Genomic DNA, 144,179 nt, shown 5'->3' on the forward strand with positions numbered 1-144,179 from the left:
ATTAACTTACAGGCGCACAGCAATTAAACACTAGAAAGGACTCATAATTTTCTTAACTCCCTGAGTTCAGAATATTTGTTTCAGGTCTGAAGCAAACTGAAATTTTTCAGAATGATTATGTCAAAGATACTGATTCAATTTCCTTTGGAAAAGTAATTAAATTTCCAGCCTGCAACGAGGCATATAACCACTGCCTTTTAGAAGCAGGTAGGCCAGCTTGATCCAATTTCCTTAGACATTTTTTCATTGACTTAAGATCCATAGAACAGGGCTATTGGGAACTCCCCAAAGAGGCTTGACAGCAAATTCTTGTTCAAACCAGATTCACAGAAAGTCTAGCCACTAAAACTGTATCAAGAATATTAAGTTCAGAAAATGGCAACACCACAATGAATTGTCACTCACTGATCTTAAACAATTGACTAGATGTAGAGGAATGAAGGCAGTGGGTTGATTATCATTGATAACATGCAGCTGTGGCCTTGCTGCAGCGGCAGTGGGTTGATTGACATGGATGATGTGCAGCTGTAGCTTGTTCCGCTAAGTGGTTAAATAGTGCTGAGGATTGTGGGAGAGGGGGGTTGGATGGAGGAGGAGGAGTAGTGTGGTCTGATTTCTGGAGGAAGGAGATTCAGCACAAATACCAGAATCTGACCAAAGGTAAAGCCTTGTTGCAGCCTGCTAGTTTGTTTGTGCTGCAACAACTAGGCACTTTGGAAAACTGGTTATATCTTTTTTGTGGAGCTTATATAAGTTGGATGAGGATGCATAGCTTATAACATTCATAAGTTTTTAATATTGTCTGTGATTTTCTCACTCAGATGTGACACTAGGAGGTTTTTCTTCCAGGAAGGCAGGTCAGAGTGATCAGGTAGTTGTGTTAGCTACCATGAAGCTAGCAGGGTTCTAAGACATTATTCATATTCTAAGAATAAGACAAATAAAATGCCTGTTATTTTGTTAAAGATTTTTGTCTCAAAAACCTGTGACAATCCTCACACAGTAGTTACATCTTAGCCTTTTTTTTATTCCTCTGGTGTGTTAAATATCAGTTAAAAGTCAGTCTACTTTGCTATGCTACTTTTCTGTACTTTCTAGCAGGGGCTAGAAGCAAGCTTAGCAGCATCTTTCCCTGGCAATATTCATATTCTGTTTGGTGTTTTTTGAAAAGTTGAAGTGGCAAAAACATGTATTTTGGACATACTTTACATATACTTCTGTAAAAATATTATAGGGGTGGACAATTCTGTTGGAAATCTGTCCTTCTGCATTTTAGTGCACTTACAGGCACCTAAAGTACCACATGAATGCTCTGTTGGGAATATAATGATAAACAAACCATTTTCAGCACTCCAGTATGGCTGGTGTCTTACAGTATACTTCTCATAGTTTGTCTTCATTCCTGCTAAAAGCTCTGTTTGCTCCAGAACGTCTGGGTAGGCAAGTGCAAGGCGCCAACAGGGTAAGAAAGGTGCAAATAAAGCTTTGGAGGACAACTTCTCAGAATCATTTGTTGGATAAGCAGTTATTTTACCACTTGCTTTCATGAAAATTCCATCATGCTCTGATAAGGCAGCCTTGCCTAAAAATCAGTGGCAGAAAAGCTTTTAATCCTCTTTTGTTCAAGATGAATAGGTAAACATAGCTTGTGCATCTGTACACTCAATTTTTGTGACCATAAATAAAGCTGCAAAATTGTGATGCATATGTAAATTGTGACTGATGTATGTACAGCCTGGCAGGGACAGACAAACACATAGCAAAGAGGACTTGTGTGCTTACTAGGGCTTAAATTTGACCCTGAATTAGGAAACTGTTAAACATCGAATGAATAATGGAAAACACTAACACTTCCTAGCACACTGCAAAAAACAGTTTTATTTGGAATGACTTTGTGCATGCCAAAAGAAGCATGCAGGATATGTTTCTGTGGTTGCTACAAGTAAAATAATCTGCATTATTTTTTGATGGGTTAAGTAACCTTGTAAAATTCACAGGTGATCAAACACTGGCTGTGCCCTGGAATTACGCTGTAGCCGTCTCATAAATATTAGAGAATACGATATGGTTGGGTGAGAGATAGTACAGGTTCAGGAGGGATTATGAGGGTGGACAGGAAAAGACAATGTATGGGATTTTCTGTGAGTTTACAGAAATTACCCAGCAGTCCCTTTGGGCATCCCAAAGGAACGGTACCCCTCAGGTGAAACCAGGGAAGGAATAAATAAATTTTGTAAATTCTGATAGGATTTAGACATAGGGTTAACACTTTGAAAATGTGTCGTGAAGAAGGTGCTTATAGAAGACTTTAGGCAACTTGGACATGTTAATACTGAATACTGAACTTGAACTTTTCCCAGCATTACATAGTAAAGGAAGGAAAGAGGTGAGAAAGGGATATGAGTACATGAATTTTCTTGTAACTCTTATCCCAAGTGATTGGTTATGGTCTCAGGGAAGAGGATGGATTTCAATGTTAAGCTGAGTCCATACTTTCCCTTATAGGGGGAGCCAGGGTGCTAGCATAAGCATGAATGTTGTAGGTAAAAATGGAGTATTAGAAGTTTGATAGTCTGAAAGACAATGTAACTGTTCTACAAGTGGAGCAGCCGTGTGAAATGCTGATGCTAATCAGAAGGGAGAAATAGTTAGAAGGGGAGCAGGGATAACAAATTGGTTCAACACACTTAGCTCTATATCGGACTGCAGCATTGGAATAGACTACCTCTCCACTGAAAGCATTCTGAAGATGTCATTAAGCAATAAAGGAATTAATGCAGGGGTGAAATCAAATCAGGCCAAAATGTAAGGAGCTCTTAGAAAGATGCCTTCTTATACCATCTGTACTTTACCTGATGTCGATTGCATTATTCATACTGCATATGAAGCACTGAATTCCTGCTACCACAACCAGTAGCCTAGATGAGACTTGAACAACTGCTGTCTTGCACTGCAGCTATTGAGTAAAGTCCTCAAAGAATGTCCTAGTCTCCCAGGTGGATCAGATTTGCTGTGAGATACAAAGCTGTTGGGAAGAAAAGATGGAGAAAGGGAGAGAGATGAAAGACCTATTACATTTTCACTGTTCCCTCACCTAGAAGCTGCTTTGGTACTGCTTCAATACTCTACACAAAGTTATGTGGTCTCACATATTTACAATAACAAAATTCAAACGTTTTTTGGAATTTGGAAACCTAAAGTAAATCTGAGGCTACTGAAAAGGACGCTTTTGAAACTGCTCTAAAATTTATTTTCTCAAAACTGTGTGGTGTTTTTGTATTACCTCTGACCACATTTGTATAAAATTGAAATGTTTCCTGTTGAAATGAGGTATACTGTTTTTATCTTTACTGAGCCTCTTTTATTTGTAATAGAGTTATATAAAGCAGTTGCTTTTTAATTCAGTTGAATGATCATTGCAAAGCCCAGGGAAAAAAATTAGTACAACAAATACTATATTAGTTAATTTTTAATTTGTAAATACTGCTGTGAACCTTAAATATATTGTTTTCTGACTTTTAGCAAACAATTTGTTAACTAGTATTTGATTCAAAATTAATAGTGTGCATCAGGGTCTCATTTAACTAACATCTATATTATGAAAGAGAATGTGTTGTATTCTCTTGAGAAATTAAGGAGAAACAGTAAATGGATGTTAATGTTACACTGTAGTATCTGTTTTAGTCTGCAAATGTTTCATAGTATCTACTTGTAATAATATCCTTAGTATCACTTCAGATCAAACTTCAGGGTGTTCTTACTGCTGTTTCCGTATTTGTTCAGTGAATGTGTAAAGTGGTGAAGTCTGCTAGGAAAGCAAGAGGGCTATCACAAGGCAGACTGATCTGCAGATTTACATTATTTACATTGCTGAAATGTGTGTGGTCACCTCATCTTAGATATAATATGAAGTTATATATACATAGCTTTCAGAGAGGAATGCTTCCTTCTTTGCATTTATTACAGCATAACAACATAAGTGTTGTAAATAAGTGGAATAGCTGTCGTGCATAACTGAGGTATTTGTACCTGTGCTCTGAAGGCATCCTTAACATGAAGAATCTACTCCAAAGACCTTCTAACTTTAGCAAATTTGGGAACAGAGTGTAAATTATTGTTTTCATCTTTTTTTTTTAAATGCTTTAAAAATTGGTTGGTGATTCATTTTCTGTTGGATAAAATCCTATATGTAGCAATAAGTATTTGACAATCGATAGATACTTAAAGTAAATTACTTATTTCTGTTTTATAAAGCCTTTTTTATTTAATAAAATATTCAGGTACAAAAATGTTTACATTTTCATATGTGTATTTAGATGTAAACCCTTGGGGTTGGTTCTTACTAAATTAACATCTCAGCTATTTTTGTTCCTAAGACAGCATTACCTCCATACATTTCCATCTCTTTCAAAAGGAGGTGTAGTTTGTACCATGAATAGTGCTTATGCTTCATAGATTTCCTTCTTAGTAATGAGTGTCAGTGCGTGAAGTTTCTACATGAAGGATGCGTTTGGCTAGAGTTTATCTCCTTGAACAGAATCTGAACATTGATGACATCCCCCAATTCATATGAAAGGGAGCCATCTTCTGGTGTAATTTATACTTTCCTAAGAAATTATGATGCTTATTGCTATGAGAAACAAGAGATGGATGGGGAGAGAAACTGGTTTTGCATATAATGCAATGAACAATAACTGAAATTTGTAAGAATTTCTAGCATCCTCTTTGAATAAGTTCAGCCACATTCTACCGATGTGTGGGCTTATTCTGATCTAATATACCTACATGAGGTTTACTCCTACCTCATGCAGTGGCAAACAAGCTGCAGTATCATGTGCTTTTAAAAACAACAGTTTGAATGTCTCCTGTACCTACTGAATATGCCTAATGAGAATAACTAAATATATCCAAAGTAACACACTGGTTTTCAAGGCAGGTCAGGTATGTTATTACTAAAATAGAGGCTAACATTTCAAGAAAAGTTTTTTTCAGTATTGTGAGGGAAAATGCAAAGTCTTGCATCCAGGAAGTAACAACCCTATGCACCAGTGTATGCTGGGGGATGATCAGCTGGAAAGCAGATGTGCAGAAAAGGACATGAGGGTCCTGTGTGCACCAAGCTGAACATGAGCCAGGAATGTGCCCCTGCAGCAAAGGTGGGTAATGGTATCCTTGGCTGCATTAAGAGCGTTGTCAGCAGGTCAAGGGAGGTGATCCTTACCCTTTACTCAGTACTGGTAGGACCACACCTGGAGTACGTTGTCCAGTTCTGGGGGATCTCATCATTTGTATACAAATTTTTTTGGTGATGCCCAGTGACAGGAGAAGAGGCAGTGTGCATAAACCAAAACACAGGAGTTTCCTTTTGAATATCAGGAAACACTTTACTCTGAGAGTGACTGAGCACTGGCACAGATGGCCCACAGAGGCTGTGGGGTCTCCATCTTTGGAGATACTAAAAAAAGCATTTGAACATGGTCAGTTTTCAAAAGCCATCTCAACATGGTCATGGGCAACCAGCTCTAAGAGGCTGTGCTTGAACAGGGGAGTTGGACAAGATGACATCCAGAGGTACCTTACAACCTCAACCATTCTGTGACTTTGTGAATCTGTGAAGTAATGTTGAAATATCTAATTTTTTTCAATGACAAAATATTATATAGAAAATATATATTTGTTTATTAAAGGTTTGGAGATACATTATTCAAATTTTGAAAGTTTCATTTATTCCCAAAATTAAATATTCTCTGTAATTCTTGTTTTGTGGCTGTTTTGGATTGTCATCCAGGGTTTTAAATTCACATGCTTGTTTCTTATTCAGAAAAAAAATCTCAGATCCTGCTAGTGTATAGAGAGTAAGATACTAGAGATAAAATCCACTGCATAGACTACATGGAATTAAATATTTATTTAATTTTAAAAATAATTAGGTGGCTATGTATGTAGACATGAAAAAGAGGATATTTGATATCTGTTTTCCCAGAATTCCATGTTGAAAAGAATGCGCAGTTTATGCAACACAATCGTGTGTTGATCTCTTTAAGATCTGTTACTTCTTTTTTCTATGACTCTTGAGTCACTTTATCTGGCTGTTACTTTCTGGTTTAATTGCTTTTTGCACACCTGGTACAGTGTATTTTCAGATTTCATGCTCTTGAAACTGTGCACCTCAGCATGGAAACATTTGTTACTACTGTAGTTTCATGACTTTGTTGTGAACATACCTGAACAAGGACAGAGGTACAGTTATGCTTTGCTCTTGGGAAGACAAGATGGTATAGACTTGTTGGAGGAACCCCTGTCATAACTAGCAGGGGTCTGATCACACTGTTCTGCAGGCTTTATGACAGCATGGTTAGGATTTCTGTTCCAATTCCACTGGTGGTCCTGATATATTTCACTGTTCTTTTGATAAATTTTCATTTCATAAAGTTCAGCAACTTATGGCTTGGAGCTGAATTACTAACAACAGATAATGGAAATACTTCATTTACGAGTATAGCAGATTTTTTTGTGTTTGTATCCCATTAACATGAAAGGCAAATTGAAAGCAGTGAACTGATGTTGCTTTTTGTCATATAGGGGGCAGGGAGCACAAAGCATCTATGCTGAGACTGCTAAAGATTTCTAGCCTAAATGGCATCATGTTGACATGTGGCTATTACTGAGATGATGTATACTCTTTGCAAGCGTATTAACACTGTTGTAATCAGATCAGCAGAACTCAGACTGTTCCCAAAGGACTTCTTATTTGCTAACTTCACTTCAGTATTCTTGAAATCATTTTCTATCAAGGAGTACTTAGGAGGGCCCACAGATCTATAAAATTTCTATAAGGCTATTTTGCTGCAAGTGAAATTCTTTGTCTTCTGGTAATAAGATGAGCAGCAAAAAAAATATTTTGGAGTGGCTGTAATTATTTCAATAGGCATTTATAAAGATGATTTTCCCTGAGTTTTCAGAATGAACTTTTTTCAGAACTGGAGCCCATCTTCCACCTGTCCTCTGGGGAGATCTTGCTGTTCGCTCACTGTAAAGGAAGCCTTGGAGGATCATACTCCTAATTCAGTGTCTGTCACCCTCCACCATGATCTCTGAAAACACATCTTTGTACACTTCATTAAAACAGTTACAGTGTTTTGAAGCTTAACCTGAATAATATAAAAACTGAAGGCACTCTATTCTTCTTTCTCAGGTTTTCACTCGTGAAATATTTAATGGTAATGCACCTTAACTACTGCTGAGGGTTTCATCCTTTTTTCCAATAGTGTTGATAGACTCTCCTGTGACTTTAAACCCATTGCCTAAAATACCATAAAAATAATCACGCTCTTTCTGAAAAAACTTAAGTTTATTTTTCTTTGATCAAAATATCTACAATGACATGGGTGACACCATAAATTTCACATATTTTAATACTTCTGTCTGCACAGAATGTCAGTTTAAGTGCAATATGATACTGTAATACAATAAAAAGGAATTTAATCGAATCCATGCACAATACATTTATAGAGTTTTATCAAAAAGGAAGTACTTTGGGATGAAATTGCCATCAGACAGAATTCACAGGAGAATATTTTGAAAACTCACAAACAAATTATTAATACACTACCATATTTTTTTTCTTTTTTCTTGCTGTTGCCTTTAAAAAGCTGGGATCACTAACACACAAAATACTGTATATTATGTTAAATCTTTATGTCAAAAGCTTATGGCACAATTTCTTTTTATACAATTCACAATTACACATCCATGGAACATTAGTAGCTACTTTAGTCCATTTCATCTGTTAACATCACTCTGTCATACATTAAAATACAAACATAAGAAATGTTTCTTGCATATTTCACAAAAATGAAAGTGAAGAAGTGCAGTAATATTCAAGAATGTCACGGATACAGGATGAGCCAACATTCTTCTGGCATTTAACCCTCTGCTTCTAGCAATCTAACCTGCTTCTACAAGCCTTCCAAACTGATAGTATTTCAGTAACTACCGTAAGTGATGTGTGTTGCCTGAAGGCACCTTTTCCATAACCACTGCAAAATAGAATACCCATTTTATTATTAAAAAGTAGTTTGGTTTGCAAATTGTATTTTTCTTCTTAGTTGCCTCAAAAAGGAAAAAAAGTCATGATGATCTGATACTGTTCTCGCCAAATAACCATATGATTGTACAGTAAGATGTAGATAAAGATATTTTACTATTTCACAGGGGTACTGTAAGAATTAATAGCTCATTTGGCAGTTTCAAAATTTAAGGCCAAATTTTACTCTGCTGGATTAGATTAATTCCCATGGTAGCTCAAATGAGAGCAGAAGTTGCACATAAAGTGTATCTATCTTTTGCAACCAACCATCTCAGCCTGGGCTGGGAACTGTATGAATAAATTCATTTCCATCTAATATAAAATTATTGCTCAAAATTTTTTTTTAAGGTTAAGGAAGACTTTTTATCTTTCCCTATTGTTAAAAATATATGGTTTTGTACAGTTTATTAGATTCTATTTTTATCTACATTATCAACCTACAGTTCTGTTAGGGGTTATAGTACAAAGTGGAAGCAATACCTTACTCCTTAAATGTAAAGTGCACATCTAAATGACCTAAATATGTCTTCTTTCTAGTGACTAAAGAGAATCATCTCTCACATATCACAAAAGACTTTCTATGAATCAGCCTATAACAAGGTTTTGCAATAAATGCTAATAAAGAGAATCCAAAGAAAACTAATATCTGATTGAGCTGAAAAAATAATTAGATCTCATATTCTTCCTGAATTCCACTAACCTGCTTAAGTAACAATGCTTGTTGTCAAAACTCCTTGAAAGTAGAATGTGCTTTATTTTGGTGTTAAAATAGCTAAATTCTAAACAGTAAATCACTAGTATCCCTTCTTCCTTTTCTTCTCCAAGCCTCCTCTAGATGATCAGTATTACAGAGAGAAAAAAGCCAACCCTCTAAACATGAAAACCTGTTTTGTTGATATTTGAATATAGTTTTTAAAATAAAATGTATTTTGCTGTTCAGAATTTTAGCAGGAGTTTGGTACTGTGGTAGCTGGGTATATCTACTGCACCTCTAAGGGACCTTCCTTATCCTCTCTCAAGATCATGAAGGTTTGGCCTTACAAGGTTTGACATGGATTTGGCCACATCTTTCTTCGGTGCAGGAAGAAAAGACAGTCATATAAGAAGTTCCAGGCACTGCTTTGGTCCCTCTTATGCTCTGTACAGCACATGCTTTTCATCCTGTACCCTCCTGCTCAGCTCCATTAAGAATGTGGATGGTGTGCAAGTCGATTCTCTAACTGCACAGGTAGAAACTACTGTCAAAGGAGAATACATACTTTGCAGCGGTTGACATAAATTGTTTCCGCCTGTAGCTACTGCTTCCATCTGAAGAAGTGTGCCTACAGAGAGGATACGGGGGGGATGGGGGAAAGTAGTAAGGATGCCTCTTGCTTTCTTCTTTCCCCTTTATGGTGACTGTGACAGCTTTTTGGTAGCTGTGTTGTTGGAGCATTCCTCCAGATCCTAGTTTCTCTGTCTGTTTTCAATGTATTGCAATAATTTTCTACTGCCAGTATTCTGTTTTTGGAGTATAGGACTGGTCTAGAGAGACCACAGAAACATGATCCGAGCGGCACAGAGTCTTCACCTATGATGAATAATGACTTGGGGCAAAACTGTGTTAGCCTGTCACATAAGGGTTGTGCTTACAAGAAGCCTTCTTGTGTGGTTTTGCTAAGTTCCTGTATTCTACAGAGCCCAGGTTCAGTGATTGTGAGGTGAGGTAGCTATCTACTTCAGCCTAATAAATGGGGTCTTTTTTAGCTGTAGGAGAAGCCCTGCTAGGTAACATATGCCTCAAGCATTATTTCCCTGATGATTATTTTTCTGCCTCCCTGCTGCCTCTTTCACAGGACAGTAGCATAAATACTGCAGTCTGATAATACTTCAGAGTATTGACTCTTGCATCTTCTTAATATTATTCCCTGCTACTTCATTATAAAGTTACAAAAGAATCATAACCCACACTGATATTAGCTGATGACAGTAGCTGTTGATTCTAGCTCTGCACAGAGGGCTGGCATGCCTGCTGGCATTTTGGGACTTTTCTGCTAGTCAGTGGTGAATAGCAGGTGGTTTCTTATCTCAAATTACATTTCTTTCTTTACCATGTGACTTTACACTAAGTCATTTAGGAATAATCTAAATTAAATTTAAAGTTCTGCTTTCTTTTGGAAAACATGTTATTTAGTGGACAGCAGAGGCTTCTGTTACCTGGCACTTCCAGTAAAAAAAACAAACCACAAAACCATCAGTTCAGGAGAGATTGTTTCCATTACATCAAAATAGAAAATCTTTACTTACCTGGGGGCAGCAGAATCACATGCCAAATGTTATGTGCATTTAAATACATGATAATGGAACCATTTCTTTGCTTTTCCCCTCTGTTTACTCTAGTCAAAGTGAAATGTGGCACAGGGGTTATTTCCCCTCACTGAGGTAATAGGTTCATATATGAATGAAGGGTCTTGTCCTTCTTGCTTAACAAATTACACTCTTTCTGACTCCTTGTTACATTTTGCCAGTGTTACAATCCAGTTTCTCCTTTATTACTTCCAGGATTTCCTGTCTGATTCTCTCTTTGAAAGCAGAGACCTTTTCTGCCTTAAAGAGTGAAGAAAGAAATTAGGGCTAGATTTATTAATCTCTACAGTACTCAGATTTGTTAATGTTTTCAATACAAGGTAGTACTACATGTGTGAGTGCAACAGGCTATATTGAATGCCTGGGTAAGAGGCAATGCGAACCAGGTACCCAAGTGTTACAAACAAGAATAACTATGAGCTATTCTGATCTGGCCAGCATTTTTTTCATACGCTGATCCCTTCAATTAATAATTCCTTATTAAATGAAATTCAGCTACTTTAGAAGGAAAGAAGACAGATGATCCTGAAAGGTAATGTAATTTTTTGATTGCCTCTTGATTATAGATCTAGTACTTCAAACAGTCCTTACATAAAATACTGTTGACTTCACTGACAGGAGAAGCAAGTTAACATCCCTTTTCATGTGATACAGCTAATGATAACTTTAAGAAAGTTGAATATAACCCAACTGAAATGTCAGACATTAGTTCATGATAACCCCTCGCATACATGAGCACCTTCATAAGTGAACCGGATTTTTGGAGCATGCACATAAAGAAATCAACAAAAATAAGACACAGCCTCAGCAAAAAATAATGGTTTGAAATTGAGTTCATTTCAGATCATAAATAAAGCAAAACTATATAAAAATTGTTTTAAAATAAAGGAGGATCATACAGATTCTTTCCGAAACAGCTGAACAAAATCTGAGAGCTGCTATTTTAGAATCTTTCTAACTAATCCTTGGAGGAAAACAAAAACAAGCCCAACCCATCCCAAGGTTGCTGTTATAAACCTCAGTGCAGAGTTACATTGCTTCTGTTATTTCATATGCACCATGCCTTTGGCAGTGCACCAGATGTTTGCCTCCAGCTGGTTTTGCTTTTGTATACAAACTCTGAGCAACAACAAACAAAAAATAAAAATATTTTGCAATGAGAAACAGCCTCAGCTACTGGACTTAAAGCAGCCAGCATTTCTAAATGTCAGATTTCCATATCTTAGCATGTTTTTGGTTTTCAATAGAAAACACTCTTGCCTATAAGCTATGTCTTAAATGTGATCTATTGTGTTACAATTCAAAGAAGCAGCTAATATGAATTTTTTTTTTTTAATCCTAAACAGGGAAAATCTAAGACTTTTAGTAGTTGTTCTCCTGTTTGTTAGTGTGAAGTACAACAAATGTATGTAAAAGACCAGGCAGATCCTACTTCAGGTTTCTGAAGAGCTGCGTGTTTTTCCAAAGTTGTGAAGTGTTTCTTATTCACTCTTAAAGTCATATAAATATACTTCAAAGAACAAGACAGAAAACTTGATATATTCACAAACTAAACTTCCTGTATTTTGGTAACATGTTGGAGGTAAATGCGCATAAACACAGCTGTACTTGTCCTCCAAATGTTTCGGTGAAGCGGTTGACTAGTTACTTTTAATTTTCGTCCAAGATCTCTTTCCCTTGAATCAAAATGAAGCAGTACAAGATTTTGATGTAGTTTGTCTATCTCACAAGCTGTATGAGTTTTATCAATTGAGAAAAAAAGAACCCTTCAAAAAAATATAAATGAGTGAAATATGTTTCAATTATTAAATTGTATGTAATTAAAAGAAAAAATCCTTTGCACTAATCAATACTTTATAAATGTTAATGTATTTCCCATGTGATATGCAGACTATTAGGCTATAGATACCTTGTGCTGTCAGATTATTTCAACATACAGCTTCCGGGGGAACGGTAATATGAAGTACCTTAAATAAATTATATAACTTTAAATGTGTCAAATATGCACATTGCAAAACCACAGGTACCGTCCTTAAAACAAGAAAACATCCTTAACATTGTAATCTGAAATCAAGAATCTGTCATTATCTTCTAAAATTGAAATAAAGGTTAAAAATACTAATCTATTCTGTCATACTGTGGGGTTTACCTAGGGTATTCTGGATCAATTGTTTTAATTAAAAATACACCAGAATTTTAAAAATTTCATGAACATCAAAGAATACTGTACAATTGTACCACTATGTAACAGTATGTATAAATACTTGGCAGTAAAGCTTCAGTAGAGAGTGATTTGCAATGAAAAAGTTAATACTTAGTTTGACACAGAAAGTTTGCAATAGCAGATGTATCGTCTCTGGGTGTCATTCTTCCATTCCACTGTGACTGGGCATTGCAGGCCATGCAGGATATTTTTCCCCCCCCCTCTGAATGTATTTAACTCTCCCAATCACTCCTTTCATGTGTATTCTTAACAGAAAGCCTCCTGTTGAGCATGGCAGCCAGATCCGTATGCACTACAAGCCTTAATCTCTTTTATTGGTGAATGTCCTCATGCCTGATGATTTTGTAAATTACCCAATAAAAAATGTTGAAAATCAGAAAGGCTAATGGGAAACAAGCTCTGGATATTGTGTCTATCTTCTTGGCCCGGTCAATGAATACCTTTCTCATGTCATCAGGGCTTTTTGGTGCAGCTTGAATAGGATTATTTGGCCCCTTTGGTGTCACTCCATCTTTTGCTTGCAGACATGGGCCCATTCCATATGCTGTAAAGCTAAACTGACTTTCGCGTACGTCATCATCCTGTTGAAAAAAAGAGAGGAAAAAAAAAGAAAAAAGCAAGAAAGTGTTGGGTTTTTTTTAATTTATTATTATTTACAGAAATCTTACCAGCTTCTAAATAGCAATTATTACATCATTACCTCAGTGACTTCTTGAATCCACAGTTTATCTTAACTGGTTGAAATTTCAGCCCTATCAGTGTCTGTCAAAAATATTGCAGGTGCATTAATAAGAACAGAATTTTCCTATTTGTTTATAGTTTCTGTAATCTATTTGGAGAAAAGAGAAAGCTTAGTAAACTAGTGGTAATCAGGCACAACTTCTGACTTGGTTTAATTTTCCCGTTTACAGTAAATATCCGTAGTCTTCAACTGGGCACACTTCACACTGGTCTTTCAGAGAACAGCCATTAACTCTATATGTTACTTAACAAAATGAGATCCTGGCCTCTAGAGGTATTCATCGTACAAGTGCTAATGATGTTCACGTTGATTATATTAGTGACAATTCTGCCTATTTGGTCATGGCGTATTTAGTTAATCTTATCTTTATGCTTTATTTCTGCTGTTCCCTGTGAATGCATTAGACAAAGAAAATAGTATGTAAAGTGTCTTTCATTCATTTTATTTTAAACTAAAGACCAGATTTTTCTTCTCATTCATTCTTCTGTCAAATCAGGGGAGATTTAGCAAAGACATTCTGAGTTTAGGGAGCTATAAGAGAAAGTGGTTTTAAATCCTGTGGCACAAACAAAAGTAAGTGGTCTGAAGTGATATATATTTTCGCAGCATGTGTTTCAAAAGAATGTGGCTTCTGGCTTGACAAACATTTTGTACTCTTTACCTGGTTATAGATATTCTCAAATAATAAACGAGGTACAAATGCAGGCAAATAAATGATACACAGACTGTGAAGCCAGGGGCAGACTTGGTTCTGAAATATATCCCAGTGTATTCCTTCACTATGTATGCTACCCAAGGATAGTCAGATGATTTTGATGGCATTCACAATTTTTTAAATACTGATTTTTAAATTCAGGATTTCCTATCTTTTATGTCTAATTTAGACTAGTTGCTTTAGGATTCTAGACTTTTATGAAGTATGACAAAATACTATGTGTTTATTATTTCTTAAGTATTTTGGAAAATAATTTCCATAACACTTAAAAAAAGAATTGAGAAGCAGTCAATTTTCCTTTTGTAAGAGAAGTTTTGATATTTTGAAGGTCTTCTTCAATTAGATTAAAATAAAAGGGTAAAAAGAGTTAATTATCAAAGCAAATAAAATAATCCATATTTCAGTTCGAGTAATTCTGGAAGCATTTGTGTTTTATTTAAACCTCTTTATACAAATGTAATTTCTGAATGAACACAGTTTAAATCCAAAATTCTGAATTTTTTGATTTAAAATACCTGTGACATTTGAAAAATCTGAATTTGTTTTGGAATAGAGAATTAATTCTAAACGTATTTTAAAATCTTGATTGAGTAGTAGAAGAACCATCGTTAATTACTTTTTTAAAAAAAATCCAGTGATATTTATTGTCAATGTCAGTTGAATAAGTTATCTATGAAAGAATGCTGATCAGTTACTTAGTTTGAAGTAAACTAGTTGGCAATCAGCATGAGCATCCAAGCAGAGCTGTAGTTACCACCCAGCTTCAATAGTTTTTCATATATGCAAATTGGAAAAATGTGTAGACTAAAATAGTTCAGTGAAACTACTATACTTCAAATCTGTATTAGAATTCTCCTATAAAAACAAAAATAAAGCAAAATTAACATGAAAGAAACGGAGGAGGAAAAATCACTGACTTCAATATGAAAATGAATAACAGAAATACAAAATGATAGGTTCATTATTTGATGACGTGATAAAAAAAGATCTCATTACTGCAATAGTGTTCCTCTCCTGTCAGAAAAGGATTGGAAATAACATCTTTATAGAAGCTGTATTCCAGCAGAGCTGTAGTGTTGCATTCCAGTTAACAGAAGTTACAAATACATGGACTGTCAGAATTTACACCAAACTTGCCCTTTAAACACCTTCTATGTACACCACTATGTACAATTCAGGGTTTTTTACAATGCAGTTTTTTCACGCTTCTCCAGAAAATAATGTTTATGATTGCACAGCCTCAAAAAGATAATAAAATAATTCTTCTGAGTAGCAACTTTCAGTTGGATATGTTTTCAGGATGAGGCACTATATACTAAGACTTTACTGTCTTTGTTCTATGCTCCTGATCCCCTACAGTGGTTTTCAAGGCCATTTTTTTTTTTGCTTTGAGAAGTCCTGAATTTAGTCTGCAAGCAGACTGCTTAGAAATATTCTCTGTTGTTGAGTGAGTGACGTGAAGGTCCTTCTAGGAGTACAGCATTTCTGCCCAGTGTGTGTTGGATGGCATGTCTGCAAGGGCAGGCAGGATGGTTGGAGCCTGCCAGTCAGACCAAAGTGCCAGGGCTAATGGGTATGCAAGAAAGGGCACCTTCCAGAGCTTTGTAACATGCCAGGTATCACCATAATTTTTTTCTGAGTTACTGGCTGAAATATCTAAAATGTGGTTCTGTAAGTTTTCCAGCAGGTTCATAATGCAGAAAAATCATTAATTTGGCCTCAGGTTCATATCTGAGTGTGCTTGTGCACATCAGGAAAGGTATAGTTACTGTTATTATTGATACTAACATTTGAGTGTGTTTCCAAAGGCATTTTTATAAAATGTCAGTGACACCCATTTGTTTTTATCAAGTGACTTGGCTACAGTCCCTCTTTTTGACTAGAAATACTTCTTACAGTGCACGTGAGTCCACAGCCATTGAAATCAACTAATGGAAGTATCCTGTATGCCCCAGCTGAGAATCTGGACTATGAATCTTCCTGGAAAAGTCCTGCATTTTGGTGGTGGTGTTTTTTTTTAAAAAAAAACTAATAAGGAAGCTTGCTTTTTTTTCCTGGTCTTTTGTGTATTTGTTTAGTGCATCATCACTAAAGAAAAGAAAATGAATGAATTCTTATTGATTTTTGATAAAGCTTTTAAAATCTTATTATGAATGAATTTTAATAAGGGTTTGATATGAATGTCCTTTAATAAAGGTTTGGTACGAATGTGCTTTTCACACATGGTTTTGGAATTAAAAGTTTGAAGGTTATTCTGCATACAGCTACATAGAAATATTTTATCATTTCTATTAAAATTACTGTAATTAAAGAATGGAAATAAATATAGGTAATTTTTTTTATTTAGAAAGAATTCTTTGGAGACCTGAAGGAAATAATTTCAATTAGTTTATTTTCATATCAGTGTTGTTCCACAAAATACTTAGCTATAAAGTATTAGAAAGCTGTCAGTTTCTGTGGCCCTGACTGCTGTTGTCTGTCCATATATTTAATAATACATTTCTCTTGAGTAATATGCATAAGAGCTGAAAATATCTCCATAGTCCTTTGACTGTAGGTTGTAGTAATAGCTTGAAGACTTATTTGAAGCCTTGGCTTGGTTATTTGAACACTATTTTTTATTGTTCATTTTTGAGAGTAAAAGTGTTATTAAATTTTTGGTACTACAGACAGCTTGGTTTTAAATGCTGATGTGGTAGTAACTGATTTCTCCATGAACTGATGTCACTATTTCTTTGCAGTTCAAGAGTAAAATTTTAATACTATATTTTAATCCGATTTAAACAGATCAAAATGGATTACAAAATTAACAAGACAGGTACCTTTATTAACATTTCACGTCATCACATACAGGTAGCAATGAAGGTACATGGAGTTCACGTGGGAAGACAAAAGGACAGGGCCTCTGTTAATGATTGGATATCACGTTATGACAAATAGGACATCTTCTTCATCGTTTACCCTTAAATTTGTACTGTAGATTTGAGGCAAAGTCCCGTCTATAGGTCCTGTACATCTCAAGCCATTGCTATGCTGCAATGATTCACTGATTTCATTTCCATCAAGAACTCCCTCAAAATACTTTCATCAAAACGGATGGGTGGGTTGACCAAAAAGAAAACAAAAGAAAAGAGGTGTGATTACCATTAAAGACAATCTAGTTTGCATGTCTATTTTCCTCACTAAAGATACGTTGATCTTTAGGTTTTTGAAAATAGAATTAAAAGAGTGACTATTCCTGAAAACTAAATATATTAAAAGCTAATTTAAAATCAAAGTATTATTAAGTATATGTGCAGTTAATCTTTTTCCCTGTACAGTGTAAATGCAACTAAGAAAACGCACTGTTCATAGCTATATGTCATTATCCCTGTATGACTTCTGATTCTGCCATTTTTAACTTTTGTTTCTCAAGACTGAAAAGAGTGTAACTGTAAATGGATAATTAATATTCATTCATTCTGAAGGATATTTCCATCACATTAGTAATATAAGATTTGTGAAATAGTTTTGTTCATTGGCCAGATTTCTTTTTCTGACAGAGAAAAAGCACTACGGATCATATATGGACTACAAAATGAAGTCTTAAATTAGGGACCAAAATCCCCATGTTCTCATGATTCATAATGCGATTTGTGTAATCATAAACAAATTAGACCCTTTTTGAAAAATCTCCTATACCTTTTGTGATGCGTATTGAAAAACAGCAATGAGTAAATTGTATATTATGTAGCAATAAGTTTTCATTTATAAATGTATTTATAGCACAATCCCAGACACTTCAGAATTTTTGTCAATTCTGTGCAAATTGGATTTAGCCTCTGAAAAGAAATTTGCCTTTCAGTTATTTGGAATCATTGAAGTCCATGCTTACAACCATAAAAACGGTAGCCAGAGGGTGCAGTTATACCTAAGAATTGCCTTTGATGCTGCTGTTACTGTTTGGGAAGGGAGGCTGCAAGGGAGGATGTACTAGCTGGTCTAAGAAAGAGGCAGTGACTACTTGAAAAAGCATAAGGAAAATGGCAAGAATAGATGAGCTTTGGATGCCAAAATATCTTGATACAGCTCTGTAAATAACTACATTTTATATAACTGTACAATTTTCTATAAAACTCAGCAGCTCTTATTTTGTTTGCTACACTAATTTACTGCAGAGATTTTATCTGAGCTCAGTCAAATACTTTTTAAGAGAGAGATTTCAGTTCTGTGTTTTTAATCAGCATTGAGAAGGAATAACCCATAGTTCTGACAAAATTTCAAAAATACTCTAAACTCGGAAAACCTGTGAATTTGTTTAAGGAGATGTTTGGAGTTAAAATTGAACGTAATGATTTGGACAAAGAATCTGAAAAATAGAGGAGAGCTGGTAAGTGCAAATACAAGGTACTACATTTAGCCAGGAATAATCAACTTCACAAACATAAGATGGAAAGTGAATGGTTCTGCAGTAGTTCTGGAAAGAGACGTGTGAGTTATGGAAGGTAGCAATCTTGATATGTCATTAAAAAGGCAAATGGAAAACTGGTTTGTATAAACCTGCGAGTTATGGAGGGTAGCAATCTTGATATGTCATTAAAAAGGCAAATGGAAAACTGGTTTGGATAAACAAATGTATAACTTCCATCATGTGGTCATTTGGCTACTCTCAGCTGTTACTGGCTAGGCTTCATGTTGCAAACACAGTTTTGAGGAATTATATAGACTTACTAGGAAAATTCCCAGGGAAGGAGAATGAGAACGAGAAAAAAAAAAACCAGATTGTACCAACTGGGAATATTTAAAGAAAAGAAGACTGAATGGAAATGTGCAAATTGCTACATCAAGGAATGAAGTAGTCTGTTCTTTGTCCCACTCTAGACAAGCCATGAGAGTCCAAAAAGGGCATTAGTAAAAAAACTTTCTAAACCATTGGAATAGATTTCAGAGGAGCTTGTGGAATTTTTGTGACTGGGATGAATTAGGTATAACTGATTCTGATTTATGTCAGGAAAATGGATTCATTGACTTCCCAAGGGCATTCCAGCACTGAAATTCAATCGTCTGATCATTGGCTAGGGTTTACTGAGTAAAAGTAAATAATAAATAGCTTCCCTATTGCAATTAGATATTTATTCATGCATGTTCTCTTCTGTCAATGTATACCTGAAATAAAACATTTCTAGACCCATCTATTTTTGGATTTTTGCAACACAGTCAAATCACTAGGAATTTTGCCGTACCCTTGGCAGGTAAAATGCCAGTGCCAAAAAGATCTATATTAATTGGTTGGAATTTACCTGGTAGAAAAACCTAATCCTTGTAAAATGTCCCAAGATGGCAAGCATATAGGATGAAAATGTCAAATAAGTTATCCTAACTGCTCTATTTCTCTAATCTATTTGGACATAAATACTGAATAGAATAACAGTTTTCACTTTGAAAACAAAGAGGATTTAACGTTCAAGAAAACCTCTGTAGTTTGCTTCAAATGCAGCCTTTTAACCTAACTTCTTTTCGTGTCTTATGACTTTGTGGTCAAATGAACAATTCTGTATACGTGGTAGTTTCAAAAGTCAATACAATCTAATTCCTGAGAGCCAGTGGCTGTTTGACCTAGTCCAAAGGGACAACAAACCCTTACAAAACTTTATAAACATGAGCTATAGTAACTGACTTTGAAAAAGACAAAAGAGGAAGGAAACAGAAAATTTGACTTATGATCCTAGGGTCTGCTTTTCATGTTAGAAATCATGGTGAATAAATAATAATATTTGTGGTAAAGAAGGCTAGATATTAACCGTATCTATTCTTATATAGCTATAACTATAGCTTCCTTTAATCCATAAGACATCATTTATTATTTATATACCAGAGGGTTTAGGATGTGATCCATTTTTTTTTTTAAGAGGTAAAATCTCTATGCCATAATGTTTCAAGTTCTTATATATTTATTGGGCAGGGAATTGTTTAATAAAACAATGAGAAAAAGAGAAGCAATTAGCTGAGCTGTCTCTAGAGCTTGAGAAGGTGTGTTCTTAAAGATTAGCTCGGGCCAGGAGCTCTAGCTCTACACAGAATTGGAATCACTCAAGAAACGTTCAGTTAAATTAATCTTTTTAGAAATATTTCTCAAAATCATAACCTTGCATAGGAACAAAGCATTTTTTGGCAGATTTAGGCTGAGAAACCTGTCTCATGATGAAACATACAGATACAGGCAGGAAGGGAAAGCCATATACCGTCCAAATATAGTTAATATGCTCACTTGAGTTTTATTAAAAAAGCATGGAAACGCATGCCTTCATCCTTCAGAATCTAAGGGGAGTACTTGATATTGTACTATAGACCCTGCATTCTCTAAATCTAATCCTCTAATTTTATGAGTACCTAGCAAGCAACCTACCTGAAACTAGAAGACTGTCTAATGAAGTGTCAAATTAGAATAAGGACTTTTAAGTGTGTATTCAAAAATACCATGATGTGAAGCACTCATCCAGCAAAACACTTAAGTCAATGAGACTATTCATGTGCATACTTGTTAGGCGGTCTTCTCTTAGAAGTGCTTTGTATATTGTGGAGCTGTCCTCACATACCTCTAAGGTGAAATTTGATTGATTTTGATTGCTGAAGGTGTGTCTTTGGTGAGCTTGAAGTCTTGCTAAGAGGGGGCTGGAAAAAGATTTGGTTTGATTCTGAAGAAAGAGGGTAACACTACTACCTGCCAATTTCTAAGCCCTGTGATTATAATAATGAATGTGTACTTAAGGAAGTGAAAAGGTGTCACTATAGTTGAATGCGGTAAATTTGCCTGAGATCCAGAAGACACTAAAATACATGGTAAAAAAAATAATGGACTGAAGTATAGTCACATATCACTCACCAGAGCTGTTTGTATTCGACACATGACGCATTCGTGGTGGCTCACCTGCCCCCTGTCCTGCAGTCCATCTCTGCCTATCCCATTCCCACCATTCCAAACCTTTAAGCAGCTTTCAGAGAGCTGCCATATTTCAAAAACAAACACCCTGTCACAAAAGTGCTACTTTCCTCTTGTGTGTCTCAGAAAGCATTTTTTCTGCTACTGTCAGTGAAAAGAAAAAAACACATTTTTCACAGGTACAAATGTTGAAAGCAAGTACATGCAGTCTGAATCATCCTCTAGGCTACAGTACATTAGTTTCTCTCTGAAGCTGAATTAGTTTAGAACTCGACACACAGGAATGTCTGAAAATATCGTCATTTGAGTGTCCAGCCTGTCTTTTAACATGGAGTCTTGCTAGCAGAGACTGCTTAGGTAGGCCTTACAGCATGACAGGTTTTTAATATCTTCTAACTAAAAGCGAAACAACCTGTAAAATATCTTCTTGTGATGTAAGTAGTAAATTGAGGTAAGTCTTCAGGAACAAAAGATGGCTGAAATGAGTTATATTGCTACAGACTTTCATCCACAGTAATATTCTAGATAGTGACTGAAAGCCAGTAGAAAGGCTCGGAGTGACATCAGTGGTGGGTACTCATTTAATGAGTAATTTGGAGATATATTTATTCTTTGAAAAATCAGAAGTAGGAGTTACATATTGTTGTAAGAAATTTTACTTATTGCTTGATTTAACAGAAGAGTTCAGAATTCAAACCTGTAGTCTTAGCTCTTTGACTTTGCACACTGGTAGTGGCATATTTTAGTTAGTTTAGTGGTAGTTTAGTTAGCTTCAGCTATAAATTATATATTAATAACCATTGCTGTATTAACGTTTCTTACTAGTTATATAAACAATCTATGCTATGTTAACATGACAGAAGGAAAAAACCAGCCCCAAACTTCTCAGCCTTTTAAAAGGAAATGTTTGTTCTTCCACCAATAATATCAATTGAATAAGTATTTTTTGTATTAAAATAATATTTACATGAAACACATCTGTTAAGGCTTTGAACTGAATACAAGAATGAAATTAAGAAACATTATTTGTTGAATCTCAGTATAGTACAAACTGCTGCAAGCACCAGTAACATTCATCCACTGAAGTATAATGTAACTCTTCTAACAGAGTGAAATCCATGCTTGTACAGATGGCTCCCACATGGCCCATGCCTCATTTAAATCTTTCTTAATCCCTCTTTTAGGAATTCAAGTTGGATTTATGCAGTGCATAGTCCTTGTAGTGACCCTCTGCCTATAGTGAATTTCATTCTATGCTGCCATATTATTTGTATTGCCACTTTAATCTACAGTATGTTTACCAAATTAACCCTATATCCTGGCACAAATCAATCTCAGACTCTCTTGCAAAGTTGTGAATATGGTAACTTTTACCTTGTTCTTCTTCCTCTTGCGACGGAATCTCAGAAGTTCTTTATGCTGCCTTGACACAAAGTTCACAGCTGCATACTCCAAAAGTGCAGAAAATACAAAGAGCAGACACACAGCCATCCAGATGTCAATCGCTTTGACATATGACACCTGTGCAGAGAATAGAACAGAAGACTGAATATGTTAAGACCACAGATGTGAAGTTTAGTATTTCACATCAGGAGGAAGTGCATTAATATCTCCACATCCCAACACTACTTCCATCAAACAACATTTAGCATGAAAGCCAGCTAATAAGAAGGACAACAATTCAATCTGTAAGCATTAAATATTATTTTTGAAAATGTGGTCTTTCACAAAATGTGTTTACTGTTTACTTCATTAATGGTTCCTCATAGTGTACTGTGTATTTTATCACAAACCAAATAATCCAGAAGCAGCACATGCTCTTCCTCTATTTGTCCTCCTGACATCTGTGAATGATACTAAGGAGGCATAGAATAGATTATAGTGGGACCAGTGGGAATTCCTGTATTATAACAGAGCTGATCTAAAGCCCTGAAATAGAAATTAGGTGGCAGGAAGGAGATATATGACGAACTCTGATGTGTTCATTCACTGCTAATTTAGGCATGTTAAGTCAAAAATATAGGTTCAAAATTAGTCCTGTAATGCTGACACAGTGGAAGTATTGAAAATCAGTTACAGGGTGGATGGAATCGTTGCAATCCTTTATTGCCAAGCTCAGCTGCAGGATATAATCTGAAGTAGAAAACTAGGGCCTGTTCCCTCTCTCTGCAAATCTGCAAGAGCTTTTTTTCATACAAGCCAACATAGCTTCAGACCTCAAAAATGTGATGAAAACATACGTAGCTCTCTTGGGTAACCTCTTAGGTTGTTGCTTTTCTGAGTTTTTACAGCATTCTATTTTCTTATGTGTTGATGCTACGTTTGGATGCATATATATGAGGCACAAAGAACACTCACTTCTGTTAAAGGTATCTATTTTACTTAGGAAAAAATCTAATTAGCCAACCTGAATATTGCATGTTAAAACTAATATAGAAGTAGACTTTGTACATTTTTATTGTACATATTTTATTTCTACGAACTGCAATGGCATGTGAAGATGGTTAAGGAATAACCCTTAAAATGAAAAACAAAATCTTTAAAGCAATGGCAGGTCAGAAATCTTAAATACTTATAGAAATATGTAAGAAATACATTATTTACATTGTGTGGTGAGTGATTCTTTATACCATTATTTGGAGCTATTTAGCTTCACATTTTTCTACATGTTGATGTAAATGTGTTTGTAACTAGTCGAGTTACATTGTAATGTAGGCAGGTTTTGAGAAAGGAATGTAATTGAGAACAGTTTGGAATCTATGACCTTTAGAAATTCAGTCATATCTGCTAGCACGTCATCAGAGACTGGGATCTGGAAAAGGACGAGCTAGTCATTTGTTAAGCAGAATTTATGGAGTACTGAATAACGTTGCTTTCATCAGTTGCTGAGGTTTATGGAATTTAGTAGGTATGTAGTTGGCTAAATAGTTGAGATGGGGATAAATAGAGTATATTTGATTGGTGACTCAAAGAACCTCTAAGTATTTCAAAGTTATTTATCTCCTTTAGAAGATGTTTAAATGCTAACAATTAAAACACATATGGTTGACTGAAGGTGTTTATTTGCCACATAACATTATGACTTTGTACTAATGTGGTACAAAGGAAATTCTGCTTACCTTTGGAAGAGATGCTCGTGAACCTGAGCTTTGTGTTGTCATGGTCAGTACAGTTGTTATGCCTAAAGCCACTCTGGCTGGAGCTGCATCCATATTGATCCAAAATGACACCCAGGAGAGAATGACAATCAAGAGACTCGGTATGTACATCTGGATGAGATAGTAACCCATCTGCCTTTCAAGGTGAAATCGCACCTCAATACACGTAAACTTTCCTTTTTATAACAAAGAAGAAATAGTCAATAGAACGTTCTTTACTGTCAACATCTAGTGTACACTTTAAAGAATTTACACTCCATCAAATGTACTTGTTCTCTAATGAAATATGAATGTTTTAATTTCTCTTCAGTGGTTTTTAATATGCATGTTGCCCATTATAATAGGTGTATCTACTGGAAAGAAAGGGGACAGAAAACCTGAAAATTTAAGAATTCAATAACCTCTGGAACTCTTCTTTCCTTATAAAAGCCAAAGCACAATTCACTATAACAGGGAAGTTCCTCTGTGTGATCACACTTATTTTTCACTTATTGTTTGAAAATACAGCTATATGTAAATATATATCTCCCATTGTATAACATCTTCTTTGTCTTTTGGTTCAATTTTAAGCTTAAATTTATTTTTTTAATCCAATGAATTTGGGAAAAATATAGTGAGATTAATGTGGGCATTAGGTTATCAATAGGAGATTCTGCTAAATCTCTCTTGATCCCTAAACTGTTTCAGCTCAAAAGTACAGTGACCAAGATTCAAACAGAAATCAAGGACTTGATATTAGACAACTTCAGAAAGCTAATTGAATGACCTTATTTTTCCAGGTAGTGCACATCAAGTAAATTCTACTGCTTTAAGCAAATGAGAAAAACAACAACAACAACAAAATAATCTATTGTTAGCTCATAGAAGCATAAAACCATTTCCTTTCTCTTATCCAGATTGAGTGTGTTTTTGTTTTGTTGTTTTTTTTTTTTAACCTTGTAAACTGTAGAGTATTTCACAGATCTTGACCTGGTCTCATTATAGTTTCTAATTCTGCTCAATGCTTATATTAGTCACATATGAATGGTGCTGGAGGCAATGCTATTACTGTAAATAACGTATATGTGAAACAGTTTCTTACAGCAGAAACATACATACCTCAGATTTCTTCCTTATTTGAATGAAAGCATTTACTAATTCTAAGTTTAACATGAAAGCTATATAGTTATTTATTTCTGAAGTTGTATGAAGTTGTTTGGTTATGTTTTCCAATAGTTTTTGATAGATATTTTCCTAATCCATTTATATTTACCAAAATGCCATTTTATAGCAAATCATTCCACATTAATAGTGCTTTAATATTTATCACATTAACAGAATTTATGTAACGGACTTCTTTACGAGCTTATCCTATACTAATTTAATATATTGTGTATTATACTGTGACAATAGTGTTAGGCATACAGAAATGAATTTCAGAGAAATTAAAACCAAAATGTTTTTATTCTAGACATATTAAGTGCTTGCAAATATCTTCTGAACTTCATTATTTTCATAATAGTTCTCTTAAAAGGCTATTAGTTCTTTCTATGGTGTCATAGTAAATGTTATTGGATGAAATTTTTATTCTGCTGAGGCAGTAAAAAAATATTTCGTAAGATGATGGTTATGATGTTCAATTTTAAATTGTTGTGATATCTCAGGAGTTTTATATCTGCTGGCTCAATTATTAGTTCCATTCCTAATTGCTCATGTTTTCTGAATCCTATCTACACTCCTGCAATCTGTGTCCCAAATCCTGGCTCAACCATCTGCTGCCCCAGCTTCAAAACTGATTTCTGCTTCAATCAAGGGATGCAGTCCTTGTTTAACAAAGTGAATGGGAATTTTGGTGTCTACCAAGGTTTTCACCTACATTTCTCTTCCAGTATCTTCAAAAGGATACTGACACAAGGCATTCTTTTGCTTAGCAGTTCAGTACGCCCCGCCTAACTAGAAGTTCTGCACTGACTGGCCTTTGTCAGAATCATATTCTTACTTCAAACTGGTCCTTACCCAGAAGATTCCTTTTTTGTGACATCTATTAATTCAGCAGCCTTGGAAAGCAGTAGTCTATCTCTCATACATCACAGTATATCATGGTGGTAAGTAGTGACAGAAATGCATCTAACAAATCTAGGTCTTTTGTAAAGCCATTTTATGTGGCATCACATCAGCCAGAATTACAGTTCAGCATGCAGCATTTCCTTCTTATAGGGTCTTATACTCTTCTTTCAAAACAAATTAGGAAGGAAAACTAAGGAGCATCAGAATGGGTAATTTATGCATAACCGGAGTGTCAATAAACATTGGCTATTGCTTGTACATTTTTTTTTTCTCCAAAGAAAGGTGGGATAAGAGATCTGAGTTTCTCTTCTGAGTAATCAAGTGGGCTTGAATTATTACAGAGCTCAGCACAAAAATACTGTGGTCCTAAACAGAGAGCAATAAATAATATACTAGCTCTGATGTGGATTATTTTTATGTAGTTGCATGTTTGCCAGGTTTATCTGAACTAAGAGGAAGGAGAGGACTAGCTGTGGACCACAGAACCCTAACAAAATGAAAGAGATTCTGAATGAAAGAATTGCAGATGGAATATACAGTAACCACAGAAAAGGAGAGAAAAGAGACAGGATGATGAAGAGGCCAGAACTAGGACTGAATGATGTGTCGGAGGAATTATACTGAATGATTTTTTTCTTGGTTTTGTACTTTTGTAAACATCATCGGCCAAGGTAAAAAAAAAACAACAATCAATCAAACAAAAAACAAATAAGCCAAAAAAAAAAGGTGAAGTGTGTCTCTAAGTGGTAAAGTACCTTTGCTTAACTCCACAAAATGTGTGACGTAGACTCCTGCCTTTGCCTTAGGCCCACTGAGTTTATGGACATGCCAGTCATAAGTCTACTGTTTCCCAGACAAGACCACTGTGCTCCTCATCTGTTCTGTTCTAGTGTAGCACTGAAAAATTAGTATGTGGCAACTCCTCAGGGAGGCTGGTGGCCACCCAGGTGCATACTTCTCTCTGTTACTCCACTGCTGACTGTTGGGGCAAGGCGGCAGTTGGGAGTGTCTTGGCACTGCAATTGCTGGTCTAAGTGTGGAACGTGTGACTTTTTTTTTTTGCCCTTCTTCTGATATCAGAACCACCTGCATAAACCTGGCTAATGAAGCAGAATGGAAAAAGAACATTTATACTAGCAGATGTGAGCCTCAGCTAGGAGGCAGCCAGCAGAGGCTGTGCTGTTGTTTCCCCACTTAAGCCAGCATCTAGCTGTGGGCCTTCTTTCTCTTCATGTTTTCCATTTCAATTTCAAATCCAGGTTAGCTGTGGTTTATCTATTGACTGGATGCTTGAACAGATCAGAAGAGACATACCCATGAAGTCAGCTCAGCTGGGGAAGGAGATAGACAAGCAACTAAGAACACTGGTCTAATAATTCATTACAGTACGTAAAAGATAAGCTCTAGTTCATTCTAATATGCACTGCAAATGTCATGGAGAGTGGCTAGGAGGAGTATATGCACCTTTGTGGTATCGTGGTTTTGCTGAGGCTGAGTAACAAATGAAGGCCTGATGCTAGTTTCAGACCAGAGCTAAATACAGACACGCACACAATGGACAGATTTTTGTAATGCAAAAGAAAAAAAACAGCTAAGCATTTTTTCCTGAAACAGAGGTAATGTTCTTGGCGTTTGTAAGTCTAGCCTAACCAGGGATTCAAGTGCACCGAAGGCACCAAAAGTGCTGCACTGCTGTGTGCTGTACCCATGCATATGAAGTGAATGTACTGGTATATATGCACATGATTGTGCATTTGTCTCTCTTACACATGGGCTTTGGTAACAATGTCAGATCTGCTGGGCTGGTATGATTACCATACAGTGTACATAGTAAAACCAATGCTGTAGTGGAAAAATGTATATTCCAGTCAGTCTATGTAATTCTTCTTTCTCCCAGAAAGTATAAGTAGCTTTTCTTGAGAGTTAGCATTTAGGTCACATATTCTTTTTTGGTTGTTGCTGCTGTGGCCAACTGTGAGTAACCTGAGGAGAACAATTTTTTACCTTAACACACCTTCACATGACACAGCGTCCTCTGACCAAGGCAAGTGATGTTTAAGCAGTGGGCTATGCAGGCAGCAGTATGCTTGTGTCATTAAAGGTACTGCCAGCAGTGTAGGATGTGCAAGGGAAATCAAGTGTAAGTAGTAGCTTTCAGGCCATAAGGAGTCTTTCTTTTCAGTTTTGTCTGCCTCAAACTGCTCCAGAGGCAGTAGTTGGTAGAGCTTAAATATATTTGTCCCCTTTAAGCAACCCTTAAGATATCCCCCAGGGGAAGCTTTTCTTACTGTATCCTTACAGTGTCACGATCATGTTTACAGTTTTCAACCGAGGAAGGCTGAGTATCTGTTTCAGAAGTTACATAGAAAGTTTTTATAATGGGGAATCACCTTAGGAAACTGAGCCAAGGAAACAGTGTGCCTGAGAAACAATAAAGGTAAGAGTAATAAAATTTATTAAATCACTATGACATTAGAAATTAATAACATAAGAAATCAGAAAATTAATGTGTAAACAAAAAAGAAGGAACTAAGCATGCAGAGATTCAACTATTAATTCATGCAGAATGGTGAGATATCTGCTGAAGGTTCTGGTTATTGACACTACTTTAGATACTAGTAAGCCATAGTCTGTCCTTCCTTATCAGAAAAGCCACTGCTAATACTATTAAGTGATCTACTGTGAAGTATTTTATGGATATAGAGAGGGCGGTGGCTTAAAGACTATACAGCTTCAAGATATTACATTAAACTAGTTACTTAATATAAGAATTTTATACTTGATGAATAAAGAATGATTCAAAGATTAGCAAAATTGAACTTAACTAAGGTTAGCAAATCTGAATAAATCTTTATGGAGCCCTACAGAGTACAAGTTTTAGATCTGGGAAATGGATATTTTATATTCTGTTTACTATACATCTGTCAATATGGATGTAGGCCACACAATTCTGTTTTTACCAGTAACCGATAACCAACAAACAGGCAGCCCAAGGGCTAAAATATTGCTAGCTGTGGAGATTTGCTAACAGAGTCCTGGGACAATTGAACTGTGATGATGGTCATTGCATTTTCTAGCACTGCATTTTCTTCCTTGAACAACAGCTAGAGACACAGGTTTAACGTGAAATTAAGTACTGAAAGATAGCAGGAAAGGGGAAAGGGAGAATGAGACTTCTCCAGTGGCTAGGATATGCTCAGCCTAAATGGCTGAATTACATTTAGATCCCTAATACAATACAGAGCTTCTCCCACTTCTCTGTCTTCTGGAAATTCCTTTCTTATGCAGCTCAATTCTTCTACTCCCCATAAAGATCCTAAGCATTCAAGCTCAATCTGAATTTGAAAATTGTGTTAGACAGAGTATTTATTTCTAGATATTATTCTGAACCTCTGCAGTGTTTTCCATTTTTAGACTTAGAAAAATCAGTTCTTCATTTTATGAGGAAAAGATAACACAGTACAAAAGCCAGCTGACACACTTTTCTCTATAGACAGAAAAGTAGACAGTCCTCTCTTCTAAAATCAAAAGTTAAAGACTTCTTATACGACAAAACAATAGGGGGACTCAAAACAGATTTTTGTATGGATGGATTGATGCAACTCGGCTACTGTACTTTATGACTTTGACTGTTTTCTAATGTTTAATACCTTGGATTCCCAGGTTTTCACTAAATTGTTGCCATTGCAATCCTTTTGAGTTTTCTTGTCTAGTCTCTGTACCCTTGTAAGAAGGAAAAAAGGACCGATATTTACTCAAACCAAATGTCTATTGCAGGACAATTCACATTGAGAATAGTACATTTTATTTATATTTATACATATATATATATACAAAATAAATAAAAAAATATCTAACTGCAGGCCATCATAGAGTTCCCCTTTGCTGTATTTTTCCAGCCCTTCCCTAATGCTGGTTCTGACACTCGTCTCATCATGAGCTGGGACACATCAGTGTGCTAGGTAGTAGAAAACCTAGTCCTTTATGTATGTCTGTGTTAGAGCCCCAGACAGATGAAGTTTTGATCAGTATTGTCCTGAAACAAAATTACTCATCATGTAATTAATCAAGGATTTTGTTACAAGCCCTGCATACGTGAGCCCTAATGTTTCAGATTATCAGCTAGTACACAGGATGGAATCATCCTGGCAAAGATTGCTGTTGCCTTTAGTAGGAGTGAAGGTATTGGTTCCAAGTGTCCTCAGACAAACTGGATTAATGATAAAAAGCCCCAAAACACCAAATAGAAAGCTTCTTACTTTTAAAGTTATTAATGCTAAAATAATTTTCTGAGGACTATTTTGTGTTACAACTGAAATAACTGTTTGGCTGAAACCAGACATATTCTCAGAAGGAAATACAACTGTACTGCCATGAGGGATGGCATGGACTACCAACACTTTCCTTCTGCGTTTTTTTTACCAGCTTCCTTTTTGCTCTGCATCTGCTAAAAGAAGACCATAATTAAGCTTATTTGGCTACAAAGCACAGTGTGTTATGTATCACACCACAAACATAATGGCAGATGATTTTCACGGAAAGCGTGGAGAAGGAGAATGAAATATATAAATTGACTTTTCCATGAGGCAGTACTGCTCTTTATACTTTCTCTCCTGTTTGAGTCATTACCGGAATCACCACTAGGCAAGCGAGTTTACCTTGTACAGTAAAAAGATTTCCTTTTTATTCCTCCCAGAATGTTCCACCATCATTTTAGAGACATTCTGCTTTACTTATTACTGAAATACAGTTAAATACTTTCTGTCCTTTTGCCTTCCTGTGATAAAATTTCTTAAGTACACAAGACAGTCCATAAATTCTGTGTGTGTGCAAAGAGACTGTCTTTATAAAGTTGACTATATATAAGTAAAGTTAGCTGAAATTATTTTTATATATAATAAGGACAAGGAGACAGGGTAATAAAGCAGCACTTGGTAAGTGCAGTCTCCAGACACTTTTTTGCAATTTGCACTGAAATATGAATTGCAATTTGAGTATATTTTGCTGATAAAAAGTACTTATAAAAGTACTTGGCTTTTCCTTGTCGTAAAATGAGGCTATAACTAAGATCATGCAGCCTGACTAGAAGTGATGATTTTTGAGTGTCTAGTATATAGAATACATGAGTGCTCATATATTCGGCTGGTGTCTATCTATCTAAAGCCAAGATTCACAAAATGACTGTAAGTATGTACTGCCATCCATTTTTTTTTTCAAGTCAGACTGTGAGTATCAGTGGCATATTGCGGGGTATCAGTGCTGATGCTGTCACTTGCCATTGACTACGTAAGTTCTTGGTCAGGAAGGAAGTGACTTTACATAGCTTATTTGGAAACAAACCTGGGGCAGGTGATAAACTTAACATTGATGTAAGACTGATATTGACTGCAGTAAAGGAAAGTTGAAAATAAATGTGGAAAATAGTAACTATTTTTTTTTTCAACTTGATGGCTTTGCACTTGCAATTCCCATCTCTCTCAGAATGGCGGACCAAGCTGCCATCGAGAAGGACCTCCATAGGCTGGAGGTCCCATTGCAACATTATGACAGTCATTAAAGACAAATGTACATTTCTGCAATAAGAATGGGGTAACCCCATGCACTTGTACACGCTGGGGATCAACTAGGTAGGCAGCAGTTGTACAGGGAAGGCTAGGTAGTTATCAAGTTGAACAGAAATCATCAGAAGAAATAGTGAGTTGAACAGAAGTCTTGTGAGGTGAAAGACTAGTCACATGCTATAATGTGTTAGGAGGGACAGAGGGGGGAGAAGTAGAAACTAAGGAGGATCTGATAGCAACATAAATATCAAGGACATCTAGATGTAATGTCTCTACTTCCAGGAAAGCTGATCAATTTTTATTCAATGAATCTTTAAGGTAGAATGTGTAAATTTTCATCAGCGCAAGGGAGACAACTGAAGTCTCTTCTGCAGAGAAAAATGCCCTGTTGGACTCAGGCAGTGCTGTTTTCTGTGTCTAGGACTGGTCAAATCCTCAGCCTGTCAGACTCTGTTTTTCAATTTTTTTTAAATATATGTGTTTATATATATATATAAATATATATATATTTATAATTTCTCTTTTTTTCAGTGAAGGAATGAGCAGCTTCAGCGATTCCATGCCCATAGAATACCTCCTGGATAAAAAGTACAAATACCCTTTTCTGAGAAGTGGACCCAAGGGGTTAAAAAAGCATGGCTTAAAAATTATTGCTATAGTCTCCAAAAGAGTGGTTTAGGTGTTTATCAAAACAAGTAGCTGTTTGAGTTCTTGTTGGCAGAAGAAGGCATCAAAGTTATGTCTCCTTTAGTTGCTATGCTGATGGCAGCACAATGGCCCAATATAAGGCGTTAAGTCAGTTGAAGGTAAGGCCTAGAAGGGGCAGTCTACAGGTTGTTAAGCAACTTGTTTGACGTTAAGGGGGAACAAAAGCAATCACGAGAAAAGATGGTGTTTGGGAAGTATGTGTTAGGAGAATGGGGAATGTGGTGTTAAGGAAATGGGCCATTTTTCGCATCACAGATTTAAGCATACAGAGTCATCAGGAAGGGTCACATAGAGAACCCATCGGCTCTGGTGGTGGGTGTAGCAACCACTGTTTCCAGGACCACTATGTGCAATACTTTGAGCCAAACCCCATTAATCTATGTAAGACTGTTCTGAGCAGCACCATGCAAGTGCAGGTTTAGCGTGTTACCCGTGGTGTATAAATAAAGCCAAGATTCAGAGTATTTCTGTTTGTGGCTGTTAGCCAACGCTATTATGTACATATTCATGCTATCATATATGGGTCTTTTTGAAGTTGTGATTGAACATACCTGCAATTGAAAGTAAAATTAGGTGTTGCATAAAAGCCCAGGGGAGCAATGCATGTCACATAGGAGGTGAATGAGGATGTGGTAAAGCAAGACCATTCTTGTAATGGGAATGGTTCAAATGTGATTTTTCTGGTTGTTAATGATTCTACTTCACTTGCCAAATTTGTCACTGTGGAAATGCAATTGAATGTGAAAACATGAAAATGATCAGAAATGTTGCATCACTTCAGAACACAAGACTTGATGAGCCATTATGCTGTACCGTTGCTGAAACTGTAATGTCCCTATATTTAGAAGCAGTTTATTTTTCAAGCTGTGGTTACAGTGATCCATTTTCAATTGGGCATGAAACACTGACGAGACATGCACTGATGAGCTTCCACATACTGTCCTGAAGCTTCAAATTAATTTGTTTCACAGGGAGACTTTTGGTTTTTTTCCTGTTTTATAGGATGTCTCAGAAGAGCTTTCTGTCCTGGGCTGTAACTAAATTTAAATTAAAAACTCTTCTTTGGTCACTTATTGCATACCAGCTGCAGTTGCTTAGCATTCCTTTAAGAATTAATTTTATCTAATCTGTTGTAGGCCAGAGAAACAGGCTTCATTTCTAGGTTTGTTGTTTTTTCTTTTGTTTTGTGTTTTCTTTGTGTGTGTGTGTGTAGAATCCTAAAGGAGTATCTGTCTACAGTATCTCATATCAGGTGCCTTAAGAAAGCACATTACTGGTCACATATGCGAGTGACATAATGGAGGTAAAGAAACTCTTAGTTGTTGTTTCTTTTAATATAATATTTAGGATTTTTTAGTCTGTGCACAGTAGTTGACTAGTAGTAAGAAAGATATGAAAGGCACTCCCACCCTCCTGGAAATCAAACCAAACCTCTCTAATTTGATTAAATTAACATCATACTGGAGACTTGAACAAAAAATAAATGGAGAAAATGTTATGTTGAAGAGGAGAATGTAGCAAAGGTAGTCCTGCATGAGTAAGACTATCTTTTCTTTCTGGTTTGCCCTGCCAAAATTCTTCTAAATTTTTACCTGTAATTTTGGTGTGGTAACTCAGAGCAGGCCACTCTGCTGTTTCCTCTGGTGAGGATGTACCCTTCTGCCTGCAGCTGGTGTCACTCACCATTGCATTTCCCCCCTCCCCACCTGTCACAGGCAGGTCCCACAGCTGCAACTGTACTTGTTTGCTGAGGTTTTTTTCAAGTCTTCAATCTGAAGTGTGCGGTGGGTGCCTGCATCCAGGCTTCCCCAGTTTTCTGTATTAATAAATGGCTTGAATTTTTATGGACAAAGGAAATGGCCCAATTATTATTTTTTTTGGCCACAGAAATGCAGTTTGGCCAAAGCAGTACAGAAATATAAGGGACTGATGATTGGCTGCACTGTCCTTTAGAGTTACGACAGTAAACCTTCTCCCAGCTAAATGTGACAGCAGTTCACAGGGGTAAGTGCACTTGTTTTGTAGGTACATTTTGAGAGTCATGAGACTTTACATGAAGTTAATAACATCTGTTGCTCCCGCTTCCCAGCTCAGTTTAGGGCCACAGTGAAAAAGACAATAGATGTAAGTTGACCCCATGCAACCTAGTGTGTTATGCCTAGACATAGCATGTTTTACTATTTCTGCTTGGAAGAAAATGAACCAACTTAAACAGGCTTGAAACATATGTTATGAAAAAAAAGCAGTGGCTCAAAATGAGTGAAAAAATGAAGTTTCAGTCAAAATCAAAAGGTCTAAACTATGATGATTATAATGAAAGTTCCTAGACAAATGTGCAAGAGTACAATTCAGCTTTGGGTGAGGTGTTTGGAAACCACTGGAAATTCTGACATTTTAAAACAGTTCAATATCAGATTAAGTAATTATTAATTCCTCAGAGATTTTTGATGCATCATGTTGTCCAAATGAACTTTGGAAAAATTAGAATACTTTCTACCGCAAATTCTCATTTGTTAATATCACCATACAGGTTATAGAAGTACAGTTACATGCACACATCAAAATGGCACAAAAGCAGGAGAGTCCTAGGAAGGAAGAAGAGGTTGCCTATAGATCTCAAAGGAGACAGAGAAAAAAAAAGAAAATAAAATTTCCTTTTCATAAGGATTATGGCAAAAAGAAAAAAGAATAATATGAATTTCATTACCATTAACAAAGGGATGAATGAGTGAAAACATCACCACGCTATAGGATATGTATGTCCATTTTTGGAAGGGTTTTAAGGATTAGCCAGGTGTTAGTACTTGACCAGTAAAAGTGCTCAAAATGTCTCTACCAATATCTCCCCACTCTAAATGGAAATTATTAGAGAAACTCCCTCCCTTAGGGCACCATGGCATCTGTGATAAAACTCAGTGTTGAAAAGTGCTCTTCCTTAATTTTGAGTGCAACAAGACATCCCTTATGAATGCCACCTATTGAATTTTTTCCCCTCTGCCATTTTGGCAGAATCTGAATGAATCATTCTAATCTTAAATTTCAAGACATGTTTAATCTAGAATCATACCAGAGACCATAAATTAAAAAAGATATGGATTAGAATGAAAGAGCTCTTGATTTTTTTCCCATTAGAAGGTAGAAGCTATGCATTCTTAGCCATTGATACATGCTTTTTGAGGATTATTATGCCTGTGATTGTCCAGTTATTCAGATAATTTTTTTACAATTGAAACTGACTATATTATTAATGTTAAAACCTCAAATTTTCAAATAATCCCAGAGATGATAAGCTAAACATGGCAGTTCTACAAAGGCTTCAACTTGGAAAGGCCATATCTAGTTTGGACACCTGGCCACTGTACGTTAAGGATGTTTTCAGCTTGTTTGCATTGCCCCCTTGCTGTATGAAATAGGGCAGGGATAGCTGGCTTGGCAGCTCTGTGTCCTTTTTTCTGGACTGAGCCAAACCATGCTTAGTGCATAACATACGGACCTTTGGATATCAGTGGTGCTTCAGATCCCACAGTGTAGATGTGGTCATGGCACCCACTGTAAATATAAAACTCCTGACTGAATTGCTTCTGAATTATTTCAGCTATGTATTTTCTTAAGTTTACTGAAAGAGCAGTTAGATCAGCCTTCAGGTAGATTTGTTTTGTTGTGTCAGTTATTTAAGACTATTATCCTGCACAATGCACTTGTGCATTTTATCTTTGTGTGTTCAATGAGAATATAAAAAAAACCCCACAACTACAACCACAAAACAACCTCTCCAAATTAACAATAAATGTTAAATGTCTTTCCAGTTTTAATCACTAATACACTTTCCTACCTGTATTGTAATGCTTGGTGCAGTAACATAAATCCTTTTCTTCTTTCAACAGAAACTGTGGCAGAGTGAGACCTTCTGCTACTTGAACTGCTCCCTTTTCTTGCCATTCAAAAATGAGATCATTCATTGTGTATCCAACTAAAAAAAATAATAATGCAACAAACAACACATAAACTCTAAGTCATCTGCAAACTTTGAAAATCAGGGGCATACCAAATAGTGATGACTTAAATAAATTCATAAAAAGGAGATAACGTGGGAGGTCTGCTTGTACCTGTTAATCACAAAGTGATTATCTGCCATTTTATACCATACTGAAATAGAAAAAAAGCCAGACTTATGCATCCTTGGTGAAATCTTGATAAATAGGTAGTTTATTAACGGAATTAACAAAAGCATCAAAATAAGTTAAACACTGAATTCTCTTGGGTGATTGGGGAAATCTTACCCTCCCCAGCCCATAAAGGATAAAATAGGCCCTTTACACTCAGACCTCTTTGTCCTTTTATTTGAGGTGAAATGGTGGATTATCAAAGATATGTTTATGTGTTTATGTTAATTTGAATGTTAAGTGCAAATTCTTCAAAGAGAACAACAAATTAAAATTTCTGAAGGAGTGAGGTACTAATTGAAAAATACTTTTCTCTGAAACTGGTATAAAACAAGGGAAAGCAATTGATTGTAACCTTCTCATATTAGCTGACTGTGATGTATTATAAAGGCATTCAGTTTTAATATTCAGATTCCTGCACTTATTCATACCGTATGCATGTGTGTATAAAATTAAATAAAATAGCAAAAGCCGTAGTAGAAGTACTAATCAAGGGTAAGCCTTTTTAACGGGCAGGTACTATTTCCTGCTGTTTCCCCCTCTCAGTTTGCACGGGATATCAGTGGGGAAAATAGCTCTACTTCCTCTGAATATGTGATATGTTATCTTTCCAGTATATCCCTGGCATCTTATTATAATTTTTTTCTCAATAAATTTTATCTGGTTATGGCAACTAGGAGAGAAAAAGAAGGCTTCCTATTCTTATTCAAGTTTCACTAAGAATTTATCAGAATCTAATAGATTTGGACAAAGTGAGATTTTAGGATTGAAATCTAAAACCAGATAGGTTCTATTGTTGTAATAGTTTGAATGACAAAGGTACAGGTTGAGCCAGAAGGAAAAAGGAGTAATTTTTACATCTAAATTATATACCTTTCATTCATCTGTTTTGCTGCTTTGGAATATTTCCTTTCTGCTTTAGTCCAATGCTAATGAGCTGTTGAGGGTAACCTACTGATAACTGGAAATATCTTTTAACCTTTCAGTAACAAATTATAGTTCAATGTATGATGTTAAGAACTTTCTATGAGTTACTGTCTGCCGGCAAATACTGAAATTTTGAGTTCCAGTGAACAAAATAACCTCTTTGGTGTGTGAGCATAAATCTTTCCTCTGTTATTTTCAGTGACTCCATTACTCTTTGAATACATCTATAAATGCTATTCAGTCATAACAGCCTGATATGCTGACCTCAAATCTGAGAGATACTTCATCCTTTCTGATCTGTCTATGTTGGATACACCTATAAGGTAAGAATTGCTGTTCATAAGTTTAAAACTGTTTTCAATAAATCTCCTTGCTTCTCGATTCTCCATGTTTGTTCTGGGGAGTACCTTTATACAAGGTATTCACAGGCACTCAGGCTGACTGTTGGTTTACTTTGGTATTTTGTTGAGACTGTATGAATATGGTAAAAATTAGATTATATTCTTTTAAATAAGTATTTAATCAAGATCAGATGTTACTCAAGTCATTACAAGCATATATTCACTGTGCAAGGAAACATTTATTTTTTTGTCTTATTGAACCCATGACATTCCAGAAACACAGTCTTAAAATTCACCATTAAATGCCATAAACTATGAACAAGCAGAAGTACAGCTTTTATCAAACTTTGCATGAATTCAGACAAAATCAGTTGTGTGTAAAGCAGTTTATCATTTGAAGCATGTAGATTATGGCCAGAAGTGATATCCTCTGAGTAAAACTCATTGAGCTGACAAGAAACAACTGCTGTGTCAAAATGTATTTCAATAAATCAGATTCATTCATCTCTAATGCATGCTTTTAATTTTATTTACCCTGCCCACTAATTCTTCTGTAGTGCAATCTATTAAAAATCATAGCACTGCTGATGGAGTAAGTAATTTTTATCATGTTTACATTTTAAATACCCAAATATAACTTTAGCATTTAATACTATAACTCTGTAACTTTGGTTTTGTATGTCAAAATCATAATTATAAAGTAAATATGTCTTAAAATATAGAGTAGCTTAATGGAGATGTGAGCTTATGTTGTATGAAAGAAATTTCAAATAGTATAATATGTATTGTATTTCTACTAGGTATATTTAATTAAATCACTATTAAATTTATGGTCCTTTATTAAATGTGAAATACATGGCCCAATCAAATGTGCTGATTGAATTAAGGATATCCAAAATCTTGTAATAATCCTGTAATTGGGGAAGTGACAAAACAAATTATTTAAGCATATTGAACTATTTGATAACACAAATTTGTCTCTAAATTTTCCTTAGTAAGTAGTATTAACAAGGACAGTTATTCTTGATTTTCTGAATGAAAATATTATTTGGTACAGTTCCAAATAAACTGATGATCTCTTCCTTTTGTCCAGTTACTGCATTGTTTTGTTCTTGGCATGGAGAAAATGAAGAAAGACAACAGTGGAAAGTAACTGGTCACCAGCAGAGATAAAGCAGAATCAGAGAAATTGCAAGAACAAACTCAGCCCATGTCCTAGGCACATCCCACAGTATTCTATGCATAAAAGGGCTAAACCCCTCATTGTTCTGTGTTAGAAATTTTCCAGGAGGAACAGCAATACTAATAGGTAACTGGGCTTCCTTAATATCTCAAAAAGAGGAAAATATTTTTGTGTTTTAATTAATTTTATGAAGAAGAATTGCTGAACACCACTTAGAATGCTCATGGTATTGTGTGCACTGTGCATAAGGGGAAAAAGGCATTTTTAGAGAAATGGCCCTTTAAACCAGTCAGTGGTTACCGTATTCTAGTATTACTACAGTTTATGTGTATGGTGTTATATATGCAATGAGCCTAAAAATCAGTCCCCCAGCATCCTAATTTTGGGAGTCTTGCTGATTAATGTATTTAGTGTTCCTTATTGAAGTGGCTGGGCTTCCAGCAGCACAAGAAGACATCATGGCAGATTTTGAAATGACCTTAAAGTTCAGTCTCAGCAACAAAGTAGAGACTTAGGATCCTGATACGGATAAAGCACCAGATTGCTTAGTGCCATCAATGGGATGGTGGGGGCTAGGTGCACAGCAAGTAGTGGAAGTGTAGGGAGCTTTGGTCATGAAAATCTTGAAGCCTCGAGGGCAGTGTTGTTTTTTTAGATTTAGGATCCTAGAATTGCCAGTCATCAAATTTTGAAGTATTAGAACTATGTGGATAACTTTAAAATACTGATGCTGCTCTCTGAATTCAACAGGACTATACAGATGTTTCATGCATATGTATTTGCAGTACTGAGGCTTACTAATCACAGAAATAATTAGATGCTGCAACAAAGGTCTCTGCTAAAATGCTTTTACCTTACTAATCTAGATGAAGAAAGTACACTCATCCATTCACTGCTGAAATGAGTTTTACAGGAATAAAAATGAAAAGTTAATTATTTAATTTTCTGTATAAGATTAGCAACTGATTAGTTGAGAAAAAACAGATAAGAGAAGTGAGTAATGGTGCTCTTTTTTTCCAGGTTTATGCAGCACCGGTTAATCTAACTGATTAAGCTCATAATTAAAACTGAGTGTTCCTGAGGCACAATTGCAGTTAAAAATGTTTGATCTGAATACAGTAGTACCCAAATAGTAAAATTCAATAAGACAGATACCTTTGTGTAGTCTTTCAAATTTTGCTTTGATATTCTTGAATAATGGCACTGCTAGTAGAAAGGGCTAATTTGTTGGGTAGATATATGCAGACACAGTTCAAAAAGAATATATTAGGAATAGATTATTCTGCCAATGATTGATAAATGTATACAGGTTCGATCCAGGCCGTTAATTTCTCATGAAATAAACAGAAAGCATGATAATTAAGATAACACAAAACATCTTAAACTAAATTCTAGAAATACTAAACCTGAGGTCGACCTGAGCTTTAGGCTCCTACTCAGCTGCTTGTGTTTAACACTGCTTATAGATGTATGAAGCTTATTCTGTAGTAGACATGAATGCTTAGCTCTTGAACCCTGACTTCTTCTTGGGATAACACTTAAGTGTAAGGTGTTTCCCCTCTGTGATTTGCTTCCATTTTATTCTGCTTTCTATAGGACATGTGGTGTGCATGCCTGAAGGGAGTCCCAGTCTATGTGTCTGGAAGAGAAACTGAATCTGTTTCTGAGCACTCTTTCAGGGTAAGCTTTTGCTATATAATAGTTATTCCTATTCTTTGTAAATTCATGCTGTTCAGATAGCTTTCTTGGTGCTGCTTTGTGAGAAGAATACATATATATATATATATAAAATCTTATTTGCATTTGCTGCAGCCCAGCATGATATTCAGCTTCAGTACAAAGGAGTTTTTCATATTTGACTGTGAGGTGGTTGGATGATTGGGAAATAGAGCATTATGGAGGAAAGTCCTAGTGGCAACATTTTAGTCTTGAAAAAAGGAAAGTCAGTCACTGGCCTTACTGGTATATGAGGACACAGCTCACTTTTTCATTGCTGGTGGAAAAAGTGAGTCTTTTCTAGTACAGAAACAGCTGAAAGCAATGGTGGTTATCATCTAGTATAGTGATTGCAGGACCAGGCCAACCTGAGCTAAATCATGTGCATGAGTAAGGACTTCTGTCACTGAAATGCAATGTACTAGGGTTTGGGTTTGCAGGATTTAAATACATGAATGTTGAGAAAAGAATTAGAGATGCCAAATTATGTGTGTTATGGGATGCAAACCAGCTGCTGTGGCTAAAGGAGATTGCAGTTTGCAATGTTGTCTGGCTACCATCCAAGTGTTTGTTCTTACCTAATTCTGCAAAGGTATTACTAATTATGCAAAATCTAAGTGGTGTCATCATAGAACTGGAAAGAAAGGACAGAAAAACACATTGTTATGTTGAACAGCAGTGTTCAGAAATTAGAGGACTGGTTAGGTTACATTAATACTGTCTCTATTAACGCAAGGATGGGGTCTTGCACATCTGTAATGCAAAAGCAGATGAAAATTATTGGTAATTATATGACAAAGTTATCATCCCAGGAGCAGAAAGTTGTCAGAGGGAGTACTTCTGGGGAAAACCCAAGAACTGTGTGTAAGTGTGCCACTGTAGCCTCTCAACAGCTTTCTTTAAAGAGACAACTCATTTTTAGGGGCCTGATGTCATTCCAGGTAATTAACTAGTGAAGCATGTACTGGCAGACTGCAAGCTCCACCTGAGATGAATATGAAGAACTGGCACACTAAGTAGAATAGAAGTAACTGGCAAGTAGAGGGCCTGAAACTGGGAAAGTTGGATCTGGCCTGCAGAAGTTTTTCTTTAGAAAATTGTCTGTCAAAGAGCTGGTGATAAATATGAAAAAATGAAAGTAAAACTCTGTGTGGTCACACTTATGGAGGGAGGAGGTGGAAAAGATAAGGCATTGATGAGGAGTGGTTGTCAGGCCTTGTGCCTGGAATAGTTGGTGCAGGGTTTTGAATATCTGGGCATCAAATAAAATGAAACTCTAGTGATAGTCTATTTAATTGATCTAATCCAGGGGTCCTCAAACTACGGCCCGCGGACCAGATATGGCCCCACAGGGTCCTCAATCCGGCCCCCGGTATTTACAGACACACACCCCCCCCCCCCCCCCCGGGGTTGGAGGGGGAAACCAAGCAGCCGCAGATGGCTGCCTGCCACTGCATCCGCGCGCCGGCCCCCTGGTTAAAAAGTTTGAGGAGCCCTGATCTAATCTATACAAAGCTCTTTGGCAGAAGATGGACAAGACAGACTAACTCCAGCCTTTAGACAGCACTGAAAATTGTCTAGCTAGAGTGAAATTTTTCATCATGTTCAATTGCATGCTTCAGGAAAACTTGCAAGGAAAAAGAATCTGATCCTGCTGGAGTATTTCTAAGCAGCAAGGGCAACTGTAGTGTCTGGAAAACAGAAAACCAAATTTTTCCCTTGGTCTTGGTCATCTTTCCCAGAAAACCTTATCTTTTCAAAAATGGTGTTGACAAGTTGTTATCAACACCCATATGAGGCCCCTGAAAGAAAAAAGTAGATTGTATCTGTATTTTTTTAAAACTATTTTAACTATCATTAATCTTAATAATAAATATAACCTTTTCATTCATCCAATTTTGACAGTATAGGACGAAAGCCTGTCTTAAACAAATAGGATTCCTTTCAACCCACATCAGTCCACAAAACTCTATAGAACTTACTGGAACCAAGCTATTTATATCAGTTGCATACATGCATGCTAAGTTATGAAGTTTTTATTTCAACTAATTCAGTGTCAGTTGTAGGCATTAAAAGCCCATAACTTATAGGAGACACAATGGACATCCAACAAGTTTGTCTTAAAGAATTACTTAAGTATTAACGTCTCCTTTCCAAGCTGTCCAAAGACTACACCATTACAGAAAAACCAAGGTTTGTTATTCAAGACAAGCAATTCCATTGCACCTTCAGAGACTCCACACCTTTGAACCACAATTGTCTTATGAATTGCAAGATACCCCCTTTTCTAATTCTGCTGACACAGCCTTATTTGCCAAGTTTTTTTCCTTTCAAGCACCCTTAGAGTAACATTCCAAGCTATGAAGAATAAAACTTTTAAGCAAACTTGTGATCCATCTGAATACCAATGTATCTTGTAAATTTTCTACTCGTTTTGTTCTATTCCAGGAAGGCCATGCTTCCCTTGTGTAATTTTACAATACCTACAGGCAAATCAAAATCTTTTGTTCAGTAAACAAGAACATGTATGGCATGAAACAACGAGGCTGAATATCTAGCGCTTTTGTACAAGAGAGTTTGGTTCAACCACAGATTTTATTTTATAGTTCTTTTAATCCAAGTGATTTATCTAAATTCTATTCTAATTTCTTTAATGTTTAGTAAGGTACAGGTCCAAAAGTAACATTGGATTTATTCAGCAAACGAAGTAGTTCTTTAGGTATTCAGCTGAAGCAAGGACTACAGTCATGTTTACTAGAGTTATTTCTGTTAGGCATCCCAACAATGTGCCTCCAGGATAGGCTGCCTGTACATTACTGTCCATATGAACATGGCAGAGGTTTGAATTGTGCCCTGAATTCCAAGCAACATAGCAGGGGGAAGAGATGACAGGGCTAACAAATTTGGCTTTGACTTGAGGTTAGAATAAATTCTTCTAATATACATTAGGCACTAAAAATACTAGCTTCAGAAATCAACTGTGATGCATTTCAAGGCTAAATTTATGCTGAAGCTCCAAGAAAGCAGAATTTTATTCTATATACATCTGAGCTGCTTTGCAAAGGGCCTGCCCCTTGCACTGCCCTTGACATCGTCCTGATGGAGTCTTTCCCTTGGGAGTTACAGGTTTATCCTTCTTAGCCTGAATTTCAGAGAAGAATAACAGTTTGGGCTCTGCTCTCTACCGTATCTCTCAAACCTAATATTCCTTGCAGATACCTATAGATTTTTGGCTGTCACTTTTATATTAGTTTCTATAGGTTCAGCTGCAGCTGTACGACTGCCCTTTCATCCTGTGCTTATGAGGAGATAAAGATTACAAATATCTAGCTCTTTGTCACTGTGTGTCAGATCTCACTTCAGATACATGTAGCGGGCTAAGTGACCCATCTGCAGAGTTGGAACCATAGGATGAATTTTTGATAAATTTTGTGCTTCTGAAATGGAAAGAAGAGGTATAGTTTTCACAGGTTTAGGCAAAGGCAGGCACTGATCTAGTGTGTCCGTAATTACTGTCACTCAGAGAGACCTGAGGTTCCCCGGGAGATGAGAAATATACTCCAGTTTTATTATCTATCTTCTGGTGTCTTTGTGCTGTTGTGGGAAAGGAACAATGTGTGCATCATTTTCTGTAATGCAGTAGCCTGTATTGTTATAGCCTGCTTATAGATCTTACCATTTGCACAATCTTCAATTTAGACACAGAAAGGAAAGAAATTGTACTATTCATGTAACAGCATCATGTAGTACAGAATGAATTTTCTCTAAAAATCTAAAAGACAGGTGGATGATTGCTTAGAAAGACTAAAACACCTCCATAAATCAATAAGAAGGCGGCCATTGTTTAATGTATTGAGAGACAATAAGCATAAAAATAAAATTATGAGGTGAACCAGGTGCTTCTTTCCTTACATATGTTGCTTTTGATAGTATATTTCTTCTTTTGTTACTAGTTAGTCTTTTCACTATTCTTGGAAAATTCATGAATATTGAATGTCATGTAAAGTTATAATTGTAATATATGAATAAAGGAGTGCTGTGAGATAAAAGTGAAACTTAAAAAAGAGGGAGACAACAAGCTCTAGCACATGAAAGAAAAACATTTCTTTCCTGGGAGACAGGGTACAGAAATAAATATGTATCTAGCTGACATTTCTTTGTATCTTACTCAAACAGAATAAAACTAAAATTATCCCACATGCCTATAGGCTGCCCTGGTGTAAGGCACAGAAATGTAGAAGGGATTATTTCATATGTGCATTTTCATTTGCTTCCTTTCTAAGATACAAAAGCAGCTCATTCTAGTTGCTGAGAAATCATTTGGTAAAACAAATCCTTTAAAAATAGAAGACATTTCCACTTAAATATTTCTCAGACACTTCATGATATAAGTGGAGTACTTTAACCAGCGGCAAATCCAGCTGCTTAGACTGACCTTGGAAAAAAACCCCACAAACATTAACTGGTTGAAAATAAAAGTATAAATTGGGAAGAATAGCTATACATGAATTTTTCTCTTAGAACTGTCTATGCTGGAGCAACAGTATCAATATTGAAGGAAAGTATCGAGTAATAAAAAATTATTATTTTATAGTAGAGGTAAAACCTATGATCTTTCCTTTATACATAACTGTCAGCCTTTCTTTGCAACCTGGTGGTGAGATGAGTAAGAAAAAGATGAGTGATTTGTTAGGAACAGTCTAATTTGCTTAGTGATACATGCAGGAGCAAGGCTTGCAAGATCAAACATAATTCAAAGAAACTGTGAGATAAATGAGCCTTGTAAATTAATAATTGCACAATGTCCTACCCAACTTGACATTCAGTGGGAAAAAAAGCAATGATCATCGCTTTAAAAGGAAACATCTGGAAGCATGGCTGCTGCTGTTTTGCTCCTGCAACCTCTTTGGTTTTTATAACACAACCTGATGATCAGATGATTTACTCAGGACACGAGAGGACTGTGTTCTCAGTTTTGAAACCCCATGTCTTCCACTTCCCCAGACAGTGCATTAACCACCACTGTGAGTGCTTCGATCCCCCTGTTTAAGATACCTTACTGTGTACCAAAAGATGTAAGCCGTGCAAGCCACAAGAGAGTATGACACTGTGGCCTAGAAATTAGATATGCTTGGATGGATTCAGACTTGCAGGGTTATGTCAGTTCTTACCTCAGAAGACTTGCTATGAAGCCTGGGAAAGTGCTAAATGCACTCATTGTCCCTTTTCTCTTCTATAATTTTAAAGAGAACTGGCTGCCTGTTCTTAACCAAAGACACTGGAATTTGGATGTTTCTGCTCATCTTCTAAGTTTTGGAAGTAATCTGAGTTCAGACTGACATAAGCCATTTTTTTTTTTACCTCCAAGGTGTCTATTTTCCTTCCAGTACATCCTTTATAGAGAAACTGGTTTTGGGCAGTTGAATTCCTGCTCTTGAACGTTTAGGAAGTCACTGTGCCTATCTTCTTTGAATCTGTCCCAAAGTAATTTCAGGGAACTGCTGTCTTGTTCTTGCAAACCTAACTGGTTATTCTACTATCAGACATGTAGGTATAGTCAGAGCTCCCACATGTTGCAAAATTTTCTGTCTCAGGCCAGCTGCTTTGCCTATAGTCTCTATTTTTGAAATGTCTGGAGTTACAGGTAAAATAAAATTAGACAAGGTGATATGGTGAAAGCTTTATTACTTGTAACTTCCTTATGAAATCCGATTTGATCTTTCCCTGTAACCAGAAGATTTTGAAGCACTCATTTATATTTTGTTCAGCTCTTCTTTTGTGAATGTTGCTTCTCTACTGTGTAAATGTCGAGCAGGGAACTTACTCCCACTGAACTGCATGATTAAAAACAAGATTTCAGTGAAAAATGGTCTGCTGGAAAATACATTAGGACAACTATGATCTACAGTGTTACTCAACTAGTAAGTACTGGTTCCCTATGGTGCAGTCTGCAGGAATTGTGAGTTCCTGCAAGGCTTCTATAAAGCAAAACAGATGCCTGTTTGTTCAAGAATGCTCAGTTGTTGTATGACCTGTCCTCACAAAGGCTGAAAAGGAGGAAAAATACAGCTGAGTTTTATGAAATTGTTAAAACAACAATTTCCTAACTTTTAAAACACAACTTAAAAAAATATACCTTTTTCTTGTTCAGTCAAGCACTATGATACTTTCTATTGGAAGCATAATTGTATACAGCGAATATAGCTGTCATCTGTATGTACTCTGATACAACTGCCTCATATTAACCTTTTATTTAGTCATATTAATTATAAAGGTGACATAGGTTATTAGTAAGATTATCTGCTTGATTGACAGTGGAGTTTTGCTTGAATGCTGAATATATGACATTGCCCTAAATTCTCTGACATTTGCAGCAAATAACTATCAATTTTAGTCAAGAAAGTTTCTGCTGTCAGATTCAGCCATTGCCCTCATACTGAAAGCCTGCTTTATATTAACGTCTGTCCACCACAATGAAAGATAGATCTGGCTTTCATATGCACCCTACAATTTTTTGTAAAAGCATACCATTATCCATACAACAAATAGTTCTGACATACTGACTGATAGATAATTACCTCCTCCTTTTCTTAGACAGTACTTTGTTTCAGTAAAAGAAGAAAAAACCCAAGAAACACTTTAATCAAATTATGTATGTTGTGTTTCTGATCTATAGTATATTTCAAATAATCCAATATGTTCATTCTATACACAGGAAATTATTTTCTGAAATATTTCATTTATTGATCTCAAAACTGTAAATCTAGATCTGACATTAAGACGGGTACTTATTCATCTACTTTTCCCCTGTCATTAGTTTTCACAAAATTCAGATTGCTGGAATCTTTGAAAGAATGCTTTGCTTTACTTTATTTCTGGTTTTCACATCATTAGGAGAATTTTTCTGCTAGAAATCTTTCCCAAAGTCCTCTCATTTTAAGTGGCAAAGGTGATTCCCAAATACTTCATATCACAAGGAAAATGAGAATTTAATGCATATGTGTGCCTTCCTCCTCACACATCCTGTGTTAGCTCAGATCATAGCATCAGACAGAACCTTTGGTTTTGTCTTTTTGTCTCTGTGCCTTGAAACGGCATAATGCTTTATGCTTTCCAGCCTCCTTTATGTTCTGAGGGAGATACGAAGGGAGATGATAAGTACAATATATGGTGGGTCAAGATAACAAAAGCTAATTTTATTTATTTCATATAAAAAGTATTGCTGTTAACTGAAAGATATTTCTGCAAAGCCTGTCTTGTCTAAGCTGGTTTTACCTTTTCCTCTGCCTTCCTTAGGATATTGCTGTATAATGCAAACAGAACTTTATGAACAGATTACTTAAAACACATGGAGTTGTAATTTCACTTTTTCTATTTAAATTCTAGTGTAGCACCATGTTTGGTCAAACTGTCACACCATCTTTGCACTAGAAAGCTATCAGGTCTTTTTCTGTGTTCTGCTGTGTGTTTTCAACATCAAGCTCTCTGTACTACTACAAATTCTTTTAAGCCTTGAGTCTTCAGAAGATGCTAGAATTTTTTCCAGTGTTATGGTTGATGGTCAGTTCATACTCATATTTTATCCCTAGCTAGGTGATACCTTGTATGGACTTCTTCCTCCTCATAATTCAAGGGCTCTACAGCCCTTCCCAAGATTTTCTGGGGAGGGTGTACCACTGATCTAGAGGTGCTGCTCCAGTTGAGGGGGTGAGGGCTGTATAAGTGAATATCCTATGTAGGTACATAGGCATAAGCATATATACTTATATGTGCTTTGCAATCTTTTACAGTTCTCCCTTGTAGTAAGCCCTTTCCCTAAGCCCTTCTAGGATGATCAGATAAAAAGTACAGATATGTAGGTGTAAAATGTAGGCATGCTGAACAGCTAGGGCAAGAATCTGAAGACCAGGGACTCAGTGTGTATCATGTTCTTTCCAGCTTTTAAGGACACTGAGTTATTACAGATTTTAGGATATTCACATAAATCACACAATTAAGTTATTCTCATATTTCCTCTCTGCGCTCCTGTATTACTGTCCCCCTGTATATGTGAACACAGGGAAGACTTCATGGTGAATCCCAATACGCATAAATTTTGCATAAAGATAAACTGGCACTGGGTACTTAAATTTAGAGGTAACTTTAGATTTACACAAAACTGCTGATTTGCGGTACAAATAAGGATGGAAGAATCTCTTCCTTTGAAAATCATGTATGTTTCATAGATTCTTTTGGTAAAATAGAGGATTCTTTCTTAAAAATTTATTCTTGTACCCTACAAGGGGTCTTTCTACCTCCTACATAGCTGTTGTAATCCTTGAAAAAGTATTCATATGATAATACATTACACAAACTTACAACTTTCCAGCTGCATTATACACGTTTGCACATCCATTGGAAAATTTTTGAGATCCATCGGACAGGACAGTATTAAAGTCAATCTGAAAGAACAGAAAAAAAGTATTAAAAATATACCACAAAATGCCATAGAACTGCACAGGAAGGATGCATGAAAACACTGGAAGCCATTAGAAATAGAAGAAAATAATTTTTTTCATTAGAAGACTCTCAAAAGGGATGTATATTAGCTGAACACATTTCACTTGCTCAGCCTAGGGTGGCTATGTGGAAAAAAATATTACAGACTTTCAGAAAACCAATTTTTTCAGTAGGGTTGCTTGACTTTATGAGAAGTCTAAAGGAATGCAACAACACCATGCTTTTTGTGCTACAGCAGAGTTATTGTACTGTTGAAGTATTTAAAATCCTTCACGTAAAATTTACCCAGATTTACATGAATTCTGTAACAGATGTCAGCTGCAAATCATGGTGGCAGAGTAATTTATGTGCTATTGTCCTAAAATAAGGTGCTTAAATTGTCAACTCAAAGGTTCAAGATAACATTTTATGATATTGATGGTAGGCTGAAATGTGCCTGTAATTTTGAACGGCAGCTGTGTTTCATGTTAGTCCTGATACTTCCTGTGAAATATTTTACAACCTCTTTTTGCAAAAGAGGCATTTTTACATTTTATCTCAATACAATAACTTAGAGTGATACTTCTCAGAGGAATGAGAAGTATATAAGAAGTAAAAGCACACGTTTTCCCTCACTGGCAGTATTTAGGTATCCATTCATCATTCAGGGTCATGACCGCACCTTTCTTCTTGCTAGAAAATACCCTGCCTGAAAATTTTGCCCCATATTCATTTGTCAGTTAGTTGATAGAATGTTCTCCAAAAACCTGAGAAGCTTGAGTTCAATCCCTTATGCATAAGGCTCTTCTAGAATGGCACTGCTCTAATCCCCTTCACCTTAAATACATTCCCCTGTTTTTGGCATTGGGGCTAAAGGGAAGTGGGCAGTAGATGGCAAGAATGGCTGTATATTTCTTTTACCCTACTTTTTCCTTCTCCAAAGCTTCTTGATTCTTTATTTCTATAACTTCTGTTTAGTCTGCCAGTGACAGAGTTACATGGGGAGAGTCCAAGGAGGGAACTCAGGCCAAGGCTTTATTTTCATTTTATTAAGAATGGTTCCAAACACAAAATCTATGTGGCTGGAGATATGGGAAGTCATTTCAGAGAAGCAGCACCTGGACCTTACTTTGTGCTTCAGTAAATATTTTAGTACTTTGTATTAAGTATTCATTGAATCACAAACTGGAAACTTATTATTTTCTTGTCTGAATTGTTCCAATGAAATTAGGGGAGGAGGAGATACCAGGGAATGAAAGAAAAAAGCAAATTTAGAAATCTTTTTTTTTTTTTTGCTTAATATCAGAACATTAACAGTTAGCATGTCTCCCCTCAACAAAAGCTCACGTGACTCAAATTCACATAACAACTCAACTAGATGCCAATTCTATGTTTCAGAAATTGTAATAGTTCTTAAATCATGGAAACATAAACTTTCTGCCTCCATAAAAAACACAGGAGTTACCTGGCATCTGCTTTCATCACAGTCAATGTTTCCTTTTATAACTTAATTATATTAAGCTATGTATAACTTAATATATATTATATAATATATAATAACATTATTTTTATTATATTATGTTATATATATAACTTAATATATATACACATATATATTTATAAAACTTATTCCTTTTATAACTTTATTATATTTCTCATGTTTGTTTCCCCCCATTTCATGTGACCATGAACTTGATCTCAATTCTATTGAAATTGCCATCCAAACATGCTTCAGTTGAGTGGTGGTGTCTATACTCTGTTGTATGTATCTGGAGGGAGAAGGGCAAGGAGAAGGAGTTACTCGGTTAGAGTGGAACAATTGCCAGTGCCTCTCAGGGTGACTCAGATGAGGGATAATTTATTTTAGCTCTACTTTCTACTTGGGTCTGGAGAAGGAATAATTTTTACTTGCTTTCCATCTGTTTCTAGTGACAGAGTGCATGTTGTGACACTGAAGAATTATTATGTTTCCAGATAGGCATACTAACCTCCTTTCGGATATGAAATGCTGATAGGAATTTTAACCCAACCTTTCTCCTCGTGTAAGCTTGACAAGACACTGCCCACCTGCGCTGGAAGGAGGGAGGAAGGAGGCTCCCTTGCCACTGACACATGCATGCAAGTCACATATTATCTTAGTGCACAAATTGTTTCACAGATTCCTCATGTCTCTTCAGAAAGTCCAATTACCTGTTAATGCAGTGTTGTAAAAGTACACAAAACAAACCACTAAATGGACAAGAGGTAAATTTATTTTGAAAAATGTAAAATTTTGCATAGGTAGGTCACTGTATTAATACCAAATCTGTATCATGCCTAATAGGGCATTAGCATTCTTATATCCAATGTGTTTCTCATTAGATTAGGTTTTTTAAAATAGTGGTAAAATGCCTACTAACGTCTGCATTAAAGTGAGGAGAAGTAGGATAACTAGATTTTGTCAATACTTATGATTGCTGCTTACAGCTTCTTAAACCCTTCAAAAGTTTACTTTCCACTTTTCTTTCCATCTCCAGCAGTACGTGAACTATTCTTTAAATGTCATGCTTCCTCAAATAGGTCATGTTTCCATGTTGAAGTGCAAATGCAATATCCAAAAAGGCGAAAAAGAAAAAAACATGATGTTGGAGGCTACAGTGTGTGAAACTCATACATAGGCCAGCTCAGGTTATAATACTCCAGGATTATTTGCTCTGTGAAGTGTCCTATGTACTCTAGGCTCAGTATCTGTACTCGAAAGTAGGAAAGATACTTTTCGTATTATTTTTACTACATGCATGACTGGTGAAGGATCATTTTCTATTTGGTATTAACAGTGAAAAGTAATGATGATAAAGTTCTGTATTCAAAACTCACAACTACTTTAGTGATAGTTCTGCATGACTAACAACTGAAGATACTCATTAGAAATTCTTAGGTACACTTTTGAGTTTCTATCTGAAAAAAAAAATCATTTGATTAGAGGCTCACCTGATGGAGTAAAGTACATTTCCATTTTTGAAAATTCGCAACAACTTATTATCTGTTGTAACTTCATGAAAGTTGGCACCTTTTTCGTTGGCAAAGAACAAATCAGGTTTCCAAATTGAATCCAGCATGGATGGATCTAAGTCTAAAGAGTCATCTGGATATTCGCTGTATGCAAGGCGGGGATCGTTCCAATTCTGACGGAGAAAGATGTTCACTCGGTAATCCTGAATGAAAAAGAAAACAAACAAAGCTTTATCAAGCATAGGGATTTACCTTTTATGTCATTTCTTAGCCATGTAATCCCCTGTCCATCTGTGGATGACAAAAGAATTACTTAGCTGAATGCTGGCATGATACCTATTTGTATTAGTGGGGACACAATGGATAAGAATAAAGATGCATTTCAAGGCAACTGAAAAAATCCCAAGCGAAGGAAATCCATCCTCCATGTACAGTTCATATAACTCCATATAATTCTACTGCTACAGTAGCTTTCTCTTGATTTCAAAATGAGAGAAGCATAAAAAGAGTTTTTTGGAGTTACCTTTTTCTGCCCAGCTCCTGGTGGGGACACTCCCACTTCCCTCTCTCTGGCAGTGAGAATCTGTCCCACTGTAAGGGAAGTTAAATTAATCTTTTTTTTCTCTCCCTATTTTAGACCCACCACTTAGACTTTCTGTGCCTCTGTTCCCTATTGAAAATTGCGTGAGCTGTAACTTGCCATACAGCTAGCTGAGGAGGGATGTTCCTCCTCTTCAATTATGGTGGACATGATGTAAGTCCTTTTGGTAAATTATCTTAGGTACAAGTGGAGTCACCCTAATGCCTAGACAGTCATGTCTTAATCAAGGGTACTTTTACAGAAAAGAGCAGCATGCTTCAAACCTCTGGAAATCATTTTGGAGTCATATATATTCTCAGTCAAAGACAATGTTGTATTTATGGCTGCACATTTTCTTAAAACTTTACCACTGAAAGATGAAAATATTTGTTTTTCAATAAAAGTGAATATAATATATATATAACATACACAATGTTATACAAGTGTAATAGCATCTATTACACTTCTGAATGTAATAGAAGTAAATAACATCACTTGTTTGTTGTTAAAAAAGAATAAAAATTTTCAAAAGAAAACTCTGAGTCAGAACAGAAAACGGTCTTCAAGGCTGAGCAATACAAGTTGGCCAATAACTATGAGTAGTAGTGGTTATTAGTGGTTAGGATAACCAGTTAAAACCCCACTGGTCTAGAAATTGTGGGTACTGTTAAAAATCCAGTGTTGTATCAATATTTGGTCTTATGAAACTCGGAACATCCAGCCATACAGTTGTGAGAATCATGCTAACAGACATAATAAATGACAACAGGAACCTCAAAATGCAACATTTACGCATGAGAAATATGCATTTTTATACCTTCAGCATCCTGCTGTTTTGGTTATTTTAATTACTCAGTTTGAATAAGGGTAGGCAAAAACACTAAAAACATGCTTACCAAGCATTTGTTGCTTGATAATCAGAAAATACTGCATATCATATAGAGAAAGTTCTAGTAGAGGATTTTATATTTGTATAACCTTATACATTTTCAAGACAAAGCCAGTAAGTGGAAAACACCTGGAGAGTGAAATTAATTCAGATTATTGTTTTCAGCAGACATGAAAAAGGCTCTCTGGCTAAATGGAAGCATAAAACATTAATGCCAGGTAGAAAAAGCTTAGGATTTGTTAATCGAGTGGGGTTTTTTTTTCCCCAATCGTTAATTACTTTAACCTCCCTTTCAGCAAAGGACTGAAGTAAATTTCCCTTTCTTCTTCATCATGGCTAGTGACAGCCTCAAGATCCATAAAACATTCTTAAGAGAAGCTGTTGGTATTTTTGATAATTAGCACCATGGCATGATGAAAGCAGAGGCAGGGATTTGTACTTTACAGATGTAGAAACAAGCTGGTGCTTTTTTTTTTTTTTTTTTCTTTTTTTCCCCTACCTCCAAAGTAAGGCAAAACCCTTAGACCAGCTAGTGCCTCAGTGTTCATAAAACTGAGTTTTTGGTGTCTTCCTTGCAGTGTGTGGACATAATACACCCTGAAACACCTTTATTTCTTTGGTTGATATCCTAAATACCACATAGTACTGGTTCTCTTTCTACATGCCTGTGTAAAATCGAAAGACCAGGAAGAAGTGGGATGTGGGATCTGTGATGGCTCTAGTGCCTGCCCCAACATGTGGAACCCTTGCATGGAAGGAAACATTAGCTGTAAACCTGGGGCGCACTGGGTGGGAGCACTGCAGCTCTCAGGACTTCATCTGCACTTCAGCCAAACCCAAGCTTTACCTTTTAGTTTGTATAACCTGAAATTGAAGTATGTCTATTTGGTTTACTTTTCTCTGTAGAATATGATGAGCTTATGAATGGGATTGCTTATAGAGTATAGGACTTCTCATATGTGTAAGACAGAACAAATGAAAAATGCATAGGAGAAAATTGAAATGAAAATGGAAAATGGAGGCAGACAAATAGAGGAATCTGTTCTAGGTTATATTAAGCTACTCTATATGTCAGTTTGCCTAAAGATTATAATTTTAAACTGTTTGCAGCTTTTAAGATTAAAAAAATCCCAGTTAAATTTTTCATTGAAGCAATTGAAGCTATTTTCATGGTTTTCTCCCCTGAGAATTCTGACTTAAATTGGCTCTCATTATTTACTAAAAAAAAAATATCCTAATATATCAAAAGGAAAGAGATACATTTGACTGCTAATGTATGAAGGGCAAGTATTTGTCATCTGAGTTTATGCTCACACAATGCTCACATATAAGAAGCATAAGGCTTAACTGCTTTAAACAGGTAGCGTTGTTTAATGCAAACACAGAGACCAGAATTAAACTGCCAGAATTAATATTTTTTTTTCCTGCAAGAGGATTACTATTCTCACGTGTTACTTGCCTGGAGGGGTAACTTCTCACTCAGATAACTGTGTTGGGGAGCTTCCTTGAGGGGAGAGAGAAATCATCATTTAAATTGTGGTGACTTCCGCAGCCACTTCTATAACCTCAAGGCTGCCATCATCTGAACAGCTGCTGTACCCTGGCCCTACAGAATGAGATTGCTTTATGGGTCTACACTTACTCTATCATCCTTCCAAACCCTTAGCCACAGGGTGAACTTTCTTAGAGGGTCAGGATACTGTTCATCTGCTTCATGGGGCTCAAAAGACAAACAAAAAAAAATATTGGGAGATCAGGCAATTGTTTTTTGCTGTCCATGGCAAGGCTGAGGTCATTATGGACTCCAGTACTAACTTTTCCAGCAGACAATGAAATTTGAAATACTTACCAAATATGTTAATTTGTTCTTCATTATACCAACACAGATAAAGCTATATTGCTATAGCATACAGAATAAAGCTAGACCACTTTTGTACAAAACCTCAAGATATTGATTGCCTCTCACTGGTTTCTTTAATGCATTTTTAATATGCCTTCCATATGTGGAATCCTTCTAGATATAAGAGAGAGATATCAAAACAAATTTCCAAAATTTGTCCTGCATTTAAACATTGCGTATCACCTTCCCTCATCATTTTTGAATGCTGTCATTTGAACCAAATCATCACTTTTTTATGCATAAATGAATAATCTTCCAGAACTTTACCTGTGGCAGTTCCAAATACTATCATAATTTTGACTAATACATTCATCTGAAGTGAAATCTAGAATTGTCTTTTGCATAATGTAGTCAAATGATTCTTGCTTTATTGGTTCTAGCTTACTGTAAAATTTTAACATGAAAATCTTATGGACTTCCCAAGAACACTGCCAAGAGTAAATTTAAATGCTCTATAAGAAATATTGTTCTTGTGAAGAATTATTTTTAATCTGATAACTATGGCACTTTGTTGTAATGAAAGCTGGATGTGATCATCTGTTCCCAAGAAGGTATCATGGATGTACTGGAAAGAGCTGCTCACGTGAAGGCTGAAGCGAGGAATGAAAATTAGCAGGGTGACCTGATGTAAAAGTCAGGCAGAACTAGAGAAATCTATGAGACTTGGGGGGGGGGGAAGGAATAATTTATATGGTTTAAGTATATGTTACAAAGGAGACAATATGTATAAGGAAGAATAAGACCCAAGGAAATCCTGGCCTAAAAAAGTAACCAATGTCTTGAAGAGCCACTTCAAAATATGTATAATTTTGCAACCACGGTGGGCTATCCACTGTGGGCTATTTGTTCTATTGAATTTATCACCCCATAGGGAATGAGACTATTTGGTCATATGTGTGTGTGTGTTATCATTCTTCCCCCTCTATCCTTGCCCCCCCCCCCCAAAAAAAAAACAAAACAACAAAGGGAAAAAAAAAGGTATCACATGTTGAGTTGTTTGTGAAACAGTATTAGTAATTTCAGATTTGAGCACAACATCCTCAGTACACCAACCTAAAAAGGAATGTTGTAGAGTATATGTCACTTCATTTTCCATTTTGTTTCTTGGCTAAACAAAAAACATATTTAGCCTTCATTTTTCAAAATATTATGGCTGCCTTATGCATTTTATCTTCAATATACTTTGACTTCTTAATCTTGTTGTAATTTGTTAAATAGGATGCTTGCAACAGGCTAATTAAAAGCCTTGGAAATTTTATCTTTAATATTTTAATTTTGATGTAATGCTGTGTAAAAAAAATGTTAGACTTAAGGCCAACTGCACAATTGGAAGATAAAATGGAAAACTAAGCAGAAAATGGTTATTTTCTGAACCAGATGAGTGCTGCACAATCCAGTACAGTACTAAAGTTGTTACTGTTACGGAACAACAGTAAAAACATAATACTAACTTATTTAATTTTCACTTTCTAAGAAAGTTTTCCTCTTGTAACATATGATTTTCTGGTTTACCATAGCTGGAATTATTTAAAATTCTTTTACTTTAGAGAAACATTAGAGAAAATTTCACAAAAATTGAAGGAAGATTTTGGCTTTTGTTATACGAGTACAAAGGTAAGTACCATGTAGGGACTTGACCATTACAGGTTGTTATAGTTGTCTTCTCTCTCAGGTTTGATTTCTTGTTCTAATTGCAGTATGTGAAAAGCTACGATGTTACAGAATATATTAATAGTTTTACTTTTTATTGGTGAGATTTTATAAAGTTGCTGTCTTAGTCTCTGAAAAACATGCAACTTTACATGCTTTTTATTGCTGCCTTGATTAGTATAATTAGACAGGATGCCCTGTGGCATAATAGTACATTGTGGTAATAACATCTTTCCATTTTAAATTCGTTCACTAGCCCTAAGCACTATGGCTGCACTTTAGGTAAGCTAATTACTTTGGATAAATTGATGGAGTATCCTTGGTTTTGCTTTACATATCTGGAAATTTCAGACCAAAAGCTATTCAGCTAATGTTTTCAATATGCCTTTGATTAAATATCCATAGTATAGAAACTCAAGTATTTAAATTTAAGTAAGCCTCCTAAATTGGTAAATCATTTTCTATCCAGGTTACTGATGTCATTGCAAAATAAAACTAGAGGACCCTTGAAATTCATGCTGACATTTGAGAAATGTGAATATAGTTTGTGTGATCTGAAGGATTCCCCTGTATTCCCTCATGCTTAATAGTTGGAATTCCATAATGACTGAGGTTCTTTATCGTGCAGACTCATTTGAAGTCATGTATGTTCAGAAAAAGAATATACAGAAGAAGGTGCAGAAAAGGATAATATAGGGCTAGGACAGGTTAGCCAGTTCTGTGAAAGTAAACAGGAAAGGTTTGTTTTCTTTAAACTGGTAATAAAAAGGACTTGTATTATGACTTGATTGCTATCCATAGATATATCAAAGGGTAAATACTAGAGGGAGAAAACATTTTAAATCTAAGCACAAAAGCATCCTTAATTATCAATAAATTTAGGCTGGACTGAAATGGCTGATCTTTTTGCTTATCCTGTTAATAGACACTGGTGATCTTTTCACTGGCATGATTTGTTGTTGCATATAATGGGACTCTTCTTTATTTTTTATTGTGTCTTTACCTTATTACAAGTTTGAACTGCAGCAAGGATGCTGCATGTATCTATGCTGTATGACTGTTCAATTAACGAGTGGAAAAAAATTGCAACAGACTCCGTGCTCCACCATTAACTGTAACTCATTAATCTGTCAGAGATTTACCACAGCAGCTAAAGAGAAATTAACTGAGATTTAAATTGATTGCTGAGTACTTAACTTTAATTGACACATCACATCTGTGTCAGAGTACCAAGAACTGACTAATGCCAAATATCCCTTAAGAACATGCTTTTCTGTACTGAATAGCTGTAGGGCATTCATTACAAGAAACAATGTAGATACGCTGTTGATTGTGATAAAGAGTTTGTATGACGCACAGAATCCTTCGTGGTGATCTGTCCCTGGATAATTCCATAGGTGGAAGCTCTCGTTCCAGAACTGATTTTAGCAGTGGGTGAAACTAAGTATGACCTTATTGTTCTCATCTGGAATTAGCGAACCCAAATAGGCTGGTAGACACTGCAGTATTGCACCACTCTCTCAGTAAGAAGCAGCTTTGTGAATTTTTCAGAACCACATGATTCCTCCCTGAGAAAGAAATCTTTTCATCCATGGGCCTTAAGAGAAAGCTTTCCTCTTGCGAGTTTTCTTTCTAATCCTGTGACTCTTGCAATTTTGCTGTATAAGGACAAGTATGCAGTTCCATACAGGAAGTCACGGAAAATATTCCTGTCAAGTCCTGCCTCAAGTTAGTTGGCTAAGCACTTTGTTGGTGATTAGGATCCCTAGATTTGAGCCCTTGCAGGCTGAGGATGAGCAGTAAGGCCTGTTTGGTTCCTGGATAAAAGCTCTAATCCTAGATGGTTTGAAAATCATGGGTGATCTTACCCACTCCATTAAGTAGGACAGGCCAGATGGTTTGGGGATTTTGGTGAGGGCTACTTGCCTCTGATCTCAGGAAGCTTTAGAAAATTATTTCAGCTATTCAGAAAAGATTGCTTTGATGGATTTTGGATGAAGAGCTCTTTCTTTGTCTATGAAAGTATAAAAGCAGATTTTAAGGTGTTCATTAATATTTTTAATCTTTCTGGGTTTTTTGTTTCTTTGGGTTGGTATTTTGTTTGGTTTTGTTGGTTTCTCTTAGGCTTCTGAACTATGAGGTATGGAGGTAGGTATTCTGGGAATAGTTTTGTGAATGTTTTATTTAAATTTTTCCCAATTCATTTGCAGAGTTTGACTCCAGTAAGTGCCCAGCAACACTCAAATTGAAGACAATAGATCTAGAAGTTAGCAAAGAACTAGCTAAGACCAGGACTTCAAAATTGCTACTTGTAATATCAGATATCTCAGATTCCCTTACAAAATCAAAATTCAGAGTTCAGCAAATAAGTATATACACTAATTGTGCACCAGGTGCTCTTCCTAGCTGTGTGACCTGCTTTCATAACCTTGGATTCCGAGGTATGGCCTCTGTTAATGTTCTTCCTGGAACAGATGAATGTAGCTTGCTTTTCTTCTGGGTTGAATAATATCTCATTTACCATTACTGCTAATGGTTTGAAGGATAAGAACTGGTCTCACTACTTTAGTTCAGTCTTTCCCGTCCTGTCGGTATGGGGTCACTTGTAGGACACTTATTAGTACAGAGCTACAAGTTTTTGTCATTCAACCCATAGCTAAAAAACAGGAATATAGTCGGTAGTTTCTGTGAGGACTCCTTAATTTTTAGCTTCTAACTGTCTTGTCTTTATTACAAAAAATTAAAAAATCTTTTGAATTCAACAGTGTGCTACAAAATGTACTGATTTTCCATAGATTTTAGAGTGGAAACATTGTAAAATGGATAGGTGTAGTTAATTTTAGTATTGGATATTTTTCTGGTTTATCAGTAGCACTGGCTGGATTTTAATTTCTGTACTCACAAATAATCATCATATCAAAAGTGAAAGCTAGTTAAGGGTGTTTACTCTTAAAAAATGAATTAAGCACAGTACTGACATACTGTATAATGTTTGTCACAGCTCTTACTAGAATATTTATTAATTGAAGATTGAATACACTATTCCCATTCTTAATGGAAGTTGTTTGTTCCCAACTCCTAATGCATTACACTAAAACCACATTTTGCAACCTGTTCAATGTAATTGCTTTTTTAAGCTTTAGCTCAGGGGCTTTTAAGATGTTTGCACTTTCAAGCAGTAGTATAAAGGATTAGATGAAAATGGACATGACAATTACATGAACAAACATCATGCACTAAGCCTCTGTCTTCGCTGATCTTTGCTATGTTCTCAGTTGACAAAAGATTCTGGACTTTTTTTTCTGCAGGCAAATGATGTGTCCCTGAAGATGTTTTTGCTCTGACAGCAGAAGGTATTTCTTGCTAAGTGAAAAGCTGGTTCTTTTCTGATATTCATTTCTTCAGATGAATTTTTGGTGCTATATGTTCCATGTTGTTATTAATACATTTTGTATTAGCATTTCAAATATGACTGGTTTCAATGAGTGACTGAATGGACTAAAAGTAGAAATCTTTATTGAAAACATGAATTTGAAACTGTCCTCTGTTTCATCTCCTCAGGGAAATATAACCAATTAGATCAAATAGGAATTTGGGAATTCCATACTAACTTTCCCTGCAGCCTTTCTTGTGTTGGTAGGTAAATATGATGTTGCCTAGAATAGGGTAAATAGGGTAAAATAAAAGGTAAAGCTGAACTAGCTCAAGTCCAGAAGCAGGGCCTGCTATCTCCAGCAGCTTAAACAACTGCTAAAATTTGCTGTGGGAAGGGATAGATCTCTAACTTTAAACAAACTTGATTAGATATGAGTTGTCTTTAAATGTATTGATACGCATGAAGCACACCAAGAAATATGTCAGGAAAATCATGTTGTTTTAGAGGTTCTACCACTGATGACACAGCAACACATAAACGTTAATGTGTATTTGAACTGTACCAGTACTGAGAAGAAAGGGAACAACTTGTCTACACAAAGACATCTAATGGTGTTTGAAAAACTGCCTTGCAGCTGCTGGTTCAGAAAGATGCACATCTTCTGCAATCCTATGATATCTCTACCAGCCTAGATGATGCAAGGCCTCTTAGGGATTATTAAGGCCATCTCTAAAAACACTAAATGCACTTAGGCAACTAAATAAAACTTAAACCAGGCACAAAATCCATCCAGTATCCATTTGCTAACCTGCTCCTTTCATGGAGAAATTAATTTTGTGAACTAATGCTACTCTAGATGAGTAGCAAGAGAGAAAGAAGAAAAGTCAAGTCGATGGGCTTCCTCTAGGTCCGTGATGAAGGTGGTGGCAGTAGACGTTAATCATTGAAAAGCCAATCCTAAACTTATTTTGATAGATCTCAAATACTGTGATTTGTAATACTACAGTCATACCAGAACAGTAGTCACAGGCACAAATCTGAAACATTTTCCCTACATCTTGCTAAGCTGGGAAATGGTCTTGTTATACTGCAAGGTCTAGTATAAACATTTTAAAATTGCAGTAAAATTATCCAAAATGAAGACTTAAGCAGTGTAAAGTATAAACACATATTTGAAAACTGTTGTTATATACAGATATATATGTATTATGTATTATATATAATATACATAATATCAAGTCATGCAATTTATGTATTTTATATATTCAGTTTTCTGAAACGGTAGTCAGTTTCACAGTGTTCATAAAAATAAGGAAAACTATATTGCAAAAGAGGGAACTAATAAAGACTGACTAGAAACATCAAATTTTCAGTATTTTATCCCTTCAGTCCTACTAGGAGTCAGGTAGCTAAGCTCTCATTCAATTTAAATCTATAAAAGAAGATAGAAGAACTAAAAAGAAGGTTGTGAAAGATCCCACATATTGTAGCACACAATGTTTGTAGTTGGATAGTACAATGTAGAAATCTTCTTTAACTCATCCTGTTATGTCAATAACCTAGCTTTCATAGGTTAATATATATTTACATTTTGGAAATCTATAAACCGAGAAAGAAATTAGTGACTAAAAGATTAGGCAATGTAAAGACTGGTTATTTTTTAAAACAAAGGAATAAATTCAGATTCCCCAGAAATGCTTTTGAAGACTATTATTTTGTCATTAAAAACAGTTAAAGAAGAAATAGTGAATACATACTTTTCCTCAGTTCTGTGTATTCAATATATTTATATTTTAACGCACCTTCAGTTTCTTCATATGGTTATAAAGCATTTGATCAATATCTGTTCACACTGGCTCACAGTTTCTGACAAGAAATGCCTTGAGGAGATGAGGGGATTTTTTTTTTTCTTGGAAAGAAAGAGATGGGATTAAATTTGCTCCCAGGGTCATGTTTTGTAGGGGCTTGCAAACTGGGACCTTTCCAAACTGTGGAGAAGGCTGCAGCTAGAGCGAGCTGTTTGTTGTTGGCTTTGCTGCGTCAAAAGCCCAGTATGAAGTTGCTGAGAAAGTAAAAGCCTCTGCAAGCTGGAGCACTAGGAGCAGAGGAGCAGGTGCCTGTGAGCTGGGTTTACGTGCAATTTGGAGAGAGGGAGGAAGGTAACAATCTGTTGATTCCTGCATAGAGACATCTGTCTGGTCAGTTTAGAGGCAGGGTAGTGCTTCCTGGGTAAGATAGTTGACGAGCTGAAGGGACAAAAGAAAGTGCTTGGGAAAATGAACATGCAGCACCCAATTCTATGCTGTAGAGTGTGACTGAGCCTGCTGAGGACTATAAGTGGTGAGACAGATCCTGAAGTCATAAGGGTTATTATGTGCAGTTGAAGAAACCAAACTGTCTCAGAGATGCCATGTTTTACTGTTGTGTAAATTGGCATTAGAATCTAGAAGGATTTGGGGGACGAGGGGGGGGAAGAGTTCTGGCACCATTGTTATAATGCCAGTAATAACATAGGACAGGGCATATTGGTAAAAAAATGCGTGACAGCCCACACCTTGCTGTGATTATATTGACTTTCAAAGAAAATTAAAGCCTGAATCACAGTCTCATAATACTCTTGTTCTACTAGCTGTTAATGACCGTATTTGATATCATCTGTCTGTTCTTTTTGGAAAAGGAAAAAGGCTATGTAGAAAAGAGATTCTTATAAGTTCTTTTGATAAGCTGTATAATTTTACTGTTTAATTTTAAAGTATTTTAAAATGTTTTCAACTTTTTTGGATGTGATTTAGAACATATATTTGCAGTTTGGGTATGACATATAAAAAAATTGAGTGCACAGCTCTTTCATGCTGAGTAATTACTTTGGCTATTGTAATTAAAAATGCACACCCAGAGTGCATGAAGTACGAAGTATTAAGAACAGGATGAAGACACAAGAGCAGAACTGAATTTTTAAATTATGCCAAAATAACTTGAACTTATTCAAGGAAAGAATTTCAAGGTTAATGCTTCATGTAAAGTGTTTGTACTGGAGAACTCTTCCAGTACATATTTATTATTTAACCATTTGGGTTTTAGACAGCATTAGAACAGGTGATGAATTAGATTATAAAGCAAAATTATCTGCCATAGCAAGGGCTTGCACTGATGATGTAGGAGGCCCCTTCAAGTCTTCTGTTCCTAATAATTGCAATATGTGATTGTGGGGAAAAGGAAAATATGGTGTCTTTAAATTGAGCTGTTCAACTTTCTGTATTGTACAAACTGTTTTGCAAAGTCTTTAAGAATGTTTCTTGAAATGGACCAGAGAGAATGAGAAAATTATTTGCCATAGTAGGTCTGGAAGAGCTGATTATAACACCTATCCTGGTGAATATTTTTCTATTTTAGATAAAACAGGTAAATTACTCCTAGGCTTAGAGTACTAAGGCAACAGCAGGCTTGGATTCAGGCTTTTCTTTAAATGAGGTAAAAAATACTTGAAGCTAGGTTTTCCTTAATATAAGGAAGGATATAAAAAATCTGTTGCCCAGCACACAACTGTCAGACTACTGCTGCTGCCTGTTCCCTAGACCCATGAAACAATCTCCGATTGATGTGTTCTATGTCATTTGCAGAATTTGGTATACCTGAAGTAGGTATAGATGTATACCTGATTGGTATTTCTCCCAGGAGTAGGAAGTCAAAGCAGAAGATACTGTGTGTATCTGGTGGTAGCTAAGGAGTTTGTGGATGTGCAGCTTGAATGAGTGGATACAGGCACTCAGCTTTCAGCCCTAGGCCTGAGGTACTGGAGTATTTTCCATGTTTTGTGTGACAGCTGGGACTATAAACTGTTGGTTGTTTTTCAAGAAGAATCTTGGAGATTTTATTCAACATTTAACATTTTATTGTTGCTACTGTTCATTAAAGAAAACATTTCTTTGTGGATTTATGTATTGTCAAAAAGTACCAAAGTATTTAAGCATGTAGTCTTAGTCTTTTGTTAAATTGAATGACAAAAACCTGCTAAAATGTTGGAAGTGAAGCTGATCGGTGTTTGCTTTTTAAAAATCTGCATGCAGTTCTCTTAAATTAACTTTATTTATAGGTATGGAACTGCATTTTCAGGCACCACAAAAATAGGATCAGAAAAGAGCAGTCTGCTTTGAAATAAGAAAATCTGGTTTTAGTCTCTACCTGCAGCTTTTCTATATTAACTCAGACTGCCTGTCTTCTGCATGTATAATAGTCTGGAAACACTGTTATTGCATGTTGGGAAACCTGAGAGATTACCTCTTGTCTGTTGACAATAAGTAATAAAAGTTATGTCTAGAAACCCCATAGGTCTGAAATTAGTCATAATTTACCCTTATAGATGGGTATTAAGATCTGGATGATTTGTTTTATCAGTAGTGAAAGTTAAATGGTACCAGCAGTCTTTATTTCTGGCTTAGTTATTTATTCTGCATATGGCGTAAAGATAACATTGAATTTCAGCTCCAGGTTCCAGAAAATGTTACAGAACTTGGCTGGTCTCAGCCACCAAGCCTTGCTATAAAACCTATTCCAATTCCTCTTCTTTCCAAAAATCTTGAAATAAGTTATGGGTCACAAGCACAAAAATCAATCCAGATTACAAATCAGGACAACTGAAATAGGAATGTTAGTATTTAATTGCAGAATCCTTCCAGTATATTGTGTTTCTAGATTCTGCCTTAAAGGTATCTGTGTTTGCAAAAGGACCACACCTTTATTGTTTGTGCCCATTACATGGCTGCTGTCAGTGAAAACTGTCAGTTTGAACTTCTGCTTTACTGTAGATACTTGTTATTATATTTTCAGACCTATGACTTGTTCATTGTCGGAATATAGTCCTTTTGAGTTCTTTCATCACTTTTAAATTTCCATTAATACTGCAAATGCACATTGAACAACTGAGTCGGATCCTCTGTGACAGTACTTTCATCTAAAGGTATTGAAAATGACTGAAACTTTTCAAGCAGCTTTTCATCATTACAGTATCACTTATTCTAGACTAACTTCACAGCCAATCTAAAGATGTTGACTGCATGAAATATTTTCTTTTTTTCATAAAGGAAGTTTCAGTTCTTTATAAATGATTGAAAGGCTATCTAGAAATGACAGTTTTTCAGACCTGAAAACAAGACCTTGCTGTTTTTGTAGTATTTTCTCAGACAAATGCATTCTGTTGTTAGGTAAGGTTGCACTATATCTCAAGCTTTCAAGCAGAATTTGGCCTCAGGATGCTATCTAAAATAAACCTGAAACTTGGTCTTCAGTTGGTTTGTTTCTCTATTGGTGACAAGCAAGAAAGATTAACCTAATGTTTAATAAAACAAGATTATTTGTTCATATTTTACTGATGAGTCTATTCATAGTTTATATTTCTGTTTTTCTGTACATCCGTGTTGAATATACTGGCTTTCAAACATATGAAATATGTGGGAACCATCCCTATAACCAACCCCTTTTTTTCAATTAACATAATCACACTCTGATAACCAAGGAACAAACACTACTGCTCCCTAATAACTCACTGCAGCGTTGCTTCTGAAAACAGTTTTAAAACCACTGGCTTGAAGGGCCAAGGAAAGAAGCCTGCCACCAGCTTCTGCGGAGGTCATCAACTGCAGCAAAGGCAAAGCTTCTGACTATTTTTAAAATTCAATTTAATCAGCCATTTTTGCTAGTTCAAACCTAAACCGAACATAAGTCAAAACTATTTTCTTCAGTGCAAAACTCATTTGCTGCCCAGGCTCCTGGAATTTAATTATGGAATGATCCAACCCAAACCTTTTCTTTTCTGAATTATTTATAAATCATGAAAGGAATCAAAAAGGAAAAAAAAAAAAATGACGTTTCCTTTACTTTTCCAGAGTCATAAAAGAAGCCCAAAAGGCTGGAGTTATTTCCTGAGAAAAAAATCCAACATAGATGCCAGAAAAGAATACAGGAATAGTCTTAGCTTATAACACAGGAAGAGAAGGTTAGGAAGAGGTATAGAATAGTACAATCATCCTTGTAAGCTTCCCAGAAGCCAGGAGATAACCACAGTGAGATTATTTCTCCCCATTTGTGACTTGTGTAAGGGTGATTTTCGGTGTTCGTAGGAAACCAGATTTCCCCAGATCTGGAGATTCACCTGTTGGTATCTGATAACCATTATGTGCAGTATCACCTGTACTAGTCCTTTCTATGCATAGCGTCACCCAACCTATCCATCTGCTGCACCATCTGTTACAGTGTATGAGTAAATCAGGTACTTGACCCTCATGTTTTAGTGCACAGCTCCAATTGTGTCATTTGTAATGGGCACCTGGAAACACCTCTTCTCCTCAACACCCTTTAATGATATGAAAAATGCGCTATTGATCAGCTTTTGCAAGGAGTTGGCACCATGCCACACCTTCTAAGTTGGTGAGATGGATGACATTACCTTTGCCTGACATTTCCTTGTCTCTTTCTGCTTCATCATGCTGTTGCGCTGTTATAATACCAGCCAGCATTTTACCTGATATCTTCTACCACACAGTATCGGAATTCCAAGACTCCCTTCTAAAAAGTTGTCCTAGACTAAAGTTTCAGAGCACAACTGCACAAAACAATATTTTCCACTGCTACTCCTAAAGTCAACTGATACAGGTCTTTTTTTTTCTTTTTCTTTAATTTGAAACAAAGGGATGCTATTTGTTTGCTAGTTCACACTCTGTATGCATCACAATGTACTTTTTCAAGCACACTTTGGTTGCATTCTATAGAATTTCTGTACAATATGGAAAATAGGAAATATGGAAATCTGTGGAGGGTGAAATGATACTGTCTGCTTAGAATGCATGTTCAGCACGGAGGTTTGTTTGAATAAGTCTGGTCATGTAACAAACTGGACAGTTGTAGACCTGCTAGGATTTTAAAAACCTCTGTCTACTCCTGACTCTGTGACCCAGGCTCAGGGTGGCAGAGGCAAGTTTATGATAAAATAAAGGATGTTAAATAATTTGCCTTCCAAACTTATACAAGAACAGTCTCCTGACTTCTCTGTGCCTTGATATAAGGAAGTTTATGGTCAAATAGGGGAAAGAAATTGAATGTTTGTTGTTGGGTTTTTTTTGTAATTTTGAAACTGTATAGTGGCCTTTATTGCATGTTCACTCATCTGAGTTAAAAATTGTGCAATGTGGATATTCCTGCCTGTCACTTCAGTATTAACACACTGCTATATTCATTACACAGAACTTTTTAGCATATTTTCACTAAAGGCAGGCATATATCTCCTTGTATTTGAGACAATCAACTAAATGATTCATTTAGACAAAATTGGTGAAAATCTTCAGCATTAAGCTTTGCAAGGTATACAAGTGAACACTTTTCTTAAAGATAATGTAGAGTAGATAGAATAGAACATAAACAGAAATGCTCACTTGAAGAAAGTTGAAGCTAATGAAATTAAAGATCTGAGACTTGTGAAAAGAAAGTAGTTACAATGGGTCAAAAATGGGTTAATGTGGGCTAAAAGAGCATTTCATTTGTAAATGTAAGATGATCTTATTAGTGCTGGAAGTACAGGAAGATCTGTCACCTGCTTCCTAGCAACATCCAGGATAACACAGTTCTTTTCAGACTGAGTCAAGAAATACCCATCAGCAAAAATGTGGCAGAAACAAATAACGGACAAATGGTTTTTAATGTGTTAATTGTCTGCACTGTTCTCATTTGCCATTATGTCTCTCAGTGAGTGTCCCTTTCAATGCACTTTTAGTATGTGCATTATGCTAGGCATATTAATATGTACCTAGTAAATACTGCTGTAAATCTGCATTAAGATCAAGGTGTTGTTCCTGAGCTTTAAAACCCAGAAAACCTTGAGGAAGTTGGTCAATCATATTTACTGAATTAAAAAGAGGCTTTTTGGTATAATCTACTAGCCGCTCCCCACCCCCCACCCTAACTATTCTGTAGCTTCTGATTCATGCATTCAGTATTTTGCCTCTGAACATCTGTATCTGAAAATGTTGGCATTGATATTGTGCTCATCCTGTAAGACCATAATGTATTCTTTTTATTTTATTGGTAACTGCCAACAATGTATATGACCCTGCTCTTAACAATCAGGAAATCTCTTTGCATTAGGAGATACCGTGCAAATACAAGCTGATCACAGCTTGAGCTACAAAACACCTCTGTAAAAAACTTTTGAGGATGTTGTGATAAACCCTGAAATTTAAGTTCCGGTGGACCAATAACCAAATTATTTGGTTTCCTGTAGGATATGGTTTCCATATTGCCAATATATATTTAACTTTACATGACCAAACAATCTGACTGGTTTATCATTTTTAAGGTTAAGTCGTCTTACATATGTCACTATTTGCCTTAAATAAAAGACTTCAGATGTTAATTTGTTAATTATGTGATGTCAATTTCATGTAATGAAAGAGTCATTTTATTCTGAGCTTCCATATTTTTTTAATCTCATATTTTTTAAGATTTCTAAATCCTTATGTGAGAAAAAGAGTAGTAGCAATGTGAAAAATGAGACTAGATCTATGTTTTCCTTTTTATGTGCGAAGCAAGAAGAGTTTTACTTGGCTACAGGACAAGTGTGAAATCCTCACTTTGTGAATATTGTCAAAACATATACAGATCTGGTACTACCATTTGGCTCAATAGGCTGCATCCTAAATGGTATCAATGATGAAATTTTAAGGGAGTTTTCAGTTTTGTGATTTACTTTTTTCTGCCTCCTTAGAGCATACATGACACAAATTAAGTTCCTCATATGATCACTTAAAATTACCTAGGTTCAACTGGAATCTCAGCTTCCTAGCAAGAGGTGGCATGTCTTTTCCTTGCTATGAACCATCCAGTTTGTCTTTTGAGACAAAGAAAGGTAATATGAAATAACTGTAACGCATACTCCAACTGTAATGCATACTCCAAAGAAGTTGAATGAAATGTAAAAAAACAAGAAAAAAAAAAAAGAAAAAAGAAAAAGAACAAACCAATTTACAGAAGTAACAAGCTGCAAGCCAAATTCAGCTACTTTTTTTCTGGTTTGGCTGTCTCTCCTGATCTGCTAGACTCTGTGCGGATGAGTTTAAGAGTATCTGCTGGCCTGAAAGCTGATTCCTGCTGCACACTGTACATCCCCATTTGCCCACCGACAAACTCCTCTTCCTTATGGAGAACTATAACGTCTGGTAATGTAAAGTGGGCAAAGGGCTATTTTGCAGCCAATCCTGTTTTTTTTAACCCTTTGTTTTTCTGTAACTGCTTACTGTGTTATATGTAACCGAGGCAGCAGAGGGAGCTCAAAGATTTTGGTCGTCAATGAGAGAACTAGAAAACTAGAGACGGGAGAAAGGGACCTACTGCCAGAAGCAGTTACAACGACAGTGAAGGATGTGGCTTGATGTACTCGGACTTCTTTAAAGCTAATAGATTATATGCATAACCCATTATTTAGCTGGTAGTTTTAAATACCAGCGACACTTCAAGGTACCACTTAGTGGCCAGTTTTGTTTTGCATGTGTTGATTACTTAAGCTTTTTTGTTTACAGTTTGGAAAAAGGTGTCTATCAAGAAAGCAAAAGTATTCTAGTATATTCTAACTAATATATTGTTCGAATGAGCCCTTCTATGCATAAAGATTTAGAATAAATATTAAGACTTAAGTACCTGAATTTTAAGGACTGCAGTAAATAAAATTGGTAAAATAGTGATAATTGTTAAGATACTGAACTGCAGTGAAATAACTTGTTCAGCAATGCAGAAATTCAGTTTGTAAAATAATGAAATATGGGTTTGATTGTAATTTTAAGATATTAATCTTCAGTGTTGGGGAGAGGTAAAGCTAATAAAATATGAAGTTGAAAGTCCTACCTATAGAAAAGCATTTACTTTTCTGCAAAGGAAGATTTGAGTGTCTGAGAGGTCAACAACTGCGGACCATAAACAAAAGTCAGTTGTGGACTGTATCAGTGAATTATAAACAGAATACCAGCATCATGAAGGCAGCAGTTGTCCTAAGTTTGAGGTTGTGTTTAATTGTCTAGTTTTTGAATGCATATCATCTACAGAATGAACCCCCCTGTGGTTCTGACAAGGTTTGGTGTTTTCTATAATGTACTGTCTGGAACCATTTGTTACAAACCAGATTGTAGTCTATCTTGACTGCTTTAATTTGCTTGCAAGGCAACAGGGAAAAGAATGTAATTTAATTATAAAATAGAAGTATTGTACTAACACTTACACTGAAAAGAAATGTTTATAATTCTCTTTTTTTTTGGAGAGAAAATACATTTGCGATGTGAACTCAGGCATCCTCTTTCCATTTAAAAGTAGCTGTGGAGCACTATTCTAATCCTGTGGGTATTGCTTAGTCCTCTGATCAAACCTGAATAAATCTCCTTGGATGCCATGTCAATCTGTTTGGGATTTGCAATCTGGCAAGGCACCCAAATACAAATTAAAGTAATTTTCTACCTGAAAAAATTCATCTGTGTCTCTCAGTAACATCCACCGCTATGTTCCAAGGCAGGTAAATATCAGGCAGCTGTGAATATCACTTTGCATTTATGAATTTATGTTATTGATTTTCTAACTCTAGGTCCATGGCTACATTCAAAGGTCTCATTTGTGCTCTTATTGCTAATTCAGAGGGATGGCTTTTGCTTAGTGGGTTTTTTTTTGGTTGGTTGGTTGGTTTTTTTGCTATACCAATTATTTTTATTCTGTGTTCTGTCATTCCAAGTACATATCCTGATCCTTGAAATTGTTGGGATTTCAAAGCATTTACTACATATGGATTTTACAAACTCTCAAACTTCTTTCTTCATCTCTGTATTTTAATACTTGGTCCCCAAATTAATACGTAATTGTTTTAAAAGGTGTTTATTTGCCTTTCTTAAAAATTTGTGAGCCACTTGTATGGAGAAGGAATGCTTATATCTCCTCTTTCACCAAATTTTAATGAGTAAATCTGTGCTCCAAGTTATTAGCATGTATGTTTCAACTGTTAAATAAGATTAAACAATCTGGGGGTTTTTTTGGTTCGCAGTTCAGTATCTAGTTTTACTATTTTTAGATTTTGACCTCTCTTTCTCCTTCTTTTCTTAAAATTTCTGGTGCTTTTGCACTCTACCTTCTGCCTTTCCTTAATAGACAAATTACAAGCATATGTACAAAAAGCAGGAAATCCACTTATATTTACCCCATTCTTAGATTTCATAATGAAATTTTATATAACAGATCACTGTTTCAGTTATTCTATAACCTCTGTGCAATGGATCTATGGAAGAAGGACTTTTAAAATAAAGTATACATCCCTATATGCACTGTATATAATGAAATTATAACATCTTAATAACAAAGCAACTTAATGACATTTTTGAGGTTAGAAAGGTGGAACACTATGGGAAATGATACCTGTCAAATTGAAAAAAATGAGTTCATTACAACTGTCAAAGAATTTATGGAGAAATAAAAAAAAAAAAAAAGCAACCCTTGACTTTACTTTTACTTGTGTGTTTGATGGTATAATGATGGTTTTTCTGTTAGAAAAAATCAATTACCAAATTAAATGTTCTCACTTTCTGTTCTTAGAAGTGGATTTCCTTCTTCATTTAGTTCCAGGTGAAAAGAAGCCCTAGTTAGCTTTTGAGCTCATTGAACATATTTAACTTGAACTTTAAACACTGCTTGAGGTAAAATATCTTACCATGGTTGTCTCTGCAATGGATCCAAAGCTGTTTATAAATATGTTGCATGTGACATTTACTGGAGGGCCTGCAAAAGAAAATAAACACCAGTCCCTGTTCCAGAATCATTGCTTATTGAATGACTGTAAACTATAAACCATTATGAAACAATGTTTATTGACTTAGGAGGAAATAATGCTACATTCACAAGTCATTTAATGCACAATTAAATGAATGATTTCTAATAACTTTCCTTTCGATTTTTCTCAAATGTACACTACTTGACTGGCCACTTCTAGCATTAAAAATAAGACAGAAGGTTCATTATAAACTTGCACAGATGACTCTGTGCAAAAGAATCAGCATCCTATTTGAAATATATAATAAAAAATATTTTTATGAGTGTTTCTGTGAGCATTGTATGTCACTTCTTACAACAATTAGGGTAAAAAGTGACCTTCTTCACTCAAGACAGCTGCTACCTTTAATGTCATAACTGGTAACAGAAATACCTTATTGCTGCTCTTATCTCTACTGCTTACAGGAACAAATGTGGATAAGAAAGAATGACATAGATTCTATTCTCATTTCTCTTAAATCCATAAAATGGTTAAGAATCCATTTAAATGGAATTTTCTGTTACTATGGGTCTTCAGTTAAACATTGCTCTGCCTTATCTTGCATTTGTGAAGTATCAGTAGTGGCAGAGCAGTCATAATGATAACTGAACAATGAATTGTCTCTTTATGGAAAAGGTTTTAAATTATTTCTCTGAAAGTCTCTGTAAAAATGGCATTGTGGTAGAGTGTGTTGATTTCTCCATTATTTCTTATCAATTTCCGTCTGTGTACAGCAGAAACAAGGTTTTTCCATCACAAGTTTTTTTGTCACCCTGCTGCACCTTAATATTCTTATATTGATAATCCAGTTCAGCACCAGAGAACCCCTTAGGGTTTTTTTCCTCAGTTGTAAAGTCTCTAATAATGAAAGATGTATATCTGGAATTTGAGGACTGGTCTTACAAACCTTTATGTAATATATCTTTTTTAGGGTTGCTGAAGTAAGAAGCTCCTCTGCCACTGCTGGTGGTTTGCAACTAGCAAAACTTAATGTGACCAATGAACTTGATATTAAATACTTGAAGAATCAGAACATCCATTAAAATTTCTGCCAACAGGACACAACTTGGAACAACCAGCTTGCTTTCCTCACAGGAATAATGATTTGGAGGTACTGTATAGAAATTGCAACATCACTACTTCAGCCATTGTAATACACAAGACTACACCTATGGAGCAGAATTCTCAGGTAAGGAGGCATCACTCTGCAGTCACTTTGATGCTATTTTCGCTTCGCTACTTGGTTAATTAAGAGCTGTTGAGCATATCCAGTACTACTTAGAATTCAGTAAAAGTTTGACATTGACAACTCCTGAAAAGGATCAAGGGAAAAAGAAAAAGCAAGGGAGACAAACAAAGGCAGAGCCACTAAAAACCATCAGGGAGAAAACTGTACTTACTAGCTATGTTAGATAATTTGTTTGCAAGGCAGCTATCCTTTTAAATGCTTTCATCTTGTAGCACTTGTCAACATTTAAAATTTGGTATGATACTATCTTGTTTAAAATAGTACTATGCTATAAAGAGTAAGTTTGCTATATCAGCAAGCATGGTTGCTTTTATAAAGAAAAAGCCCTAAATCGCTACAACACTGATGCTTAATTTCAAAAGCATCATTACAAAAATACAGTTAGCAGCTAGTTAAATAGACCATAAAAGGATAAGCTAAAAGCAGCTTGCAAATGTTTTAGAGATCAAAGATACTGTGCTGAAAGTAAAAATTAACTTCCCAAAACATGGTTAAAAAGAATAAATGATGCTGTTAAAACTGGAAGTCATATTCAAACATAGGATCTCAGGCAAGTTGAACATAGATTAAAGACAAGGAGGAAAAAAAATGGGGCTGAAACTCAATAGAGGTGGAAAAGCTAACGATGATAACTATCTGCAAGGCATTAAAAATAGAATCCTGCCAAGACCTGGAAGGTGAAGTCAGGAGTAGATGATTAAGATATAAAAGTATCTATGAAAGTGAAGAAGGTCAGAGCATAAAAACTAAATGTAGTCTTCTTAGCAGCATTTGTCTCCAATTGCTAGCTGTGTCAAATACTGGAGCCGTTCTGATGGAAGATTTGTATGAGGACTGTAGAAGACATTTCAGACTAAGTGAACAGGAACAAACTGACAGGCTGAGGTGATATCAAGCCAGACAGTATAAAAATCTTTGCAAAATTGTGGAAATACAAATCACTGTAAGTCAGCTATTGCTGGTGTCAGTTTTGTTATCAGTGGAAATGTGTACCATGTTCAGCAAGTATAACTTGAATTAAAAAAGAAAAAGACTTCAGGTATGATGGTGGATGACATTGACAATGAACGTTATGCCTGTGAACCTTACCTCTGTACTGGTTAGACTGGTTAAAATGATGAGAACTGTTTTGGTTAAGACATGTGGATTAATATTATTTTTGTTATTTTTGCTGGAATAACATCTCTCAGATCTACTGAAGCTCACTGAAAGAGCTGATGACCGTGTGGACAAAGGCGATAAAATAAATATCATTTTTAATCCTAACATAATTAATTTAATTAAAATAGTTTATTTGGAGTTCCAAAAACTTTCCAACATGATCTTTTGTTGAAAGCTTTTTAAGGATATTGGTCTTGATGTGAGAGAAAGTCCTTTTATATGCCTTTTGCTTTAAAGTTTTTTAATGTTAGGAATAAACAGCTATTTTTCAAAGTGCAAGGTAACTGCTGGTGAATTCCCCACCGGATCTGCACTGAATCTTTGTGTTTCGGTATTTATGAACTAGAAAAGAAGACATGGCAATAGAATTCCACTTCTGCTGTAAGATTATTTAGGGTGATTGTATATAAAGCTGACTACAAGGAGGTGCGGAAAAATCACAAAATACTGAGTTATCAAGCAATGACATATTTGATTAAATTCCCAAATGCCAAATAATGCTTACTATGCATTCCTACTGACGGGATCAAAATTAACGATTTCCATGCAGGAAAGTAGGGCAACATACATTATGGATGGTTCTCTGGAAGTATGCTCTGTAATCAATAAAGTTAGGAGAATGCAAAGAAATACATTAAAAAAAATTAACTCCCATATAAGCAGATCATCAACTTCCATCTTGAATACTTCAAAATTTCTTCTCTGTCTGCCTCAGAAGGGTATATTAGGGAGAAAAGAGATGTCAAGATGTCAAACAAGGATCACAAATTCTATGAAATGCTTCACACAAAACCAGCTTAAGTAGAACAGGACTCTCCACACTGGAAAAGGTGTATTGTACGGAGTGATACATAAATATAAAATTTGTGAACATCAAAAGAAAGTAATTGTTTTCCTCCATGTCTCAGAATAACACATTTATCTAAACTAATATTTTCAGTTAAGTCGTGCCTTAAGAAGTTCCTAAACTAACAATTGAATACTGTTTGGCAGTACCAGGGCAAAGAATGCTTTGTTCTTTCCTATGTAAAGCCCCAAATTTCCACCTTAATGGATTTTTATCAGTGGTGCAACCTGTGCTGTATAGATTTAAAAATATAACACCTCTTCTGTATCAGGTTAATTCTGAGTATCTTGAGGCCATGACAATTTTTGCACATGGATTACATAATTGCATCAAAATTTGAAAGACAGTGACGTATTTCCCATATTTGCAGGAACAGATATATATTGGGACATGGAACAGCTTAGTAATGGAAGCATCTTGCTATGGGTTTGATGTACTGAAAATAAAAATATTTTGCAACTGGAACAAAGATTTTACAAGAGTTCTTAAATTTTCTATTTTATTACATAGATAAATAAATACTACTACTTCTATATTATTTCTGTTGAACAAAACCAGATATACAGAATTCCTTATCCAAAAGCAGAGCACCCAGACAAAATATGTAATTACGTGTTATTGACCAAGATTAATTATGACAAATTGGTAGTCTAAAATCATGTCTACATAGGGATTTTACTGGAAAGACAAATGATTTAAAATTATCTGAGTTCTCGTACTAGTACTCATTCTGTTTCTTTAGAACTGTTGCTAGATTAAATACTCAAAAAGGCATTAAGCTCCAGCACTTGTTCTGGGACTAATAAAACTAACCAGAAAGTGGCAAAGTCACTTAAGGTGATACTTATTCTTAGTGATAGGTCTGAATCATTCTGGGCAGATTTGTTCAAACTGCATAGCTGTCTAGAAGATTTAGAATGTGCACTTTTTGAAAAAGAACAATGTCAAATTAGTTTTGTCTCTTTAAATTTCAATAGTTACAAAACAAGGCTCTAAGTCTTTTGAATTATACTTTCAGGAGGCACAGTCTTCAATTTGCTAATCTCTAAACCATCTGCCTATTCTTCGCTGTAGCCCCATTAGAAGACTGATTACGTGGCGTCCATGACAAATGCCAAAATCCAATCTCCAAATCAACAGCTAAACTGTAAACTCCTCATTTTTAAACACGTGTTTGTAGGTCTTCAGGAGACTCAAAGAAAAAACAAGAAAAACTGCAGTGCCTGGGCTTTGCCTGAGGTCTTCTGTCCAGCACAGCTTTACCTTAGGTTGAACCTGCAGATTGCGTGCTAAAAAGTATACTGTGGCAACAAGTCAGAGTAACTTTAATAAGGAGCAAAAACAATGTAAGAGCTACCATTCATATAAGAAAGTAATTTTAGAAATACAATGTTTTGCATTACTTTGCTAATATTGTTTGATACGTTAATCCTCCAGGAAGCCTGGCAATGGAATATGCTTCAAAGTCATTCTGGCAAGGAAAGCCCAAGGGACTTATTCTGTATGGTCATCAGGGATATTGAACACTGTTGTGAATCTTTTAGTGATGTGTTTGAATTTCCAGAGCACATTTCTCATTTTCTAAGAAATATCAGCACTGCTAACTTATTAAGAGCAAGGCATCTCCAGCTGCAGTGAAACATGGGTAACAAGTTTATATATATATACCAAATGTTTATGGCTTACTGATGAGGCAGTAATTTGACCAACTACTTATTTGGTCCTTATGAATCAGCCTGGGCAAATTCAGGCAAAACCAGTAAATAGCAATGGCTTTAGAGTCACAACCCCTTACATTTCTGGGTATTGAAGGTGTCAGAAAGGTGCTGAATAAGAGTTAAGATGGAAAGGTAGTTACAGATGACTTAGAGGAGGAAGGCCTGTCTGCTTGAAGAAATTTTTTTGTAGTAAATATGGAGTAAACCCCACCTCATAGTGAAATGTTAGAGCTAAGAGAATCTCTCGGACTCAAGAAGATAGGCAGTAAGAAAAAGTAAGAATAACATAATTTTTAATCACAATAGTTTTACTCTTTCAAAATATTTATATTCTGGAGAATTTAAAGACTGATAACTTGATTTAAAGATTCAGAAATAAAGTTAAATATAGTTCCACTACATTATCGGAACTCTTGACATTCTGAAAAAAAAAGTTAAATTTGCCTAAACTTCCTGGACTGCAACAATTAGAATGGGTAGTTTTTGTCTATATAATAGTTTGTATGCTTGTATAATAATATAGTTTCTGTAATCCCTCATTCAGTACTGTAGTATGCCTGGGTCTGGATAATATGGTTTGTGCTAAGACCCTTAGAAGATGTAATCATTTTATTTGCAGACTATGGACCTCCAATCTTTTTTTAATTTCCTTTGTCTTGTTTGAATCTCCTTTGTTACAAGTGCATCAAAGGCACATGGCAAGATGCAATTCCAGGTATTGAGAACCTGCAGTTTCAGTAGAGAACTAAGAGCAGGGAAAGGAACAAGAGGAAAGATGGTCCTTTTGGCCATTTCAAAGCACAACTCGGGCACAGGAGTGAGGAATCTAATTTGGTGATAAATTTGGTAACTAAGGCTCTCTTGAGCTTTACTCTGATTGTCATATCATGAACACACTCCTTTTACTTAGGATCAGGTAGGTATGAGGATTTGGCCTCTCACAGAACTTGCTTTCTGGAGTGCTTCAGGATATGTTAGTCCAAGGTGGGAATCTGAATCCATTAACAAGCATTTCAGGAAAGGAAAAAAAAAACACCAAACCATATTAGACAATTCAAATCTAGTGATAAGCTGAAATTGCAGAAGGACTGCATCTGGGCAGCTGTGAAAGTGGCAGGAATAGAGCATATTACTACTGAAATGAACTGTCATAGCAAAGTAAGGCAAAAGGAGACCTTTTTTTTTTATCCCCCTCCCCGTGAGTGTACTTCTTTGTTTTTGTATTTGTTCCAGAAACTGCATATGTGTGAAAACACTTAAAACCTGAAAGTTTAGGTTTGAAATTACCTTTGAAATTTGGTCTGATCCTTGCATCATAGCCCGACATCCTGCCCATTAGCTTATCCAGGAAATCAGATGGTGACATTGGCATGCTACGAGATCTTGCACTGTCTGTTTCCTTTGTGGCTACCAAGCTAAAAACAAGGAAAAACAAACAAACAAAAAACGAGAATAAAAAACTTTGTAAGAGATTTTATTAGGGGAACTTTAATTTTACACAGTTAGTCAGTTAATTCTTGTATGAACAGAAGATATAGAAAGCTAAGATTGCCTTTCAAGCTAGTTTATGCTTCAAAAATAGTAGTAGCAAGGAAATGGAAACAGTAAGTCCTTTTTATATCTGTCATTTTATAAGCAAATTTTATTTTTCTAAGCTGCACAGTTATAAATTGCTATTACCTCTTCCTTATGACTTATGGAGATTAGTAACACTTCCAGTCAACAGTAACCAATCCATTATCACAGAGTTGAATGTCATCTACACAAATAGCTCTGCATGTGGAATGTCATAATTTGGACTCTGCTCTAAGATTGGTCTGTTTAACTGTGTAGTGTAATAGAAGCCTAGATCAGGAGGAAAAAAAAAAAAAAGTAGTAAGGATCTTTCATAGAATAGCACTACTACCACCAATTTTTGTTCAGCCAATGTTTTATGTTGATATTTAAACATAACACAACATTTCAAACTGTCTTTTGGCAAATGGTATTCTTCAACATTGTCTTAAAGGTTCATTACCTGCTAAAAAAAAAAAAAAAGTGACTGCTGTGTTGGAAAAAACCCAACAACTTACTGAAGGAACTATTTTAGGGAAAAAATTTCATCTCGGGACCACACGGCAAATGTCACCTCCTATAGCCTCCTCTCCGTATGCATGCAGAACTCCCACTGACATTTCAAAGTGTGCTCTGCACAAGCTAAGAGAGAAAAGTATTGGCACTGTGATCAGACATGTGGACCCCAACAAAAGGTCTTTATTGTTGTGGAACACTTCCTTGAGTGCTGTCCAACCCACTGAAAAACAATACAGTCAGTAGATACATACATAAATAAAATTGTGAGTAAAGTTGTGATACACAGTGCAAGTAAAATCTTTTGTGGCTTTTGGAGTCTGAAAAAAGATAAAGAGCTTTTCCTGGTTTTGCTGACTTCTAGTCAAAAATCTTTTGCAGAAGCATGTGAATCTCTTTTACTTACCCACTTCTTTGTCTCCTATTAATGTCAATTCACTCTTTTAGAAATGCTTAAATATACCTTTGTTTAGAAGTAAAATAATGTAAAACCCTTAGGAATTTTCTAACTAAAAAAACCACCAAAAAACCCCAAACCAAAAAAACCCCCAACCAACAAAAAGCTACGCTGAACTTTGCTTGTTAAAAATGAATGGGCTTCCAAAATGGAAGAATTCTATACAGGTATATGTGTATGCAGATGCCATGTTAAGTGCAGCCTGGGAATGTAATTTTTTTCCTCCCTAGGCTGTACTGCTCAGAACAAGTTAGTTTTGGCACTTCTTTAGTTGCAACAACTTTAGTTGCACTGTGTATCACAAATGGCAACTCCCATTTAGAATTTCTGGTAAAAAAATCTGTCTTCAAATTTGAAATTTGGATTTATTATCTTAAATCAAAAAATTATTTCTTATTAAGTCCTGAGTATTACAAATTTTGACACACAGAGAATACGAACATAGAAACCTCTAGAATGCTGTGGTTTACTCATATTTTCATTAAAACTGGAAATCAAGTCTTTTAATTGTAATATTAAATGAAATCAGAGAGTCAACAATTAATCCTTTTATTTGCTTATCTAGTGTTTATTCTATTCTATGTGTAAGTCGAGTTGCATATTTCTAGATTGTTCATAAATTCCTGAATTGTTGGATATTTCTAAATTGTTATGAACACTTTGTTATGTCTTTTAGTACTACCTTTCAGTAACAATGTTTCTTTACTCTCCTTCAGTAGTTAACCTAGTTCTTTATTTCTCCCTGAACCTGGAAAATGTATTTTCCTTTCGGAGAAAATAAGTACTGAACATATTCTTTTTCTAGTTCAATCTGAAATTATCCTATTGGCATCATTTTCATTACGAATCATTCTGAAAGTATCTGATTCATCACATTGCAACTTATTGTCATTCGTATTTCTGTAAAACACGTTATATATTTGCTTTCTAACCATGGTTAGAAAGCAAATAAAATACAAGAGTCCAATTACACTTTGCTGGATCTTTCTGCTTGCAATGCAGGAGAATCAAATTACTGTGTATATACATCTATATGTAGCAAACAGATGTATATGTGTATGTGTGTATATATATATCAAACACTTAGATTTCTTTCTATAAAGAAGTTATATTTCTATTGTACAGAGAATTCCATATAGAATTCCTACCCTACTGGATATATGTATCCCCTATTTTTGTTCTGGATAGAAATAAATTATCCAGAACATAAATATAGGAAGGCTTATTGTTAGCTTCAGTATTGATCCCTTTCTCTGAATGGAGAACTTGTTTGTTCTTTTTTCACTTTCTAAATCTCTCTGTTGCAGTTGTTACTTTTAAGGGTTGTCATGGAATAGAGTACTCTGAAACTAAGGTAATTAATACTGAATAGGAAAAATAGTAATTGCTGTGACTATGGATTTTCTCAAAGTGGCGTTTACCTTTTGTATGATAGCATCATTAATATTTGCTTTCATTAGTCAGTTAAAAGTCTCAGAATAATTTGAATAATTGTATTGCCCGCTTCTGAAAACAATACATTCAGCATAATTTATACATTTTGTATAAGCAAGTTTTATATTGGAAATCAGCTGTAATTTGTAACTAAATATTTTTTTCAAGGAATGTTTTCCCTTTTTCTTAGCTTGGTGTGTTACTAAGTAAAAGCTGGCTGAGCACTGCAGAGTTCTGCCCTTTCAAATTACCTTTAATCAAAAACATGTATTTCAAGAATAATGTTGGATGAGTAATATTTTCACCTATGTGACCTGACTTGTGGAGTTCTTTTCCAGCTGAAAAGGAGCAAGACTTCGTAATATAGTAAAACCTGAGTAAAGTATTGGATTTTAGGAAGGCCTACGTGGCAAAGAACGGGTTTTCTGTTTACAGATTAACATAAAAATTAATTCTGCATAGTAAGGATTTTTCAGTTTTATGGTACATTGCCTCTGAAAAATAAGTCTTTCTGGTTAAATGGTTAGAGAAAGTTACGCTTCTTTCATTAAGTAAGAATTTAGCTCCTTTTAGTATTAATGTACATAGCTTCCTCCTTGATACACAACTATTGCATAACTGCAGGAACAGCTTTGCGCACCTCTAGAGGGAATTTATTCTGACCTGTCACAGTTTTTTAAAGTATTTGTGCATACATTTTCTAACAGGCAGAATTATAAGAATTTAATCTCAGCAAAACTTTTATCCTGTGGTGCATTCAAAAGTGAGCTACAAGAGCTGTGATTAGCATGAAGTCATTATGCAACTTTAAATTACTGAGAAGGAAAGCTGTACATTTTGTTCACAGGTAGAGGCAGCAAAGACTTCCCATTGCTGAAGTATTTTACTGGAGAGAGATTAAAACCTCCCAGTCTTCTGGTCTATTCACATCTTAACAGGAAAAGTTACCAACAAGAATGCTAGCCCTGGTAGTGATTCTGTGTTGTTCCTGTGGGCTAACATTACTAACAGTTATAAGGATTTAAACTATGTTTCAGTTTCAGACTTAAAGCAGTACTTTATTTCAGTTTCCTGAATGTGTCCTGAACATCTTTACAATATAAATTAAGCCTTACTAAATAATTTATCTTTTTAAAATTAAAAATAAAATTTTAATAAATATATATAAATAAAAAATAAAATTAAAAATATTTTGTTTTGAAATTAAAATAAAAAAAATAATTGTAAGTTAAATCGGTCCATAGGTAGTGGACAAAAATCAAGAAAAAAATGGAAGATATTGTCAAACGACGTATTCAAAAAGTCATTTGAGACTGGCTGAATTTATACTATCAAAAGTTAGGATAAGAAGTTTTGTTCCTCATAAGCTGTTATACAAAACCAGGCATGAACAGTATAATTACTCCTGTGTTTGGTCTAGTCTGTCTGTTAAATCACTGTTCATCTAAAATCTGAGGAGACATGAGCTTTACATCATGCTGTGAAGACTGCCAAGTTGGAATTTCATGGAATGAGTTAGGAAAACATACTGATTCACAGGTCTGTGATAGTGCATGACCTACCAAAAGTCATATTTGAGTCAGAAACCGTCAGGTCGAGTTGCAGATATTTACAGTGGGATATAAACATTAGAGAGTAAGAAGTAGCCTGGCACAAACAAGATGCAGTTTCTCTAGATCAGCACCTACATCCTAAATTCTAGACAAAAGGTACCATAGGCAGTTGTAGTAAGAGTGGTGTTCAGCACTGCCATCTATGATCTGGAAAGAAAATACAAAATCATTGATGATTTAAAAATAAGAATTAAAAAAAATAAAAATAAAAAAATTACAGAGGTATAAATATTGATGAGAACAAGAAAACAAACCATTTCTTAAGTTCAGTCCATTTAGGTAGAACAGTTTAAAACAGGCAGAGGAAGGATTTGAAGAGATATATGAATTGAGAATATGGGCAGAGTTGGAGAAAGCAATTGAGTCTGAAGAAGGATTCAGAGCTCATGTTGAACGACTCAGCACTGTTGTGGTAAAGTTCTTACTGCACTACTGTACTATCCAGTGGCGTGGAAGCATGAAGGTCACTTATTACTTTATATGATATTAATGAGACCAGTTCTGGGACATTGCATCAAATTCTGTGTCCAAGCTTTAAAAGGACATTAAAGTGTTAGGAAAGGTACTGAACAAAGCCACTAAAGCATGACCTGAGAGTTAGGGACACTTTCTTAAAGTAAGAGACTTTAAAAGCTCAATCTGCCTAGTTTATCAAAAAGGAGATTACAGACTTCAATCATGTTATTTTTCAAATACCTCAAAGGGGCAGAAAATCCTGGACATTTATCTAAAGAAGAAAGGCAGAAGAAAAATCAATGAGATACAGACAAATCCAAATGGAAACTTAGACACAGAACTTAATAATAAGGGTGACAACAGAAGATCAAACTGTACCAGCCAAGACGGTACAGCTTTCTGGAACAATTTAGCAAAATATAAGGTATTGTGTTTCATATATGGCTAGTTTGGTGAAAGAGAATGATGTGTTATACAGAAAAGCAGGCTAAATCCATAGTAGCTTTACAAATCTTATGCAGAAATCATTAGATTGCCAAAAGACACTTTATGGACTTAAAGACCTTAAGGAAGGGGAGCAATGGGCATAGTTCAAAGTGAAAAATGGTGTCTTCTTAGAGTCCTTCTATGCTGGGGCTGGGTTCCAGGCTAGCAGTTGCCTGTACTGTAACCTGTAATCTGAGGTGCAGGTTACACATGGTAACGTTGGCCCATTTTGCTCAATTCCTTTCACAGCTGGGTATTCGATTTATCAAAGAGTTCTGTAAGCATCAGTTCATTGCACAGTATGGAATTAAGCTCCAGAATGGAAACTTCACATGTGTTGCCCATAAACTACAGGCACCTTAAAAAATCAGAGATTGACCACTACTAGGAATAAATGAGCTAGTGTTCCATCTGTGACATGCACCTCCAAATAGGAAAGAATTTTAAGCTACATGATGGCATTGTCATGAAAACAAATGGATATGAAGAGGCCAGGGTTATATTTAGATCATAAATTAAAAGGCATGCAACCACTGAAACACTTCAGGAATAGTTTAGCACTTTTAGTAGAGATAGAAAAGCCCTGTGTGTTTCAAGATAGAGTTAGATATTAAGATGCTGTGACATGTATGATTGATTCCAGGTGATGGGACTCGGTTCTTTTCTAACCCCTCTGCTGAGGCTATGTTTGCATTATTATTGATTCTTTTGTGCATTTAAAGTAATTCTATAGAACTCTAAAAAAATATATGTACAGTTAACATAGCTATGCAGTCAGAGCACCAACACCTAAAGAATTTAAATGGGAGATCTCATCTAGCAGCTGGCAATTTAGCTAGCAAGAGAAAGTATGGGTCATGAATATGTGCTGCTGAAATGCGTTTAAAGCAGGCATGTTTGTGAGAGAAAACCTAACTCTCTTCCCTTCCTCCAAAAGAAAATTATTGAGAAAAACTCTTCAAAGGGAATTTCACAATCTCCACAAATGTTTCCTTCTCTAAAACATTTAAAGCTACAAAAATCAGATTGATTTTCCATGTTTTTTTGAAGAGCCAATGTATAACGTAAGTTCTCTCTTTTCTATCTGCCCCAAACTTCTGCACATTTTTACCAAAGCACAAATAAAGGAAAGGAACACTATAGCTGACAGTGGGTTTTATATGCTTTATTCTAAAACGTGTATTTTCAAAAGTAATTTCAGTCGTACTTCCTTTGAGACTTTTTTATCATTTGTGTGCTACAGAAAGTACTGCTTTTGACTGATTTTTCTCTTTTAAACTTCTCATTTTCAAGGTGGGTTCTTAACAATAACTTTCAGTGTTTTGTTTCACCTTTAAAAGAATATTTTTTAATTTGAAAATACCGAAGAAAAGAAGTAAAGGCTACTGTCAGTATTTGTATAAGAAAGGTTGTAGCCCTCCAGAAGGCTTAATAAGAACAGTTATAGGCAAAAGGTGAAAGAAGAAATTACATCTTACACAATTTTCTGATTCCAAGTTTGTTGCTGCTACAGGTGGATGACAGAGGTAAAGAAAGAATATGATACCATCCACTGGAAACTTACCAGAGAGAAGTTTCCAAGTTAGAGCAGTCCCCTAATTATCCAAGTTGTTCTAAGAGTAGTCTCCAGAGTCTCACTAATTTACTTGTGAATACAATTTATAAAAATTACCTTTGAATTAGATGGTATGTTCATTTTTTCCCTTCCATTGTTAAACTATCTATGTATTTTATCTTGAAAATCTTATATTAACACAATTACTGCCATACTTGGCTTGCTGATTTTTCTCATCTGATCATAAATTATTTCTTCCATTTCAAACACAATCCATCTTAGCCACTCAGAGAGACAGAAGTTTTGTGTTTCAGCTTACAATGCATCTACAGAGCTGTTATACGATGCTTTGCGTGCATTATGATGGTCCAATAGCTCTGTCATTTCATTACTTAGCTCATTCTCTCAGACAGCAAGTGTGGCAATTGGATCTTGTGTTTGTGGTCCTTTTTCTCCAGCTGATGTTTGAATGCTTTTAATGCACTTTAAATTAAAAAGCTTTGCAGAGAAGTTCAAGAAATTTATTACACACTCATAAGGAAAGCAAAAATGGTAGCCACCCAATATGCACTCCATTGCATCTAACAAATAGAAATACAGAAAAGTATTTCAGTAAATTAATCTGCACTGGTACTTAAGTCACTGGTTTATCAATAATGGTTAAGTGAATTAATCTGATGACTATTTCCCTTGATTCTGTAAGTAAAGGTGATATAATTAATTGATTTTAAACCAAAAATTATTCAGTGATACAATGTAATTAAAAAGGTTTACTCAAAAGAAATGACCCTCAAATTGCCTGTGTCTGATCATCTGACAGTGCCTTGATAATTGCATTTTGAAAATTGTGGCAATAAGATTTTGTGGTATGAAGACTGTCTTTAAACCATCTTTTGTGTAATATAAAAATGTATAAAATATAAAATGCATTTGGTAGGATTAATGGGAAAAGTAAACGTTATGTTTGAAGAGGTCAGAAGCATAGGATTTTTTTTTTTGTAAAGGGAATGTCTCTAATTACCTGAACTACTAATTAAAGTAGGTAAAGGACTAACAAGATCAGAGTTCATAGTATGTAGAATTTGCACATATAATTCCAAGAATGAACATAAACCTGACAAAGCTACCTTTCTGACAGAAGAATGTTCCAGAATGTGCCAGCTTAAAAGAAAACCTAATTGACGTTAACAAGAATGACCACTGCAGATCTCAAGCCCAGACAAATTATAATGTTTTGCTTGTTTGTACAAAACCAATAAACCCTGCTCTTTCAGAAAAAAAGAACAACCCACACCTGCTTTCAATTTTAGACAAAGAAATATGTCAATGTAAAGCATGAACGATACTAATTTGTTTGATTTTTGTGGATAAAATTAAGTTTTTTCCCCAAATTTTGCAGTTTGTCATTGAAATGCATGTCCAGTAAGTAGCGTGACACAGATGTTCTTTTGAGGTGTGATGTGTTCAAGCTGGCTACCTGCGATAGCTGTGTCAGAACAGAAATACAAGTCTCTGTGTTTTATTTCAATACACAGTTTTAACTTTTGAAAGCCTTGCAGATGAGGCGAATATCATGGAATGGGAGCTCAGAAGGAGGGATAAATATGTTTAAAGCAAGTATTTTTAAAAACTGCAATAAAATCGTAAAGCAATCTCTTCACTCTACTGGAAATTAAAACCCTTCACAGAAAACAGAAGACAAATAGACTTATTGGAGGCCATTCATCAGCAATATTGATTCACGAAAAGCCAGGGCCATTCTGGAAAGCCAGGAGCTGTGTCAGCTGGTCACAGCTGCATGGATCCAGTCCTGAAAGTGACATACAGAATTGGCTGTCGCTGCTGTCCCATTCTAGCTCACATATAAAGAGTTTCTTCTGAGGAGCAAAACAAGACTCAACATTTGGGTCCTTCCCTGAATCATCTTTCGAAAGACTCAATCTCTCCCTCTTTATCTACATTATGAGCCTAGGGTAACTGAACTCCTAGTTTACATGCTAGGTAACATATGTTACCTAGTATGTAACTTTACACACTAGGTAACAGTACCTTCTTCTACAGTTCAAGGTTAATGCAAGGAGATAATTTCCTTCCAATTCCTTTCTATTTCAGCACGAAAATGAGTTTTAATGGTGAATAAATTAATTTCATTCTGAGGACAGAAAAAAACCCTGAGTTTCCAATGATGGAAGAGTAGTGGAAGTGGGTGGCATGTACTAAACGTGAAGACAGTAAATGAAAGAAAAAGAATTAAGTTTGTAATATCTCAAAAAAGACTGAGTTTCTACATGCTTCTCCTATTTTTTCTGTTAAAACTGACAATAATGTGTTGCTTGCTAATTAAAGATGAAATGTCTTTTATTTGTTGTAGGTCATGAAACTGTCAGTTCGTAACGCAATGAAAATGCAGATTTCTATATCCTGCAATGTTTTAGGTAATGATAATTTTACCAGATCAGAGAGAAGCTCAGAACTCTCAACTCATATTTGCCAGAGAAAAGACTGTCACTTCAACTAACGAGCAGAAACATTGTATCATCAGGAATTTAAAGAGGTATTTTCTAAGAAAAATCCTTAAGATAATTTTAAATATTTTCTGTGACAGGTTAGATTTTATACTGATTTTTCACAGATTTATATATTTGTAGTTACCATTTTATCCTTTTATTTTGAATAAGTTCAAATGGTCAGATTAATTTTTCAATATAATGCTGCAGAGATAAGCAGAGTTACATCAAGACACATTTTCAGCCAAAATAACAATTTTTATGTGCAACAAATAATAAATTTCCATTTTAAGATCATTAATTATCCATTCTTTATTATTTTAGTGGTTAGAAATGAAAACTACATGAAAATCCATGAAACTGCATTTCAACACGATTATTAATAATGTCTTTTCCTTCGGATTTGCAAAATATTAATTTTTCTATTTCAATGACTGAATCACACTTACATTGCATTTTAGTGCTCTTTGTAGGTTAGTTACAAGCATTTTGTTATGATATTCCTGATACCTTTGTGGTATTTTTTTTTCTCTTTTATTAATACAGTTAAGAATTTCTCCAGCTCTATAGTCTTCCTTCAATCGTTTGTCGTGGATGTAGAATGGTGTAATGTTTATAGTTTATTTACATACTATAGTTTAAAAAAAGGTTTGGATTGCTGTCGAGTGCTTCAGCTTTTCCTGACAGAGAGGAAAAACAGAGAATAATGGGGGTTTAAGTCTTCTGGTTAAGTCACTCTGACCTGATCACCATTCTGCAGGTCAGAGGGTTTCATATTCTAGATGAGGCTAAATTTGTATATACTGGTTTTTGTTTGTGACTCAGTACATCTATATAAGCACAATGCTTTATTACCTCCCTTTGGGGAAAAAAAATGTATTATCTCTTCGGGTAAAGGAAGAAAAGTAATTTGTAAGCATTATTCATAATCCTATGGGCATGACTTTCTATGTTAATTAAGATATGGATTCAATAAACTACAGGTTATCCCTCTAATTTTGCTTTCTTGTTTAAGACAAGTATATTTTTGCCAATTTCAGCCATGCAGCATGTGAATTTTCTTAAGACATTTTATGAATTATGACTTTAATCTGAGTATTTTTTCATTGTTTTCCCAGAATCACCTACTTCCTTAGTAGTCTTTTGTACCTGTGGTATACCTTATTTTTATAAATGTTCTAAACTAAGGTCTTAGTTTCTTGCTCTTTCTTAATTTGCTCAGCTGACAACTTTGGGGAAGAACTCGACTGAGTTATACAAGGAACAGAGAATATTTTAAATATTCAAATTCTGACAAATCTCTCACTTTTCCAAAGATCTACTCCATTGGTTAAGTTTTTTACAACTTTAACTTTGAATTGAAGAGAGTCAGATATTCCCTAAATGCAATTAACTGGTTTGTAGGGGTTCTTTTAGACTGGTAAAACTTAGCTAAAATCAATGGAATATCTTTGAAAATAGAAGCTGTAAATCAGTAGTTTATAGTAGTCTGCAAGTCTGAACTTGCATTACTATCTCACTATAAAGACATTTGTGTATTAACTGAATAATGGAGGGCAATTACTGAAGTAATGGGTAGATGGCAAAATGACCAAGTAAAATAATATCAAAATATTATGTTTTATAACACCAGATATCCTTCTATAAAAGCATGTCAGAGCTGAAGAATTAATTTTATTTTTGTCATTAATGAATGACTCCTCTAACCAATTGAACTTGTGCAGGAACTGACAAGTTGTTTTTACTGCCATAATGAATAGTAATTCAACTAATGTCAATGAGGCAACACTAGACTGAAAGGAGAATGAATTAAAATGAGATTTTTGCCTGGCTAAAAACTGCAAACTTTTGTTTCCCAAGGGAAACTCTTCCCAAATGTAGGAGCAACCTGTGAACACTGAAAGGAGAATTCTACTGATTATAGCTGCTTGGTTGATCCTGTATTTTGAATGCAACCCAAAATTTCCTTTAAATTGTACAGCTGCATATTACTGTGTTTTCTAGATCTAATTCACCACCTAGATTTTCTACTATTGTTGCAGCATTTCCCCATCAGCTTACTTTGCATTCACTAGGTTGCTTTACTCTCACTCAGTACAAACAGGAACGTGTACAGTGAAGTGTGCATCTGTAGAAAATAGGTATTTATTGTAATCATAATTGGGGACCATTTAGAATGTCATAAGGCTTCTGTTCCTCCTTTGCCTTTTTTTCCTTTAAATACCCACTTTTATGAATTGAAAACTAACTGAAACAGAAAATTGGGGTTCTTTGATATGTTTCTTCTCATATAATTCTTTTACTATTCATATAAGTCTTCACATAAAATCTTATAATAGAATGAAATGGTTGAGGTTTATCAAAACTAGATAAACATTTGATTTTGAATTAAAACCCCAGGGTTTGTGAAGACTGAAGCACAATTCAATTAAACACTATTCCATTTGCCTTAGGGAAGCTCTGTTTGTATCAGTACAACAACGTTGTCCTGTATCTTCAGTGAGCATGTCAGATGGTTGTTTAGAATATGAGACCTTTTCTCCAAAATAAGTTTGATAAGATACAAGTTCAGTTAAAGAAGAGCTGAACATAGCCTGAAAAGTCATTCACCTTAAAATAAAGTATTTCAAGAAGCAGGACTGCAGCCTAGACAAGTCAAAACTTATCAGTAAATAGAACTCAGTGCTATATAAAGTTCTTTCCCAAAACACTTCTCATGAGATTGTTTTGATTAGTCAACTAATTATAGTGTAGATACTGTGTTATTACTATTGATTAAGAATTTTCAATTAAGATAAAGTATTTCTAATTGGAAAAATACTGATTTCTTGAAATAGAATTTTACAGAAACATCTATTTCAGTGTTGTTCTAACAAAATGCTGGCAGGCTTGGGTGGAATATTGTCCAGTGTCCTTTTAATTCTGTCAGCCACAGTCAGTTTTCTAATGTTGATGGGAACTGAAATTGGGTCTTGGGTTCTAATTTTCAAAAGCTTCTCTGTACATCTTTCCCACAGAACTCACAGAGATTTATTCCCCCTTTCTGCAACGTAAACTGCCTTTTATGCATTGAAAAAAACAATAAAATCTTTTGAAAGCTTTGGAATTTTCTGTTAGACAGTAATGGTGATATCCAACCAGCTGTGTAATTTGAGATACATGGATTAAGTATTTTTTTCCCTTTTTATTAATTCTATCAAACAGTATAACAATTCAGTATAAGACTTTCTTTAAGGAACAACAGGGTTGAGCTTCAGGGTGATGATGAGAGTGGCAGGTTTCATGCCTCGTAATGACAGGACCCAGTATTCCTAATGCATGCACTGAAGCATATTCCTTACTGACTAAGTCAGAGAAAATAACGTGAAGGTTAAAAACAGTGCTGCTAGCCTTTCATATTTCCACCAAAATTATCCTGGTCCACTACACGCATTCTCCTTCATGCACAAGAAGTGGTGTTTGAACTTCCCCTCAGATACATACTTGGTCTTTGCTATACTAGTCTTGGTTGTGGCACGTTATCCAGTCCCCCTTAATTATCATCTGAGTCTTCTAAGCTTCGTGTAAACGAATGGAAATATGCTAGGTGAAGGAAAGATGATGACCTGCAATGATCCTCCTGCCGCCCCCCGTACATCCTATGCAGGTTTGGCAGGGGGTTTCATGGGCTCCTGGTAGAGCATCCCTTTCCTGGGTGATTGTGAAGGCATTGAGGACCACCTCAAACAGTGTTCCAGCCTTCATTATGTGCAAGACACTTAACCTCTTGAAAGAGTCATCACTGTTTAAAAAGGATGAAAAAGGGCATTCCCTTCACCATTACTTAGGGAACCTGAGCAAGTGCCTTTATGCTCACATTTTGATTGCAGATGAAAACTGGAATACTCTTACATCCGAAGATCTGTGTACAGGAACAACAAAAACAGGTAGAGAGATAACTGTACCTTACAGTTCATTTGCACAGTGTTAGAATTTTGGGATAAGTTTTGGAGGTAAAATTTTAAAACATATATGGAGAAACCTCTTGCAAACAGCATTTTAAATTTCAGTTCTCTACTGTATTCTACATTTTGTAATTGTAGATTGCTGTCTCAAGTGGGTGCACTTCATATTCACTTTTTGCAGTAAAAATTGGTACATCATGTTCAAAATGAGTATCCAATCTTTAGTGTTCAGGAACCGAAGGAAAACAGAAGATCGTTTATTTTACTTCAACTTTTGCAAATTAAGAGTTAAAGCAAACTCTGATAAATCTGCTTCCTTTTTTTTTTTCCAAACAAAAAAAGAAAGTTTGTATAAAGTGTTCTTTCTGATAAATCAATGAAAAAACCCAAACCACTATGGATTTAATAAAAAAAGTATTTTACAGGATGTAGTCCAGATGTGATGGTGAAATCTGCCCACTTTGATTTTAGTTCTAATACTGCTGAGTCAGAGGTAATGGATCTGACCTAACAGCATCAGGAAAAACATCACTCAGATGTGCATTGCTTCATGGAGGTGTTATATAGATGCTTAGGCACAGAACTGACATTTACCTTAGAATATTGCAGTTAGTCATAATTTAGCTGTGTGAAGTCAGTGCTTTAGTCATGATTGATGTTATAATTTTTATTTTTCCCTTCAAAAAATGAAAACTTTTACCCTACTTTTGCCAGCAAGTTACCACTTTGTGGCATTTGCTTCATTCATCTAGTAGGGCACCCTTAGCCAGCTCGCAAAACTGGAAGTTTAAGTGGTCCCTGCAGATGAATATGTCTCATCTTATGCACACTCCTGAATTTAACAGATATCTCTGTTATCTCTGAATTTAACAGATAGCAGTGCCGTTTTGAAAACTTTATGAAATTAAAAGCTTTAGCAAGAGAAAAAATCAGGATCTTTTTAATAATCAGGTCCCACTATATCCCAGAACATTACAAACGAACTTTTCATAAAAAAAAGTCCCTGATCTCTGCAGTCACCCACTAAGATGTAAAGTAATAATAATTTTAAAAGAAACTCTAACTTTCTGAAGAACCATGCTGGTATAACTGTATTTACTAGGCATTTCTGCTGAATGGTTAGTTGTGGAATTAAGGTTAATTAAAGTTAATTGTTAGTAAAATTGATACATATATATAAAAAAAAATATATATAAATTTATACAGTTTTGTAAACAGCTGATTTTATAGAATCTAATCTTGGAAATTATATATTCTGGCACTTGTGGATCCTCAGAGATGCTATTCAGGATGATGTTAGGTTCATATTTTACCTTTCAAAATACTGAAAGGGAGAAGATTGTATTTTACAAGAAACTGGAGATAAATTCTAGACTTAGTGGAGTCTTATGCAAACTGAACCTGGTATGTGAAGCTTTGAGAAGTAGTGAGATGGGTAGGATGTTCCAAATTTACTTTTATTTTGTATCAAAGGTATTTTTATATGAATTTATATCAAAGATGGAATGCAACGAAGGGAAAAATGTCAAAACAGCAGGTTATGTAGTTATAACTACAGCTTGAATTTTAATCAGGAAGAGGAAAAAAAACGTTTGCTTTTTTAAATGTCATAGCTGTACTGATTTTGCTTATGATACCCTTCCTAAACAATTTTTAGCTGTAAAAATCACATACAGGTTAATAGCAATTAACTCGCCCTCACAGACTGAGATAATTTAGTACTCCTGTGTTGCCTTTCTACTCACTTTACTGTTTCACTGAAACAGTCACGATAATCTGCCGACTTGCTTTTCCTGTAGCCGTTGACTTGTATTAGTAACCCCACTACTTGTGCAGCTCCCCTCTTTCACCAGCCCCATCAATGACCCATGATAATCTCAGGCCAGAGTCTCGAACTTTTCCACACTTTCTGTGGTCTCAAAATTTTTCCCTTGGAAATTGCATTTCACCTAATGTTTCATTTCACCAAACAGAAACTTCAGTAGTAACCATGTTGAAGAGTACTGATCTTCCTTAGGGAAATTCCTACCTGGAAATAGCCCTGACTCTCCCTGCTGTCCCTGCCCATTTTGCACAACTGAGGTAAGTCTGGAGGAAGCCCGGGGTGGTATGTGGTATAGGAAGATCGTACGGGAAGTGCTCATTATATAGAAAGTCCACTGCAATGTAGACCAAGTATTGTTACCATGTTTGCTGTTTCATAATGTTGGACCACCTCACTAGACAGCTGACTGGAAGAGTAATAACAAAATGCTTTCTTTTATACTTTTATAACCACATGCTGTCTATTATTGTACTTTTTTCCTTCATGCTTTCTTTTACTCTCACTACTAAGTATTGACACGGCATCTAAAGACATCAGTCAGGAATGATTATATTTCTTCTTAAGCCATAAAAAATAACGGATTATAGTCTCTGCCAGAAAAAAGTAGTCTCAAAGATTCTTGCCATCTTTTCTCTTGACTTTACTGTGCAGACTGTTCTGCTTCCTGATGCCTTCTCATTCTGCTTTGGTCCTGCATTCTTGTTACACATAGTTTCTAGCTGTGTTTTTTTCCTGCTTTCTGAGATGTTTCCTTTCTGCTGGTAGTCGATATCCTCAAAAAGGTGCTTTATGCTTGATCTGTTCACAATACCTATGTGTCAGTGAAAGTAAAGCTACTCTTTTTCTAGTTCCTGTCCCCTTTTACAGATGCTTCAAATAAACATCATGAAGATCAGTGGGAAAAGCAATAAAAAAGAGAAGATGTAACACCACACAGAAGGGCTCTTCATTGTTCGTTGCTTGGGAAAAGCTGATTTGCAGGAATAATTCCCTATAGGTATTATTACATAATACTCAGTAAGGTCATTTGAAGCTCGTATACTAAATCTGTTAAAACAAGAAGCTCCAATCTTACAAAAAATTTAATTTTCTCTAACTGTCATGGTTCCTCAGATATCTGGACAAGACTAATATGATAGAGAAGCTATTATATTTTTCATCATATAACAGCGCAGCACATATCTTACAATATTACTTGCTTTCAGTTGTTAGCACCAATGGGCTAGGAATAAATTGGGAGAGGTTGAAAAATAAGCAAATGTCACTAGCACAGTAAGAATTGAAAGATTCATGGGTTTAATTGAAATTTCTTGGTTGTTCTATTTTCTTAGTTTATAACCATAAAACCCAAAAATCTACATGTAATTCTTTCTCAAAACTATAAACACAGTAGTCACTTGCAAAAATAACTGTTTTTTATTGACAGAAAGAATGGATAGTAAAAGTTCTGATCAAATTCATACTGACGACAAAACTCATACTTGGCTCAAAGGCATCAACCAGCGTTTTCACTGGTAGAGTTGAAATAGAAAAGAATTTGAATTACGTATTCTTGGCTGCAAAAAAAACCTGATTCCTTTTTGTCTGAGTTTTGGAAAATACAATGCCTGCCTATGGGTACATCCTGCAAGGGAACCCTGGTGTTTTACTCCTAACATTTTATAAGGACCCTGAGTACATTTTCTTCATCCCAGGGGTTTGTCTACCTGTACTCAATGCCAGCTCTGATAATGCAGCAGCCCAGCTTTGAAGCAGAGCTGTTTGATAAAAGCTGTAGAAGCCTCAGTAGGGGTTCACCCCTCTACTCTCAGGAGCTGTTTTTCCCTTTTTTCTTTGTTTGTTTCTTCCCAGCCTCCTACCCCCCACCTTTTCTTTCCCCGCCCCCCTCCCTCAGGAGTGTTGAGGAAATGTTCTTGGTCTCTGTGCAAGCTTCCTAATTCTGACCCACAGCCTGATCTGCTGACCTGTTTTTGGCTTGACCTTGGACTGCCTCATCACTACCAACTTTGCCTGTCAATCTGAACTGTTCTTTGGACTGGATCTCCTCTGCTCCTGCACAGGTGCTGTGGAACTCTATACTTTGTGGGTAGGATCCTGCTTCTATGTGCCTTGCTGTGAGTTTGAACACCCAGCTCACCTTGCCTTTCCTTGCTACTCCCTGAGGCATATTAAAATTTTTTCATTAGGACCTGGAGTGCCTCAGTGCTCTCATGTTGGATTACTACATTCTCTTTCATGCACTGTTTTATCCACATCCTGGTTTTAACAGACACTTTTATCTCTTTAATAGTATTGTAGGCATAATTCTTGACATATTAATAAGCTAGTGAAGTCTTATCAGAACATCTGAAAATATTTTCAAAGATGTTTGTGATGATACATCAGATTTAATATTTTTAGATGTTGTTTTTTTCTGTTCCATTATTTGGAGGAACTAATGCTGGCTTAAAGGATATTGACTTCTGCTTCTTAAAGCTATTAATCTGAAATCAATTTGCAATGCAGTGCCAGAATACTTTCAAAATCAGTTAACTGTAAGCTCAGACATGCCCCAGAGTTAGGTTGCGTGTTTGTGGTTTTTTTTCCCCAAGAATCTCTCTCTAAGTGTAATTAGCTGTCTTTGGTACTGTTTCCTTCAATATAAGGTCAATAATGTAGTGAATAGCACAAGAAAAAAGGCAATAACCCAATCGTAGCATGATTCTTGGCTGATGATAATACAGATAACTAAAGAAATATCATATAGGGAGAATTTAAATTTCCACAGTGCCACCTACCTTTTCATCCTATGCTTTCCCCATACACCGGTCTAATATGAAATACCTATACTATGTGCTCTAAGGAGAAAGCAGTCCCTGGTAAGTCCCTGACGGTGTAGTTCTAGTAGACCTGCGCTCATGCCCATGCAAATTTGAGAGCTCCTATAAAACTGTTTGACTCACAAATATGATCTTTGTGTTGACTACAAATATGATCTTCCCTGCAGCATGACCTCTTGGAATCCAGGCAAATCCAGAGGAATTTTTGTTAACACTGTTACTTCAATGGAAACTCAGAGAAATTATCAAAAATTATTATAACTTCAAACCATATCTTAGAAGTGTTTATTTTCCTTCTTTGTTAGTGAATTACAGTTATTTTTAGGCTCTGTTAAATAATTTTCCCTAGCTTTTACCCTTATTTTTACATCTCTACTCTCATCTTAATATCACACTGGGGTTTGGCCTGGAAGTCATTAATATATAATAATTATTTTATTTTTGGTCTGATTATAGCTTTTCTCCCAGTCCTCAGATATTTCACTGAAAACATAATGGAGTGCTATGTGCTTAAACCCTTGTTTTTATTCTAAAACCTATGAATATATTATCAGTATGTTATTTGTCTAAGAAATAGCAGTACATACATGCACAATATTATGAAAGACTATTAAAAATGCTTTATTCTCTCTACAATGTATTTCAGAAATCAAATCAATAATTAGATCCTACAATAACCAATATACATCTTGTTTCTGTCATTTTAAGTGGAAGAGCGTTTAGATGTGGGGTGAAAAATTAAAAGAAAAAAAATCAGGTGCAGTTTCCTCTTGTGAAGTATGCCAGTCGTGAGACTTTGCTCATTAAAGTAGCGAGCCTGTAACTTTATACTGAAAATAATCCTTTTTGTTTTCATTTGACCCATACTGAAAATAAAACCGAACGTCTGTCTTCACAGGCATATCATTTAAACAATCACTTTAAAAAGCCTTGAGTGCTTGTTAATGAAGAGCAGAAAAGTTTAAATGTTGCACAACATAAGAGAAGATACATTCTTTTTTTCCATAATATCTTAGCAAGTAAAACACTTAAGGTTCCTAGAAATTCATATCACATCCATCTTCTCACTGAGGGTGTTATATAGGTGCGAAGGCTGGAGTCTGCGCATCTTACAGAGAGTGAAATCAGCATCTACTATTCCCTGTTCCCTTTGCTGTAATGGAAATAATTTCACAAGGCTTAAGCTGGGAATGAACTAGAATTAATGGCTTCAGGAAGTTGGGAATTTGACAGGTTTTAATATTTTAACACTTTTTTTTTTTTTTTTTTTTAATCACTTTCCCCATTTTAAAGCTTGGAGAAGACTCCTGTGTGTCTTGAACTGACTTAGGTTTCTCAGGTATTACTGCTAGACCTGAAGTCACCAGAAGTCTCTATATTGAGATAGATAGCAAAGATATACATAGATTCTGAGCAGCTTTCTGAAGTCTTTCTCAGACTGTACAGTCCTTGCGCACAGTAACCACATTCATTGTGATGAAATGGCAATTTAAGAGCAGAGGGTTATTGCAATATAATGGTTATTTGGACATTGAACAAAACAATTTGAATTGATGCAAAATAAGATGCCTGTATACATTTTGAAAAAAATGCAATGTTAGTTCAGACTTATGTGATGCAAAATACATGTATGCTTTCCAAAACTGACTTTTTTTACTACTTCTTCCCTTGGAATACAGTATGTGCTTTTATATCATTAAAATGAAAGATGAATCATTCAACAGTAGGATGGCAGTTAAATAATATGCAGAGGAAAATTAAGTTCTATAGGTACATTGAAATAGAATAATAATAGCACAGTACTGTTTGTACTGACTACACTACACAGGGGTTTGGTCATCTACTCTGAACATTAAATACTCAATGCAACTGGAAAAGTTAAATTGTAATATCCATGCATTTACTCTTTCCTCCCGGTGTCAATGCTGTACCACGTGACCCAGTTTCTTAAAATCTCTTTCTTCTGGCACAAATACAATAAAATCACATTATAAACTATTTCCATTACATATGTTGATACAAAACAGGTAATAAAGCAAACTTCAGAAATGAAAGCTTTGCTATCAACCTGCGAGAACCTGTGAAGTCTGCCATCATCGTGGGGCACCACACACTGCTGTTTTAACTTTGTGGTTATAGATCCCTTACGCGTATAAACCCCAAACTCTGTTTGGAGAGCCACTTGTCAAATTTAAGTTTCCCTTTTTATCTTTGTCAAGTAGCAATGTGATCCTTAAAATAGTCTGGCATTGTCATGTTATATGCTAGTCTGTTTATTGTGATACAGAGCAAGAATGTTTGTTGATAACAAGCATGGCTAACTCTGCATCAGCATGATGACATTGAAGTCTGCTTCTTTACATGTCTGATTTTTCTTTTTAAGTTTTCCCTCATTGTTAAACAGAGAACTCAAGTTTATTTTAACCTGCTATTACCCCACTTCCAGAGCTATGCATTAAAAGAATGCTTGCATTGGTATCATAACGTTGCTTTACCCAGAAAAAAGCATGCTGGCTAGAAAGTAGAAAAAGCCGTATGAACCTTAGTCTTCTACTCAGGTCATAATTTATGGATACGTTGCTACCTTTTGTGATACAAATCCTAGACAGCCAGTAGCTCTCCCTCTGGAGGGAAGTTCTGTAGACCGTATTCTCTGCTCACTCAGCTATAATTTTTTTGTTTCTGTATAAGAATTCTCTGAGTTCTCTAACGCAATCCCTGATTTTACTTTTACTGAAAAGAACTGAGAGTAATAAATAAGACTATATTTTCCCAACTGGGATTATCTTCTGTAACTTTTGCATACAGACACTTCACCCCCGAAGAATTTTCAAGATCATTAAAGTTACAATTCCTGCTAAAACCTGATAAAATTCACAGATCAGATAGGGAAACCCTAACTGTGATCAGGTGACGGAAACGTGCAGCCTTTGGCTTGCAAAATGCAAAACCGTCTTCGGGGCAATGCGGTGTTACGAAGTCACCGGCGAGGCGTGGACCGCACGCCCCGCGTCCCCGCGCCCACAGCCCCGCTGCCGGAGGCAGCCGGTCGCTGGCGGCGAGCGGCGACGGCGGCCGCGGCGACTGTCCGCCTGAGTCCCAGGCGTCCCAGCCGCCGCAGAACACCGGCGCGGGGACCTTCCCTTCCCCAGAGAGAACAACTCACCTGAGCAGTACCGCGGCTTCCCACAGATAAAATCCCGAGACGGCGGCGCGGAGGTACCGCACCCGGGCCATGCCTCCCGCCGGCGCGGCGGAGCCCGGGAGAGGTCGCGTCCGTGGCATCGGCGCGGCGGCGGCGCGGCTCCCCGCGGGCGGGCGGGCGGCACCCAGCACCCTGGAGAGCTCCGGCGGCTCCGCGCCCGCCGCCCGCCTAGTGCCCGGCGGCGCCCCGCTCCCTCCCGCTGTGCCCCGCCGCGGCCGCCCCGCCGCGCTGCATCGCAGCCGAGCGGGAGCCTAATCCCAGCCGCGGCGGCGGCGCCGAGCCGCGGCGGCGGCGGGAGCCCACCTCCCCGCCCGCCTGCCCCCGGCTCCTGACGGCAGCCGGCGCCCCGCCGCCGGCCGCATCCCGGGCGCTCGGCGCCGCGGTCCCCGGCGGCGGCGGGGAGGGCGGGACGGCAGGGCGGGGGCCGGACCCGGCCGCCCCCCCGGAGGCCGCGGCGGCTGGCGGGGCGGGGCCGGGGCGGGCGGCGGCGAGGGGGCGCCCTAGAGCGGCTGCCCCGGCGAGGGGCGGGGGCCCCGCGGGGGCGGGCTGAGCTGCCGGCCCTGCTCGGCGCTTGCGCTCGCCCCCGCCTGTGCGGCTGCCCGCTGCGGGCCGGGGCGGGGGGCGATGCCTGCCGCGGCAGTGGCCGGGCGGGGTTGGGGGTCAGTTCCCTCAGCCCCGGCGCTCGGAAACGGCCGGGGTAAGGGCGGGTGGGGGGGTGTCACTGTGCTTTGCCTGTAGGGCTGGCGGTGTGCTCTGTCTTACGAAACGGGGGGAAAGAACTCCCACCTCTGTATTTCGGTCTCTTCTGCTTCCAAAGCACGGTGCCGATGGACACAGGAAAAGTGTGTCCTCTTCTATCCAGAAAGGAGAGGTGCCCTGGTGCCATAAGGCGGGCTAGCAGGGAAATGCAGAGTTTGAAAGTTTGGCTGGGGAGGAGGGTGGAAGGGGTTGTGGGATGGGACAAGGGAAAGAGCCCTGTAAGCGGGAAACGGGAAGGGCATGTGTGGGAAGAGGGAGGAACGGAGAATGAGTTCGCAAGTGGCAGCAGGAGGGTAAGGTGGTTACAGTTATTGTTAGAGAAACAAATGCTTCACACAGGCCAGAAGGTGCTTGCATTAGGAAAGAATAAGGATTTATCAGTTGGTGCTGCCAAATATTGCCTGAGAAATTCTTGTGGGAATCTGTACAGTTTGTGCATGAATTAAAATGAAAGGTATGAGGAAGAGCTATGCCTGGAGAGGGGCAGAAGAGGAAAATTTGTCTGAGACTGTGGAGAGGGATGCTGTCTGTGAGCTGAGAAGGAAATGGCCTTTGAGCACCTACAGCTGTCTGGGAAATCCAATGGAAGGAGAAATCTGGGAGCAGTTCAGAGACGGATATCTGCAGATGTGAACTGTATCTGGCTGTGCATATCCCCCTCTCAGTGTCTGCCTCAGCACTGCTGACTGGTTTGCTTTTTACTACAGCCACGAGTTTGTGTTAGGCAGCAGCCCTGCTACTCGTGCAGCTCCACTAGTTGCACAGTCTATGTGATTATCTCAGGCCAGAGTCTTATTTAAATTACTAAAAAGCGATAGAAAGCTTAAGTGCTGAAGAAGGAAGAAGATGTCGGAAAAGGCAAAGGTTCAGCAAAATTAGGCATGTGAAGCAGGGTAAAAGAAACTGAAATGTGAGGGAAGTATTATAAACTCATTACAGAAAAAGGAAGATGGAAGGAGAGGGAAATATAGAACAACTTTTTACACAAAATAGAAAAAATAAGATATTAAAAGATCATTGAGTAGAGGAGATGCAGGAAAGAAATAAGAAACCGGGATTTTATGCACACCTTATATCCAAGGATAGGGCATGTGTTAGAAATAGGATCTTTCATCAGAAATCTTTAAAGCAATCACATGTTCCCATTTGAGGTATATTGTCCTTTTTGTTTCAAAAATATCCCACATGTCACTTTCACCTCAGTTCTTAACATTTTCCATTTTTGCCATATCCTTATTCTTTTTCTAGCTCTTCTTCAAGGTTGTCCCAGTGGGTATCACTAAATAATAACAGCTACCACACATTTTACATCCAGTTTGGATGTCTTTGTTGATACCATCAAGTGTGTTGCTGAAGAATCTACTAGAATATCATTAACTTTGTTCCCTGAACACTTTTTGTATTAGTAGTGGTTACATAAATTCAGGGACTCTTTGTATTCAGTACTCTATAAAGTTTCTAGGTCCACTTTGCAAAAAGATTATGTTTTTGTTCTTGTTCACCCCATAGCCTTGGGTGGCAACAATGATTGTGAAAGAACCTGTTTAAACCCTTAGCTGAAAACATAATGACAAACAAACTAAGGAATGCCTCTATTTGCTCAAGGACAGTCTGTCAATGCAGGTGCTCTACAAAATCAGTGTAGAGTACTTTGTATGTTTAGAACAGTTGATTCTTATCTTTCCCCTTAAAATAAGTGTTTTGTGAGGCTGCTTCTCCAGGCACTGTTTATCTTTGTGCATTATGTACTTAAACAGTGAATTAGCCTAATATTTGATTTCTTTGTACTGAGGCAAGTGGATTTTTCTTATAATCTTATTAGTTAAAACTACCAGCACAAACTCTCCAGTTCTCCAGTAGCAACAGTTCCATTAATTATAAATCTAGGCTATAATTTAGATATGCAGAGTTCAAACTTTTCAAAATCCCTGTGGGAGAAACATACACTTGCTTATGCTTTAAGTAGCAACTTTGCTGTTGCATCGTTTTGTTCTGCTAAATAAGAATGTTGTTTTCAAGCTCTTGAAAATTTTCATATGGGTAGTGTTGAATATTAAAATACTCTCTTCTGAGTGGATTCAAACAACTTGCCTTGAATTATGAAAAGTTCCAGTTCAACAAAACACTGAAGCACATACTGTTGATTCAATGAGATTAGAAAGAGAAGCATACTTAAGTTTTAATGTCGAGCTTTGATAAAACATTCCCTAATTGTTTAAAGTGTTTTAATTCACTATTGGTTTAATTATGATTTTTTATTTCTTTCTGTATCACTACTGGTAGACTTTACGTATTATTACACAAAGCTGAACACGTGGCTATGTCCAGTCTTTAGAAGGTCTTTATGTTATCTCGTGATACTTCTAATAGATACAGTAAATTGAAAGGTGAGATTTGTTTGAATATGCTTTTTTTAAAAAAGAAATCCATAGAATGTCACCGTAGTAGGAATCTGTCTCAAATAGTAATGTTGTTCATTTGTGTATGCCTCATACCTGGATGGCAACATCATAAAATATTGCTCATTGTTCAAAACATGATAGCTGGTATGTGTTTACCGTATGTGTACAAGGCTGAGTTCTATAATTTACTTTCAGTGGTATTGGAGGTTAATTGAAGCATATTCTTTACAAATGGAAAACAGTAGTATGTTGAAATGAAAAGCTTTCACCAGAATATGTCAATGTCTATCTCTAATTCTCTTTATAACCAGCAGGCTGTATAGCTACTCTTTCACTAGTCTAACTGACCTTGAGGGATGTTCACTAGGAGTAGCCTAGGGGTCAGAAATGCTTTAAGGTTACTAGAAGGAGATGAACCTAATATGGATATAACAGTAGATGACCTTTTTTTTGCCCCCAGAATGGGGATACTTGAAAAACTTTGTGTATTTGCAGTTAGGAAGAGACAAGCCTAAGTCAATTTTATAGAGTAGCTCACTTTAATCTGGAATTCAGGATCATGCAGCTACTCAACAGTGTTCATACAGAGAAGGCAATATGCAGATATGGATTGAAGGATTACTGAATGTACTTTTTGGTATGACAGAGTCCTTGTGGAATATTAAGACAAACTAATCATAGTAGTAGTCATGAGAAGTTGTGTTGCAAATGGGTCATTTAGGTTGCTTAAAGAATCACCATCAAAGTTGTCAGGGAAAATGGTTTTAATATGAATTTTTGGGAACGTGAGTTCACGAAGTTTGGTGGCAAGGTTCAATCTATTACTTATTACACGGATGAAACATACAAAGGAAAATTGAGTTGGAATTGAGCTAGAATGATTGAGACAGAGACCGCAGGTGCAAAAGCCTAAGGGAGATTCCCCTGCTGAGTGACAGGAGTTCAGAGTAGACCCCCTCGCATTCTAAACTCCTGACAGAGCTTAGGTCTGTCTCCTGACTGCAGCTAGGTCCAGTCTCAGACTTGGACAACAGTTTATTTCTAAAGGGGGTGTAAGGTTTATTTGCAGTTTTAAGTTGGATCACAAGATTTTAGCAGTACTTGATCATAGACTAATTGAACATTTACAAAGCGAGGTTAATAGGTTTTACTACAATCACAGCAGTAACTTAATTATAGAGTCATAGGCACAGTTCCAATTTGTGGTAAATTTATCCTAATAGGTTGTCCTGGCTGTAATGTTATTGGACACTTTCTTTCATCAGAAGGTGTAGCGTCAGGTTCAGTTTTTGTTAAGAATGCTTGGATGACAGGGCTTCCAGTGGTCCCATGATGATTACTCAACTGGTGGAGTACTTTGGAAAGTTGAATATCCCACTGGGCCTCATATGGCTTGAGGCTCTTTATCAATAAGCCATTAGCTCCTTCTACCATACCGTGTGACTGGAGGTGATATGGGGTGTGGAATACCAACTGAATTTCTTCTCTTTTTTGCTCATTCTTATACATCCTTGCATGAGAAGTGTGAGCCATTATCATTTTGGATAGTATCAGGACCAGGTAGACTTGAGAACCAAGATGAGAGCCCCATATTGTATTTTGTCCATTGCTCTTCCAGCACTTAGTTGCCATGAGGAGTCCAGATATTATTTCTACACCTGTTAAAATGTATACCCGATGTACAGTTTTAGAGGACTGATATTTATCTGGCAAGTATACTATAAGGCTTTACCTTCCCCAATGTGCAAAGGCAGTGCTTTAGCAGGGTGATCTGTTTGTAATCTTAATTTACATTGGGAACATCTTTAAGAATAACTTCACAGTATTTCCTGTCTAGGGGCCAGCCTTTGCTCTGTGCAGCAAAATGAAGTGCTTCTTTATCTACGTGACATAATTTTTGATGTAGCCATTCTCCCAACTGATACCAATCAGGATTTAAGGAATCCCCTATTTTCATCTTCCTAATTTTGGTCAGTGTATCCACCTGTTTATTTGAACTTGTAGCTGGCTTATTGTCCTTAGCGTGTGCTTTCACTGATTCCATCTTGAATGGCGTTTTCCTGGCTATATTTATATAATAATGGCCAATCTTGAGCTCTCCAGGTTGGATATCTGTTTAGTTGCCAGTTGACAGAGCCATAGTGTGGTACCAGCCCACACAACATAGGAGTCTACATATATAATTTTTGCTCCATTCTGTGCTGCTGAAACATGTGTCCTTAATTCTCCAACCTGTGCACTGCCGTCACCTTCTTCTTTTACTTGTTCGCCAGAAGCAATATTTAATGCAGCAGCCTTTACTGGCATTCATCATTTATTCTTTTTGCTGAGACATCAGTGAACCAATTGTCTTCTGATAATGTTCCTTGTATGAAGGGAGGCACATTTAAAATTGGCGAGGGTTTAAAAGGTTGTTGTGGTGCTAATGGGTCTGCATTTATAGACATCTGTAGTTTGGAAACTTTAGTTTGTCCTTTGGTTAATTTCATTTCCTCCGCAATTCCTGTCAAGTAGAGCATACCATTTTCTACCTGCAGGTTTTCGTGTAACTCCTTCTGAGGCAGCAGTCCCCTTTAGGATTTCTTCTAGCAAATTACATGGCCGCCTGGTTTGCACAGGCTGTCCTAGTGTATTTTCTTAACTTGCTTTACTGCTTGGACTAAAGGCAAAAGTCCCTTTTCCCACTAGGAATATCTCTGTTCTGTTTCTTTAACTGCAGTTGAGCTGAACAATAAAGATCTCTGGTCCATCAGAGCTAGTGTGGAACAGGTTACAGGGAGTACCATGTTCAGCAAACCCCCATTCTGCTATAAAAGGGTCATGGGGATATACTGGTCCCAAGGATCGGTATGTCTTTAACTTCTGTATTAGAGTTTTGACTGTTTCTTCATGTTCTGGTTTCCATCTCCATGGCTTTCCTTTTTGTGAAAATGAATACAGTGGGTGAGCAATGACAGAAGACTTAGGTACATATTTCTTCCAGTATTAAAGTACCCATAAGCTGTTGTAAATCTCTCCTAGACTGGGGCATGTGCAGCTGTTCTATTTTACCTAGGATGTCCAGTGGAATTACTGCACTACCTGCTATCCACCGAGTACCAAAAAATTTTACTGCTCTACATGATCCCTGACATTTCTCAGGTGAGGTTTCAACTTCAGCTTCATGGAGTGTTTGCCACACTGCTGTTGTCCCTTCCTCTGTCTTTTCAGGGGAATATCCTTGGATTAGAATACCATCTGTGTATTTGTACACTTCCACATTCTGAGGAAGTGAGACTGTAACAATTCAGCAAATGCAGCATGGACACTTGTGGGTGAGTGTTTATATCCTCGTGGGAGTCTGTTAAAGGTATATTGTATACTTTCCCAAGTAAAAGCAAATTTCTCTTTATCCTTTTCTTGTTAGGGGACCGTAAAGAACACATGCTTTGCGTCTAGTGCTGCCACACATGGGTGTGTAGCTGCTCATAGTGTGACTGTTACATTGCAGTATTGGGTACTGCAGCTGTCAGTGGGGCTGTATTGGCATTTAAGTGCAATTGTTAATCGCCATCCCCCATCCGCTTTTCGGACAGCCAAACAGGTGAATTATATGAGAAGTGCGTCCTGGATATGATTTGTTATTTTTCCAAATCAGCTATGACTTCAGAAATTCCCTTTCATGCTGCAGAAGAAATTGGGTATTATGGTATATTAGTAATCTTTGAATCGGGGAGTGCGGGTGCTGCACAGAGTACAGACACTGTGGCCTCCTGTTTTCTGTCAGGGTTAGGGTCGATATTTGAACCAAAGGACCACATGCTGCTGTCTAGCAGATGCAAGGTTCAGCCTTTCAAAACATCAAAACCCAAAATATGTGTGATCTTTAACTGCAAATGGAGGCCTTCTTGCCTGGGAGCCATTAATTAACTTTTGCGGTTTGGCAAATAACACTGCATTTATTCCAATGATTTTAACTCCTTGCTGCCTGGGTCACACACACAGCTTCTCGACATATTGCAGTGGTAATATTGAAATTATGTGCCTATGTCTGTTAGAAATTTCAGCAGTTGTTGTCAAGGACCAACTGGAATTAGATTATATGGGCTGTTATTATCTATCTGTTGGTACGATTCCACTTGCCCGCCAGACAGGCCCAGCTGTCGTCCAGGTGATATTCATTTTTGGATCTTGAATTTTGGGGAAGAAAGGTTTTATCATTCCCTCTCAGAGTGTGTGAAGGTGTCTGTGTGTCTGGAGTGTTTTCTCTCTGATTGCTGTTATCGTATCTCTGAAACACATGAATTAGATTCTGGATAATGCTGGCAGGTTGTCTCTGAATTACAGTTCTTGGAATGCTTAATGCCAATGCTTGATTATATAGCTCGCTCCTCCTCTGAGTCCTGGGTTGATGATCAATGAGTCCTGGTTCTTGGGAACCGTTTTGGGGTGATTGTACACTTTGTCTGACATTACAACCTGTTTTTTAGTTTCACTAGATAGATCACCCAATCCCACTTCTCACCCACGATTTATAATGTCATGTATTAATTTTGACTAGGTGGGGAGATTTCTGCACTCTAGGGCTTCTTTCTGGTCATCAGAAATATCCCTTATGGCCAAAAGGGTGTTGAAGTCTGTGTCTCTCAAGTTCATCTTGTTTTGAACGAGGTAAGATTTGAGTACAACAAGAGCTCCTTTAATTAACGGCTTTAGCATGTCATGATCCATATTTGCCACTATAGGAACATCAAAAGGACTGTGCTCATGCATGGTCTGGACACAGATAGCTTTTGTAATAGCTGTGGAGAGCTTGATCAATGATCTAATGGGTGTTAACAGAGGTTCTCCTCTCTCCAGTATTCCGCCAGCCCAGTATGCCACCCTACTTGTTAATGAGTGGGAATCATTTAGGGGCTTGCAGCCAGCATATAAAAAGACACCAAGCCCCCCAAATCCATTTGCTTCATCACCTTTTAGTAAGATTCTGTCCCCTCCAGTTAGACACAATTGCCATAAATATAAGTTTCAGTTTTGCCTGGCTTACAACCATGGCACTTTTGCAAATGAGCCATCTGAATCGAATCAAATGGGGTTGTTTTTCAGGTATGATCTCCCGCTCCACCACTAGGTCCAGTAGTTTCCTCTGTTTTTATAATGGGTTTGGCATATTGAGGGGAATTTGTAAAAGATAAAGAATTCTATTCTCCTGTTCACTGTTATCAGGGTCACCCCATATGTTTCCATCCCATTCTTCAGGGGATAAAATTACTTTTCTGATCCATGCAATGTCAGGGGAATTGGGAGCCCACATAAGCATCATCTCTATCTTTTCTTCCAATTTTTGTTTTTTCTCCTTTTCTTGTAACTGTTTCTGCAGCTGCTCAATTTTTAAAGAAGGTAGTATCTCAGCTGCTTTCCAGCCTTCTATTTCCCCTTTCAGATCTTGCTTTTCTCTGTTTTTTCTATCCTGATAGGCAGCTTCTACGCAGGTGCCTAACATTTTTCAAATAATTCCTTTTCTTTCTCCATTTTTATATGGCCCTTGGAAGGTTTAACAGTTCTTCTACAGTTTTCCAATCATGCCAGTTATCACAAACTCAGTTTCTTGAGTATTTGGGAGTTGGACTTCTTCCATGTTTTCAGTAAGTAATCAGTGATACAACTTGCCATCCTGTGGACTATATTGATTGCAAATGGGTCATTTAGGTTGCTTAAAGAATCACCATCAAAGTTGTCAGGGAAAATGGTTTTAATATGAATTTTTGGGAATGTGAGTTCACGAAGTTTGGTGGCAAGGTTCAATCTATTACTTATTACACGGATGAAACATACAAAGGAAAATTGAGTTGGAATTGAGCTAGAATGATTGAGACAGAGACCGCAGGTGCAAAAGGCTAAGGGAGATTCCCCTGCTGAGTGACAGGAGTTCAGAGTAGACCCCCTCGCATTCTAAACTCCTGACAGAGCTTAGGTGCAGCTAGGTCCAGTCTCAGACTTGGACAACAGTTTATTTCTAAAGGGGGTGTAAGGTTTATTTGCAGTTTTAAGTTGGATCACAAGATTTTAGCAGTACTTGATCATAGACTAATTGAACATTTACAAAGCAAGGTTAATAGGTTTCACTACAATCACAGCAGTAACTTAATTATAGATAGGGTATCTAAATAAATTTGCACACACGTGCACACAGACACAAAGAGATAAATGCATAAAGATATATGCATATAAATGTACAAAGGTATGCCTGTTAAAAATTCCCCGAGTTCCATGAAATACGTCAAATATCTTGGCATTTATCAATGAGTGAAGGGTTGAGCCTTGAGGAGTGAAGGTTTCAGCCCAGGCCTTGTCCTCACCTATTGGCAACAGTTCTCCGAAATTTGCATACTTGGGAGTTTTCAGGCTCTGAGAGGTGTCCCACTCAAAAGGGGATGCTGATTGCAGCCTGCTGCAGTCCAGGAGGGGACCTCCTCCCTTAGGACATTGTTTATAGGGTCTCAAGATGACTGGCTTTAGTCATCTGTAAATTTCCATCCTGGCCACACTCTGGGTTGGTAATTTTTCAAAATTCTGGTAACAATGGTACCGTCCCACTAGGGCTATGATTCAAATGAGGAATGCTCCAAGGCTGTCAAGGGATGACTGATTATCCACGCTCTCATTCCCCACCTGGGCCAGGCAGCAGGAGCTGCTGGCACAACAGCACTCTTCCCCACCTTAGCCATGCAATTGTTGCCGATCAGGTCAAGGGACACTTAACTGCCCAACTCATTACACAAATGCCAAAGATTAACAGGGATCTCTGACACTGTAGAGCTGCCTAGAATGGGTGAGGAACTGCACCACCACCAGTTGTTTTTATTTAAGCGTGCCCAATCTTGGAACATGTTATGGTTCAATATATTTGTATAATCATTCTGTAAGAAGGCTGCTGACAAATTTGAAAGGTTTCTGAAAATAACTCCAAGAACATTACAGTCTGGAATACTTTCCTAACATAAAATTAAAGCAATTTAGCTTCTAAAAAGCAGAAAGGTTTAGAGGTATCTTTAAACACCTTCAGGATGAAAAAAAGACTGTGAATTGAAAGTAGTTTTTTAAATACGTGGGGGTAGTAAACTAGCAAGACTGGAACCTGATAGAAGATTAATTCAGAATAGGACAAATTTTCCTACTTTGAAGCAATTAAAAGTCCAAAACAACTAAAGAGGGATCAGAACTGATCATCATTTAGTCTTTACATCTAGTCAGCTGCATGTTCTGGGTTTGATCCAGAAGTCGCTGGCTAAAACTTGATGAGCCTTGAGATTCAGAAGTTCAAATCAATGATGGCTCCAGTGTTAAAACCTGTGGATCTATAAACTTACAGCGTTTTCTCATGTTATATACATGTACAACATCAAAGTTATTTAGTTCCTTAGAAAGGCTGTGAATTGAATTTACAAACATTAGATTGGCTTCCAAGCCGACAGAGTTTAAAACCACATATATCATAATGGTAAGGAATAAAGATCTCACATATGTAGTCTTTACCACACTTGTATTGCCAGTTTGAACATTCCAGCCTTTTAAGAAGGTGTTGTGATGGGATATGACATCACTGTAGTTTTAGATTCTGGTTTTACTGAGACATGTTTGATTATGTTAATTAATCTGTCTTTCTCAGTACACAGGATTCCCCAGGATCTAATTCATTCAAGTGTGAAACCCCAGAGGCTTTGACCTATTACTAAACACAGAACTACAAATAGAGTAGATATTTTTTGATAAACACGGTCCAAAAATTCATTTTGATAAACACGGTCCAAAAAGCCAACCTAAAAATATAAGAATAAAGTCACTAAAAAGAAAAATGTAGCTGTTCAGTATACCTCAATAAGCAAAAAAAGGCTTAGCAATGTATTTCAGTCTCTGAAAATAAAGTGGGGAGTCTGTATAAAAGGATTTGGTAGTTTTCTCTGTAAGAAATATAGGTATTCACCACAAAGTTGCAACACAGTATTCTTCAAAATGTATTATCTCAAAAGCAAGTCTTGGAGTAACAAAAAAGCAATAGACTTTTTAGTCTGGTTTGCTTAACTGTTGGCTGTTTCATTCAATTTCTGGATGCATACAAATAAATTGTTTCTAATTCATGGAGGATTAAATTATAAATATTTTAACAAACTGAGGTGTGATCAACAGTTTGCATATGTTTTTCTTCAGATAATTTTTCTTCTCAAGTACCTTCTATCTTAAGCCTTAATTCTCTTAATTCAGATGAAGTTCCCCAGTTCCAGTGGCAACTCATGTTCTTCTATCCATAGTATTCCTTAGATCTGTGGTAAATTATACAAGAAGCTAATATTTGGGAGATGGGTAATAGTAGTGGCAGAAATTAAAACACAGATAGATGGTCTATATTTTACTTTGAGTACTAGAGCTCATGCAATGTTGACAGAGTAATAACATATCACATCTACATATCAAGTGCATATACAGCAGAATTTGGAAAATATATTGGTAGAGGGAGAGAAGATTGGAAACTTCAATGAAAAACTTCACAGTCTTGTAAATAATAGGTATATACATAAAAACAACACCCTCAAATTTTCTAATATGTAAAGTAACATTATTATTAAATAAAAGTAGTTTTCAAAATGTGTGCCTATGTATTCACTTCATATGAAGACGACTAAACAAGGATATAAACATAGTGTAAATTTGTACTGCATAAGTAATCACTGAAAAGAAGTGCTGATGTGTAGCTGATATGCTTATATTCACTATAGTGTCTTGACTGCCTCAGAGCAAAATCTGGTCTTTTCTTTATGTGCTTATAAACAGAATTTCTGTTAGATAATGAGAGTCAATGGGAAGTCAGTATTTCCCCTGTATTTTAGAAAAAAGAAGAGAACAAACAGTGGTCTAAGAAAAGGGTGAAATGCTGTGAACCATTGTGCACACAGTCCAGTCAAAATCAGAAAGATTTGCAAACTGATTTAATACTTTGTTATTAGCTCCGTTTATTAATCAAGACTTCAATCCATCAAACTGTGTTTAGCTCAAAACAAGTGAGCTGGAGTTTTGATGGAGTCAGCGGCCCTGGTAATGTTTTGCTGGCTCAATGCTCAGGGGAGGTAGTTCCTGCTAGTTAGTAAGTGCTCCTCTTTTCTTTGTGTAATTTCTCCTTGCAATCATAACAGAATAATGCCTAAATATCCAGAGTGGCCTGCCATTTTCCCAGTGTGAAACTTTGAGTTTCTTTAATTTTTTTGAGTGTTAGTTATTTTTCTTTGCCCATGGGATAGATTTGCATGCAAAAAATTAACTTTGAGAAGCAAATTGTACTTGTATAAATTAACTCCCATGGATTTTGATGCTAAAAATATGATTGCTTGCATGTGTAAAGCATAGTATGGGTTGAGACAATTTTAATGATACAGCTGAAAATGTGTGGGTCTTGTAATGAGTTGAATTATTACAAGGACACCTCAGTGTTTTGTTTTTTCGGCTGTACTGTATTAATGTTTGTGCTTATAGTCAGGGGCTTAGTTATGATATTTTCAAAATGTGCTGTTATTGGACTACCTTTGTTTCTATTGGTGTATTTTACATTAAAATAAAATAAAACAATAATAATTTAAAAAAAATCCAAAACCCTTTCAAGTAAGCACTTCTCTGTGCCCATGAAAAAATGCAGTGAAGTATCAATGCAGTAGGTATATGTGAAATGGAAGGAATCAAGCCTAGGAGCCAAGAGTTTCTAGTCCTACCATTACATCGGTCTTCTCATTCATCTTACAGAGTATACAGATTTTGCAGCATGTTCTAGCAGCTAACAAACACAAGTATGAATTTAGAGAGAGAGGGAATACTAAAGATATAGATCAAAGTGGAAAATCTTCGACTAACTGTGATCTCTTTCTTGCTATGGTCTGTGCTACGCTCCAGCACGTGTACTGACTGTACACATTCTGAAAAGGGTATAAATCTATTAAGAAGATTATGAGCTATATAGACTGTCAATAACTCTTTGAATTCTTGTACAACTTAAATACAGGGGATCCTTTATAATGATCTGGGAAGCAGTTTCAAAATGTAAGGCCTGGGGTAGCTTAGTTTGGTAGCTGGCTGTTATTTTTTAAACATTGCTACTTGAAGATGGTTTTCATAGTTGTCGCTGAAAACCAAGCTATTTTTGTTCACTTTTTCCTCAGTAGTTTTTTCATATAAAGATATTTTGACATCTATTGACCCATTTCAGCTCATTAATTTGCTGGAAAACGTATTATTTTGGTGATAATTAATTACATAAAATTGTTTTTATACATGTTACTTTTGGTACGGAATGAGTGCTTAACAACATAGTTTGACTTGTTTGTAAGGGCTTGGACGGCTGGATCATTTGCATTGAGGTGTAATTACACATGTCTCTGACCTTCCCTTTTCAGAAACCTACTTGAGAATCCTGCACATGGAAGCTTTTCCAAGAAATATAGCAAATGAACATTATCCCTGAAACTAAATAGAAGAAAGTGAAACCACCCCTTATTGTTCTCTACAGCCACTGACCTATTAGTTGTTTACATTTGGGTAGAATATGAGCTATAATACTTTGGGAAGATTGATATATTATGCCAATTGACAGTTTATGAGCAGAATGTAGTGCTATAACACACCCTAATGTACATTCGTTTTGCGGTAAGTGACTTAATACCTTAGGATTTTAGAAAATGTGTTCATGTTAGCAATCCTGCTGAGGTAAATTGTGAAGTATACCTTCATTAAAGGTACTGATATGTTTTCACAAAAAAGCTGAGGAGTACCAGTGAGAACTTCCTCAATGGAAGGTGAACACATCTGCCTCAGACTTGCTGAAGAACAAGTTTAGAGAAAAGAGCCTGAAAGAATAATAAGCCAAACTCTAGGCTTAAGACCCAGCTTCAGCTTGAATGTTGTTCCTCAACCCTTATAAACCCAGACCTTAATCTCATAATTCATTAGACCCTGCTAAACCATAAAATACCTCATAGCTCACAATATTTTGAATATGTTCATGTTCTAAGTCAGAGACAAGTACTTTCAGTTTGCTGATTCTTGTTAATGTCTTCCTTTTCTTTTTGTTGAAGTCAACTGGACTTTAAAACGCTAGTTTCTATAAAAAGGCAAGAGTCGTCCTTGATCTGAATCCATGGTTGTCAGGGAGAAGGATATAAAACATCAAAATCAATTGTGCATGGTATTTCAAAATTACATATGTAATAGCAAGCAACTTCACATAAATCATCTTTATTATCATCAGGTCTTGAAGATAAAGGATTATAACAGTATTGACAAAAGGCTGAATATTTTCCCTTATAAAACAAGTTAGCAACCTTCCTTTTAGCAGTAATTTTAGTATTGTCTTATAGTGGCATAGTTTACTGGTGGAAATCATTATTGTTATATATTATTGTTATTTATTAATGTTACTATTAATTGCTATATGTGATCAATGCATCAAAAAGTGGAAAATAACACATCAGCAGTTATAGTTATGGTGATTCTATTGTATTTTTGCTTATTTTATATTTATCCTAGCTTCCACCTCACTACTTTCCACACAGACTGCTATGGAAGGTAGGCTTGACTACAAACGTGAAACCCCTGTCTGGGACAGCGAGGAGGACTGCCCTGTGAAGTCTACTCACATTCAGAGCAGCAATATACTGAAATAGGTGTTTGAAATTATTTATGATTCTACCTGACTGAATGTAGTAATCTATGAAGATACTCAAGCCACCTTGAAGCAACTTGTCAAAACCCATCACCATGCTGTGGTGGTGCTCTGCCTTGGCCTAATTAGTCCTGTTGGGAAGGTAATGGGAAGGGAACAGGATATACACCTGCCTGCACAGCATTAATTCTACTTAAGGAGGTCTTTGTTTCTTCAGTGCAGTGGTATTTTTGTGGGTACTATGAAGCTGAGCATAGGTTGGGAAGATGACTTCTGAGACATTAGGTTTAGCGTATAGCTATTTTGGGTAATAGCACAGTTGCAAAGTCATGCACAGTTTGACAAAATTAAGTTACACTGCAGAAATATCTAACCCTTTTTCTGCTGCTCTCCCCGAGGGGTAGTATCTCACTGTTTTGATGATTAGAAATTTTTTTGTGATTCAAACCCTGGCAAGTTTAAATTCACATATAGTTTTCTGTTTGATTGCTTAGGTTTTGTGTTGGTGTGTGGGTTTTTTTGACAGTATTATTCTTTTCCTTCCTTTGTGTTTACCTCAGGAAGTGCATTTACGAAATGAACCAAGCTCTTGCAGTCTCCTGAGTACTTTTCCTCACCTTTTTTTTGCGGCTTGAATTTCTTTTTCTCAAAATTAAATGATGAGAATAAAATGCAATAATCTGCCTAAGGTCAGTTCAAGACTTTATAGTATTTTCCTTAAAAAAAGAACATTTCCAATATTCTGGACATATGCAGTATCCATTTGGCACCAAATCAAAGAAAATAAACAAAAATATCCCTGTTCATAGGTTTTGGACTATCTTGTTAGATTTTATTTTAGGTGTCTTACCTTGGTCCTTCATGAGCTCATGAAATCTACAGGATTAAATGGCTTTAAAGTTAAAACAATTTATCAATAATTCCATTACATTCTGAAATGTACTGTAGTGATCCTGTGCACTCATGTCAGGGTACTAAGTGCACTAATAGCCATTAAAGACCCTGACACAGCCTCATCTGGGACCTCCAGCCACACTCAGCATCAGGAGGGACATGAGATTGCTTTCACTTTTCCGTTATTTCCATCTTTTGCTTAATACATTAATTAACCAGCTTTAAGTGCTGGTGCCTTTCTTACTGAGATCCCAAAAGAACCACTGCCTCCTCAAAGGAAAAAAAACCTGCATGTGGGCCCACAAGACCCGTTTAAGCTCAAGAGTGAGCCTTCAGTCCCAGCCTGAGCTACAGTGTAGGCGTACCAGTCTCCAGTCATGTCTCTTGCTGTTCCTGGCTAGACCTGAGTTGCAGCCATTCCTTCAGTCCCCTCTTTGGCCTCACTCCTGTTACCCCTTGATGGATCTTCCTCGGCCGTCCTGGGTTGATGGTTGGACTTGATGATCTTAAAGATCTTTTCCAACCTAAATGATTCCATGTTTCTGTGATCTGCCTCATGGACATGGTTCACCCCTTGCTGGGTCTGGCACAGTCGGAGGACCGTCACTAGCATGTGACTGTGCCCACCCTACTTGGGTGCTGTGGGACCACAGCCTATCAGAGACAGCATGGCTTGCCCTGGGTATGCTCTTGGCCCCTGACTCACCTTCCCTCCAGGGTCAGCCAGCCCTCCTGGCTTCCTGACACCTTGCTGTAGGTGTGGCTGCAAACCCGTATGCTTCTAGCAAAATGAAAAGTCTGTGAAAGCACATTGAAAAGTGGGTATGGAAAGCTTCTGTTCTCACATGGTAGTGCTTTACACCTATTTTGATCCTACAAAAGGCCACACTATGAAGACTCAGCAACACTGTATACAGCTCATTGTACCCCTACCCATGTTTTGATGATTTAAAAATAATACGCTAGTGATGGCAACTCTCAGAGAATATAGTCTCCATCGGCTTATTCCTCTCACGTCAGCTTCAGTGGTATAGGTTCGTGTCTAGTTTTCAAACTAGAAGTATTAAGCAACTTGATATGCCTGACTGAATTTAATTCTTTTGTTCAGCACTAATACATATTTATTAATGTAGAAAAGTATAGTATAAAAATATGTGAGTTTATGTACAGTATTCCTCTGATTTGAACACTGATATGCTGTGATATCAGGCACCATACACAACCACAATCTATTGGTGATAGATACTACATTTTTTAACTTTTATTAATAAACATCATGTCAAAGTATAAACAAAATTTAAGATGGTTATCCAAAACTTGTTGAGAATTCATAAACATCCTAAAGCAAAAGCTTATTTGTCTCCTGTAAAAGGAGAGCTTTGAGAAAAACTTTTGATGATAAAACATTGCAAAACCTCCCACCACTCTGCTCTAATTCACACTGCAGGTGGAGGCTAGTGCAAGTACAGACAGAATCAGACATTCAGCAGGTGAATTAAATTAAGCTCTTTACAAGATAATTAAAAAACCTGGACCCAGATACTGTTTCTTTCTTTACAGAAGGAAGAATAGACCAGAAGTGTTCTTTTGATGCTCCTAACTTGTTGTAGCAGTATGGCTATCTACAAAGGTAATTAAGAGAGAGTTTTATGTTTTTTTTTTTTTAATTTTTTTTTCATGTTTCTTAAGGAAATATTTTCTATTGCTGGACTGCTATTTTTTCCTTGAGAATACAATTCTTTGCAGTTGCTCTAGCATGAGGTAGATTTCTTTGTATGTTTTGGTTTTGTCCTATGAGTGCTGTTTGAGTACAGGGACTCGCTATGTGTAGTAATGACTTTTAAGGTAGGGAAACTTAATACAGTTGATGGCTTGCTGTTTCTTTGTAATGTGCTTCTCTGTCAAATTCTGGGGATGTCTTGAAAAATCTTGTTCTGTATTCGGTACTAGGGGACTGGTGCAGCTCTTCTGTAGCTGCAGTTCTGTATTTCTTAAGTATAAAGAGTTTGGGGAAGTCTCTGCTCTCTTATAATCTCTTCTTTGTATTCTAGTTTTCAGTGTGTAGCTTGTTGTGCAGAGGTGGTGCTAAGGGGAGAGGGGGCTGTGCTGATGAGATTTAGCTGACTACTAGTATGAAAAAGGCACAGCTGGTTATTGGGCTTCCCACGCTGCTATTATTTCCCAGCTTACTTGTTTCATTTTATTAATTCTCAAATCAGTCTACCTCCTAACTTAAGCTTTTACTGTGTTGTTCAATGTTGTTCATGTTTGCAGTATCCATAATTCACATCTGTGAAAAGGATCGTGTTTAATTCTCTGGATTTTTTTTTTTTTTTTTTCTGAAGCAGGCTCATAGTGTTTAGGTTTTCTTTTATCTAATGCTCTCTGCTTAAGCATTTCCAGCTAGGGCTGTTCATCAAGGAAATACAGATGTGGTGAGGGGAAGCACTTATTGAAAAGAGCTTGTAAATGGCTGTTGCTGTTAGTACAGTATTTCCTAAGTAAATATGGATTTTGAACCTGTTTTTTGAAGTTATTTTTAGGAGATTTTTAACATTGTCTCTCTTTCTGGAGTTACCCTAAATGAAGGCTGCTTAGGTGACTCTGCTTTCAACCTGAGTGCAAATAATAAGAAAGTGGAAGTAAGTATAAGTTCAAGGAGCACTACTTGCTGAACTGATGGGTACAGGAAAGTGGTACCAGAGTGCAAGAGCTTTCCTATGACCAGGTAAAATGTGCTCTGAAATTGAGCTGTGCAGTTAAAGCTGTGGGCTGTGTATATATATATATGTAAATTTCTGCCTAACAGTAGCTTGATAGTGGGAGAAGATTGTTTCAGTATTTGACCACTAGACATTTGTAAAAGGTGTGCTACTCTTTCCACTCACTGTGCAGCTTCTGTTTGTGTGTGGCAAGGGATCTAGGAAAGCTTTGAGAGATGTAGTTCTTAACAGTTTTTCCTGCTTTGTTGATTCACTTATTAAAAGGAGCATCAAATAGTTGTATTGAGTTTTTTTCTAGCCTCATCCTTCTGGGAAGGAGGAAGGGGTAAGTGCAGCATGCAGTTATATCTCAAAGGGATATAATCTGAAAACATTCTGCAAGTCTTGAGACCTCAAACATTCAGTAATGTTAAAACTGTGTAAGGGACTCTTTACACAAAGAATTATTTTAATATTAGAAAATGGGAACAAATGAGATTCATGTGCTTTTCCAGGTGACTTGTTTAATGTGTTATAGATCAAGTCTGTCCACCTTCTGAAGCTCACTCCTCTATGACTGGTATGTGCAGCCTGTGGGGCAGACCTTCAGGATGTGTGCTTTAAATAGCAATGCATATAGGACGAAATTTTGAGACTATTAAATGCTAGATTGCACTGGATAGTGTGGCCAGAAGGACAAGAGAAGTGACTGTCGTCTTGTACTCAGCACTGGTGAAGATGCATCTCAAATAGTGTGTTCAGTTTTGGTTGTCTCCCTTCAAGAAACATGTCGAGGTGCTAGTGCGTGTCTGGAGAAGGGGAATGAAGCTGGTGAAGGATCTAGAGCACAAATGTTTTGAGGAGTGGCTAAGGGAACCAGGGTTGTTTAGCCTGGAGAGGAGGAGGTTTGGGGGAGACCCTATTGTTCCCTACTACTACCTGAAAGGAGGTTGTAGCGAGGTGAGTGTCGGTCTCTTCTCGCAAGTAACAAGTCATAGGATCAGAGGAAATGGCCTCAAGTCACACCAGGGGAGGTTTAGCTTGGAAATTTGGAAAAATTTCTTCACTGAAAGGTTTGTGAAGCACTGGAACAGGATACCCAGAGAAGTGGTTGTGTCACCATCCCTGGAGGTATTTAAAAGGCGTGCAGATGTGGTGCTCTAGGGACATAGTTTAGTGGTGGACTAAGCAGTTAGGTTTACAGTTGGACTCAATGACCTTAAGGGCTTCTTCCAACCTAAATGATTCTATGAAACAGTTAACGTTTTAAATTGGTTGAGCATATATATTAAAACAGTTCTTAAAAAAATATGGGTTTGAAGTTCAGTTCAGTGCCGAAGTGCACTTACTGAAATCAAAGTTCTCATATCTACTGATAAGAGAATAGCTGGATATGATTCAAAGTCAATAGTTGTCTTCATACACCTGTGAAAATTATTGTCTTTACCTGATCTGTGCTTCTGATATCTGTGCAATGCTGTCTCCAAGTGTCCATATCCAATAAATAATCTTTGGCTGAGTTAGATATACACTTCATTGTAATCCTTAAGTTTCATATCCTTAAATTTTGTACTTGTGCATTTATGCATTACTGTTGAGTCTCATTGAACAGCTACAGGTTGCTGAAGGTGTGGTTGGTTTTTTTAATGACAATATATTACTGTCACAGTGAAGAAATTTTGTCAGTAATGGGTCTTAGATCAGATATTGACTACAAAGTACCTCATTAAATACATCCTGTATCTTTAAGATGTGTCTTCATAAATGTTCTTTCTGCTAGGAATTTTATGGGTTACAGATTAGGTTGTTAACAAAGAAGTTAATTAAACGCCATTTTTTTTTCTTTTCCTGCTTTTCTAAAAAAGCACAAATCTAGAAGTTAACTGCTACTTCTGTAACTTGTACAGGCTTGAATATAAGGTGTTAAAGAAACAGTTTTTCCCCTCCAAATACACTGTAATCAAAGGCTTTTGCTTCAAAGGTACTAAACTAATTTCCAGGCTGATATTCATTGTTGTATGAAATAATTTTATTGTTTATCTATATACAGTAAAGTGTTTTTTAAAGGTCCCTGTTCAGCAGTCAGTATTTCTGATTTGTGCTGATCATATATCGATGCACCTCAACTTTAAAGCGCTTGGAAACAACTGAGTCTCATTGAATTGATTCTTATGATTTTTGTGTGTATGTGAATAAAAAAAAAACTTGATTTCATTTTGGCTTATCTTTTGTTACCTATTTTTCTGATCCAGTATAGCAATTACTCTGTTCCCGGACGATCCAGTCACAGAAAATCTGAACTCTGTGCTCCTAGATGCTTCAACAGCAGGAGGTTAGAGTGACCCCCTCTCCATACACTTAACAGCAGGTGTCTGGTGCGAATACACTGTTCTGGATTGTAGTTAGTGTAAGTGAAGGAGAGCTATGACAGATAGCTTGCACTACCTAGCTGCAGATATTGTTTTGTTTTTCTGTTTAAGTTGCATGGCCTGATAAGATATGCATATATAAATACACATACAGCATATGCTTAAATATGACATAGCATTATGTTCAGTCTGCAACACTGTTTTTAGAAAATGAAAACCCTATCTTCAATGACTGAATGTATTTATCACTTGGTTTAGAGTACTTATTTTCTATTGTCTCGGTCACGTGATATTGAGTGGAGACAATTTTAGAATTTGCCAGTCCCTTTTCTGACATAATCATAGCATTAATTCAAAGACTCTTCAGAAGCAGAAAATTATAGTGAAGCATAAAACAATGTTCTTTTCTAGTGGAGTATATATTTTACATGTTAATGTTCTTGGCTGCATCTTTAGTTCAACATAACATGAATTTTACTTCAGCTACAGATATAAAGATGGTGTGGAACTTAAGACTTTATTTCATTTATTAATAAAAAATAAGCATATGAGCTAACTTACATAAAGGATTTCAGAAAATAGCAGATTCTGCATGGAAATTTACAGAATTGCATTCCTTCACTTGTAGTAATCGCATCACATTGTATAAAACCACAGAGGAACTGAGTTTTTTATTTAAACAAATGTTTTCCAAAGGTGAAGAATGGCAGTGCCTTCATGAAAATTTTACATTAATAGCTAAAACTAAGTTGGGGACTTATTAATGTAACCAATTCGAGAGGATAGATGCTGGGAAATGGAAGAGGACCCTTACTGCCAGAGTCCCACTCACTTGGGTCATGCATGTGTTTCTGTATGCAGAAAATACCTGCTTTGCCATTGAGTAGGTGCTTGCAAAGCACAGGCATGTGAAGGACCCTGTGGTACTGTCTCGTGGAGGAGATGTGCCCCACTCTATTAGCAAACTGGTGTATAGCCATTCAGAGTGGTATTTGAAAATTTGTTTTTGCATGGCATGGTTACAATGGTGAGAATCTGCACTTTAATACTTCGGCTAATGAATAGGAAGCTAACGATTTCTTAATATTTCTAATTTTTGTAAGTTTGTGGACTACAATATCCTTGAGGATGCTCTGGGACATGAAGGTAAGGGGTTTGGTGGAAATCTGTAGCTTTACATGTTTTTGTTGCATGAAAATTCCTGGTTACTTCAGAGTGAAAAATCTTTCTATATCTACAAAACAGAACGTGTGAAGGGGAGCTCTGTGTGTGTTGGCAGGATGCCAAGTTCCCATATATCTCATAATTTTAGCTTTATTGAAGTTTGGAAATGATAAAAGCAATCTTTGAGTGAGATGCACAAGGAATGGCAAATTATGATATATTTGTATTCCTCACGCATACTTTAGAGTGGGCTTCACAGGTGTATTCTGAAAGCATGGAAATCTCTCTTGTGATTATCAGCCCCTTTTGTGCAGATAAGGGGGAGAAACAGTTATTGTTTCCATTTAGGAAGTAGGTCGGAGAAGCGAATGAATTTTAATGCTAATGGAGTTTACTGTGAGGTTTAAAAAAAACCCCAAACAAACCACAATCAAAACAAATGACACCAACAACTATAACCAACAAACAAACAAAACCCAATCCAACCCAAACCATAAAACCCAGACAAATAATTTTGGTATCTCTTGCTATTATATATATATCATTATATAGTAGACGATTTACATAAATAAGGAAAACTAATGTATATGTGTAATCTCTAGCTGGCAACTACCTCAAAGTTTTTGTTGCTTTTTTTTTTTCCTTCTTTTTTTGACAAAACATTATTTGGTTGACTCATAAAAAAAAATTTATGTATATTATATACATACGCACCCCGTGCTATGTGTCGTGCCACCCCCTGATATATCTTGCATGCTCACACATCTCAAAATTTCATTTGGAAGACAGGGAGGTGGTACTTAAGAAAACACAGCTGGTGACTCTGAGGCTGTATTTATTTGTTCCCTTGTCTAGGATGTTCAAATCTAAAGTAAAAAGAAAAATTGCATTTTATCATTTGACTTGCCTTCTATGTAGTCAGGGTTACCTCGGCCACTTCATCCTCTCTGTCCATTGGAAGACTATTATCTAGAGTAATTCTCAGGGAGGACTTTTTAACTCTTGAGAAGATTTTTTTCTTAATTATTTTTTTTTTTAGATAATCATTATGTTCTATTTGCCTGACAAGCTAGAGTAATTTTTTTCCTTTTACAGACTATGAAGGAGGTTTAATGTGCAATTTGAGTCCTGCTTGATCTTGGGCAAAAATTTAAAGTGTGTGTATTTAAACACCTCATTGGTGATGGCTTCTATCTAGGAGAGTTGAGTCTATGCACTGCTCACTGGTGTGCTCTGCAGCACAGTTCAACAATCTGTGTTGGCTGGTTTATGGTTCACCTGTGTGATGGCAGTCTGGAATAACTCATAGCTTCAGGTAACTGGGATGCATTGCTGGGAGTGACAATCAGTAAGCATAGGAAAGGGAAGAGGAAAATGATGAGATTGTGCAACTCTTCTGCAGTATATCACTCCATGTGTTGACCAAAGAGACAAGGGATAGGAGACCTCTCTCATCCTGATTGTATTGGCTGAGAGGCAGAAAATAAAAGAAATCTATAGTTTATATAACTGCAGCAGAAATAGGAGGCTGCCACTGCTTCTAGAACAGCTACTGTATGTGTTTCTTTCAGGGGCAGAGGGGTGTGATGTGGTTTTGCTGACTTAAGCAGCTTGTTTCATTGGACAATGTCTTGGTTCTGTTTATAAACTAATTCTGACCTCATCTGGAGTATCAATTGTTTTTATTCTGAATGGTGTTCCTGGTGTGTTTTCTCCTGAGGAGAGGAAGAGAATGAAGCAAGTCTATTTCATTTACAGATATAGGCAAAAAGGTTCGGATTCAACTGAAATCATCAAAAGCATGGTGGAATTGGGGTGTAGTGTTAGTGTGTCTTTGAATACTGCAGTTTGTTTGAACCCTGCACAATTTGACACATACTGGAAAAATTAATGACTTCAATTTATGTATAGGTGTTTTTTCCATTCTTCATCCTCAGTAAGGGTGCTTCTTGCTGAAAATGTTGTCAAAATGCATTTTCTGAAGAAATGCTCCTGATTGTCAGCCCAGGAGATGAGAAAAATGAGAAATATGCTTTAGTTCTTCTGGGTGTAAGATCTTGGAACAGATGAGATCCTGATGGATGAAGTTCAAATCCATTTAAAAATGGTGGTGGGGAGCTGTGGTCTAAATACAGAAATGATGTTGAAGAGAGATTCATACTTTCAATCTGGAGATGTAAATGCACTCAAATAGTCTCTGGCAGATGAGTAATATAGCAGATTTTTGGGGCTTGTTCCTTGGAATAAAAGAAGCTGGATGAAAAACTGCAATACAAATGTAAATAGCCTTGCAATAAAAATGAAGGGTGTCAGTTCACCAATTAGGATGTCTAGCAATAAGAGACCTATTACCAAGGGAACAGGAATGCAGTAATGGCAAAAAGTAAATTAAGCTGCTGTGCATTTCCTGGGCCTCAGTAGGATAGAATGTAGTCTTCAGGAGTACAGATTAAAACTGATGCTCTCATTAGTTCTGTTGTCTCTGTGGCACTGCTTTATACTGCTTTTTGGGAAATAGAGTGAAACATGAAAGTCATTTTATGGACTTTTGTATAGCAAAGGAGTTGGTTTTTTATTTCTTGGAGGACCCTAAGTGTCTCCATGTCCTTTGGAGATAGTAATGTTCTTTAATCTGGAGAACGTATATAGCTATTTCATTTTTTACTTTCCAAAGTCTAAAATGGGAGTAAGAATACTTTTCTTTCTTATTTGCTTCTTGGTATAGATGAATGATTATAGATATGTAATCGACCCAACTTGTTAAATACAACCCCCATGATGACAAAGAAATCCCATTCGTGAGACTTTACTAATATGTAGGACTTTCAACCTGCTGGAAACATTACTCATTTTTCATAAATGTTAAGCTACTTTTTCTAGAGGGAGGTCCAAAATATTTTTGCTGTATAGAAACATAGTGGCAAAAATTTCTCATTTATCAAAAGCTTTTAAAAATGGCTGAACTGTTGAAGCTTCTAAGACATCCTTGTCAGTCGATAAGGCAAGAAAACACATTTAAGAATGATGACTGCTACCTCTGCCTAGCTTAAACAGCATTCAACAGCAATAGCAAGAGATAAATTTTGACATATTTCAGAAGCTCTGTTTGCACACATAATAAAAAAACTCTGCTGCATTCGTAAAGAAATGTTAATACAAATTATGTAGAAAACAAATCCAAACTAATTCATACTGGATTCTTGAAAGCATCTCAATTCTTTGCTTCCTCAGTCATTAGTAAATTGTTTACTTGTTTTACAATCTATTTCAGTATCTCACAAAGATTAGCAGTGGCTAGAGTAAACTTGTAAACTTGTTACTAAAGTGTGTGAATAATGCTGTAGTGGGTGCAGAGAGAGGAGGAAGTCTTTAAAAATGTATTTAGACTTACGCTGGCAGTTATGCTTTTACTGTTATGACTTACTTAAATGATTGTATTTAAAATTGATGGAAGGTGAGATCAAGCAGCATGCTTTGAAAACCCCTTCAATTCAATATAACCAGGGTGACCCTTGTTTCACAGTGCTCTTTCTTAAAAGTAGTGCATTTTGGATACTTCCTTTGGAAAAATGTTTTCTAATTATCATGCATGCCTAGATACCTGTGGGAGCCCTCTTTGAATAAATGAAGGCTGTTAGGTGAAAAATGTAAAATGGAAAAAGCATTGGGTTGTTAGAATTAATAACAAAGCTACTTGGTGGCTATTTGCCATAGCCAGCCATAATATCCCTTATGGGAAGGATGCACATGTAAATGACATCCTGAAGTTAAATACAGTGCAGGCATCTTGTAAAGGCTGTGGGCAGGAAATAAACTTCTCTTGCATGAGACATTTGGAGTCTGGCATTACAGTGAATCAGATTTTTCTAGCCACAAGAAAGGAAAAAATCTGTTCTTTGAAACATTTTCTCCAAAAATGTTATTAGCAAGGAGTTTTTCTCTAAAGCAGAGGAAGTGCAGTAAAGAAGGTGACTCATTGTCCACCAGTTTTCTTTTTTCAGCTTAGCATTCAAAAATGTTTTTAAGATACAGCTATTGTATGTAAATGTGTCAAACTATGAATGTCTTATTTCAATAAACAATAGAGGTAAAAAAAAGTCAAATGGGAAGAATTTCAGAATACTGTGAATATCCTGGTCTAAAATACTAGGATACTGAGAGCAATCTCCCCAGGATGTGATGGTACTCATCACTGAAGTTTTTCAAGATGTAATTGGACAGGTGCTAGATAATTTCATCTAGGACCCCTTTCCATGAAAAGTTGCACCAGGTGATCTATCAAGGTCCCTTCCAAACCGGGCTGTTATAAGATTCCTATGAAATAAGTAGCTTTTACACGATTTGAGTTGTACTGGGACTCATGCCGACAATTTTCAGGTGTTAATGCTTCTTGTCAGTGACCAGTGACTTCTGAAGGGTTTGTGTTTACTGCTAGGCAGCTGAGGCTAGAAGAGTTTTTCCTTGTCTTAACTGTTTAGAAATATGATTTATTTATTTTTTTTATTACTGGCAACTTGTCAAGGTCAACTCTAATTTATGACCAGTAGCAACTGAAATACCTTACCTGAGATCAGTTGCTTTCCAGATAGTGAAATACACTACAGACTGCCTGTTGTATGTCAGCTCTGTTTGTTCATGGAAAAGCTGGTATCATTGCCCTTAGCTGACTAGCTCTGAGACGGGGCCATTCTGTCAGGGCAAGGTTGACTAGACCTTGCTAGTTGATAAAAATAAGAGATCCAAAAGACTTGACTTGAGAAGAATCCAGATAAAGCCTGAGAGTGGCTTTCCAAAGCAGCCTGTGAAGTTAAAGAATACTTAACAATGAGGGACTCTATGGGACTCAGTTTAGCCTTCAGGGCCATGTTATTTTACAGACATTTTTGCATCTCTTAGTTTATGAAAATTAACTCATGTTGTGTTGTTCTTATACCAAACTACTGAGGACACTAGGCATGAGATGTGTCCCTGCGTTTACCAAAGTGAACTGACCAGGAAAAAAACTTGCATTTTCTGTGGGTTTTCTCACCAAAGGTGTTACTTTTTCTCTGAGGGAAAACAGAAGCTGAAGAAGTAATGGCTGTTCTTTTCATCTTTCTGTTTTGGGGGGTGTGTGTGTTTATATCTTTGTTAAACATGAAGAGAATCTGTTGAATTAACTTATAAGTATTTGTACATGTTCCTAATTAAATGTTCAGAAGGAAAAGAAGTGAATTAGCTTTGCATAAACATAGACTAGTCCCCCACTCAGCTTTACCTACCATCAAGTAGACAATAGGAAAAACTTTAATGGAGAAGTTAAACAGCAACTGAAAGCTGCTGAATGTGATATATTTATTTAATCCAGGGAAACTTTTGATGGACCGAGTTCTTCTTTTCTTTGATATTACCCTCTCACAAATGAGATTTGTCACTATAGCTGAAAATCTACCAGATTCATGGAACTTTCTTGCCCCAAACGGAAACAATGCTGTAATTTTTAATGGCTTATGTGATCCGTGAAGAGAGAATTCCCAGTACAATACATTGGGATTTCAGCTGAGGGGTAGAGGGAGGAAAATATGTAAGCAAAACCCTAAATACCTTCACTGTAATTCCCACTCCCCCATAGTGTGAGTTTTAATGCAATATTTTGCCAAGGCCCTGGAGAGACTTCTTCAAAGCCAGCATACAGGATTTTTTACTGACTCTCTGTGTGCTCAGAAACTTATGCAAGTTGGAGACTGTAAGCATTTATCTGTTGTTATTGCTAATGCTAACAGAGTTCTGACATATGCTGTTGCAGTTAAGATTACTGACAATGTGTCACCTAACTGCCAATTTCCAGGTAGGATGTAACAAGGAAATCTGTTAATGTTCTATGCATTTGTAAAATCCCTTTAAAAGCATAGGGTGTTATCTGAAGTGATTTCTCCAATGTGTTCAGTGGGAAGCCTGGTCAAGGGTGTTGGCGAAGCAGCTTCTATGCTGAGTAGAAAGAGATGCTTTATACCAGTACATGTGGATGAAGTCACAGCCTACCACTGGCAGGCAAATGGTTTCAGACTTGCAAAATGAGCAAGACTGGCAGATCTTCACCTGCTGCAGGTGTTAGTGCTGTTCCCAGTTCTAAGACTATAATAAAAACTAAGCAAACTCTCAACTGGGTAGCCGAAATCTCTGCTTTCCTGCCTTCAGAACAGGAGAGCTGGGCTGCAGTCTTGTGCAGGCAAAACGCAACTAATTCCCAGGGTTTTGTTGTATAATGAAAATAACTCATTGGGAAACGGCATTATTGGAAGTGGATCTACCTGCAACAGTTTAATGAATGTACCGTGAAGTACAATGTCCTTTTATTTCCTGTGTTATGCTTCCCATAAGAAGAAATCTCTATGCCCTTATTAATGTAATACACAAAGGCAGGCTTTTATTAGACTAAACAGAAAAATCAGAAACTGGCTGACCACTTCTCCAGCAAACGTGTTGGTCACGCAGATCACAGAATCATAGAATGGTTTGGGTTGGAAGGGACCTTACAGATCATCTAGTTCCAACCCCCTACCATGGGCAGGGATGCCTTCCACCAGCCCAGGTTGCTCAAAGCCCCATCCAGCCTGGCCTTGATCACCTCCAGGGATGGGGCATCCACAGCTTCTCTGGGCAACCTGTGCCGGTGCCTCACCTCAGTGAGGTACCCTCACAACCTGTGCCAGTACCCTCACAGTACAGAATGTCTTCCTTATTAGCTTAGGATGTATTGAATGGATTATCTACCAAAAAAACCCTAGATAAGTATGGTCGGGGTGGAGGAATGAACCCCAAACAAGTTCATCTCGTTAGTGTGAAAAAGCAATGGAGAAAAAGAATTGAAATAGAACAGCATATACACACGGCGATTGTTTTAAAGAGCACCTGTTACATCAAAGGTAGATGTGGGGTTTGGGTTGGTATCTTTTTGAACAGCAGAAGAGTTTTTTGGGGTTTTTTGGTAGGTTTTTTTCCCCCAGGAAAACAAATAAAAATACTTTCAACAAGATTTTTTTTTTTAGTAAAATTGGTTACATTGATTTTTCCATGACTAAGATTTTTTTTACTCATGTTTTGAGGTATATCTTTTAAAGACTTAGGATCAGGAGTCATTGTGTAGAGATAAATATGTATATAAAACAAATGATGGGACAAGAGTACACATCAGACTAGAAATCTAAGAATCTGATTCCCAGTGGTGTATTTCAATAGGGAAAATAATCCAAAAGCCAGATACTGGAGCATTATTTGATCATATTTAAAGCCTATCATTGAATCTTAGAATCCCAGAAAGGACCTTTTGGAAGTTGTCAGGTCCATCTAACCACCTGCTCAAGCAGGGTCATGTAGAGTAGGTGGCCTAGGACGATGTCCCGATGGGTTTTGAATATCTCCAAGGATGGAGACTCCACCACTTCTCTGGGCAAACAGTGTAGCAAACAAGTGCTTGTTAGGTACTCCTTGGCACAACGAGTGCTTGAAAGCCCAGTCACGGTGATGACTTCTGTGAGTTGCACAGAAAAGCATTTTATTAAAGGTTCTAGGTGCCCAGTATCAACTTCTGATTTTTACCAATTTGGAGAGGATTTGCTTATTCCTATGCTGTTTCCTTCACCTGGCTCTACTTTAAAATATATTGTATAAGAATTGCCTGGGATAGCATCACCCTTACAGTCTATCTGAGCAATGAAATAAAAGGGAAAGCTGTGTCTCAAGATGTAAACTGTCTCAATTTCCCTTTTAATACACAGAAGACCAGGTTCAATTTGTAAAGTATTCACTAAAAAAAAAAAAAATTGCATCCCTATTTGATGTCTTCATGTACTAAATCTTAATGTAAACTACTTACATGTGATCAGATAACTGCTGAAAATATCAAGTCCTTCTTAAGCCCTGTTCATTCCCCTCCTCCAGCAGGTACTAAAAAGTACATGGTGAAAACAGATACATCTAAGAAATAAAAAACTAATGAACATCAAACAGTACTAAGGACTGAGAAATGTACTTAGAAGCCTGTCCAAAAAGATCTGCCTTCAAGAGAGAATTTTATACTTATATATATATATAAAACAAGTCAATACATTCTTTAAATTCATTACATTTTTTGTTGCAATGAGCAGCTTTCCAAACAAACTTCTTTAGCAAAAAGTTACTTGGTAACCTTTAAACTTGATTCCATGCCCTCAGTCTTCTTACTTTTCTGCTTTCATTTTGCACCCTCTTTTCTCGTGCCCCCTCTGAGAAATCCCACTGGAAAACTGACTTTGGGTATAGAGTATCTAAGATCCACATTAAAAAACCTATAAAGGAAATATTTTGAAGCTGCAGTTCATATTTTGTTGTAGTTGTGTTTTAATCTTTCTTGCTTATTCAGGAAAGTAACAGACGTGTACAGTGGCATGAATCTTAATCTTGTGATACTGAGCCATTCTATATAATGGTAGGCTGTAACAGCTATTGTAGTTGCAAACAACACTCTCTCGATCTTCTTGTGTAACCTTCTCTTTTAATAGAGTGAAAAATACAGGATTTTTGCAGATGTCAATCCAATGCCAATACAGTTTCGCCAATACTTGGCCAGACCTTGAAGATTTGAGCATAGCAACGTTAATTTTGGAGCAGAAACCTTGAGTCCATGACCTTATCTACGTGTTACAAAAAGGTGTGGGGCTGGGGTATGAGGTGAAATTCTCAACTGAATGCTTGATGTTCTGTGGAAGTGGACAGACTGCTGACTAGATGGTTCAAGTCCTGAGGGCATGTGCTAGTTCCTCAACAGGCAGCCAATGTTTTGAAGGTAGAACTGTTGCAATGGGGTATGTAGTAGAATGAATGCTGGGACAGCATGTGTATCCCCTTTGTGCAACAGGTGCTCTTCTGGCTGAACTGCATCACTCCACAGGACAGCAGGGGGCTTGAGTGACTACATTTATTTACAAATAATCCTAAACTTCTGTGTCACATTTTATAGGCTTTTAAGTGTATGCATGCATCACAACATGATGCACAAGAAATTAAATATTCATGTTTAAATGGGCTACAGAAGCTATCCAGAATGCTGATAGTTTTATGGCACTCTAAAGTAAGACAGTAAATGAAACCTAATTTTAGAAATCCAATTATAGGAAAAAATATCGATGCTTTTAGTTCTGACATATTTGTCACTTTTGGTTTCGAAGGTGTACGTGTGGTGGGGCTGTTGGGGTGGTGCGTGTGTAGGATATGTGCTCCGTGACTCCCCACTTGGATTGAAGTTCATTTGTGGTACAGATGGTTTTTTGAACACTTGTAGCTCCATGACTATGAGGTTGCCATTGAAGGTCAACTTCAAACAAAAACTGGGCAATTGCCTTTAGACCTAGAAGATCTGAGATACAGCCACAGTCATTCTTGAACTTACTCTGTTACTGTTCATTAAGTATCTCTATAGTATCACACGTTCTACTGATCTGTGAACAATTCAATTAAGAAAAGAAATGAAGAATGTGATTTTTTTTTGTCTTCAAATATTTACTAATATGATTCAATAATAGTAAGACAAATATCAAAAAGGAGCATGGCAGAATTTCTGTGAAAGTTCCTGCCTGAGGAAAGTTTGAGGCAGAAGAATAATTTAACTACTTTTTTCCTTTAAATAAACAGGGTTTCTATATGGCAATACAGTCTACTCTGCCAGGATCTGCAGATTCTGGGTATAATCCACTGCATGGATCCAGTCAACTAAATGAGCCAGACACTGAACGTACAGTGTAGGAGCATGTCACTACCTCGTGTTTATTTATGCATTTAATCTGAGTTGAAACATTTGCACGGAACTGTAGAAAACCTAAACGTACTTGATCCATTCCATAGCAAGAGCTAATGAAGCCTTAAACCAGTGCTGATTATCCCAATTTTTCTTAAGGTTTTGGACTGTGATTGGTTATATTACTACTGAAATATGACCAACTGTGAGAAGGAGGAGGGAGTTGAACTTCATGATCCTTATGGGACCCTTCCAACTTGAGATATTCTATGAACTGCAGATGTAACTCTTCATGATTAGGTAATGAGAAGCCTCAAATTTAGGGGATTTATAATTCTAGACTTGAATCTGGTCTGCTTCTGAACTGTAACATTAAAATTTTCATGTTATTTTTTCTTAAGAAGACAGGGCCTTTGGTAAGTGAAAATTGAGAGAGGATTCACTAGTTTTAAGATAAAGTTGAAGCTTCCTGCAGGTTTCTTGAAGTTCAAGATCTTTCATAAACTTGCAATGTTAAGTTTTAAAAGGAAGCTGTTGATGCCTATCTTTGACAAATCAGTTTTGCAAAATGTGTCTTTTAAGAAAAAGGTCTTCCAGAGTATCATAGAGTATGCTATGCATCTCTGTAAAGATGTAAGGATGTTAATTTTAAAATAATTTGGCTTAGCTGCTTGTTAGACGCAGATGCAACTTTTGAAAGGCAAGAGACAGCTGAAGGTCTCTAATTTCAAATATTTACTGAATTCTGGAAGAAAGTCCTTTTGACACCATATCTAGCCTACTTTTTCCTTTTTTTTTTCTTTCCTTTTCCCAACTGTAAATGGGATGGCTTCTTCTGTGTTTGTAAGATATCAAGGAAATTTTAAATACTTGAATATTCCTATACTGCTTTGTTCTTGCCTATTTTTCTTTAGTCTCTTTAATGTGTTGATGTTTTCCCTAGAACAGTCTGTCTACCCTACAGCACTTCTAGTAGCAAATCTGTTTTCACAAATCACTTTGAGAGAAGCCAACACTCATAAGGAAAATATGTTGATTTCTGCACTGTCCTGACATCTAACAGAAAGTTAAAATAAAGGCCACTATAAAATTCCACTGCAATTCATACCATGCTTGTTTTGTGTTCTGTGGATGTGCAGTTCTTCTGGATTAGAATATCATTCTGAGTTTAATGGGGTTTTTGCTCGTGAAAGAAGATGGTAATGAAATGAAGCACTACTAGGTTCCAGTCTTGAAATCTGTTCTCACTTTTTCATGAAGTCAAAGCTTTCATTGACGTCAATGACAGTTTTGCCTGAGTCAGAATTACAGGATTGGGTTGATAGTGTCTGACTAAATGAATTTCAAAGAGATTTTGTTTCATGACCAGAAAGATCATTTTGGAGTGTCTTTCACAGCCAGTGGAAATGCTTCTTGTGATCATATTTTTGTTTTCCTTTTGTTTTCATGCTTCTTTAAAGCTTTTTTTCCCTGGGAGTTTACACTTTAAGAAATGAACAGAGTATTTTAATTAAAAGGATAGAAATGAGATTACTCTAAGAGCATTTTGCAATCTTACTGAAAGATGCATGGATTTTCTTGGGCTCTTTTTTTTTTTTTTTGGACGTAACTGAGACAAGGCTTATTTAATTAAAAAAGGAAAAAAAAATAAAATAAAAAGCCCCACACATCTAAATATTCTTAAGAATAGTTCACAGTCGCAGAGATCAAAAAAGGAGAATGAACAGAATGAAGAGGGAATTTCACAGCCCGTAGTAAACAAGGGAAGAAGTGCATTTGGAGAGGGTTTTGCTTTTTTTTTTTTTTTTTAACCCATTTGCTTTGACAACAGAATTTTCTCCCTGTTCAGCCTAATGCACTACCCTGCAACTATTACCATTTTTGGAAGTAATAAATGCAAGCAGTCCTAACTTGAAACCAGGCTTTAGTCAGTGGGAGTTAATAAAGGGAAAGTACTTATATTTAGTAGACCTACTGTGTAGATGTTGGTATGATTTGGGAGTTTTATTTTTTTTCAAACCCACAGACAGTATTCATATATGAAGCTCTTTACCAGACTTTGCAAATGACCTTAACCTAAGGTTGCCGTTTGCTGAAGTGAGGCAACTCAACGTAGTTTTTCAGCTACAGCTGTTAAATAGATTATAGTCCCTACTAGCAGGGGTCCTCAAACTACGGCCCACAGGCCAGATACGGCCCCCCAGGGTCCTCAATCCGGCCCCTGGTATTTACAGACACACACACACACACACCCCAGCCACTGGGGGTTGGGGGGGGGGGGAAATAAGCAGCCGCAGATGACTGCCTGCCACTGCCTCCGCATGCCGGCCCCCTGGTTAAAAAGTCTGAGGACCCCTGCCCTACTTGTATGCAATGTATAGCTTGTCATATTTAGACTTCAACAGTAACAACCAGCCCTCCCTCTTGGTCACACAAAGAACTATGTGAACAACACAATGGAAAATTGATTTTTATCCTTATTTAAACAAGTACAAACACTAATTTATTAAATGGCTTAGGATTTTTTTCCACACACAAAGTTGCTTACTACGTGAATAATTTAAATGGTGCTGGATCAGAGCTATGGTATCTTATTTGCTGGATCTGGCTTTTGTAAATATTGTTAGAAAATATGCATTAATTGTAATTTCTCAGAAATATTTTGAGGTGTTAAATTGCTCTGGCTTATAAAACAGATGTAAAGGAGGAGGTTTATAACAGCAAGCTTACTGAACTGAACTCTGTCTTTCTTCATGTCAGACTGTTTTCTTCGTTTTTTTCCTGCAATTTGCAGCTTGTAAGGAAAAGGCAGGATGCTAAGGAGATGAAACTACTTTTTTTTTTTTTTTTTTCAAAGGACTGAAAGACAAAAATAAGTGATATGAAAGAGGTGGATCAGGATTGTGGGGAAGATGCCCAAGGACTGTCTGTTGATCTGTATTAGGGAACACAGTCTAAATATATCTAGTGATTTCTGACTATAGGATAGATGTGTTTTCCCTGTCTGTAAGGGAGTGCTATGGATGTTGCTTCCTGTGCCTGTCTCCCTTAGAGCGGGGATATCTTTGATGTTCTGTCACAATTTTAGCATTGTTTCTTTCTATTGTAGCTGCAGTATTGGAAGAGCAACATGAGATGTACTTCTTTTCAGCGTGGTTTACTCTAACTCCGAAGTGGTGGTGACACGTCCCTTCAGTCTGGAAAGGGAACAGGACCGAATGGCACATGCACTAGCTGTGTTATATCAGAATTTTGGGAGGGTTTATTCCTCTTTATGGAGATAGTTCTGGGAAGACAGAAGGTATCTTGAATACTGACCTAACTATTTGGAACTTAAAGAAACGAACAACAACAACAACAACAACAAAAACACCAAAACCCCAATCTGACAACAAGCATCAGGGGAAAAGAGTAACGGAAGCCTATAGAACTAGAGGAGTTGTCTGGCCTCATGGCAGCCTGTTAGCTCCTTTGATAGTGTATCTAGAAGAGGAGGTGAATAGCAAAAGAGCACCAGCCTGGAGCAATGGCAGCATACTCTGTTCCTGCAGTGAGATGAGGGATGAAATCACTGAGCACTAATGTTGAGGGTTATATGTGGTCAGGAGACAAGCTTCAGATAAGAGGAATGAAGTGGTAGGACGTGCAACTTAAACAAAGCACGTCTATATTCTCAGAATGGTCAGGGTTGGAAGGGACCTCTGGAGATCATTTAGTCCAACCCCCTGCTAAAGCAGGTTCACCCAGAGCAGGTTGCACAGAGTCACATCCAGGCAGGTTTTAAACATCACAGAAGAAGGAGACTCCACAGCCTCTCTGGGCAGCCTGTCCCAGTGCTTTGTCACCCCCAGGGTAAAGAAGTTCTTCCTCATATTCAGGTAGAACTGCCTGTGTTGCAGTTTGTGCCCATTGCCCCTTGTCCTGTTAGCTGGGCATCACTGACAAGAGCCTGCCCCCATCCTCCTGACACTCACCTTTAGGATATCTGTGTAGACACTGGTAAGATCCCCTCTCAGTCTTCTCTTCTCCAGGCTAAACAGGCCCAGCTCTTTCAGTCTTTCCTCATAAGGGAGGTGCTCCAGGCCCAAATCCTCTTTGTAGACCTCGGGTGGGCCCTCTCCAGTAGTTCCCAGTCTCTCTGGAACTGGGTAGCCCAGAACTGGTCACAGCATTCTAGATGCAGCCTCCCCAGGGCAGAGTAGAGAGAATCACCTCCCTCAACCTGCTGGCCACATTCCTTCTACCCCAGAGTCCCCTTGGCCTTCTTGGCCACCAGGGCACACTGCTGACTCATGGGCAACTTGCTGTCCACCAGAACTCCCAGGTCCTTCTCTTCAGAGCTGCCTTCCAGCAGGTCAGCCCCAGCCTGTACTGGTGTGGGGGGTTGTCCCTCCCTCAGTGCAGGACCTTACGTGTGCCTTTGTTGAACTACATGAGGTTCCTCCCTGCCCAGCTCTCCAGCCTGTCCAGGTCTCGCTGAATGGCAGCGCAGCTGACTGGGGTATCAGCTGCTCCTCCCAGTTTTGTGTCACCAGCAAACTTGCTGTGGATATGTTCTGTCCCTTCATCCAGGTCATTAATGAAGAAGCTGAGCAAGGCTGGACCCAGTACTGACCCCTGGGGAACACCACAAGTTACAGACCTCCAGCTAGACTTTGCACCATCACTCACAGCCCTCTGAGCTTTGCTGTGCCGTCAGTTCTCAATCTACCTTCCTGTGCTCATCTAACCCACACTGCCTGATCTTATGTATAAGAATGTTATGGAAGATAGTGTCAAAAGCCTTGCTGAGGTCAAGGTAGACAACATCCATCTTTCTTCCCTCATCTATATGGCCAGTTATTCCATCACAGAAGGCTATCAAGTTGGTTAGGCATTATTTCCGCTTGGTGAATCCATGCTGACTGTTCCTGATGATCTGCTCCTCCACATGCTTTGAGATGACCTCCAGTATGAGCTGTTCCATCACCCTTCTAGAGATGGAGATGAAACTGACAGTCCTGTAGTTTCCTGGGCCTTCCTCCTTGCCCTTTTTGAAGTCTGGAGTGACGCTGGCTTTCCTCCAGTCCTCGGGTACCTCTCCTGTTCTCCGTGACCTTTCAAAGATGATGGAGAGTAGCTTGACAATAACATGTCATCTCCTTCAGCACCTAGAGGTGCATCCCATAGGGTCTGTGAATTTGTGGGTGTCAAGTTTGCTTAAGTGGTCTCTAACCTGATTCTCCTTGACTGAGGGAAAATCTTCCTTTCTCTGGACATCCTCTTTTGTCCCCAGAGTCTGCGGCTCCTCAGGGCTAGCCTTGGCAGTGAAGACTGAAGCAAAAGCCGCATTCAATAACTCCACCTTCTCTGTGTCCTTCATCATCAGGGCACCCACCTTGTTCGGCAGTGAGCCCACATTTTCTGTAACCATCCTTTTCCTGCTGCTGTACTTGAAGAAGCTCATCTTGTTGTCCTTGACCTTCCTCATTAGATTTAATTCTAAATGGACCTTAGCCTTCCTCTTCACCTCCCTGCATGATTTGACAGCATCCCTATATTCCACATCCCATGTCCCTTTTTCCACATCCCATAAACATCCTTCTGTTTAAGGTTTTCCAGAAGCTCCTTGTTCACCCATGCAGGCCTCCTGCCCCCTTTGCTTGATTTCTTACTCATGGGGATGCACCTATCTGGAGCTTGGAGACAGTGATGGTTATTAGCCAGCTTTCTTGGACCCCCCTACCCCCTAGAGCCCTAACCCGTGGGATTCCTCCAAGTAGGTCCTTGAGGGGGCCAATGTTAGCTCTCCTCAAGTCCAGAGTTGCAATCCTGCTCATTGCCTTGCTTCCTCTACACAGGATCCTGAACTTCAGTTTCACCTGAAACTGTCAGCACTAAGAAGGAAGTTGTTTGTAGTTCCACTTAATTCTTAGCTAATAGTGCTGCTGCGAGTGCAGCATGGCTCCTCAACCAGAATAGTGGCAACAGGCCATGAAACTTGAGGTGTGATCTTACTAGACATTACAAAATGTCATTGTACCTCTACTGAGACTGGTGCACTTATCAGAAAAAGTTATTTCTGTAAACAATATTTTGAAAGACAGGTAGTAGAGACACACCTGTCTTTCAAATATCGTTTACAGGAATAACAGGTTTCTCCATTACCTGTTTTTCTTGTAGCCGTCTTGCTCTGTTGCTCAGATTCTTTTCAGATCTAAAGCTCAAGTCAAACAACCAAGCATGTATTAAGCCATGTATAGGTATAGGCAATCGTACAATCAATGTATTTGCTGTTGAGCTGCTGAAGGCAGACAAGTAAAAATGGTTAAGCAGAGTACAGTTTAACTGAGGGATGTTTAGTATATGCACACCCATGTCACTTGATTTTTTCCCCCCTATATTCTCTAGTCTATTTGTTATTTTGTGCAGCAGATACCACGCAGATAAGTACTGAATTCAGTTCTAAGAGTTCTTGTTCATATATCTGACTCTCTAAAGGTAAATGGGTATCTGAATTTACTCATTTGTCAAAAACACAAATAAGATTGTTGTGACTATGTTTACATGTACAGATGAAGGGAAAGATGCAGAAAACCCTTTCTCCTTGCAACAACATTAAACATGGGAGGTTGGTATTAATTGAACTGATATTCCAGTCTTTATCTGATTTACTGCCTTCTCAATATGTCAGCAGGATTTTTGTTGGTTTAGCTGGAGAAAATAGTCCAGTATGCTCACTTTGTTGAGGACTATTTGTTTTTCTAGTTTAATCTGGACATAAAGTACTTAAAAGCTCTGAAGCAGTATATCTGTGAATGAGTCCTAATACGGGTTACAAGATTATGGCTTAAGTGCCAAAAGTCGGCTTTGTACAATGGAAAGATTAGGGAGGAGGGGAGGTAAGAGAGCTGGGATTGCCCTTCAGAAAACTGTCATACTGATGCCAAATATCAAACCAAATGTCTTTGTTAGTCACAAAAGTAACATGATTCTGGAACACCTGAAATACTTTAGAGTTGCAACAGCTTGACGCAATCAGTGCTCAGTCTGATGGAGCTTCACTACCATGCAAGCTTTGCTTCGTGTTTGGAAACTGACACCCCTCTATGGTGGCACAGTGAAGCCTCTTACACCAATTGTGGTTTGGCTTTGCAGCATTTATTTCTAGCTAGCTGAAATCTTTTGTATGGCTGCTGTCAAACTACCCCAGGCTCTTGAGGACCGTTAGGTGCACGGTGACAAATAACTTGCCCAATTGTGGTATATTAAGGACTTAGTGAGTAGTTAAGTTTTTATGCAACTGTCCTTTTGGATTAAATTTTTGTTAATCAATAAAAGATCTCTAGAAAGTTCTTTTATAATGACTATGGCCCTCAGGGAATGTTTGCTTTATTCTGAGTATTGAATTATTGGAGTAGTTCTTTAATTGCATGTTAATTTGAAAATGCATAGGTGGTCTTTGATAGCCTTATTTGTCAACATTGTGGGCATCTCTACTGCCAGATACAGGCAATGTGGACAACCTATCCAGAATCGAGCTAACAGGCATACTTGAACATTTGCTTTTGGTAGGTAAGGCTACAAAACTGATGCTTGACACCTGGAAAAAAAAAATCCAACTCAGGTTTTTAATATCTAACTTGGCAAAGGAGTTCAAGCAAAAAAGTAGGCAGGATTAATTTTGGAATCAAAACCTGATCTATATGCTCTGGAAGCAGGTATAGACAGAGATAAAGTTTAGATTATCTCAAAGCCCTTTAAGTTTATTGATAATGATATCTCCTTGATAATGTTATGTTGGTATCTGACAGATTTAGAGCAGCAAGTGACATGACTTGAAACACTCTTGGACTTTTTTTGAAACAGTGATACTTAGGATCTTTCAAACTGGTTTATTTTCTATAAATACATCATTGATAGCAGCATGGATGTTTAGGTGTCTCTGGATTTGAGAAGAGCTAAGTGGCTGTGTAATAGTGAACACATTTCTACAGTTTGTTCTTGTACTGATGAAAATCCTTCTGTCAAACAGAAGCGATGGGAATAAGACAATGTACAATGTATGAAATGACAAGGGGAGAAACTTTCTTTTCTTCCCTTTTAAGCTGATAAAGGAGAGGCAACTTCATTTTTATTGTCTTTTTATGGCCCTGTGTTGTCTTGCTAGAATGTAAATATTTTCATTAAAGGAAGCTTTGAAATAGGAGAAGGCTGTGTGTACTACTTTCCTTAAATTAATCTTCCTTCCAGGTTTTCATTTAGATGCTGCTCTATTTGTACTTTCATATAAGTGCTATGATGGGTATGTGAACTTACTATACTGAGTATGTCTGTACGTTTTCTTTTTTCCCAAGATAATCCTAGTTAATATAGTTCTGCAAGATAGTGCTTTACCAAGACAAGTTTCTAAAAATGAGTCCAGACATTAAAAAAATAATTGTGTCAGTATTGCTGAATGCAATAGTAACATTTGCAATTGCAGAGTAATGTGCACACACACTTTGGGGAACAATTATTTTTATCAACCAAGGGAGGACTGGCTGTTGTGATCAAGTAGTTAGCATGCTGGTGGGATTGGTGCTTACACAGAAGGGAGCATACATATGTGCTCCCACAACTGAGTATGTGATATTAGTAACTTGGTTTAGATGAGAGGTTTGTTTATACCACTAACTTGATATGGAATTCTGCGATCCCTACAATTAAATGCTTGTTGCCAAGATACTACTAATTATCTTCCACTTGGAATAAAATATCTTTTTTTTTTATTTGCAAAAAATATTTTTAAAAGATCATTTTAATACTATTTGCTGCTTTTGAAGCACATTCATTTTAAATAAAGATTTTACTGTGATTTGTTGGGTTTGTGAAGTGATAATTTGTGTGCTGTTTCATGGAATGGAAATCTAGAGGAGGATGGCATTACAGCAGTGTCAGTGAGACAACCCAAAAAAAGCCTAAGCACAAAGTATTGTAGAAGCAGGCAAGAAGCAAATAATAAAATTATCTTGCAGATGGAAAAGTTTATGGGGCTTCCAATCTTTCATGGTGTTTTAACAGACTGAAGGGGACTGTGAAGGGAGTTGAGAAGAGATTTGCATGTGTTTTGTTATCTGGGTGTTAGATCTATTACTTTGAATTAAACAGAATATATTTCTAAACAAATTAATAAGGAAGTTCAGGGATACTTGTTCATGAAAGCAAAGTTTGCTTTGCCAGTGAATATGTACAGGCAACTTTATTCATGCTGAAATGCTGAAGCATTCATGTTGTCATTGCTTGCAGCAGTGCTCATAGACGGCTAACTCTTGTGGCTACTGTACTCAACGTTAGCAAGGTTTTCTTGGCAACTACAACCTCTACAACCTGACGTTCTGACAAGTGCCTTCTCTGATTATTTTTTTTTGTTGTTTTGTTTGTCCCGCCCCCCAATAAAATTTACTTGGGAGAAATGTTAAGCTTTGTACTTCATCAGGAAAATAAAACCCAGAAATAGTTAACTGCTTATTATATTTTATTTTGTTAAATAGTAATAGAGGGGACAAAATGTTTAATAAAAAGTGTTCATCTCAATAGAGCCTTCAGGTATGCTTTTTAAGAACTGCAAATATAATAAAAACAGCCGGCAGGTTTTTTTCCACTTTCCACATGTTCCATGTTTTCAGGGTACTAGTAACTCCTTGTGGTAAAAACTTTCTGTCTAGAATACACATTGTCTATTGTTGATTACTGGCCCTGGAACTACTTATGGAAGAAACAGTTTATACCTTAGAGTAAAGGTGGTAGCTATGAATTTATTTGTATTTACTTTTATCCAGGCTTGTCAAAATATTCTGATGTGGCTAGCAACAGCCCAGTGAACTCCTCTGTGGTATGGGTTATAAAATGCAGCTTGTATGTCAGTCTGACAGTGTCATGTTCTCTCTGCGTTGCCTCTGACCTGATTTGCTACAAGGCTAGGTCAAATCTCTTACTAAGGGAGAATAGGGAGTTTTATAGCTTGCTCCAGGGTAGATTAAAAATGGAAGTTTTTGCCACCAGGTCTTTCTCCAACTCTTTGCTGTAGTTTTATGGTCACAAAACCAGAAGTGACTTCCATCCTAAGTGGTATGCAACTAGCTATTGAAAATATCCCTTGCTATTAGTCAAAATCCAGAGTGTTTTTTCAAGGCTGCTACAAACTTCACGTGTAACCCTTTACAATCCTGGTGTGGTACATAGTTCGACAGAATAAATGAAGATGACTGTCTTTGTAAAATTTCAAATTTCACCATAGCTAACTCCTGGCCACATGCAGAGTCTACTAAATCACTCATGCTTTGTGCAAGAAAAAGATTTATACACACACACACACGCTCTGTGATACTTTGGGAAACCTTGTGTAGCCTTTAAACTACGTTTTGTGGAGAGCTCTTCTTAAGCTTGATCTTGCTCCTGAAAAAGTTTCAGTATGATATAATTTTAAGACAAATACGTATATATCAAGTTATTTTTAGTTTTAAGCCCTGAATTTTAACATCATGTAGGCAGTCTTGTAGTGCTGTAAAGGTCTGTGCTCAGTAGTAGTATTTTACAAGTAATTAGGTTCTTAAATTTATTTTTCTGAAATTTTTTTTTATGCAGAATTTGTGAAGGAAGTGTTTTATATGTGAGGAAGAATTAAACCTCCTGGCCAATAGTTTGGTTTAGATTTGCTTTTACTGCAATTCAAGTATCATGTGATACATCTTTGTTTTGAAGTTGGATTAGGTGAATTTTTAGCTGGCCAGATTTTGATTCTGTATCCTGGATGTTGCAGTAGAGTGCACAAATATACATACAAAGATATGGAAATTCCATACAAAGATATGGAGAACAATTGATTGCTTTCCATGTTAGCCCACTAGCCCAAAGATAGGCTCAACAAGAAATATAAGCATGGGTTAGATGCATCTATTTTTGCAATAAGTCATGGTTTAATCACATCTCAATAGCTGATACTAAATCAACTGACACAGTTTTCCAAATTTTTAAAACTTTATTACAAAAAATAATTCAAGATCTATAGTAAATTGAAGTTTAAATAAACTTTTGTGTTCACACACTTCTGTTTCAGTCTGAGTGCTAAGTGACTAGTGAGCCATTTGAGAACCTGTCAGTTGCAAATGTGAGCTTTTTAAGACCGATCACTCATGAGTGGTCTGAATATTAGACAGGAAAAACAATTTCTGTATATAGACTTTATACCAGGGACGAAATAGTCGCCAGACTTATATTTTTACCAGTGGTGTTATCTGGCAATTATGTCTCATAAAAAATAGCTCAGATTAAAGCTGGAGGTAAACAAGGTGTTTTGTTGCTGTCCCCCTCCCCACCCACCCCAAGTAGTTGAAGAAAAATAATCTCCTTCTTAGTGCTGATTACAACTGTGAGAATTTGTGATAGAGTTGATAGATTAGTATTTGGCTTTCTAGATGCCACTGGGGGTTGAAGGCTGGAATATCTAGAACAGCAATAAATCAGGTATTTCGACTTGCATATCTGGCTCACAAATGTCTCACTTGAGGAAAGGTATAGATGACACCTCTTCTTTTCCCCATGTAACATTCTGACCCTAAACCCTGAGGAACTGGTGAGAAAGGGACAAGATGGAGCAGAGAGGATGGATTTTCTGGAATTATTTTGTTATTATCAGGGTGCAGGCATCCTGTTATAAAAGTCCATAGAATCAAATTCAAACTTGATACCCTGTCTGCGTTCCTAATATATACTTGATAATAAAATCTTATATTGTTTTTCAGATAATATCAGCTAGTGCTGTAAACACTGATAAATAATTAATCAATTTTTGTATTGTTACAAAGTTACAAACCAAATTTTATACAATATAGATATATCCAAACTGTTTAAAATGAGATATAAAAATCTTGGATTATCAAGCATAGATAAATTCATCACAACCACATCAGAGCTTTGACTTGCAGTATTATGTAAAATACAGCAGCCTGTTACAACACAGTTACAGAATCTGTGTTAATTTTTTGCCACTTGTACTACAATAATTCAGAATGGTTCAGGTTTATTCACTGTTTTCCTGAGTGATATCTTAGATGTAATTGAAATGAGTGTGATAGTCTGTGGTGTTTGTGAAGTCACAGTTGTATTGGTAAATGACAATGTTGAAACTGTTTTCATAAGCCTTCCACTGGTTTTCACCAATAAGCATAATTAGAGACCTTATTGCTAAACACTCCAGTACTGTTGGAGGTGGGGTCTGGGGGAGGGTGTCTGCTTTCAGCATGCTGGGAGTACAACAGGTCAGATGCAGGAAGGATTTAGGGTATGAAGTTCCTCTTCAGATCAAGACTGTGACTTGCAAAATTCACCTCATTCTGTTGGTATCTTATCGCTAAAATTATCTAATTGTATTCTACAAATACATAGAAATGCTTAATCTCTGCTGACATGAGCAGCCCTGATTCTTTGTGTATGCTGGGTGTTGTGGGCATTGGTGGTTGTGGAGGTTTTTTGTAGGTATTTTTAATTTTTTTTGAGGGGTGTTTGTTTTTTGGTTTTGTTTTGGGTTTTTTGGGGTTTTTTTTGTTGTAGTTTTTTTTTCTTTTTGGGG

General features: G+C 36.7%; 1 protein-coding gene across 4 annotated transcripts; it reads right to left on the reverse strand.

Moving 5' to 3' along the window:
* Positions 1–9,214: 9,214 nt before the first annotated feature.
* GLRA3 (glycine receptor alpha 3) lies at positions 9,215–100,285 on the reverse strand. 4 transcript variants are annotated; one of them, XM_056326573.1, is made up of 11 exons: positions 99,831–100,285; positions 78,786–78,913; positions 72,425–72,492; positions 52,287–52,510; positions 49,197–49,279; positions 36,341–36,478; positions 24,155–24,369; positions 22,410–22,556; positions 17,078–17,197; positions 13,100–13,240; positions 9,215–10,675 (listed from the first exon to the last, which is right to left on the reverse strand). In XM_056326573.1, the coding sequence occupies exons 1-11, from the start codon at positions 99,947–99,949 to the stop codon at positions 10,583–10,585; spliced, it is 1,476 nt and encodes a 491-aa protein (XP_056182548.1). In that variant the 5' UTR covers positions 99,950–100,285; the 3' UTR covers positions 9,215–10,582. The 4 variants fall into 4 exon arrangements, with proteins under 4 accessions (XP_056182548.1, XP_056182550.1, XP_056182547.1 ...); XM_056326575.1 differs by having other exon boundaries at positions 9,215–13,240; positions 24,155–24,237; XM_056326572.1 differs by having other exon boundaries at positions 9,215–13,240.
* Between the last annotated feature and the right edge of the window lie 43,894 nt (positions 100,286–144,179).

The sequence above is a fragment of the Falco biarmicus genome, chromosome 1 (assembly GCF_023638135.1).
Source record: "Falco biarmicus isolate bFalBia1 chromosome 1, bFalBia1.pri, whole genome shotgun sequence".
NCBI lineage: Eukaryota > Metazoa > Chordata > Aves > Falconiformes > Falconidae > Falco > Falco biarmicus.

Coding starts and splice junctions, on each gene's coding strand:
- GLRA3 (XM_056326572.1), bottom strand. CDS start 99,949: ATGCCACGGACGCGACCTCTCCCGGGCTCCGCCGCGCCGGCGGGAGGC. Junction 49,280..52,286: donor AATGTACTTTACTCCATCAG/GTGAGCCTCTAA, acceptor CTGTTCTTTCAG/ATTGACTTTAATACTGTCCT. Junction 22,557..24,154: donor CACGAGCATCTCTTCCAAAG/GTAAGCAGAATT, acceptor TTCTCTGCACAG/GTGTCATATGTCAAAGCGAT.